The sequence below is a fragment of the Astatotilapia calliptera genome, chromosome 14 (genome assembly GCF_900246225.1).
Source record: "Astatotilapia calliptera chromosome 14, fAstCal1.2, whole genome shotgun sequence".
Taxonomy (NCBI): Eukaryota; Metazoa; Chordata; class Actinopteri; order Cichliformes; family Cichlidae; genus Astatotilapia; species Astatotilapia calliptera.
Genome location: NC_039315.1, coordinates 10,426,052 through 10,570,230, shown reverse-complemented (window position 1 = coordinate 10,570,230; position 144,179 = coordinate 10,426,052). Strand labels below are relative to the sequence as shown.

The 144,179-nt window shown below is 40.3% G+C and overlaps 5 protein-coding genes across 10 annotated transcripts; 3 read left to right on the top strand and 2 right to left on the bottom strand.

Annotated features, from left to right (window-relative positions):
• Positions 1-25,014: 25,014 nt before the first annotated feature.
• On the bottom strand, positions 25,015-26,031 carry LOC113036620 (piggyBac transposable element-derived protein 3-like). The gene is made up of 2 exons (XM_026193033.1): positions 25,970-26,031; positions 25,015-25,730 (listed from the first exon to the last, which is right to left on the bottom strand). The coding sequence occupies exons 1-2, from the start codon at positions 25,993-25,995 to the stop codon at positions 25,448-25,450; spliced, it is 309 nt and encodes a 102-aa protein (XP_026048818.1). The 5' UTR covers positions 25,996-26,031; the 3' UTR covers positions 25,015-25,447.
• A 12,765-nt stretch (positions 26,032-38,796) lies between these two features.
• LOC113036975 (uncharacterized) lies at positions 38,797-52,230 on the top strand. The gene is made up of 14 exons (XM_026193632.1): positions 38,797-38,867; positions 41,160-41,474; positions 41,680-41,988; positions 45,283-45,567; positions 45,654-45,789; positions 46,586-46,749; positions 46,835-47,116; positions 47,248-47,547; positions 47,645-47,929; positions 48,010-48,172; positions 49,077-49,237; positions 49,396-49,471; positions 51,049-51,076; positions 51,183-52,230. The coding sequence occupies exons 1-14, from the start codon at positions 38,801-38,803 to the stop codon at positions 51,327-51,329; spliced, it is 2,718 nt and encodes a 905-aa protein (XP_026049417.1). The 5' UTR covers positions 38,797-38,800; the 3' UTR covers positions 51,330-52,230.
• Positions 52,231-52,570: 340 nt separating this feature from the next.
• Positions 52,571-58,635, bottom strand: rrp8 (ribosomal RNA processing 8). The gene is made up of 8 exons (XM_026192123.1): positions 58,435-58,635; positions 58,199-58,316; positions 57,817-58,072; positions 55,556-56,360; positions 53,824-53,953; positions 53,632-53,738; positions 53,451-53,547; positions 52,571-53,112 (listed from the first exon to the last, which is right to left on the bottom strand). The coding sequence occupies exons 2-8, from the start codon at positions 58,301-58,303 to the stop codon at positions 52,999-53,001; spliced, it is 1,614 nt and encodes a 537-aa protein (XP_026047908.1). The 5' UTR covers positions 58,304-58,316; positions 58,435-58,635; the 3' UTR covers positions 52,571-52,998.
• A 1,781-nt stretch (positions 58,636-60,416) lies between these two features.
• On the top strand, positions 60,417-74,436 carry LOC113036077 (integrin-linked protein kinase). 3 transcript variants are annotated; one of them, XM_026192124.1, is made up of 13 exons: positions 60,417-60,539; positions 61,507-61,763; positions 67,669-67,834; positions 69,558-69,653; positions 69,742-69,838; positions 69,951-70,034; positions 70,261-70,346; positions 70,439-70,548; positions 70,764-70,891; positions 71,097-71,218; positions 71,303-71,402; positions 72,760-72,890; positions 73,010-74,436. In XM_026192124.1, the coding sequence occupies exons 2-13, from the start codon at positions 61,675-61,677 to the stop codon at positions 73,157-73,159; spliced, it is 1,359 nt and encodes a 452-aa protein (XP_026047909.1). In that variant the 5' UTR covers positions 60,417-60,539; positions 61,507-61,674; the 3' UTR covers positions 73,160-74,436. The 3 variants fall into 3 exon arrangements, with proteins under 3 accessions (XP_026047909.1, XP_026047911.1, XP_026047910.1); XM_026192126.1 differs by having other exon boundaries at positions 60,452-60,470; XM_026192125.1 differs by lacking the exon at positions 60,417-60,539 and adding an exon at positions 61,330-61,404.
• Positions 74,437-76,252: 1,816 nt separating this feature from the next.
• apbb1 (amyloid beta (A4) precursor protein-binding, family B, member 1 (Fe65)) lies at positions 76,253-89,873 on the top strand. 4 transcript variants are annotated; one of them, XM_026192327.1, is made up of 16 exons: positions 76,253-76,466; positions 77,052-77,704; positions 78,245-78,450; positions 78,536-78,595; positions 79,489-79,568; positions 79,644-79,710; positions 79,965-80,111; positions 80,407-80,534; positions 81,444-81,449; positions 82,773-82,887; positions 83,030-83,114; positions 83,199-83,279; positions 83,394-83,509; positions 84,247-84,423; positions 84,591-84,724; positions 89,849-89,873. In XM_026192327.1, the coding sequence occupies exons 2-16, from the start codon at positions 77,074-77,076 to the stop codon at positions 89,856-89,858; spliced, it is 2,043 nt and encodes a 680-aa protein (XP_026048112.1). In that variant the 5' UTR covers positions 76,253-76,466; positions 77,052-77,073; the 3' UTR covers positions 89,859-89,873. The 4 variants fall into 4 exon arrangements, with proteins under 4 accessions (XP_026048112.1, XP_026048110.1, XP_026048109.1 ...); XM_026192325.1 differs by lacking the exon at positions 89,849-89,873 and having other exon boundaries at positions 76,254-76,466; positions 77,057-77,704; positions 84,591-87,100; XM_026192324.1 differs by lacking the exon at positions 89,849-89,873 and having other exon boundaries at positions 76,254-76,466; positions 84,591-87,100.
• The last annotated feature ends 54,306 nt before the right edge of the window (positions 89,874-144,179 follow it).

Below are 144,179 nucleotides of genomic sequence, written 5' to 3'. Positions count from 1 at the left end.
TCTCTTCAGCTCGCTCTCACTCTCATCGCCAAAACACACACACCCGCCCGCCACGCATCTGCCACTGCAGCCCACATTCAAGGAGCAGTCCTTGCCTCAGACTTCAGGCTTTTTAATTAACTTTTATTTTTTTCCCCCCGTCATCACACTCGGCGACAGAAGTGCCCGGGCTCTCTGATATATAGCACGTCCATGTCTGCATGTGCGTTTTGTTTCTTTTTTTTTTTCTATGGCCGATGATTCATAGCTGTCTGCTTCAGTTTCTTATTCAGTCTCAGCTACATCTCAGAAAGACAAAAATGAGCTGGAGTGATGAATGTTTTTTTTGTTTGTTTTTGTAGTTGTTTGCATGTAAATGAAACTATTTGCTTTTTATTTCTCATCACAAATGTTTCTATACGTGTACATATTGGGATTAGGTTTCGTTTAGGATTAGCTGTTCTCTCGGTTCGGTTTAAATGTTGGTGTACAGTTTGTTCTGGATTCCCCTACTGAATAGTTGGTGCCTTAAATGGGCTGAGCAATGCACAAGCTTAGGAACTTAAAACTATTAATATCATTAAAGAGGAGGACCGACTGGTTCTTTAATATGTATTTCATCTCCATATTTAAGATTTGCTGTTATCAAAGCATTAGAGTTGACAAAAGGTTGATTGTCATGCCTTATACGTTTTAAAAGAAGGACACATGTAACAAGTTGGTTACTGAGAGAATTGCAATAAGCAAAGTTTCACTGGGAATTTAGTCAAGCCAGATTCATAGAAAATATTATTGTCCTGTAAATATGCTGGCTTTTTTTATCATTATTATTATTATTATTGAAGAATCTTATTTTTTGTATGAGGTCTGTAATTTTCTGAGTATTAGTTTATCTTTCGAGCATTGAGGAGCTTGTCTCATGATAACATAGGCGGCGATCCTGTTTTCACTGCATTTTGTATTTGTTCTTGAGAGTTTGTGACCAATTATTTTGTACATTGTCATTTGAATGATTGATGTCTCACATGAATCGGAGATGGAAGTTTGATAGATTGTATTATGTTCCTTTGTTTGCAATAAAAACCACCATTATTGCACTCAGTTGTGTCCTGGGATTCTGTTTTTGCAAAGGATTTTAAATTCTTTTACTTTAATTATCTTGCATAGAGGTTTCCCTTATCAAATTAAAGCCTGTCAGTAAGACACAAGACTAGTACAATAGCCTTGCAAACCTTACAGTTAAGTCCGATTGAGATGTGATGGGCATGCAGACTTTCAGCTTTAATTCAGTAGTTTCACAAAAATGTTGCAGTATGTTGGCTACACCAAAAGTTTAAAGGTTTCTTTAGCTTTTTTTAGTCTAATTATGGCTTATTTCACTTGCATCAAGTTTGGAGCTCATATTGAAAATTCTTGTTAAAAGATAACAAATGCAAGTTCAACAGTTCTTAATGTCTTGATGCATGCTCAATCATCCAGGTACGTAAATCCCAAAAGGTTGATTCTGTCCATCTGGACGTAGTGTTCTCAATGGGAGAAACGCTTCGTCACTCATCCAAGTGACTTCTTCAGTCTCAGCTGACTGCAGGTTTCCCCAACAAGAAGGCCCTGAGTAAATGTGGTTGTCCCAGCTGGACATTGTCAAAGCTGGGAAGGCACCTAAAGAAACCTCCAGCCGATCCAGGAGAGAAGAACAACTGCTGCCTAAGCAAAAATCCATAGTGATCACCTATGTGTCAGGAATATCGGAACAGCTGAGACGCATTTTTTCTAAACACAGTCTCTGTGGCTTTTAAACCCCAAAACAGGCTGGGCCCAAAAAGTCGTCCACCCCAAGGATCGGGTCCCCAGACACAATCAGAGTAACATAGTGTACGCCGTTAAGTGCCAGGAGGATTGCCAGGATTTATACATCAGGGAAACCAAACAATCTCTCGTGAAGCGGATGGCACAACACAGAAGAGCTACCTCATCAGACCAGGACTCTGCAGTCTATTTACACCTACAGGCCAGTGGACCCTCTTTCAATGATGAGGATGTACACAGAGGACAGAGAGGATCGCTAGTTTGAGCGCGGAGTTAAGGAGGCCATTTACGTGAAAAGGGAAAGACCATCTCTGAAAAGCATAGTAATGATCAAGGAACTGACCTCACAGGCCATTGCTCATTCAGTGGGCTGGTTTCAATTATTGTGCAAATGTACTGTTTACAAGGTTGGGGAAACCTGCAGTCAGCTGAGACTGAAGAAGTCACTTGGATGAGTGACGAAACGTTTCTCCCATTGAAAACGCTACGTCCAGATGAACAGAATCAACCTTTTCGTTCTTCTTAATCTGTCATAAAATAAAGTGCTAACAGTGTTCACCTGATTATGTAACTACATGTCAATAAACTGTCCAATTAATTCTGATCTGAAAGTACGGGTCCAGTGAGCTTGTGATCTCATTCATTGCCTTTGAAATAGCTCCTTTAAGAATAGGGACGAGGTCTGCGACCACTTGCAGTCAGTTGAGGTTAAGCGGTCAATTGCATGCAATCTGTTTGCAATGAATCAGAAATTTGTAAATCCACTGCTGGCTACAGACACAGAATTCACACTCACTTCTTAGATTCGGACTGACTGATTGATTGAAATATGCCTGTGCTTATAAATTAAACAGCAACCTTTGCAATCGGTCTGTCTGTGTGATTGCAGTCAGTGTGAGTCAGACTGGAGCTGTTTGGAAACAGGTCCTAACAGACAACCGGCGCAACTGCCTTGCAATTGCAAGTGGTTGCTGAGAGACTGAGGCTGTTGGATGTTGATTGCCGCAACTACTTACATTCTGTTGCTGACAGCAAAAATACTACATGCAATTATCAGGCAACCAGCAGTTTATTTCTAGTACCAAGGACATTGCTGTCCTCCTATAGTGTAAGTTGTAATACAATGTGATTGTTCGTTATTATTATTATTTGATTTAAAATCCATCGTGGTGGTGTACAGAGGCAAAATTGCAAAAACATTTATTGTCATTCATCTCCACACACAGTTGTTAAATGTAAAGTCAGGGGTCAGTTTTGGTGAAGAAAGTGTTTCAGTCAGTGTTGACAAGTCTTCATGTTTCTTTGTGTAATGTTTCACTTGTGGTGGAAAGTTAATTCTTAATCTTGGAAACAAGATTTGACAAACAATAGTTGTGTTCAGGTTTAAAGGTCCACCATCCTAACACTAGCCCCAAAGAACAGCTAGTTTCATTTTCAGCTTCGCTCTATTAGAGAGAGAATATTTTTTTGTATGTGATTGAACTTGTTTAATTCTCTAGTCCCAGTGCAGATATGATTTTAAATATAGCCAAATTGTGGCGGTGAATGTCATTGATTCCAGTCGGATTAGGATCAATGGGGGTTAGTCAATTTCCATCTTGGGGTCTTTGTGGTTTTCCTTGAGCCCATTACTAACCACATGTGCAGTGCGGTGCAGCACATTGTCCTGCTGGGGAAAACCATTGGCATTGGGGACCTTTGTTAGGTGTGTGTGCTTGTCTTCAGCAATGTTTAGGTATGTGGTACATGCCAAAGTTTAATCTGAAGGGGTTGCCAAGACCCAAAATTTTCTGGTCAGTGTTATGCAGATCATCTGTCAGCGGATGTTGCTGATTGGGGGACATTACAGACTTGTGTCCATTGGATGTCTGATCATGGATGGATGGATGGATGGAATTCTTCCACACATGAAGTGAAGAGGTCATTGAAGCCAGAAACCATTAATCTCTGTCACCTTCCTCCTCTTCCACTATCCACACCTGTGTAGTTACTAACTGACCCATCTCACAAGGCTCTCCATCCTGTCCAACTCACCACCCTCTTCATCACTGGTTCACAGAGAGAAGAGAGCGATGCCGCTGCGTTTTTGTCACACCCGCACCAAATTCAGGGCTACTGACCACCCACAACTCCCCCCGTCACCCATCAGTCCTCAAAGAATAAGTTGTTTCTCTTTAAATACTGTGAACTTCTCACACTGAAATTATGCCCTGAAAACATTTACAAAGGAATTTACAATGGCATCCCTAATCCAGGCCCTCCTACTCTAAGTGCCTGCGTTTAATCCCCAGTGTTAACCTGGCTTTGGGAGTGCCGCTCACTATCAATATGTGTTGTTTAGCAAAGTGACAATCGCTCCCTCTGGTCCAGATTAAGCGGAGAAGGAGAAACCAGATACTTAATCCTTTGTGGCATGGAAAGAAAACTCCCTTCTTGGACTTCACTTTCATCACCTCAGGGTCCACGTCTGCCAGAACCAAAAGCACTCACTCTATTATCACAGTGTTGCCTGACTGGGATAACCCCAGCCTAATCCATCACTGCTACCATCTGCATGTTTGTGCAGGCAGGGTGGGTAAATAACGCCGTGTTGGTGGGCTTGGGTTACTTCTTGTTTTTCCTTTCTTAAGTTTTTGGCAGATGGCTGCAAGGGGCATTTTTTCACACATAATGAATCAGTCAGCAAATGTGTTTAGTTTTGTTACCTCGTAAACCACAGCGGGTTCCTTCAGCATTCCTTACAGACCCCACCCAAAGAAGTTCACACCAAAATGGGGATTCTCCATCAGACTTCAACAAGTCAAGTTTTCAAGTTTTCTCCCTCCTTGTTAGTATCAGCATTAACTTTATGTTGTACATTTCGTTGAAGTGAGAGGTAGCCACGTGTATTTAGTTCTGTGACCCTATTCTTCTTCTTCGAAAACAGAGGTTTTAGCTAATGAACACGACCGCAGCCCCGGGGAGCTCACATCAAAGGCCACAGCTGACTGAGCTGAACAGACAAATTGTTTGAACGCATGGATTTGGAAATAATGAACTACTGCAGAGGGTGGGAGAGTGTGGAGCAGTTACAACAAAAATGTTGTCACATGGCCCGCGGTCTCACCGGCCTTGTCTCGGTGTGAAGCGTGTGAGGCTTCGGGGCAGGGGCCAACTGTAACGGCAAATACTGGGAACAGAAAAAAAAAACGTGTTTGACATAAACAGCTACACTTGTTTTTCTTTAGAGTGTTCACATTTTACTTAATGTTTTGATATTGAACCTTGATTTCGCTGTAGTTGTTTCCCAGTACATAAGATGACATGGAAATGCAGATGTTCAGATTTCAACAGTGGATCATTGGCAGCTTGTGTGTAAAAGGTGTCGCATGCAGCAATGAATCCGCCTCCGCAGCCCCTCTCAGGTTTATTGACCTTAACACTGTGGTTCAGCTCTTTGTTTTGGTTTTCCACCAAAAATCTTTACTGTTTTGGCTCATTTTAAAGCTCTCATAGGATTGTTTGTGCCTGCTCTGTTGGCTGGCAATTTTTTCTCTCCATGTCTAGTCATGGTTCAGTAGTGACCGAACCAATGTTTGTTCTTCAGTGTCCTTCTTACACTTCCTAGCAAGAGAAAGTTTGTGTTAAATGATTGTTTTCAGCTATTTCTTAATCAGCTATGATAAAATAAAATAAATTACATGTGCGCCATCTTACTTGGACCTCCCCAGAAAGGCAAGGAGAGCCTTTAGAAAAGTCCCAGCATTTTATTTGTTTCCATCTGCTGGCTTTGCAAATAGAACATAGGACATAACCATAAGGTAATTAGCAGACAATGCACAATAAATGTCAGCAGTGATATTATGCAGGTTACATTGCTGGTTCTACAAAGATTCACAGCAGAAGTCTAAAGCAGTGAAGTGTTACAGATTAAGTTCATAATGCAAACAAATGAGAGAGAAGTCTAGAGGTGCATAAATGTAAACGGTTTCAAAGTGTTGGCTCAAGTAATCAAAGTCTGTTTACGTGGCGAAGACACTGAGGCCGTCTGTTTGCAACCATGTGCTAACCATATTAACTGTTTAAACAAAAACAAACACAGACGCGTTTTTGTTTTTTTTATTCATTTCAGTAATTTGATTAGAGCAATACTTCTCACTTTGTAAGAGACTAGACCTTTGTTCTGCATGGAAACAACATCAACATCTGTCTGTTTGTAGTTGAGTTTTGACCAGGAACATGATGCCAGGCATTGCTGAGATGAAACATATGGTATCTCAAGGCAAGCATCCATCCACTGGTCATTTAGAGGGTGCAGTTAAATATTTGACTCATAGGCGTCACCCATTGGTTTTGGTCATTGCAATCTTGTTTTTTCAGGCTAGACAGCTGAACTGAGCTATGACCACCTAGAACTAGTGTTAACCAGCTAGCTCCGGTAGCAAACCGCAAAATTCATTGTGATTCAGGTTTAAAAAACGAAACACAGAAACCAAAACAACAATCCTTTCAGCAACTTTTAGTGTAAACAGATGCTGTAAAGTTGGGCATTTTAACACAGCATGGGTGATTTTGGAGTCAAACTCAAGTAGCCGTTTATGGAAGGGCAGCTTTAAACAGGATTCACTCTTGAGCCAAAAAACATTTTGACTCTCAAAGTGACAACAAATGAGTCATTTTGATTTACATAAGCTGAATGTGTAAATGTAAAACGTGACAATCTATTTTCTGCTGTCCCAAAATGCTCAAAAGTTATCAACTTTGGTCCTTAAAGACCTCAGAAAACATTTAAAGTTCACCTGGGGAAATACAACTACTGAAAGGACCCTGCCCAGAGATTTTGTTTTTGTTTCGATTATGACACAAATTTCAGGCCACATTTTGTTTTTTTATTCTTGCTATTTATTTTTAAAGGATCCCACAACAAATTAAGGAGTAAGGAAGTTAGTGAAGTAACTCTTTACACAACTAGTCGTTAACTTGAGAAAGTCTATTGTCCATAAACAAATGACAAAAAACTCCATTCTGTCCTTAAGTTTTCCTTCACCCTATGGATGGAAAAGTGGTGCTGTCTGCTAAGAGGGCTGCTGTTCCACTCTGCCTTTTGGTGATTTACATGCCATAAGTGTAGGTTTTCATTGTTACAATGGAGAATTTAAATGATGCCGTATATCACCGACATGACTGCCGCAATGGAAACCGTCTTCATTATCCACTTTCTACTGCAGTGTAGAAAGAAAAGAGCATACAAATTTTGCCTATACAAAAGCTTCCAGGAGACAAGGGGTTCTTATCTGAAGCAGGGCATGTTTAGAAACCCTGCTGCATCACCTTTAAGCAGTAGATTTGACTGGTTTGCTGTACTTCCGACAAAGGAGAGAGGCTGGGCACTGTGACAAAACCCCCTTTGTGCAGTGAGTCCTCAGAGACTGAGAGCAAAGACAATGAAGGTTTTCATCGATGAGCCGCATTGTTACTCTGGATTGCACTGAGGGCCATTCACAGATCAGATCCCGTGTGCGGTTCCCAGCCCGCTCTGCTGCCATGGAAAAGCTTGCTGCTGTGAGGCTGCGTTTCTCTCTGCTGACTCAGAAAGTTTTCCAGAGACACTTTAAGGAAAAGTACTTGGAGCAGCATATCGTGTTGTACAATATAAAGTTAAATGGGGAAGACAGAGTGGTTTTCTCAGGAGTCCATTAAATATAGTATAAACATGCAGGTTGGGGGAGTGTAGCAGTGAGAAAATATCCATCAGATCATTTGTCGAGGAGAACAGCTATCACTGCAGCCACCTTTAAAGACAAAAAAGCACTCATGTCAGGGTGAAAGGAGCAGACAGTTAACTGTGTGGTTTTTATATAAACCAGCTTCTAATTGGGCTCCGGGCATGCTACAACCTCTGATCAGAATGGGTGGGCAGCCATGTTACTGGGCGGCGACAGAAAGACCCCCATATCCCCCTCCATTGTTCTGCAGTGCTGAAGCAGATATAATCTTCAGTGAATTTTAATCCCTCCAAAACAATGCAGTGGTCCCTGGGAAGTCACCGTAGGGTATATAAAAGGTAACAACAACACACATTTGGAGCAGACTGAAATGCCGTTAGGAGTCAGCTGCACCTGCATATTTATTTGTGAAAGATATATGAGGTGCCTGGAGAAACTGCTTGTTTTATCATTTTAGGGCATCTGTCCAGTAACTGTCAGGATAGTTCAATAAAACGCAAAAATGTCAAACTGCTGGTGACGCTGGAGGACAAGTCAGAGGATCCCAAAAGTCATTAGAATACGTCATCCGGGAACTACGAATAGCCATTTTGGAGATGCTAAGATATTTCACCGTGAGAACTTTGAAACTCCAGAGATGGGTCAATTTAAGTACACAGTGATTTGAGCTGCTCTCAGAAAGCTGCACATTCTGATGTGTGCCACCCGGAATATTTTCAAAGCCAAACAAGTCCAAGCTGCAGTTTAAGTAACATGAAACAAAAAAAGGAAGGGTGACCCTCTTAATTCAGATGAGAATTTGCTCTCTTCCTCTGGTCGAACATTGTATTTTCTGCCTTTTTTCTTCAGTACAGTAAGCACACAATCACCCAAGGTCGCTGTGATTGTTAACTAGTGTGGTCATGGAAACACTCTGCATATCTTTAACTAGTCTATATGGCCTCCTCTAAGACTGAGATTGAGGACCTCCAACAGTGCATTTAAAGGGCACTTTTTTGTTTGTTCACTGGGGTTGCATGTTTACACCAGCTGGGCCAGACATTGTCATTTCCATTTGCATATTTGAGTTGAGCATGTTTGAGGCCTTGCTGCTGCTTGGTGAACCACAAGAACTGCGGGCATTTCCAGGATTTTTTAAATGGGGTTGCACAGGAAGCCTAAAAACTGGCCCGTGAGGGTGGGACAGCCCATGGAAAATAACCACATTCTATCAGAAATGAATATAGAACAAAACCACTTTAAAACTGCATGACAGTTCAACCAGATACCAGACCTCCTTCCTCCATATACATGTATTAGGAGAGGTGCCTTCCCTTGGCACTGAGACACAACATTCAACCACAAGATAATGGAGTTAACAAAATGCAGTGTGATTATAACCATTAATCTATTTTATCAAAAAGTAGTAAAAGAACGCTGTCTCACACGTCTTTTGTTTCAGGTTCACCTTTGCAAAGTAAAGAAATTAGGGAATTGTGGGTAGTAGATTAAACCACTGTGGAGCAGAATACACCATATTTCATCTATGATTATCACAGAAGCTTTAAGTGTATATTATTACATTATTTAACATTGTATAGTTAAAGTGTAAAAAGTATTTGCCGCTTCCCGATTTCTTGTTTTTCAGATCATCAATTAAATTTTAATATTATACAAAACTAAAGTGACCCTGGCAAGCACAAAAAGTGACCTTGTACTTCCCAAGCAGTTGTAACCATTACACTATGGGCCTATGTAGAATTTTTTTTAAACTAAACCTAATAGCTGCTTGTTAGACTTTTGGCAGCAAGAACTATAAAGAAGTGTTTGTGATTATTGTTTGTAAGAATTTTGGTCCACTCATCTTTGCATAATTGTTTTCATTCAGCCACTCTGAAGGATTTTTGACTATGATTAGCCTGTTAAGGTTATACCAAATCATCTCAATTGCATTTAAGTGTGAATTTTAAATAGGCCACTCCAAAACCTTCATTTTGTTTCAGAGGTGGATCCTGCTGCATAGCCAAAGTGTGCTTGAGCAGAATTCATGGTTCCATCAATTGTCCAGGCCCTGAAGTAGCAAAGCAGCCCAAGACCACCACACTAGCACCACAATCTGTGACTGTTGACTATTCTTTTCATGAAATGGAGTGTTACTTTTATGCCAGATGTGATGGGATGCAAACATTCCAAAATCGGAACTTTTGTTCCATCAGTCCACTGAATATTTTCCCAAAAGTTTTGGGGATCATCAAGAAGTTTTGGGGGGTTTTTTTGGCAAATATGAGACAAGCCTTCGTGTTCTTTTGGTCAGAATTGAGTTTCACCTTTGAACTCTTCCAGTCTCTTTCTTATTGTTCAATCCTGAACTCTGACCTTAACTGAGGTAAGTGAGGCCTGCGGCTCTTTAGATGTTGTCCTGGGTTCTTTTGTGACCTCCTGAATGAGCTGTTGATGGGCTCTTGGAGTAATTTTGGTAGGCAAGCCATTCCTGGCAAGAATTGCCACTGTTCTTTCCAGTTATTTTCCATTTCTGGATAATGTGGTTCACTGGAGTTCCAAAGCTGGAACCCTTTGCAGACTGACAGATGTCAATGACTTGTTTCTCAGCTGTTTCTGTAGTTTGTAACATGATATGCTTTTTGACATTTTTACTCTGTTTCACGTCTAAATGGGATAGTGAAACTGAACTCAGCTTTCCAAAAAAATATAGTTAAACATAGTTCATTCATAATTTATTAAATAAAAAATGATCTTGGAGTATTTTTCATTATTGTTAATTAATGAGGGAAAATGGGATTTGTGGGGCTTTAACTTCTTTGTCTGAGAACAATTGTGGGAGAGAAATAGTCACAGGATCACTAAAGTCAATGGAATACATCCTCCAGCCACAATGAATATCTGTCCATTGTTTTAGTCTTGACCAAAGATCACCTGATCACCCGATAAACATTGTCATCCTCAGGGCCACGCTGCTGGCCTGCCTAAAAAAAGACCTCTCCACTACCATCGATCATTATCTGTCTGCATTTCCATCTGTCTTTCTGTTGTTCTCTGGATCCTCTGTTGTTATTTTTAGTGTTCAATCTCTGTCTCCTTCACCTGCCTGCGTCTGTCAGTCTGCTACTTCTACAAGGCCCAATAAGCAGTATCTAATGTGACTGAGCGGACACCCACCGCTCCTGCTGCACGCTTCCTGTGAACAGCTGGACCTGCAGTCTGACAGCCGGACCGGCAGTCCACACTCCGCTCTGATCCCACCGACTCTGTGCATTTGTGCATGTGACAGCGCTCGTCATGTGACTTCTGCCCGGTTCACTGCTTCGGTGTCAGAGCTTATCAGCCAGCAGACCACCAGCAGAGGCTGTAGATGTTTGTTCCTAGTTCTCAGAGCAGATCAGTGGTCATAAAACTTCACCTCAGAGCCCCTGCCAACTCACCTTATTCTGAATCGGTCTGCTAGTTTGGCTTTTATCTTTTATTATCTGTTTAACTCTGATTTGTGTTGGCCGTCTTCATTTTCCAGCCTTCGCCTTGAGTCTTTTGTCAAGCTGTTTCCCTGTTTCCTGACGTGATTCCTGGCTGGGACAGATGAGCTTGTCACACTCAGCTGTTCCTCTGGATGATGTATCACCAGCACTTGGGCTTGCAGTCAGGACATGTGCTTTTTTGTTAGAACAACATCGGCGAGACTTTAACATATCTGAATTATAGCTGTGATTTAGTGCAGGGTCAGACAGAGCAGTCACAATTCAAAGCAGCCAGCATCATTATAACTTGAGTCATGTTGTCATTTCATGACTCATGTCGTTGTGTCATTTTGGTTTGGATATTTTAACTACATCTGTCGTTGCTGCGTGCTCATATCTATATACAGTTCTCCCATTCTCCGCTTATGTTATTTTAAGCACGTCCATATTTTCCTCTTTTTCTTAAAATTATCATTCAGTTTCACTTTTGTTGAGAGGCTTTGGTAATTTACCGCGGTAATATTATATTTTGAAGCCTATCTCCTTCTTTCATCATTCTTAACTGTGTGAAGCAAAAATAACTGCAATAATAACAAATCTCCACAAATTCCTTTCCACTTGCATATCCTAGGATAGGATAGAGGATAGACTTTAAAGTCCTGATGCTGGTCTATAAAGCTCTGAATGGTTTAGGACCAAAATACATCAATGACCTCCTGACCCAGTATGAACCTTCCAGGTCCCTCAGGTCATCTGGATCCGGTTTTTTATCAGTTCCCAGAGTCAGAACCAGACACGGAGAAGCTGCATTCAGCTTTTATGCTCCTTATATCTGGAACAAACTCCCAGAAAGCCTCAGATCAGCTGAAACACTCAGTTTATTTAAATCCAGGTTGAAGCCTCACCCATTCTCAGCTGCATTTGAATAAAGCACCAAATCCACACTTTTAAGCTTAAATTTCAAAACTTACATTTAACTACTGATTTTATCTACTGTTCTGATTTTATCTGTTTTGATTTTATATACTGTTTTGTTTGTTTGTTTGTTTGTTTGTTAATTAGTTAGCTTGTTTTAATCAATTTTAAATCATGCTTTTTATTTGTTTTCAAGGTTCAAGGTTCAAGGTTCTTTATTTGTCACATGCATAGTTATACAAGTATAACACACAGTGAAATGTAGCCTGTAGTTTTTGTTTCTAATGTCTCTGTAAAGCACTTTGAATCACCTTGTTGTTGAATTGTGCTATACAAATAAACTTGCCTTGCCTATGGTGAAAAAGAATGCTTTCATTGGACTCTAAATACATTCTTACTGCGTCCCCAAGAATTAAGAGAGTAAATAGCAGTCAGATGCTGCTAATCAAATGCTTGATTAATTAATCATCAGTGAGCGTGACCACATCTATAAGAAAGACTTATGGAACAATGTCCTTTGCACAGATAAGACCAAAGTGAAGATTTTCGGCCAGAATGCACAGAACCAGCACGTCAGCACAAACATCTCAAGCCAGCTGTCAAGCATGGTGGGAGAGGGTTGATGATTTGGCCTTGTTTTGCAACTTCTGTAACAACTGTTTTGGAACTTTGCAGTAATTGAGTTGACCATGAATTCCTCTGTATAACAAAGCATTCTAAAATCAAATGGAAAGCAACCTGAGAGCTAAAGTTTGGCATAAACTGTGTCACTAAACAAGACAATGATCCCAAGCACACCATCAAATCTACAAAACAGTGGCTGAAAAAGAAAAGAATCCAGGTGTTGCTGTCACCCAGTTAAGGTCCAGATCTCAACCTGATTGAAATACTTCAGTGAGACTTTAAGAGAAGTACATAAACTACAAATCTTAGTGAATTGAAGCAATGTTGTAAAGAAGAGTGGACCAAAAATTCTTAAAAAAACAACAATATGAAAAACTCATAAAGTTATAGAGAAGATGATTGCTTCATGTTAGTGCTGCTATAGCGTGTAATTAGTTTTTCAGAGGACTTTTTAGTGTCCTGTACAAAGAGCACAGAGTGTTTTTTCATGACTGTACATAGTGCCAGTGGTAATCCAGAGCAAATTGTGCTGCTGTCCAGTTAACCTGAGGGCCTCAAGTTAGCTGAGTTATAAAATCAAGAGGCTGGTTGTATAATAGATCAAAACTCACCAGTCATACAACCAAAATCTGTACAAGATGAATGAGATACAGAATCAGAATCTCCTCAGAATCATTTCCCGATTGACCACATGACTTACTTCCCCTCTACTTTAAATTAGGGCACTTTTGACTTAATTAAACACAACCATGATCATATACAGAACCAGGGATGACAAAGCAGCAGAGACAAAAGGAGGAGAAGAACTCTTTTGTGCTAACCACAACACAAGCGTGTGTAGCAGGAGACCTGAGAATGAAGCAAAGCACAACTCATGTCAAAATGGATAAATTACTTGAAACAGAGAGGTTCGGGGGGTGCAGCAGGAGGCCCATTTAGGAGCTTTTAAAGTTGAACAGCATGAAGTCTTAATTACTGAGACTTAACACTGGCCAGTGCTCCGCTCACGCTGCGATGGTCAGGAGTTGGAGGCTGCTGCCCCCATGGTTTCAGAGGAAGGAGAGAAGACTAAAAAATGAAGCCTGAGCAGAACATATTCACTGTTTTTATCAGCAGGTGGGGGATATAATAAAGGCTGGTTAAACTTAATTCCATTCTTGGATTTTTAGATAAAAGGCCTGATCCTGTTTGCCACTCGGTGTCAGGATGAGATGTGTTTCTAACAAATTACACTTTCTCTCCACCTTTTATCCTCCTGTCAGAATGAACCTTCATGCACACTGGAGTTTATTGGCGGTAATGATCGCAGGTTACTCCCTGCTGATTAATCGTGTTAATACTGTTTGTTCAGATTGAGGTGGGTGGGGTCACTTATTTGGAAATATACTGTGTCCGAAGCTCTGCAAGCACTGGTAAGAGTGCAAATGAGAACAGGGATACACATGTGTTCATTCCGCCTGGGATGACAGGGTTCACATGTGTCTTTATCTCTTTAATGCTCTTCACAACGGATAGAATCCATATTTAATATTATAAAATAAATCACACAGGCAGAGCAAACAGACTTTAGGTTTACAACAAGGTCCTATAATAGCAACTGTTTTCTGTTTTTATAAAGAGCAGTGGAAGATTCAGCAAAGAAGACTTTCTACATACTGAGATGTTAATTTGTGGGTGGTCACTGATTTGCCTAAATGCTTTAAAAATTAGCCAAATCTAGAAAAAAAAAACATTGTTCTACATAGAGGTGAATATGGTTGGATGATGAACAATAACCAATATTATCGCTGTTCCTGTTTTAAGAAGAACAATTTGTATTCACTATCTGCCTGTTGGTCTCACAGAAGCCAACACAACTGAATCACAAACTTCTGGGATGGTCTGTACCACACAGCAAAACATAATATTAGTCAGATAATTAATTCAAAATTCTCCAAAAGGCTCCAACAGCACAAACCCAGAGTGAAGAAGCTCAGTTTAGTGACTAGAGTCAGCTTCAGCTGCCTGTATTGGACATCTTTCCATCAATGTAGCTACATCCCAAACTCCAGTATCGGAGTAGTACGGATGCCTTATTTTTTTAAAAAAGATTAGGCTTCAGCATGTTCTCAACAGAATTTTATTCATGAAACTATGGAAACTGCAGCTATAGTTAAGTGTAATAGGCATCCATGATTTAGAACATGGAAAAATACTGGAGCAATTAGGAGTCTGCAAAAAAATATTGAAGGTGCTGAGCGTAAGCTTCTTACTGTGAAACGTTTCCCCCTCATCACTTCAGAGGATTCCTCTCCAGTTCCCCTTGGTTCACTTCTAGTAAAACTCCATTGTTGCATTTTGCATGCAGGGACTGTTAATTTACCCAATTACTAGATGTGGAGATGACTAGTGAAGTGTAACTGCATCTATTAGAGCTTGCGGTACCACTTCACTACATTTTTCTTAAAGTTAAAACGTGATATGAGCTGTTACATTATTATTGTCATGTGATGCATGAAAATTCCCATAATCACCAGATTAAAAATACCTCTAAACTGAGTAATTTGAATGGTACTTACACATGAATGCATTCGAATCTATCACATCAAAGTGTGCAAAGCTCAAAGACTTTCACTGTTCTGCTACTTTTTTCTGATTTCTGTATATTGAGCATTTCCTTCCACATCGCAGGAGTTTAAATGATGCATTCAAATGCTGTCTCCCAGTGTTGACCTTTAAGCTTCTCTTAGTCATGGTTCCCAGGTCCTGTTTTATGCTTACTTGTGAATACTACAAGCTAATTTTGTGTGCTAACTGCCTAATGGCCATGTTGCTCTTGTTAAATACATAATGTTTCTCAAGAGAATTAGTGTATAATTTGGTATTTTCAGTATTTGTATTTCTCAAATTATTAGCAGCAATTTTATTTGTTTCATTAAGTAGGAATGTAAATAAAATCTCACCTGACTTGAACTCCCCATCACAGCACAGTCGGGACTCTTTCCTTCCCTAATTAGCTGAACGTCCGGGTGTCTCCTGTGGTGGTATCAGAACAAATGTCACAGGGCATTCTTCTTTTGGCTGATGTACGTGTATGTTCTTGTGTAAAAATCTCCCCGGGCTTTGTTACCTTTGGAGGTCATGAATTGGCCCGTCAGCAGCCGTGATGATACACTTTCATTTCAGCCAGTAATCCCACAGCGCAATAAAACTGTCTGGCCTCTGCGTCTGGCTCCAGTCAGACCAGCTTTACTCAAAAAAATGTCCCAGCCCTCCCCCCTCGATATTATTAAGTGGAATGTAAATCCCAAAATACATGTTTAGATCTCCTTTTTCCTCTAAAGGTTACATGTCATTACAAAAAAGCTATTTGCCAGGAGATGGAGAGACAGTAATCATATATAGGTCGTGTGTTATAATGAGGGAGTGCATGTCAAACCAAACCAAGACACCAGCAAGGACAGAGGTCACTGCAGTGTGGTCAAGCTGTGTTTGGGTTGGCAGAGAAGCTGCAGCTTTGTGCAAAAAGTGGGTCTCTGTGTTGAGGCATTATCTCACAGCTGGGTTTGCTAGAATTTTCAAAACAAACAAGTTATTGGATTTTCTGCCCCTGCCCTGCATGTCATCTTTGTAGAAAAGTGAAACAGCTTGAGAAAAAAAAGAAAAGAAAATTAATAATTAATTAAATTATGTGAAATTCTTTCCAGTTCTTCAACTTTAGAGATGCCATAATGTGAATAAAATGTATGACCCTTTCAAAGCATACGACTTGTGCTATGATCAATAAATTATTGAGCGACAACAAAACACTCACAGTGACTACAAACTCACTCAACTGCTAAATCCTCAGTGTTTTTAAGTTTGCTGTTGGTTGTTGGTTTTGTGTTCAATGTTGAAAACCACCCCAAAGAGACTTCAGCGCTATGGTGACATTGATTCTTCTGTAGCAACAGTACCGTGCAGGTAGAACTAGATCCTACAGTGCTAACAGCTTGAGTCCCCATCACTGCCTTTTACTTGTTGAAGATCAGGCTCTGGCTGTTGGGCTGCAACTTGTTTTTGCCACCACTCTGGCTTCTCTGGTTCTTGTTCTGCGTTAGCACGTTTGTGCAGATGTTTCCAAAGAGCTGAAGTTGTGTTAGCATATAATATACCTGTTTATGTCCTTGTTGCACTTTACCATGATGTTCTTGTCCTTTTGTTCAATAAAAATACAAGTAATTTCCATATTTCCACTCCTCAAAAGATATAAATCCCCCCGCCATTCTCCTCCTCCATAGACGAAAACCAAAATCAGATGATTAAAAGGCACGGCTGATGTTTTTTGTCTTTATATCTGGCTGTCATCCAGATAACTGAAGAATCTTCAGGAAATCTTAGGAAACTATAACAGCAATTTGATTATTAAATTTAATGCAGAAACTCCTTAAAAGGTTAACCGAGGAATGAATTACACCCAACACTACCAACTACTCATTTGCCTTCAAAGTAAGATATACACTTTTTGAAATGTGTTGGTTTTCATGCTACCCTTCTAGTGATGCCCGAGCAAAGTTTGAGGAGAAAGGGCGACGCCTGAATCATGAATCATCCTCTGGGAGTCATGAATTTACCATAGTTTGTGCTAATCAGTTTGGTATTTGTTAATATATTTCTTTTGGGAACAAAATGTTTGACAGACCAAAAATTACAGCAAAAACAAACAAAGAAACCAAGAGCAAAATTCCCCGGTCATCCAATATTCACTACCAAGGACCATAAACTCAATCATAATAAGTTGACGTATATTGAAAGATGATAATCGATGGGTGGTAAGCACTAATCTCTTCCTGAGAATGCAGCTTGGGGCCTCACTGGAGATCAGCAGCATTTCACAGGGCCTGATGCCACTGAGGAAGTGTTACAAACTGAGAGAAACAGGCATAGAAATGAGTACAAGAACAAACTGGGGCAATAAGGCTTTTATTGATGTATGACTGGAAACGGAGTATATGAGGCTGAACTCAGTACATGAGCAGAAACACATTCATCACACACAAAAAACTCTTGCACTGCAGTGACAGACCGTCTCTAAACTGAGTGCTGCCACTCAATACAGAAAATATGAAACTTACTGATGACCTCAGTTTCCCTCAAACAGATCCATTTCATGCAGTGCACCCTCGTGACACTGAAATACAAACTTTATGTATCAAATAGCACATGCATCACTTATCCGATCTGTAAAAAATGACTTCCTCGCTCTACATGTGAACCAGACATATTAAAAAGAATGTGAACTTTTAGGACAGTGATTCTCGAAATGGGCCCATACAGTGGTGTAGTGGGTAGCACTATTGCCTCACAGTAAGAAGGTCTGGGGTTTGAATCCACTGCCAGACTGGAGTTTGGAGTTTTCATGTTCTCCCAATGTCTGCATGGGTTCTCTCTAGGATTCCTCTCACCGGCCAAAGCAACCACTCACATGTTTCACAGGTTAATTAGTGACTCTAAGTATTGGCTAGAGGCTTGAATGAGAGTGTGAATAATTTGTCACTGTGTTAGTCCTGTAACTGGATGGATGGGTGTCACTGATCAGTCTGTAGGCCTGTGCGACTGAGACCTAGACAGCCTAACAAAAAAAGTAATCAGGTGACGCTAACCTGTTAAAAAGTAATGCATTACACTCAACACGGTGACAGTGTTTAACTCATGAACACAATTTAGCAGAGGAGTTTTAGTGGCTGCCATTATACTGCTAATAATTTATGACATGGTGCCATAGCTTATGAGGCAGTAATAATCAGAATATGGGACTTTTATTACTCCTTTTATTTCTTGTTTGGCATATATATTAACGATAATGACTTATGTCTTAAACCGAGACTTCACCATTTGACATACACTTAATGTTTCACAGTACACATATATAATGAGACTGAATTAAAAGAAACAATTTGAAGCTTACTGTGGATACCAGATAGCTGGAATTTATGGCCTCAGACTTCTGAGGCTTGCGTGGTTAGGAAAATGCTGGACTGATTCTTGACAAATGTCTCTTATCCCCACAGGGCATCATCAGCAGGATAATCACTTAACATTAAGCAGGAAATGCTGAGTCAGTGTAGGTAAGATGAAGGTCAGCTGCAGCCAGATTCATAGAGAGCGATCACTTGGGTACAATGAAGATCCTTCCTGAAAAGTCTTGTTTGAAATGGTTTCCGCTGATAAGGTTTGGGATATGTAATTCCAGCCATCAGAGGTCAAAGGTTTGGATTCTCTTTTAGATTTTGTCATTGCTTTGTTAAATTGCGTGTGAACGCTGGTGACCCTGCAGTACAGTGTGCTGCAAGAATGCACTGCCTGAGGACTCATTGCGTGGAAAAGAGGCGCCAAAGAGATTTTTGAGGGTCTGCATCGTCTATGTGTGTGCTTAATGGTTTTTCACACTTGCTGATGGACTGCAAACCACCTCAGCAGAGGATTATTTATCATGACCAAGTGCTTTTAAGTCTACATACAAAACTGTTTGTTGATTTAGGGTCAATTTTACTGACAACAGAAATGATGCGAACTCTAGAGAGGCAGGAATCATGTTGTCTATACTTTAGGGTATAATTGTGTGTTACAGCTGTGCGCTCTCTGTCAGGTAGTGGCTAATGATGAAAGAAATACTCTTAACTACAACTACCATTACAACCAGATATAAATACTTATTAACAGTGGTAATATAACCAAAATGATAGAGATAGAAGCAGAGATATGTAGGAATACCCTAGTTGTAAATAAGTATAGTCGAACTATGATTACTGGTACAATATTATGTCATTTGTTGCTGCTGGAAGGCATGTTTACAGTCCCCAGGCAAATTACTAGGTCCACTTTGTTAGGACCAGGTAGGACCTGGTCAGAACTGGATCAGAGCTGCCCTAATGTTTCATGGCCTAGACTCAACAAGGTGCTCGAAACATTCCTCAAAGTTTGTTCATATACACTTAATAGCATCAAACATTTTTTGCAGGTTTTTAATCTGGACATCCGTGTAGCCAGCCAATCTGTAAATCTCCCATTAAACCATACCCACAAGATCTCTATTCAAATATGGTGACTGGGGCAGACATTTGAGTGCAATCAATGTTATGTTCAAGACTCTAGCTTGAGATAGCTGATAGTTGAAAACATTGATACAAGGCAGGATCCGTGTTTTCATGTCGTTTAAACCAAATTCTGACCATACTGGCCAAATGTTCCAGCAGATATTGAGTTACTGGACCAGGAAATTATATTTCTGTTTTTCATTGTCCAACTTTGGTGAGCCTTTGGTGACAGGAGTGGCTGATCTGGTTCAAGGTTCGATATATTGTGCATTCTGAGATGCTCTTCATACCTTGGTTGTAATGAGTGAAGTGACTGCTGTTCCAGTTTAGTGCTATAAATATATGATAAAACTGAATTTGAGTTATTTTTGCCTTCCTATCACACTGCAGAACTCTGGTCATTCTACTCCGACCTCTGGCATCAACAAGATATTTTTATCCCACTCACTGGATATTTCCTTGTTTTCAGACCATTCTTTGTAAACCCCAGAGAATTTGTTCTGATGTGAAAATCCCACTAAATCATCATTTCTGAAATACCAGTCTGTCTGGCACTAACAGCCATTCCACGTTTAAAGTCACTTAAATCATGGAAATCTTGACCATGACGTGCCTAAACTCACTGAGCTGATGACATATAATAATAATAATAATAATAATAATAATAATAATAATAATAATAATAATAATAATAATACACTTTATATCCAATTTGTCTTGAGAAGGATCAGAACATAATTCCAGAGACTCATCTGTGGAAAAGGAAATTAGCTTTACTCAGTGTTCAGATTTCTGCACATCATGTTAAGTCAAATATATAATTGTAATTAATTGTCATGGCATCTACAGGTGTGTAGTATATTACCTTAAATAAATATTGTACAGTATAGAAAAACAGTAAATGATGAAAAATGTCATCCATGTACATCTTAAAGCCATTCTCACATATGCTAGAAATGCTCTTTACAAATGATCTTGGGACTGGGTTTAGACTTATTTTTCATTTCTGATGTTTTGCAACATTTTAGATATTGTATGCAAGCTTCCTTCTACTATGTTGAGTACTTTTTACCAGAAATCACAAGTTATCAATTCTACCTACAGGTGGCAGCCATTAGTTTTGTTCAGCCAAAATTTTAAACAGACTTCTCACATAAACTTTCCACCAATGACTTTTTGTCTGTAACGTGAAACTATGCAGAGAAACGTGAAGTGGCATCGTATCAAGCATAAAAACAGGTGTAATAGTAAGAACAGAGACATCACATCAACTAACAGAGAGTAAAAAACATAATATCCATCACAGCTGTCTGAAAATGTGTCATTTCACTCCTCTACTGAACAGGCTAAGACAGAAAGATGAATGAAAGTAACAGAGCTAAGGAGGAACACTTAGATGGGATTCAGGTCTATAAAACTCTATTGATTTGATGCTCGCCTTCCTGCACAGTCCCTGCCTGGCTGGTGCCAGAGTAATTTGTCCCCTAGGTCTAAGGTTGCATGTGAATTTTCTGTTGTGTCAGCTGAGTTTAGTGCAGAGCATGCCTGAATGGAGGTGAACTCTCATTATCCCATACTGCTTTAATTAAGAGCTTGCTGTCAACGAAAGCAACAGCTTTAACTCATTTATTACCTCCTGCAGAAGGCATCCTCACACTGCAAAAGGCAATATTTCATCTTCAATAAAAGAGCATGCTTTACTTTGTCACAAACACATAAATTCAACAGGAAATTTGCGTTTGATTTAACACAAACCAGTATATGGAAACTGTTAAAGGGCAGTAAGCACATTTTTAAAAAGAAATAATCGTATATTTGTATAAAACCTTATATTTACTGCCGCTATATATAAATAAAGTTATGATTTGCAGTGGGACAAAGACAGCTAGCCAGCAGAAGGCGACTCCACTTGTCTCTTAAAGAAGTCTTACAGATGTCAGTGGGTGAAGTCACTGTTGTCATGGCCAAAGGCCAAACCAGGTAAACAGACTCAACTGCAGATACAGATGGAGGCACTGGTAACGTGAAAACAAGGCTTTATTTGCAAACTGAGAAAGATAACTGTGAAGCAACCATGTGAACTATGAAGTTTACGTGAACTATGACATGCACGTGAAATTCTATGAAGTAATGTAGCAAACGTGAATTGTGCAATACACATGAAACACTAGGAAACAATATTAACATGAACTCTGGGGCGCCCCAGAGTCCCTGTAACACAAGGAGGAAGTTCAGAAGGTGTTCTGGTGCAGTTCAGGTAAGAGCAAAACGTGGACATGAATTGTCTTACTTGTTGCAGATGGAGGGCTGGCGTGGAAGGGGTAAGTGGTCTGAGTGAGACAGAGATAAAGCCAGATGATGATCCAAGATATCCAGGAGCTGAGGCAGGGAGGCAGCCAGGGGAGAGAAGTGAGCATGAGCTGAAAGAGCTGCTGAGAAGACCATCGTCCAAATGAAGGCTAGTATTGTCAGCATTTGAGCGTGGAGACCGGGTGGATCACTGCAAGCAGACAAAGCACAGGGTGAGCAGAGAAAGCACTGTGAACAAAATCACAAGAGCTGTGGTGGCCTACACTAACAGAGGTTAGCTGGAGATTGACAACAGGTGTGGACTGCACCCAGAGGTGGAACCATGGGAAAAACCCTGCACTCACCCGGATCATGACAACTGTGGGTACGTCCATCTTTACAGGGAGTGCAGAATTATTAGGCAAGTTGTATTTTTGAGGAAAAATTTTATTATTGAACAACAACCATGTTCTCAATGAACCCAAAAAAACTCATTAATATCAAAGCTGAATGTTTCTGGAAGTAGTTTGTAGTTTGTTTTTAGTTTGAGCTATTTTAGGGGGATATCTGTGTGTGCAGGTGACTATTACTGTGCACAATTATTAGGCAACTTAACAAAAAACAAATATACCCATTTCAATTATTTATTTCTACCAGTGAAACCAATATAACATCTCCACATTCACAAATATACATTTCTGGCATTCAAAAACAAAACAAAAACAAATCAGCGACCAATATAGCCACCTTTCTTTGCAAGGACACTCAAAAGCCTGCCATCCATGGATTCTGTCAGTGTTTTGATCTGTTCACCATCAACATTGCGTGCAGCAGCAACCACAGCCTCCCAGACACTGTTCAGAGAGGTGTACTGTTTTCCCTCCTTGTAAATCTCACATTTGATGATGGACCACAGGTTCTCAATGGGGTTCAGATCAGGTGAACAAGGAGGCCATGTCATTAGTTTTTCTTCTTTTATACCCTTTCTTGCCAGCCACGCTGTGGAGTACTTGGACGTGTGTGATGGAGCATTGTCCTGCATGAAAATCATGTTTTTCTTGAAGGATGCAGACTTCTTCCTGTACCACTGCTGGAAGAAGGTGTCTTCCAGAAACTGGCAGTAGGACTGGGAGTTGAGCTTGACTCCATCCTCAACCCGAAAAGGCCCCACAAGCTCATCTTTGATGATACCAGCCCAAACCAGTACTCCACCTCCACCTTGCTGGCGTCTGAGTCGGACTGGAGCTCTCTGCCCTTTACCAATCCAGCCACGGGCCCATCCATCTGGCCCATCAAGACTCACTCTCATTTCATCAGTCCATAAAACCTTAGAAAAACCAGTCTTGAGATATTTCTTGGCCCAGTCTTGACGTTTCAGCTTGTGTGTCTCGTTCAGTGGTGGTCGTCTTTCAGCCTTTCTTACCTTGGCCATGTCTCTGAGTATTGCACACCTTGTGCTTTTGGGCACTCCAGTGATGTTGCAGCTCTGAAATATGGCCAAACTGGTGGCAAGTGGCATCTTGGCAGCTGCACGCTTGACTTTTCTCAGTTGATGGGCAGTTATTTGGCGCCTTGGTTTTTCCACACGCTTCTTGCGACCCTGTTGACTATTTTGAATGAAACGCTTGATTGTTCGATGATCACACTTCAGAAGCTTTGCAATTTTGAGACTGCTGCATCCCTCTGCAAGATATCTCACTATTTTTGACTTTTCTGAGCCTGTCAAGTCCTTCTTTTGACCCATTTTGCCAAAGGAAAGGACGTTGCCTAATAATTATGCACACCTGATATAGGGTGTTGATGTCATTAGACCACACCCCTTCTCATTACAGAGATGCACATCACCTAATATGCTTAATTGGTAGTAGGCTTTCGAGCCTATACAGCTTGGAGTAAGACAACATGCATGAAGAGGATGATGTGGACAAAATACTCATTTGCCTAATAATTCTGCACTCCCTGTATATACAGTCTATGAGGGCCAACAAATCTGAAGTTTTATAGTTCATGTGTCATTTATTGTAAACAACAACAACAAACTTTATTTATATAGAACGTTTAAAAACCAGTGGTGCACCAAAGTTCTTGACATACAAGAGGGTAAGATGAGGTAACAGGGAGGATGAAGGCTATGGCAAAGTACAAACATGCTAGCATGTTAAATAGCATTAAAAACACAGAAGCAAAAGAAATGCATATAAAAGCATGAAAGAACAATATGTGTAAGGGATAAAACAGTCAAAAATTTTTAAAAATGATTAAAAGTAGTTAAGAGTAGACCGAAGATAGAAATAAGCATTAAACTAACTAACAAACAATCATTAAGTGGTAGAAAAGGCGAGGCTGAATAAGTGGGTTTTAACCCCGATTTTAAGGATTGAATAGAATCAGACTTGCAGATAGTGATGGGGAGGTTACTCCATAGATCGGGTGCAGCCAATGCAAACGCTCAGTCACCTCTAGTCTTCTGCCGGGATCTCGGCTGCACCAGAAGTGACTGAGAAGATTATCTTAGTGCTCTAGTAGGGGTGTATAATCTAAGTAACTCAATGAGGTAGCTTGGAGCTATATTGCTAATAATTCGGAAGGTGAGCAGCAGGATTTTGAATTGAATGCGATACTTAATGGGAAACCAATGCAGGTGGGCAAGGACAGGGGTGATAGAGACACACCGCCCACTACCAGTAAGGAGACGAGCGGGAGCATTCTGAGTTTGCAATCTATGGAGAAGAGTAGAGTTAAGACCAAAGTAAAGGGAGTTGCAATAATCCAACCTAGATGTCACGAAGCCAGACATAATGACAGAGCAAGCTACCAACCCATCAGTTCATTCATTTTCTTAGCTGCTTATACATTCAGGGTCAGGGTGGGGGAGCTGTCATCAAGTGGGCACACTCTGGATAAGTTTCACAGTTTATGTCTTTCTGCTGGAGATTTGTTCCTGTTAAAATGGAGTTTTTCCTTCCCACTGACGCCAAACTGCTTCCTCAAATGGGGTCATATGATTGTTGGGGTTTTCTGTTTTGTTTGTATTACTATAGTGTCTTTATTTTACAATGTAAAGCACCTTGAGGCAACTGTCGTTATGATTTGGTGCTATATAAATAAAACTGAATTGAATTAAAATACAACTGTGGAGGTTTTGGAGTATGGTGGTCACATGATGAGGGGCCTGACCCGTTTGTGCCCAGATTTTTTTCAGAGTTGTAAGGCATATCATTTTATCAGTTGAGTCCCTCTGAATCATGTTATGTATTTATTTTTTCCATTTTGTACTTTTTTTTGAAGAAAATAGCATTTTTATGACTGGCAACAATTGTTGCCAGTAGTCACACAGCTTGTCACTAGGTCAAATGTCACCTAATAATAATAATAGAGAAGTAATAATAATAATATAATAAGAACAAAATAATAATATAGTCATAATAAATAATAACAAAAAGGTGGAGCCTCAGGTTCCCCCTGTATAAAATTCAAAACATCAAACAATTTGAACTGATTTCTTTATTCTCAATTTTTTTATACTCAAAAACTCAACAAACATTTTTTTCTTAGAACCTCTAAAAACATATATACATATATAACATATTTCTTCCCATACATTCCATCATCTTTCATGCATGTTCTACTCAGTGTGGTACTTCTTGAAGCACTCCACATGTAGTGGCACATCACACTTTCCACACGCAAATGATGTGCGTCCGCCGCAGTTCTTGCATCGCTTGTACCTGCTACCAGTGTTGCAGGGCCAGTGGTTCAAATTATCAAACCTGGTGGCATCAGTTATCGCCACCGCCATTGAAGATCTTCTGCCCTGCCTACTTGGCTTTGTTCCATGGCGCAGGAGGAGGGTCTGGGCTACCAGCCTCTGGAAGGAGAGGAGATCCTTCTCCCCGCTTTTCCAGGACCTAAATGAATGACAAAACAAGCATGATAGATGCATGAATGTGCATCGTTTCATCCTTTCTACAACGTCATGCCCCATATGTAGAATGTTCTGTAAAAGCAATATCACACTTGAGTTTGTGATGTTGGTCTGGATATCATCACTGTTGCTCTTGTCGTCCGAAGAGCACTAGCGATGACCTCGAGTCAAACATCACCAACTCGATTGTGATATCACTAAATAACATACAGCCTTGTGTACCTGTAATAGCACCAGCTGTTCACCATGGCACTGTTCAGGATGAGCACCCAGGATCATCATCGGGGGGATTTGGCAGCTGCATGTCCGAATTAGGTAGAAAGCCTTCACCTTTGAGTATTCTTGATGGGAGGCGGTTATGGTCACCAGTGGCCTCATCATCAGATTGGTCACTGTCACAGTCTGTGTCATGTGCGTGCATTTCTGACTCAGGCACAACTGTGATGTCCGCCACAGTTTCAGAGTCCTGCAGCATGGCCAGGATCTCTGCTACGGTGTACCTAAGGAAAGGACAACATACATGTTAGCTAGCAAGCGAATTTTAGCTAGCAAGAAAATGATGTATGGTAATGTATAAAAATCCTATACACAGAGGCCTTGAATACCTGTGAATTTATTTAGCTAGGAATTATTCTAAAAGGACTAAAATGAGCCATTGTACATCATTCTACAATTTTAAATAAGTAAATTAGGAGCAATCCTGCAGACAGTGTTTTCCTTTAGTTAGCGACATGCTATGTGCCCACTGGCAACTTTTGTTGCCACTCACAGAAATAAGCCCATGAACAAAAAAATATTTATCCTAGGTACAATTTTTTTGGGGAGGGTTACTCTAGAGACTTGAATGATTAAATAATTATAAATATGTTTGGGGGGAAAGTCATAAGAAATTTATGAAAATTACCTCTTTCCAGGATGATTTGCATCCGCCATGTCTTCAGCCAGAAAGAGCGGGAAGCAGATGATGTCATGCGATAGGAAGCACTTGGAAACGATTTTTTAAAAATCAAAACCTTTGTCTAAGTTGTCTACTAGCATATAAGTGGAAAAAGTTGCATTAGTACCTTTGAGATTTTTTATTGTGAGTCGAAAATGACAGTGATAAACTTTGGCAACAATTGTTGCCAGTGGGGCTAAACGGGTTAAGAATGTGACCAGCAGATGTCACCAGGAACTGGAGTTCATAGCGCTCACTCATGACATTAGTTGTGATTCCACCAGGTAAGCCACCCAGAAGCAACTCACTGCTGAAGAATGTGCCTGTTTTTAATGAAAGTGCATCAGTCAGGCAGGCTTCACAGCAGATGATCGGGGCAGGAAGTCAGACAGGAACGGCACAGAGCATCTGGCTAATTTTCAAGTGTAAAAAAGAAAGAAAGAAAAGGAAAGAACCCTGTGCAGCCCAAATGGCATGAATGAATCCATGTGGAGGACGGGAAAAAAATGCAATTGCTCCATAGTGATTGAGCGCTTCAGAAAGCTTCATTTTCACCATCACTAATGACATGAATCTGCAGATTTACATCCATCTGTAGACATGTGTCCCATCTTTACTCTCCTTCCAGCTCTGTTTTCATCGTCTAAACTCCCAAAGGAGCTATTGGACTTTAAATGCTACAGTATGTTCACCACCTATTTGTTAATCGTGTCTGTCTGTTGCTTGATGCTGAGCAGAGAGTTGAAAACATCTGCATGCAGCTGCTAAAAAAAACAATGCCGAAAAACTGAGAGACAAGGAAAACTGTGACACTTTGTATCACAAAAAAACAAGTTAATGGGCAGAAAAACACCTAAATCTTCCACAGTGACAACTGGAACAGCTTAGTCTGTGAAAAATCTCTTTGTAGTTGTTAATATGAATGAGCAGTTTCACATTGCACATAACAATTTCACCTGCTGTTGATATTTGACTGTATTTAGGAAACATTATTCAAAAGTATACAGCAGAGAAGCAGAAAGAAGAGAGAGGGGATCAAATGTTACAAAGGTTTCCTGTGAGATTTGAACCAACACTGTTGTGGTTGGGTGGTATGTTTCTGGGACCAGAATGTGACGCTGACGCTCAGGTTTTGAAATAAAATAGAGAACTGACTTCAGTTTCATAAGCATGCCTTGGCGCTCTGTAGTGATTCAACTTTTCACATCACATTCTGTCAAAACCTATTATCAGTGTTACAATCAGTACATGCATCATGGTTCCTTGTGTTTGTGATTATTTGCATATAGCTAATGATGTCAATTTATAGCTGCTGAGTCATATGAATGTCAGCTCAAACGTCTTGAATTTGGCTTTAAATATGTACAAACCCTGCAAGGTGACCAGTGACTGACCTTTTCACAGGGCGGCTAAGGGAAGTGGTTACTGAGGCGTGTCCTTTGGGTTCTGTAACAATAATTTCTTAGCTGCAACAAAAACAACAACAGCAGCAGCAGCAGCTACAGTTTAGTGATTTGTAACAAGATAAAAATACAGCCACTCAGATTGATTTTTTATTATTATTTATTTGGGACTTTGTGATTGCTTTATTTAGGCCCAAAATTCATTGTCTCTCTAGATGCACCTTGTAACTCACCTCCTCCTCTAATGGGAGTATTGTAGGTTGCATTAGCACAGACTCAGCCTGCTGGTGCTGTGGCGGGGAAAGCCAGGACCGGTGCCAGGTCTGAAGGGGTGCACCGGCCCAGTCATGCTCAGCACATCCCAAACAACCGGTGCATGAACCAGAACCATCTGCTGTCCATTTCGCTTACATTCTCACTTGATGCTCAGCCAGCAGCTCGCTTTTTCACCCCTGGAACGAGAACAATCCTCCCATCTACACACGAGCCACCAAAAGCTTTGGGTTCAGCTGGCAGAAAACAAAAAGCTATACTTCCCTGAAACATGTTTCAAAGCACATCATTTATTACTAACCCTCTTTCCTCACTTCCACTTCCACTACTTACTGTAATGACCAGATATGCCTCCTCACTCTACTTGAGTGTGTTTGAGTAATTTCCATCAACTAAATAACCATAAAGCACTCAACTGTCCAGCCTCAACTCTTGAAGTTCATAAATGGTTCATGACCTGAACATTAAGATGCATCATCTTTAGAACAGCCCGCATCACTGTTTGAGTAATTTCCACGAACTAAATAACCATTAAGCACTCAGCAACCACCTCCCCTCAACAATTAAAACACTCTTGGGCATCAAAGAAGAAGAGATTGATCAGAGACGTTATGAGTCAAAGAGGAAAAGGAACAAAGAAATGGCAGAGAATGTTTCAAACATTTGAAAGTTTTCAACTCTATAAGTATGCACCTGCACAAAACTTTCTACTCTGTGATAAGTACCGTCTGTTTATATTTAATGACCTTTCAGATTTAGAAATGATTCTACCAAAATCAGTGTCTCAGAATGAGTCATCTTACGCTGCAGGCGCACAACAAAGTGCCTGAAGCCAGCGTGTCCGTGTGTAGTCAGTGTATAATGTCATGCTGCTGAGTGATGGATTTACAAAGCATTAAAGTGACTTTAGAAGGTTGTCAGACAACAAGTCATAAACATCCCTGAGATGCCTATGATTCATTGTCGATGTGTACTGTTTTATAGGAGCTGATAAAACGCGTCAGCGACCATTATGTGCTCCTCACAACAAGGTCAGGAAGTTATGTGAATGAATTGAAGTCATGAGTGCCCTGATATATGCTTTAAGAAGAATTTTATGTTTAATGTTTAGCAGACCTTTGAAGGTGCCGTTACAATGTTGGCTTCTGTTCTGCTTTAAATGTGTTTATCTTTTCGTGGTTACAAGTGCACAGTTGCTTTTGTGGTCAGCACCTCCTCAACAGCGGAGTGCACCATGTACCCCCATCAAACTCCCGCGAGCCGCCCTTTAGATTTAGAGATGACTGAAACCCATGAATTAGGATGCATGAAAATGCATGACAACAAAAATTGCGACTTGAGAAAATATGACGCATCGCTGCAACAGAATGCACGGGAAACAACCCCCTAATCCTACGAGGGTTTATGAGGAACTTACACTCTTGTAATAAATCCTCACATCGTGAAAGTCATAATACAAAATGTGTATTGAACTTCTTTTAGAGAAGACTTACATATTTAGACAGGTGTTATATTGTGATTTAAGGTGGACTATGTAGCACAAACATCTGTAGTATAATTCAGTAGAGAAAATGAACATCAGGGAACTAGTTTAATTTTATAGAAGGGGATATTATGCATTATAACTGTTTTTATGTTGGGTACATTTAGATGATAAAACCATGCTCTATGGATTGTCTACATTGCATGCTTTTTTTCACCGTTGCTACTCTTAGCAACACAGTTTCCACTGTACACCTGCCTGGCAGCATTCGAACAACTTGTGATACTGACAGTAGTATCTCTTTCTTTCTCTCTCACTCTCTCGTGAATGCGAGTATGCATGACGTTCTTCCTGGGGGCGTGGTGTGCAGAGGTTTCCCGCGCTTCCTCGGCCAGTGCACCTGTTTCCATTTCCACTTACCTGCAGTTTAAAGCTTTGACCCCAACCTTCACTCGTCGCAGTCATCATACCCGGTGTGCTGTAGTCTGTCAGACTCATTCTAGCTGTTCGTTTCCTGTCTAGCATTTGTTGTCCTTCTTCCTTACAGGTAGTCTACCAGCTATGGCCCCCAGTCCTGATTCCTGCCCACTCCTACTCTTATTCTTGATTGACATTGCTAAAACACCCTTTTCCCCTGATTCCTCTTAACCTGAGGGCCCGAAGTACCAGACCTGCCCTGACCCATACATTATCTTGCTATATCTTGTTGAAAATATTTTTGACAATAACTAAATATAATAAATTAAATAATATTTGCAGTTATTCACTGATCCACAAAATTAAAACCACTTACAAGTGAAATGAAAAACAACACTCCTCAGTGCCAATGGCCTTCTCCAGCACCCTGTCACAAAAGAAAAGCAGCTCAGGACCAACTTGAGGAACTATTAGTCAAGCTTTAAATTGGCCTTCAAAACCCCTCATTCAAAACTGGCCCTGAGACCCACAGGACCCCAAAGATCCATGCCAATGTCTTGGTGTGTATGTCCATGCTCTAATGCAGGGCTGCCCAATCCCAGTCCTCGAGAGCTACTATCCTGCAGCTTTTAGATGCATCCCTACTCCAACACAGCTGAATCAAATGGTCTGATTACCTCTTCAGCATGCCATCGTGTTTGGCAAAGGCCTGATAACAAGCCATTCATTTGATTCGGGTGTGTGGGAACAAGGGTGCATCTAAAAGCTGCAGGACGGTAGCTCTCGGGGACCGGGATTGGGCACCCCTGCTCTAATGGCTCAGTGCTGTTTTGCTGACGCAAACAGTATTTGGCAGGTGGTTTTAATGCTGATGCTGTTAGGATGCCTGGGTCGTTGACCCAGGGTTTTTGAGTTTATTATATTATTTATAATTTCTAGTCTTTGGTTAATTTGTTAGAGTTCTGTCTTATGGTTTATGTCTCTGTGTAATCCTTAGTTGCTGTCTCCCCTGACGGCTATATCTCTGTGTCAGTGTCTGCCCTGGCCCCACGTCTCTGTTCCCTCTGTAGTGCCTCCCTGTGAGTCTGTAAGTTCAGTCTGTGTTATGTTTCCTGTTTTACTTTGAAAGTCCGTGTCTCATGTAAATGCGTCTGGTTGTGCTTCCTTTGTCTCGTTAGGCCTGATTTGCCCCAGCTGTGTTTCCCTCCTGTTACTCATTCCCTGATTGCTCCCTCTATGTATTTAAGCCCTGTTTTTCCTCTGTGTCGCGATCTACACTTATCTAGCTGTGTGTTCTGTCTGTGTAATTTTATTTTGTATTCCTAGTTTTGTTGCCCCCTGAACTGCCTGGTTCTGGACTCTTGGGCTATCAGCCTCTGGGCTGGCCCCCCTAAACTTTTTCGGAACTGTTTTCTTGGCCGGCCTCCGGACCCCCCTTCGCCTGGGTCGCCGCCGTTGCCGTGCGCACAGTCGGCCCCCTGAACTGTTTCCACCTCGTTGCCGTCCACACGGTCGGCCCCCTGAACTGCACTGTGTTTGGGATACTTTCTTGGGCTCTGGTGTTTCCTGTGTCCTGCTTTTGTTTTCTGTTCTGTCCCTTTTGAGTTCAGCATTAAAGCTGTTTTGAGTTCACGTTCCGCCTCCGAGTGTCTGCACATTGGGTCCTCCTACTACCACTCCTGCCTGCACACAGCCTACACTTAACAGATGCTGATTAGGGTGTGTCACTATTTTGTGTTCAGCAGACAAGGCAGCCAAAAATGTGATGGAAATAGAGAAGTATGCATGTCTCATCTAGCCAAGAGTGAGACATTGCATTAATAAGGTGTTACATGCAATCTGGCTAATCTTGTTCTAGTTACCGGCAAGCAATTCTCTTTCTGTATGGACTAAAAGTCAGGATGCATAAGACACAATTAGTGAGGTTTAGTGCTGGTAGGCTGCCTTTGTTACCACTGGTTCCAGTCTGTGTCAAGCTAACCTTACTATTAGAAATTGGTTGTAATCTCCTTTATCTCTTTGGAAAAAGAAATGAGTAAGCATAAAACCCAAAATGTTAGCCTATTTTTTTAATAACAGGCCATGTTTATTTACATTTAAAGCTGATATTCATTGAAGCAAAACGCAGTTTTTCTTTTTTTATTTGACTGACTTGAGTTCTTTTTTCCCCTCTCACTTTCTATTTGTATATGCCCCACATGTTTGCAAAACTTCTTGATACTAGATCATACTTTAAGATGCATAGTCTAGAGAATGATGCATGCTTATCGTATATATAGGGTGACTTTAATTTTCTCCTTTACGTGAATGCCAATGCTGGTATGCAACTCGGATTGATAGCGGCATATCAATCAAGTTGCATGTCAGGCTAGAATCTGTTAAAGTGCCTTTGTGTGTGTGGGAGGGCTGGAGGGCCTGGTCATAGTTCATCTGTAAATGAAGAACAGCAGGAGGAGACGTTGCAGATGATCAGTTACTTTCCTCCTCTCCAGAAATTGATGATAAGGTTCCACTGAGTTAAGTGGGTTACCACGCAGCCCTTCACAGGCAGGCTTCCTGATGCTTTACTGCACACACGTTATTACTGGCTGATCACCAACTACCTTTTATCCAGCTGAATTTCCACATATGTGTCCATAAAGAAAGCGATAAAGAGAAAGACAGCCACTGGAAAAGGATGCCAGCTGTACAGCTGTGAAATCAATAAATACCCCGTCTGTGAAATGTTGACAATTCATTGTCAGTAAAATGCATAGGCTCGCAGACAGCAAAGGGCACACCCGCAAAAGACTGAAGGTTTCCAGGCTCCTTCTCCAAATTTCCCTCCGCCTCCTTCCATCTTTCTGGAAAAACTGCTTCAGGTAATTTAATTAGCATCCATGAGCATGTGATTCCAGCAGGTATTAAGAGAAAAACTCAACTTCGTGTCAAGTGTTTGCCCTCAAAACCAAATGTTGCATGTAATTTAGGTAATAGACTGAACTGAGTTTTACCTTCCGGAGATATGATCGTCCACAGTCAGAATCAAGTCAGAGAGCAAAACTGGAAGTAATGAGAGCCGTAATCTTCTTTAGATCCCACTGACAAAATGTCTCTCATCTGTCTGTGTGGTTCATAATCTGGTTTGCCTGATTACAGATAGTAAATCTTACACATCACAATGCAGTTTCCCTTCATCTGTGTTCAAAATAATTAAAAAGAAATTCAAAAACAAATGATACAGTGCTTGAAATTTGCCAGTTAGCATGAAATGTGAATGAGATTGTTACACTTGAAGGATTAAACACGTGAATTTGATCTTGAACTGGAACCAAAGTACACACAATGTCAATATTTAATAAAATAGCATTTGAATGGATGTTTTCCACCTCAAAAGTTCACTTTATGCCTCTACAGTGGTTCAGTATATTCCCCACATATTTGCAAAGATTCTTGATTCTAGATCATACTTTAAGATGCATAGTCCAGAGAGTGATGCATACTTATCATATCCAGAGCCTAATGAATGCTCTGCGTCTACAAGTTGTATTTACATAATCACACCATACTCACACCATACTCACACCGGGGTGCAGTGTCCAAAAAAACAGGAAAACTGTTGTAGCATTTATTTTTTTATTTTTGCTGCTGGTATCTTTTCTCTGCTTATAATGAAATTGTGTAATAATAACAAGTGTATACAGTGGCTTGCAAAAGTATTCGCCCCCCTTGAACTTTTCCACATTTTGTCACATTACAGCCACAAACATGAATCAATTTTATTGGAATTCCACGTGAAAGACCAACACAAAGTGGTGTACATGTGAGAAGTGGAATGGAAATCATACATGATTCCAAACATTTTTTACAAATAAATAACTGAAAAGTGGGGTGTGCGTAATTATTCAGCCCCCTGACTCAATACTTTGTAGAACCACCTTTTGCTGCAATTACAGCTGCCAGTCTTTTAGGGTATGTCTCTACCAGCTTTGCACATCTAGAGACTGAAATCCTTGCCCATTCTTCTTTGCAAAACAGCTCCAGCTCAGTCAGATTAGATGGACAGCGTTTGTGAACAGCAGTTTTCAGATCTTGCCACAGATTCTTGACTGGATTTAGATCTGGACTTTGACTGGGCCATTCTAACATATGGAGATGTTTTGTTTTAAACCATTCCATTGTTGCCCTGGCTTTATGTTTAGGGTCGTTGTCCTGCTGGAAGGTGAACCTCTGCCCCAGTCTAAATGTCTTTTGCAGAATCCAAGAGGTTTTCTTCCAAGATTGTCCTGTATTTGGCTCCATCCATCTTCCCATCAACTCTGACCAGCTTCCCTGTCCCTGCTGAAGAGAAGCACCCCCAGAGCACGATGCTGCCACCACCATATTTGACACCTGTCAAATATGGTGGTGAACAGAGTGATGTGCAGTGTTAGTTTTCCGCCACACATAGCGTTTTGCATTTTGGCCAAAAAGTTCCATTTTGGTCTCATCTGACCAGAGCAGCTTCTTCCACATGTTTGCTGTGTCCCCCACATGGCTTGTGGCAAACTGCAAATGGGACTTCTTATGGTTTTCTGTTAACAATGGCTTTCTTCTTGCCACTCTTCCATAAAGGCCAACTTTGTGCAGTACACGACTAATAGTTGTCCTATGGACAGATTCCCCCACCTGAGCTGTAGATCTCTGCAGCTCGTCCAGAGTCACCATGGGCCTCTTGGCTGCATTTCTGATCAGCGCTCTCCTTGTTCGACCTGTGAGTTTAGGTGGACGGCCTTGTCTTGGTAGGTTTACAGTTGTGCCATACTCCTTCCATTTCTGAATGATCGCTTAAACAGTGCTCCGTGGGATGTTCAAGGCTTGGGAAATCTTTTTGTAGCCTAAGCCTGCTTTAAATTTCTCAATAACTTTGTCCCTGACCTGTCTGGTGTGTTCTTTGGACTTCATGGTGTTGTTGCTCCCAATATTCTCTTAGACAACCTCTGAGGCCGTCACAGAGCAGTTGTGGAACTGTTTTGCAAAGAAGAATGGGCAAGGATTTCAGTTTCTAGATGTGCAAAGCTGGTAGAGACATACCCTAAAAGACTGGCAGCTGTAATTGCAGCAAAAGGTGGTTCTACAAAGTATTGAGTCAGGGGGCTGAATAATTACGCACACCCCACTTTTCAGTTATTTATTTGTAAAAATGTTTGGAATCATGTATGATTTCCATTCCACTTCTCACATGTACACCACTTTGTGTTGGTCTTTCACGTGGAATTCCAATAAAACTGATTCATGTTTGTGGCTGTAATGTGACAAAAGGGGGCCGAATACTTTTGCAAGCCACTGTACTGCAGCATTTGTTCAAGTCATTTTTTCAACCAATCACCATTCACCTCTACTTTAGCATATGACTTTTTATCCAAGTTCACAGTTCTGCTTTTATGTCTATTTATGATTATCCGATTTCAATTCTATCACTAATCAGAGTATCGGAATTTAATCGCATGTACAGTTAAGTCCATAAATATCTGGACAGAGACAACTTTTTTCTAATTTCACTGCAAAAACTCAAAATCTTACTAAGTATATTTGTCATATTTCTAGTTAATATTATCTCATTACACTTAAAATAAGACACAATCAGCTACAGAGCGACATGTCAATGAGATGTATGAACTTGTTTCAAGACTGTGAATCTTGAAACTAGAAAACTTTCACTTGTTCCATTGGCAGATTTTTCACTTATTTCAAGCTAAAATATCTTGTATTAAGTGAAAAAAGTCTGCATCTGAATTTTAAATAAAACAATTCAAATGCAGTTGAAGTGCAGATGTTCAGCTTTAATTCGGTGGGTTGAACAAAAAGAAAGTGTGAGGAACTAAAGAATTTTTTAACACAACCCCTTCATTTCAGGGGATCAGAACTAATTGGACAAAATAAATAACTGAAAAAAAATGTTCATTTCTCATACCTTGTTGAAAACCCATGAGCCTTGAACTCAAGAACGTCACCAGGTACACACCGGCTCACTCCTTGGCGGCCGCTTATCGGGGCCTGGAGCCTGGGGCTCGCTCGGGCCACTTCGGAGGTGGGGTGCCCCCGGCCTCTCGGCCTGGGGCTCGGTCACTCAGGCACGGCTGGCTGCCGGCGGAGCTCACGGGTGCGTCACTGCAACCCCCCCTGGCTTCTGCTCCGCGGCTGCTGAGTGAGCCCTCATCTGGGACTCTCCTCAGCTCTTTCTGGGACAGTGGCGCGGTTGCCCCTCTGTTGGTCTTCCTTGGTCTCTTGTGTTCTGGGGGCCTCTGGATGTCTGGAGTTTTGATCTCCTCCATACCTGCTTCATGCCCTGGAGGACGGGGCAGTGGCCCCCCCACACCCTCTAGCAGATCATTACATGAAGGAACCTTTTTAAAAAAACAAGCACGTCCATGCTCACAGGTGTACACACGGGTGATCACACCCACAAACTACACCCTTTTTGGCTCCTACCTCAAAGCACACTGTGTTCTGTTGATCTTATGTGCTGCACAATAATGTTTAACATTTAGTATTTACTGTCATATTCCCATATATCATTGTGATGTTGTTTATTCTATTACTCTTGTTCTCTTCTGCTTGTTTTCTTTTTTCTTTCTCAACAGGTGATCCAGGTGATTGATATATGCATTTAATTTTTCTTTGCTCATTCTGTTGGTTTTTGTCTTTTTCCCTTCTCCCCCGTCCCTCTTCTCAGCTGTTTTTCTTTCCCTCTTTCTTTCTCCCCTTCTTTCCCCCAGTCAAGTCTGTCCCGTATTCAGTAAGTGAAAATAAAATAAACAATAAAAGGTGAATCAAATGGACCATTATGGCAAGGCTGGGATGGTCAATTTGGTAAAGTAAATCCATTGGGCATCTTTCTTCGCCTTTAGACAACAATTCTGATGGCAAAAGAGCCAAACGGGACAGGCAAAAAAAAAAAAAAGAACGTCACCAGATGCTGGGCTTCCTCATTTTTAATGTTCTGCCAGGCAATAAACAGTAGTGTCACAGTAGTGACACTACCTCTTTATTCCTGAGGCTTATGTGTGGCTTGCACCTTGCAGTAAACCCCCTGTATTTACTTTAATGCAGTCTTCTTTAGTGTAGACACTGATATTGATATGCCTACATCCTGGAAAGTGTTGTTCACTTGGTTGGCAGTTGTGAAGGGGTTTCTCGTTGTCACGGCCAAAGGTTGAATCAGGAAAATGGACTCAAATGCAAACAGAGACGTGAGTCAAAACTAAATACTAAGAGACAGTATGAGCTAGAATAATACTAAGAGCTAAGACGTATCGTGAAGGGATCTTTATAGAACTGCAAGGACGTTCTTCTCCATAACTTTGCTGTTGGTTAATTTCCAATATTTTTTCTCTCTGAGTAGTCTTAGCGCTACATAAAAAGACACAAAGTCAGGACCATAAAACCAGCTTAACTCATTTGCCATAAATCTGTTTACACTGTTATAGTTCAGGGAGCTGCCTCCCTTTTGGGGTTAAAAGCTCCTCTACATAATGTAAATATGTCCATTTTAGGGTGGGGACTTGATTTAAGGTCAGAGTAAGCGTCAGGTTAGACAAGTAGTAGCTATGGTGGAGTCTTCAGGAAATGTAAAGTCCTGTGAAGTAATGGAAACACTACTCTGTATGGGTGTGTGAGTATGTGAGGTTGAGAGCGAAAAGGGATGAGATATCTACCATTTTCTTTGTTGTAAAGCCAGTTTCATAGCCTACAAAAGCTCTCACTATGGGTGGCAGTTTCATACCGGATAATTCAAAAACAGCCGTTACAAACCACACGATCAAAAAAAAAAAATGTGTTGACAGAAATTTTTCGGTTAGGTCATTTCATTCACTGTCTTCCTCTTGTGGTCCACATGAGTCAGTGCCAAAGTGAATCAACTTTAGAGAAAGATGGCAACCTCTGACAAACTGTGCACTGCTGAGCCTCTGCAAGATTCGCTGTTCTCTACCACAATTGTTTGGTTTTTATTTTTCCTCGTAGGGTGGTAAATTATGCTGAGAAAGAGAAGAAAGAAGAAACATAAAACACACAGAGTCAAAGTGAATTAGAGGAGCATTATGCCACGAAACAATGACCAGAAGTGAGTGATTTCACAAACTGCAGGGCATGAATGATAGCGAGCTGTTTCGCAGACAGGCAGTCTCTGCAGGCCCCAGGCGGGATGGGATGCATAGCTTTACCACTTCCCAAGATACTGTGCTATATGAGGTGGCTGAGTAACTGAACAGACGCATCCTGTATAGCGATGCTGACAAAAACAGAACTGTAAGACATGTGCAAAACACACAAGAGAACACCTACTGTTGCAAACTGAAGAAGTTGCTTTTAAGTGTGTGTGTGTGTGTGTGTGTGTGTGTGTGTGTGTGTGTGTGTGTGTGTGTGTGTGTGTGTGTGTGTGTGTGTGGCTCACACAACTGAATATCAGCTGTAGAGGGTGTGTGCCATAAACCATAAACCACATAATACACACACCCTTTAAATACCATGTGCCCTGCATGCAGCTGGTCTATAGTTCTGCTTCAGTCAATGACACCACCATGGGATGCTCATGGCTGTTGATTTTGGGTCTTCTCTTACATGTTGCTCATTCTTTGGAAATTCTGGGTAAGTCTGCAGAGTTACAATCCATCTGTTGCAATCAGCTGTTTATGTGTTCATTTTACTGGACCTTAAGCTCTTGTTTAACCTGAGGCATTTATACCCAGCAGTGCTACTGGCTTTCCTTACTGATTAGTCCAACTATAATTACAAATGAGCAATAAAACTACACACTGGATGCATCACAAAGTTCTAAATAATACATTTTTCAGCAGCACATTCCTGATTGTATGTTTGTAATGTCAACCTGGCAGGCAACTCTTTATTAGGAATCATATGCGCTTCCTCGGTGTGACCACTGCATTTTTTTTACAGGCTTTTAAAACTAATATATGAGGTCTTTAACATTTGGGGAAAACCCTCTCCTGGCTGTACTTATTTAAAGATTCTTCCCTTTGATTTGGTGCAGTCCTTCATTCTGCAGAGTCACCGAGACTTCCAGCTGGAGATGAAAGTTTAAACGTGTGAAAGAGCTTCATTTTCTAAAGTCGAAAGTCTTTATTTGTTTACCACATCCCTAGTCTGCAGAGGAAGGTGTGCTTTGTGCCACTGGTGCATTGTTGCTGTCTGGTGAGAAAAAGAAGCCCCTGGGACTCAGGAAATATGATGCAGTAGAAGAATGTGTGATTTTTCTTTCACAGTTATTACTTAGTTTGTATCCTTAAGGTGTGCCTTCTCCATTCTTGGCTGACATTTATTTTGGCACTAACCTGCAAGGGCAAATGAATTACAAGCCCACCAGGCATAATTGAACTGATATAGCATATTTATTTCTCTTTCTTGCTTTCTCTTCCTCTTAAAAGGCTCTGGAGCCTCTCCACATTGTTTCCATTTGCTGTGATGTATAGTAAGACCAACAGCATTAACAGTGCTTGATGCAAACAGTTTAGACTGCAGCAGCCGGCTGCATATTAAGAGGTTTTCAATGAAGTAGTGCAGCAGTAAGCTGTCGTCATTTTACTCATCATGTACCTTAAGCTGAATAGAGGTTCTTGGCTCCAGCTGACTGGTAGAGCAAGCTGTGTCCTTAAGTGCACTTTGATGAAGTCTGGGGAGGAAGCAGAGAGAGAAGGGGACTTGGTATGCATTAAAGTCTGCACACTGTCCTCTCTGAGAGTGCTAAAACCTGCCAGCCTATATTAAATGCCCTCTCCTGTGAAATGCCCTAACTGTGGCTGATTTCTATAAGATCTGGGTGTGGATCTTATTTTGGATGGTTTTCATTTCATTAACATAATGGAGTCCTCCATCAGATACACAGGCAGGAGACAAGGCTGCATTTATTTATTACTGTCACTGTGTGCAAGTTAACCTCTTGTCTTTTGCTTTTTCTCTGTAAAAACAAATAATTTACCAGAATTTTACAAAGTGAAGACAATTAATTCGCTTAATCTTTTATTGATCTTTTATTTTAAAAAATATTATGATCCTAGGGTTTGGGGTTTCAGTTTAGGGCCTGTTAAATTCTGGGAATACTGTTTTAATTTCTTTATTATTCTAGACTGTGAGCTTTGCTTCTGGTGATATTATTATGAATGAGTCTTTAATTTCTGTGTTTATTTTATGGGTGACTTATAGTTTCCTCTGTCATCTTTCTGTGCCTGAGAGTCTTCTCCTCCCTGTTATTCTTTCTCTTTTGGCTACTTCCTTTGAGGTCTGGTTATCTTTCATGTGATGTATTAGTTTCACTTCCCGTCTCTGACTGTCTTCACCTGTGTTAATTACTTTTACCTGTGTCTCATTCTCATCCTGTTTTTCATTCTGCCGTCAGCCCTCGGTGTATAAGTAGTCCCGTCTTCATCATCGTCACATTCCCTGTGTATGCTTCCCTGTGTGTTGCCCTCTGAAACTCTTCATGTTCTCCTGTTTCCTCACTCCTTGTATTTTTGGATTTTCCTGTTGGATTGTGTTACTTTGTGGATTAAAAAAAGGAAGCTTGCTCGTTGTCGACGCAGTCTGCCTTCTCTGTTTCAAACTGAGCCTTAAACTTTTCATTTTCATCCAGTTTTCTTTTCAGTTACTTTTACTTGTAACAAATTAAATATAGTCTGTTTGTCTGTTTTAGCCTTATTTTTATACGATTTTATGTCTTTTTTTAATTGAGAAATGACTGAGGAGTTTATCACTACTGACCTAGTTAGTCTACCTCTTTGATCACAGTTTTACTTAACTAGCGACAGACAATAGGCTGAGTCAACACAACAAGTAGCATCTATCACCCTGTGCCCAGTCCTCTCATCAAACCCATTCCCCCTCAAGGCATTTCTGCTTTCTCAATGTTTTCTGATCTCTCATTAGGTTCGAGTGAAGAGCCTTTTGAGAGCATCACAGCAGTCCTGGGAAAGGACATGTATCTGAGCTGTATCTATCTGGGTGACGATCCTGTTGACAGCAGCGAGTGGAAACAACAGATCAGTTCAAAAAAAAAAAAGCGACTGGCAGGATTTATCAATGGGAGACCATTTCAAAGAGATAACTTTTCACTCCCAGTTTCTCTCACCAACCTCACAATTCAGATTAGGGTGACCGGTGTGGAAGTAGAAGGACAATACACCTGTGAGTTTGAATCACTTGAAGATACTTACACTGGCACTGTAATCGTCACTGTAGTAGGTAAGCTACGCCAATAACATGTGATTTCTTTTCTATAATCGACTCACCTCTGTGAGAACAAATAAGCCCGATGAAGTTGCCACAAACAGTTCTAAAATTAAAAGGTGTTAACTGATGCACCACCAGATTTTAATTAAACAGATGCATTATTATCCTGAGACATGCCTATGTCACTCAACGTGTTTATTTTTCAATTTGTTCACAGTTCAACCAGAAATCAACATCACTCTGAATGCAGAGACCATAAATGGGACTCACTATCAGTCTGTGTTATGCTCTGCCATCAATGGCAGGCCTGAGCCCCAGATCAGCTGGTTGGTGAATGGGTATCCTCCTTCAGATTTCCCCTTCATCGAGGTTGTGAATAACACCCTTCCTTCAAATGACACCTTCACCGTCAGCAGCGTCCTCCGCTTTCCCACCCACTTGCAGGAGGAGGACAACGTGACCTGTGTGGTTGAACACCGGACCCTCCCACAGCCCGCGGTCACCACAGTTAGGGTGGAAACCTACAGTAAGAGCATCAGAGTTGTTGTGTTTTTATGTCCCTGTTGCTAGGTGGTGACATATTGTGTTGCATTACCACTCATACTTTTGCAATCATGCATCATGACTCAGCATCTTGCAACACAATAACTTTCTCCTGCTGAGTTTTTACGCAGCCTGTTCCTTCTCACTCTGCTCCACATGCACAGTGACAGACCATAAATCACGTTGCACAGTGCTATGCATTCATGTGGGAATGCGCTCTTCCATTGAAGCTGAGTATATGGAAGCAAAAACGAAGCAACGACCCAGTAACTAATTAATAACAGTACTGTAATATGGTGCAGTGTACAGTTTAATGGCTCAAGTCTAGCAGGTCAAAAGATGCGCACCTGCATCTGTTGACCTGATGAAAATCCGACTGCATAACATTAAAGCTAAAAATCCAGCATCCCAGTTAATCACGATATTTTGTTTCATAGATTTCATCAAATCGTTAAAGCTGCTATAACCAATATCTTGATATAAAAAGCGCAGGACGGGGGGTCAAAGTAACGAGTCCGTACTTTACCTGACTCTGCAGTTCTTCCCAGGTCCACTGAGCATTTTAGCATTTGGGTCATGATATGGGGTTTTTTTTGTTGTTGTTTTTTTTAGGGCAGCACCTTTCTGTTTTATCCACAGCACTGCAGAGCTGCAGGAACATGTTGCATTTAGAGGGTGCAGTGCGGATGACCAATACGAGCAGAGCAGCACTCTGAGTTATTACAGAGCTGATAAAATGATAAGTTAGTTTTTCATGATTGTAAGTTAAAAACTTTAAAAAATATATTAAAAAATATATATATAAAATATAATCTTGGTCTATGAAAGCATAATAATAATAAAAAACATTTCTGATGAAAATATAGGCTAAACACACATACAGAAACCCCGAGCTCACAGGAAAGACAGATTAATACAGCAAACATCAATATAAAACCATCCACACTGTAATTTAGTGCACCTGCAAAGACTCACTCTTTAGCACAACCCTCATTGACACTGTTATAGAGTCAGTAATGATAATGAGCAACCACAAAGCAAACAAACATTATACCTCAGCAACTTTGCACTGACTGTCATGAAAGCGTGGTTACCATGACGAGACCCCTCACACTGTCAGTATTCACAGGCAAAGGCAGGACGTCGGATCATTAACTACACCTAGATGCTTTAGCTCTACTGGTATTGGACCAAAGCAGGAAAGATTTCTCATACTATAAAAGTTTTCTTTCACTCAGGATGAAAAATTTCACCATGTCATGTACATGTCATTGCTAACTTAATAAATCTTAGCTCCTTGCGCTCTTCCCAGCAAATAAATACCCTTAGTACATGGACTGTCGTCATATGTAGTGTAGGAACAGCTGCTGAATCCGATGATCTGCCATCCATCTGTTTACAATGATGGTGGTGATCACACTGATCAGAGACATGACAAGCTCGAAGCAACCTAAACCTGCTTTTTCCACTTCAAATCCTAACATAGAAAGATAAAAGCTAAATGCATTTAATTTTTATTCAGTAAGACTTAAAATTACAGATTTTCATGTGGTCATAGAGCAGGGGAGCTGTGGGCCATTTTTGCCTGACTTTTACACCCAAATCAGATCTACGTCATAACTTCATAACTACGTCATAACTACGTCCTACTTCATAACTTATCCCATAACCAGAACTCCGTCACAACAACTTGAATTACACAGCAGGTTGTGGTGTAGAGATAAAATGAGTTTCTGATTACTACATATGAACACAGAAGTCTAAATGAAGCTGTATGTCGATCAGCATATTTTTGCATCTATATTAGTGGCCCTTGCTGGCTATTTAAAACACCATGTAGTCCATGAATTTCACTCACCGAAGATGCAAATTCAAAAATGAATCACACAAATTTAAAGTGAAAACACAAGAAAACAGTCAGTATAATATGGTGGTGGTAGTGTGATGATCTGGGGCTGTTTTGCTGCGTCAGAATCTGGAACTTGCTGTGGTAAATGACCACATTCATTCACCACAGAATGTCGGGCCATCTGCTTGTGACCTCAAGCTGAAGTGCACTTGGGTTCTGCAGTAGGACAATGATTCAAAACAAACGAGGTCCACCTTTGAAGATCTTAAGAAAAACAAAATGAAGACTTTGGAGTGGCCTAGTCAAAGTCCTGACCTGAATCCGATTGAGATGCCTTGGCATGATCTTAAAAAGGCAGTTCATGCTTGAAAACCCTCCAACGTGGCTGAATTAGAACAATTTTGCAATGATGGGAGGGTCAAATTTCCTGCACATGGCTGTAAAAGACTCATTGCCAGTTATGACAAATGCTTGATCTTAGTTGTTGCTGTTAAGTGTGGCCCAATCAGTTAGGTTTAGGTTTAGGGGGTAATTAGTTTTTCACACATGGACGTGTAGTTCTGGATTGTTTTTCCCCTTAATAATAAAAACTTCATTTAGAAACTGCATTTTGTGTTTACTTGTATTATTTTTGTTTGATGATCTGATTGAAGTGTGAAAAACATACAAAAAGTAGGCGATCGGGAATCAGGGGCCAAGCACTTTTTTACACCACTGTATATGTTTGGTAATAAAGCTTTAAATGCTCTCTTCATACAATCATACTAATATGTACAGCATTACAGCCTCTTACTGCTCTTTCAGTGGCAGACCTAGTAACAGTCCTATTAACGTAAGCCACACCACCCAGTTCATTTGTCCATAATACATTTCCACTTCACTGAAGCACAGCAGCTTAGGTAATTTTCAAACTGCAGTGGTTAAATGCAGACATAACTTTATGTGTAAACAGATTGAACTTTTTTTAAAGCCAAAGAGCATTAACTCACTCCAAATGTGTGCACACCCCTGTCCAGCACCCAATTTATTATGAGGTGTTAACCCACTTGCTCATTAGAGGCATTTGACTGTTGCGTAACACCAAAACTTTTACGTATTTGATAATAGACTCTGATCTATGCTGATTCCTCGTATTAAAGCCTGCGGTTCTCTCAGCTTTGGTTGGGTAGCAGCTGGGCCAGACATCTGCTCTCAGCTGCAGCTCAGCCAACAGATGGGACAGGTGATAAGCCTAAGTCAGCACTCTCCAAACCCAAGCAGAAGCTCCTCATGGCGTGTGTTTAGCTAACATTCAGCTCATCCGGCCCCAGCTTCCTATTTAACCAAAACACCCTGAGCCTCTACTTGCTATCTGACTTTTTAATTTGCTGGAAAAAACATTAGAGCTTGTGAAAAATAACTCTTCTCGCCCTTCTTCCTGCTCTGCAGCAAGGCCAAATGTGACTATTAAAGCAGAGATGGTACACCAAGAAGACGGAAATGATTTCTGGGTGGTCTCTTGCATTTCATCTGGAGGGAGACCTGACACTGACATCTCTTTGGCTTTGAACACGGCTGAAGAGCTGGCGAGAGAGAACGACACAGACTCAGACATACAGAGAGTCTCAGTCCGCCTCCCCGTAACAGAATACGGGGGTCACAACATCACTTGTGTGTTTGACCATCCTAAATTTACACAAAAGGAGTCACAAGCCCTAACACTGCCAGTTTTCTGTGAGTACAATCAGTGTTGAATAAACTGCTAATGCTCAAGAGGTAACAGAGGAACAGAGTTTGTTTTTGTTTTTTTAAATCTACAGATTTGGCTCCAGGTCAGTTGTACTCAGACTTGGAAGGGAACAGCAATGACGTGGAGCTGCAGGAAGAGGAGACTGAAGCTGTTATCAGACTCGAGGTCGAAGGGAACGTGCCACGCTACAATGTTACCTGCAAAAAGTAGGAAATATTTGGTGTCAAAGGACTACTACATCAATTTCATATATTATAGAAGCGTTCGAACTCTAAAAATGATAATTATAACAGACAGACTGCGTTATGAGCTGGCATGATGATGAAATTCATCATGTTAGGGAAGGTTAAGGTTGAGAATCTGATACAAAGTAGGTCCACTCCATTATTGTGCACAAATAATGGAAAATAATGTGCAAGACAGATAAAAATGACTTATTAAAAAAGTATGGGGAAATTGCCCATTAATGACAAAATAAGAAGTATATTCATCAGTAAGTGCTCGTACTGTGTTTGATTTCCCTATTTTACCGTATTAGGTGCAGTTGTTCAACTGTGAATCAGTGCAAATATCTAATCAGCAACTGAGTGAATTTAGGTCATGGTCGAGTAACCTGCAAAGAAACATTTGTTGGTGCTGGATGGGCTGGTTCAGATATTTGGGAAACTAACCACATAACCAAAAGAAAAGGAGCAAAAATGAACAGTACCTGCAAAAATAATATGCTTTTACAAAAATAAAAACAAGATTCAGTCACACTTTTTTCATGTATATATACAGAGAAAGAATATACACATCCTCCACAGGATATGTAGGTAGTTTCAGTGGTGGCATATTTGGTGGCATAAAAACCACAAGTGACTGTAAGCAGGAACCATATTTAGATACATTTTCTGATTCAAATGTTTATTTATTCAAGCTTTGTTTTCCTTTTCTATTCTTATATTAAGACAAATGAAAACATTTCTGAATTCCTGCATATTTTGCATATTTGCCCTCCAGAGATGATGGCCCCTTGCCTGAGAGTGTGAAGCTGGTGGACAAGAGCCTGAGACTCCAGGGCCCTGTGGATCTTCAACACGCTGGTCTTTACAAATGCACCTTCTCTTATCAGCACCTTACAGCAGTGCTGCGGTTCAATGTCACTGTTAAACCTATACAACAAGGTAGGTGAAACTCTGCTTTGACCTTCTCTATCATCTGACTATGAAATATTGATGTGAACTCTTCTCTCTATACGTTTCCCATCAGTTCCTCCTACAATACGAGTTGATTTGCGGACTGAAGATGGACGCAGAGTGATTGAGTGCTCAGCAGATGATGCTGTTCCTGCAGCCAACATGTCCTGGCTTCTACCAGAGGGTGTGTCTGAAGACTTTTGGTTCAACTCCACTTCTCATAATGGAAGCCACTCTGTCAGGGGGTTTGTACTCCTCCCTCCCTGCTTGCCTTGGGAGCTCACTGCAGAGTGTGTGATAAATCACCCAGCATTTGAAAAACCAGAGAACAGAAGCATAACACTCCCTCTTTGTGGTATGTTCAGCAAATCAACCAACCAACCCTAATTTCTTATCAGTAGCGGATATATGTGGCCATAGATTAAATTTTTTTCATCAAGTGGAAGCCCTCCACTTCCTGTTGTTTAACTTCTCTTTCCTGCACAGCTCACCCTAACATCACCGTCAACACCAGCACTGAGTGGAGACAAGGTCTGAAGTACACAAAGGTGCAATGCTCTGTGGACAGCGCCCCTCCGGCAGCAGTTATAACCTGGCACGTAAGGAACACCAACAACAGCATCGATAGCCTGGTGGAGACCAAACAGCAGGCTGATGGTCTGGTATTTGCTCGCAGCTCTGTGCACTTCCTGTCCTCTCTCTATGCCGGTCAGAATTTGACTTGCATAGTAAAGCATCCGAGCCTGGAGGCAGAAGAGGAAAGAATAATAAACATCCCCATGCACAGTACGCTAGTCATTTCTTAGAAATATTACCTTCTATGACACAGACAACCTCACGCGGTTGCTCATCCCCTTCCTGACACCCCCCTTTTCTTTTTCAGAAGCCCCCCTGCTGAGCGCATCTGTGGTGAGACAACAAGACTCTCATCTCTGGCTGGCAGTGTGCGAGTGCACAGGGGAGTGTTTCGAGACAAACCTTGCATGGGACCTTCCCGAAAAAAATGAAAGGCAAACCTCTGTGCACTCAGAATATGAAAGAAACTCAATGAATCTCAGGGCGACTTATGAATTTCCGCTGAACCGTCATGAGGGGCAAAACCTGACTTGTGTGTACCATTTTGAACCAGGGGTCACACAGAGAAGGACTGTTCATATGCCCAGATACTGTAAGAGCAACAGAAACAATACTCGATTGAACACTGACGCACAAAGTTCATCTTAAATATTTCTACTGTTTTTTTGCCAGATATCTCTTCTCTGAGAGTCCTGAACTTCACGACTCCTCTGCAAAGCCGCTACAGCGATCAACCTGTTGTATACAGACTGTCCCTCGACAAGAATCGTCACAACCAGAAAATACTGCTCGAAATTGAAGGCAACGTGCCAGAGTACGAGCTCAGCTGTAAGAGGTGCTGTATCCGGTGTTTCAAACCACCTGTTCACAATGAGGAAGCTGAACATAGTGCACTGCACAAAAATCTGTGCTCCCACAATTAAGAAGTAGCTCTCTGAAAATATCAGTTGAGTTATTTACATAAAGAGCTTAGTGCAATAGCCAACAACAGCAAGGAGACAGTTTAACTTTGCTTTATCTGGGAGCAGGCAAACAACTAAAAACAGCACCTTTAGTACCAGGTGCATTAACTTTCCTACTGTTGTCAAAAAAACAGTAGCCTGTCCAATTATAGTCTCAGCTGGCAGGAGGTATATCTGTTATCTACCACCTAATCATGATCAGGAAGTTCCTGTGAACACACAAAATTGAGTGTTCCCACAGTAGTAGAGGAAGTAGAAGAAGCAACACATTGTCATAGAGCACGATTTATTAGGGGGTATTTTACCGTTTAAATAAAGGCAAATAATTACCCTGGTTCTGTCCATTTGTACATTTTTTGTTGATTTTTTGTAACCACGTGTGAACAACTTTTGTAATGCAGAGTAATGTGCAGAGATTTCTTAACCAACTTTCCACCTGTTTTCAGTCTTTCAGATGATTTTACCAGCTAAGAAATGATCTGGCATGTAATGTCTATAATGGAAACTTCTACACTTTTGGTTTTGTTTTGGGGTTTTTGGCACAATGTGAAGCGTTAAAGTGAGCTTTAGGGATAGTGGTGCAGAGCCAGCTTAGCTCTTTCCCTGCTTCCACTCTGTAAGCAAAGTTAAGCCAGTTACCTACAGCCTCCTATTTACTGTACAGACATTAGAGTGATTAGAGTTTTATTTTTAACCCTCAGAAATACAGCACATGGCTATATTTCCCCAAAAATGTCACTTAAAGAGAAACTCAGTTGTAAATCCCTGGTATTTCAGGAGTGATGGCTCATTTGTGCAAACGGAGGGATCTGCGATGATCTTCCAGTCAGAGCTTGCAGAGCTGAACAAAGGCCTGTACACCTGCTGGGCATCCTTCTGTCACCACACTGCTACAGTCAGCTTTCAGGTGGAAGTCACAACTAGGCTTGAACAGCTCGGTACGTGTCTGCCATGATGGGCTTTTGCACTCAGAGGAACATGACACAACAGAGAGCTCCTGATAATATCGGCATGCTTACGTGCGTAACCAGTTTCACTGTGAGGTTTTCTGAGATGTTTAGCTGATATCAGTTTCTTTGTGTGCTTTGTGTTGCAGCTCTCACATCCATGATTTGCATCTCTTCAGCATTAGCCCTCGTTCTTATCTCTGTCATCATCCTCTGTGTGTGCTGGTGAGTTAAGCGCTTCCACAGGTGACAAACAGCAACTCGGCAGGTGATGCGCTGACGGGCAAATGAGGGCAATGTTGCCGATGGCACAGAGTGTACAGAGAGTACTAGACAAACAGGATGTGTGGATCGTTAACCCAACTAACCAAAACCCCAGTACCAAGCTGTTATTCACAAACAGGAAGTAATGTGGCTGAAGCAGACAGGTGCCTCTGCCACCACAGCCCTGCTTGCAGACAGGTAGAGGCTGTTAGGCAGTCAGAAAAACAGATTTATTTTCCAGTTTCCTGTTCTGGCTTTTAGCGGTGTTACTTCTGGCAATTTGTGCAGCAGACTGCTGTTCGCTGGCCAATTATCATCACCGACACTTTGCAAAAGGGAAGGTGAAATGTGCAGAAGGTCCACATGTTCGGAAGTTATTAGTATAATAAAATTCAAGTTGCCATTCACCAGTGGAAAAAAATCCACAAATTCATCTCTTAATCCTGTTGCTGTTGGAGAAAGAGTCACATCTTTTAGTACTGATGTGGGATATCTTTCACAGTCCTAGAACTGTTAATGGTTTCTGCCTCCAGAAGCTTCCACATTTCCACATTCACTGCCAAATCTAACTTCTCACAAGAATGTCTGTCAGGATCAGATCAAGCCCCGCTGTGAATAGAGCTGCACAAGAGTGGTTTACAGGTTATTTCAATACGCCTGTCACTCTGACCGGAACATTTGGTGAAGGTGCCATTGGCTGACGGAGTCTAGGCACGTTATCGCATGCTCCAGTGGGAGGGTCCTGTCAAGTTAATTTGGGAAGGTCAGGCACCCAGTGAACAACAAGAAAACATGACTCCCCACAGAGGAAAGTTATTTTGGGACTAATGTCAACCCCCCACTCCTCTTTCCCTCATCTCCAGTGCTGCATGAGGACATTTTTTTTGTCAGCAGCAGGACATCACTGGGTTTGTGTCACTGAGGTCGCAGTGTACAAAGTGAGCGTCTGCTTTTGACACCAGAGATCAATGATGAAGGCTTGGGTCACCACTCGTATTCATTGATATTCCCGTCACATATAATGCATTCACCTCTGCAGCTTGCTTATTTGAATTGACTCGGTGTGGCCAGTTATGTCACAGTGCCATCTAGTGGTGAAATCTCTCAAAAAATTTTTAAAACGGGTTTATTTAAATTGAACTGAATAATTGTCTTTGGTTCACCAAGTCACAAATCAATTTATATAAAAAAATACTGATAGTCATCAAGAGTCATTCATTCATATACATACATAAAACATTAGCAAAACTACAGAAATCACATCACAGCATCTTGTTATTCACTATACTAATTGGATTTGGCACAAAATGCATCCTATAATGTTGTCCTGGGGCCATTTGATCAAATCTGATTAAAGAGGGCGTTCTTAGTCAGCAATAGACTGAGCTCTCTGTAAGGCAGTAGTGTGATACAGTTTATCTAATGAGATTTTTCCAGCTGTTCTGACAATCTTGTCCAGTTTGTTCCTGTTTGCCACAGTCAGGTTGCCATACCAGACTGAGATAATTCACCATCAACCTCTGTTTTTTGTTTTATAGTCAAAGAAACAGCAGGAAAGAGCACAAGGTACATTTAAATATGATAATTTTCTCCAGCTTTGCTAAGTGTCTCAAATCCAAAACTAAATTGAACTCTTTTCCTCCGTATCTCCATCTGTCTCCGTATAATTCAGGAGGAGTATCTCTCAGCCTTGACATCCCTCATGCAGGACCCCGGCTCCCCTGAGGTGAAAAAGCCAGCAGTAACAGAAAAAGACAGCAAAGAGGGCACTCCTATGGTCAATTACTCCATAGTCATTGACGTCAAGAGTACAGTGTGAAGACAACAATGCTTTGTGGGGCTTTTTAAACCACATCCAGTTGTGCACAAACTAGGTGTGGCATCTTAGTGGAACTGTAGCACTCTTTTTTTCCAAGTGTTTTGTTTTTCTGTAGCATTGAAGTAAAAAACTGTGTATGTATATATCCTGAATAATGTGAGATTTTGAGCAGATTAGCATTGATGACTTTACTGTTTAAACTAAAGACTGTATAAAGGATGTACGTAGTCACCCCTTGATACTAGACTCCACATTCTGAAGCCTCTGTGCTTTTTGAGCCATGACCTCACATATTTGTACTAGAGGGTGGAGTGTTAACAAACTATTCATATTCATAAATTGTAATATATCTGGTAATTAGCAGTAAGTCACAGACTAATAAAATACTCATTAGGCCATAATACTAGACTCCTGCAGGAGACACAAACCCCTATGGGAAAATTAAAGCACCTGCCCTAGAGAACAAGGGGGCAGCTAATAGTATCTTTTTATCAGGCCATAATACTAGACAGCACAAAAAGTCCAGTTCTGTGACAGAACAGGTTACAACTATGTCTGCAGACCCACACAACGTAATAAGATGGATGACTTATTTAAAATGATTAAATACCAAATTAAATACAAAATGCATCCACCCTTGAGTTGTTATGAAAGGGAAAAGCATCCATAGAAATCAAAACTGTTTTTCTTTTTCACCATCCTGTAAATATTTCAACATGAGTCACTCACTTTTGAAGCACTTAGGAACTGCAGTTTGGGGCACCTGCCGGCTTTTTTATTCAAATGCATAAAATTTGCACTTTTAGAAAAAAACTAAATCTTACTTGAATTTTTCATTATTACAGTTTCTTTTCAGATGTATATTTTTTTTGATCTGTCAATAAAGTGATTCCAAAGTAAATATCTTTCATCTTTAACTTCTTAGTTTTAACAAACTCATTACAAGCACAGCAAACAGTCCCACATACTGATGACTGTCACACTGCTCCAACATGAAAAAAGTCCTTCTAGTGTCTTTGCAATGCTTAATTAGTCAGGACCATCTGCTACGACAAAAGGAGTGAAGCTATAAATACATTTCTGTACTATGTGTGATTCAGATGTAAATAGACTGAACTGCAGCTTCTCTGCAGCACTGTTGTGGAAAATAATTATGGAGTCAGTTGTTTGTTCATATAGAGTAATTGTAATAGGGTTAGGGAACGACATGTTGGGTCTGAAGCATCACAGACATCACACAGTTATTTTTAAAAGTTTATATTTTTAAAGACTTTTAAAGGTTTTCCCACAGCAATTGTAGCACTTACAGAGTTGTCTTTCTGTCACCAAGCAGCCTCGAGTTTCATTTTTGATTTTGTACCCAACGCAGTGACTTACTCCAGGACTGTAAAAACATTTCTTATTTACAGTATTTGAGTAAACAATACAATCAATGATCTGTGCATTGTGTGATGAGAAAATGTGCGTCCATGTTGATACTGATGATAAAGACTAACAGACCTCTGTTACATGAAAAAAAAATCACGTATCTATAACAAAATGCAAAAGGAATAATCAAAAATATACCAAAAAATATGATACATTTAAGTGTATATTAACTGTGACCCCGTGAAGCATTGTCCAGTTATGTACTGATGCACAGAGAAGTTTATGAATTCCTATTACATCTTCATCTCTTCTTGTAAAGACAAGGCTTCAACTGTAGTCCAACTTTCTTCAGATTTTCTGGAGCCTTTCCCGTCTTCGCAAATTCAAAGGAGTAGAAATGACTATTTTCTGTGTCCTGAAAGGAAGAAAAAGACAAAATAACAGTAATTCTAGCAGACAAACATGAATGTTTAAGCTATTACTCATCACGTGGTCCAAGTGTTCTTCAGACTCAGTTGTTTAGACGACATTGATCTACTTGTGACAAATTTATTAAGCATTTTTCAGCAACAGGCTCTTAAAAAGGACGACGACAAAAGAAAGAAAATACACCTGAACACAGTAAATATTATATATTTACATGTTTAATTCAGACTTTCATCTTATAACTGTGACATGCTTTAATTTTTTAAAGAAGGAAGAAGTACTTGTTTTCCTGTAAACATGGTCGCAAGCATCACCCCTTTTTCTCACCTTCGACACCATCTTGAATCCAAGACTTGACAGTGCAGTGATGAAGTTTCGCACGTTGTCGAATCTGCTTGCCACTTCTGCTATTTTAAGGACTCCTCTGCAACAAAGGTGCCAAAAAATAATGAGAAACACAGTGTGTGCACGACATTAAACACATGCATATGCAGAATCCTTGTCACACCTCTTTTTTAGCACTCGATTGGCCTCTGCTAAAAAGTCCGCCAGATTGGTCCCCATGAGGGACAGGCAAAACACAGCGAGGTCCACAGAGGCGTCATTAAGAGGCACCTGCAGACACGGGGCGTTTCATTTTAGTTCCATTTTACGACAATCGCAGTGCAATTGTGTCTGTATTTTGCAGAAAGACACTCACGTGGGCCATGTCACAGACCGTAACCAGCTCACAGGTGGCTGCCAGGTCAAAGCTATGAACTTTGTTCTTCACGCTGCGCGCTATTTTACAGTCACCACAACCAAAGTCGGCAACCACGAGAGAGGAAGGTCTGCAAAAAGAAAACAGTACAGTAGATGTGTTTCTTTTAGTTAGAACTGTTGTCTTCTGACAAACCGCTGATGTTAACGAGGCAAACTTCTCACAGCAGCAAAACCAGGCATCGATTAAACACCCACAGTGCAAAATTATCAGCTGCGTGAGTCCTCGCTGTCGAGAGTGTGCAGCAGAGTAATGTCTTCTGTTTACCGTTTACAGCAGATAAATGATGTCAGCATCCAGAGTTCTACATGAAGAATTCCTTCTTACTCTTGAGATGAGCAGAGACGGTCTGGAAATGTTTTGGGAAAAGTCTGAAAGTAACAGTGTACACAGCACACCGTGCTTTCTGCTCAAAATATGATGAATCGTTCAGATGTTGAGCTGAGGTGATTAAGAATCTCCTGTCTTAAGCAGTTTTACACATGCACTGCAAACATTGAACTTTTTCCAGACATTACCAAACACAAGTGCGTGTGAGAACACAAACGTTTGAAGCAAATGAAGCAGATGTGATCTCTGTTGCAGGTGAATTTATGGTGAGCCAGTGGGTGTCCCAACCCCACTGCATGCTCTATGCAGACAGGAACCCAACTGAGGATTTCCATTAGTGTGAATATGATGCCTAATAATGACAGAAACCCCTCCCTATTCTCTTTTTTATATATGCACAATGTCACATTGTTTAATGGCACACAGCTCTGTGAAAATCGTAGCCTTGCTGTCCAGTCCTTGTGCTTAAGATGGTTTGCAATTCAGAAGAAAGATGTTTTAAAGGGAAAGGAGATAAAATAGTTTGTTTAGACAGGTGACGAACAGAGGGGCTTAAATCAAAAGTATTATTTTGAAGGGTGAATCAGGCAAAGCAACTCTAGTAAAGTCCAAGAAAAAGTATGGAGGTGGAAATGAGCATCAAAGACCCACTTTAAAGATCATCCTGTGATGAAAAGATCTTAAAGCACAATTCCATCAGTGCACAGTTTGACAAACCAACCTATTCGGTCAGACAACACACTGCAGTGCAGACATTTAAGATTTAATTTTAAACCTTTTGTGCTCAGAGGTCCTGTTCAGCTTTCTGGAGCTTTTCCCTGCCTCCAAGGGACTTTTTCATCACATGAACTTGTCTTAAAGAGGTGGGCTTTGTTATCATCAGGTTAATTGTTTCTGTTTGAAACGCTGCCCAAGGATTGTTATAGCAAAGCCATTATCAGGCGGTCTCACACTTTCTTGACCAGAGAGCACTTTAAGTGGTCTGTGCTCCAACCCCCTATTCAATTAATGCTAAAGCAGTTTAAATAAATGGATATTCCCAGCTGTGCTCTTTGGAACTATTTGTATTCTAAAACATTTCAGTGTTTATACTTCATGGATATATTACCTGATTGTTTCACAGTCATATCACAGCTTCTACTGGCCCAAAGGTTAAAAGGGTGGGAGTAAAGAACACAATGTGCTTGTTTGTGTTGCTGGTGTAAATGTGTATGCCAGCTATAGGCATACACATTTGAAAAATTTGGCACAATTTTATAAATTTGTAATCATGAAGATTCCTTGGTTGTGGGCAAAATTCTATTTCATGCATTAACATCACAGAAAATTGAAGGCTTCTCACTTTTTCTGAATATAAGAGATGATGGCGTCCACTGGATTGGCGGGCCACCTCTGAACCTGAGCCGTGTAACCTTTGTGGTAGATCCAGAAAGCCTGTGGGTCCTGCTTGAACATACGCTTCGCCTCGCCGCTGGACGTGCTGTACAAAACTTCGTTAATGTAGCGGAAACGAGCGGCCTCCAACCGCTGCTCCATCCGGGACCTGAGGGAGGCAGAGCGGTCTTGTTTCACCTCTTCCTCTGACTCTGCTGGCTTATCTTCCTGCTCTGCAGGAGTCTCGTGGTGCTCTGTCTCCTCGCTGTGCAGCATCCTCTGCAGCTTCTGTCTTTTCAGACTCTGAGCTTTGCTCTGCTCAGGTTTCAGTCTTTTCATGGGGAACTGCTGCTGATTAACTTTAATCTCCACTGCAGGTTCACGTGTTTTCTGTTCTGATCCATCAGCAGAAGATTCAGGCACACATTTCTGAACTGGGACACACTTTGTTTCCTTCTCATTACTCGCCTCCTCAGGGTGTTTCTCATTTTTCTTTTTTTGATTGTTTTTGCCAGTGTTGCTGTTGCTATGTGAATCAGGTTTAACTACTTCCTTTAGTTCATGTTTACCCACAGACTTTACTTTATTTACTTCCTCCTCAGGCTGTTTCTGGCGGTATTTATTTTTACATTTCCTCTTGTTCTTCATTTTGTTTTTCCACTGTTTTCTGCCAATCTTTTCTGTGTTCTGTGGATCGTTTACATTCATCAGCAATTCAGTCATTTCTTTATTCTTCTCCTCCCCTGAAGATGTGCCATTTGCCTTTGAAGATCCTTTTGGAAGAAAACAAAAAAACAGTTTAGTCAATATTTTACACTCAGGAAAGATTGAGGCTGGTACTACGTACTATGCAAAAGTCTTCAGTGACCCCTAATTTCTTTAAGTTTTTCTTCCAAGGAGCCAGACTTTTGCAATGATGTAGTGATCTTGAGCAATAGTTCTCCAGGCTTTCTGAAAGACTTAAGTCTTAAGTTTTTCTTTGGACATTGGCTGCTTCTTCACTCATTTCTATCCTTCCACCTGACCTTTTTCAGGGCAAAGAAAGACATCTAACACAACTAATTTTGAATTGTTACTTGCAGCCTGTTGCAAGAGCATAATTTATCCCCATTTATTGAATTGAATCTACAAAGAAATGCCAAAGATAACACAGATTGACAGATATAAAATAGTATTTTTGCACCACAATGGAGAAGCATTGAGAAGGTCAGAAGGTGTTGCACTGTGTCTATTTGGCTCTAGAGAAAGCATATAGTATGGACAGATGGACAGAAGTATATGAAGATGTCCAGGACATGAATGAGGACACAGAGACTGTGGTGGGGTGTGCGGTAAGAGGCACAGATAGGTTTAATGTGGTGACTGGATTACATCTGACTCCCTTTTTGTTTCCAGTGGTGAAAGATGAGTTTAGGCAGGATTCTCATGGACAATGGTGTTTTCAGATAACACTGTGATCTGTAGTGAGAGTGTGTGGAAGAGAGCCCGGAGAGGTGGAGGACAGAATACATGTGTGTGAATGAGAGGGGGACATGTGTAACAGTGAAGATGCAAGAAATAGAGGTCATGAAGGTGGACAAGTTAAAAGACCAGGGCAAGATCATCAAAAACAACAGATAATTAGCAGAGAGTGCAGGCTGGGTAGAGACGAGTGACAGAAGGACAGCCTGAAACGTGAAAGGGAAATTTTTTAAGATGGTAGTGAGACCTGCTGTGATGTAGAGTTTTAAGACAAAAACATAAGAGGCATACCTGGATGTGGCAGAGTTGAAGATGCTAAGATTTTCACTGGGAGTGACAAAGTTAGACAGGATTAGATATGAGCATGCTGAGCAGTTTAGAGATAGAGTTAGAGAGGCAAGGCAAGGCTGAGATGGTTTGGACATGTGCAGAGGAGGGATGCTGGACATATTGGACAAATGATGCTGAAGATGGAACTCCCAGGCAGGAGAAAAAGAGGAAGAACTCAGAGGACATGCAGAGGGTTGGTTGACAGTGGAAGATGCTAGGGACAGGGTGAGATGGAAACAAATGGCCTGCAGTGGCGACCTCTAAATAGATGAACTAATTTCTCATTTTCTTAAAAAAATACAAAGAAATGAGATGTGATTCAAGACTTTGCACAATACTGTACATCCAAACACTCCAATTACAGATGCTGGATTAAAAACTCTAATGTGGCAAACCACTGTGTCAGATTTCTAAGCTTATAACCAGCTAATTACTCACCAGCTTTATTGTTTTTCTTCCTCTTTTTTGGTGCAGGTTTCTCCTCCTTTAAGATCTGGTCTGTGTTCTCTTGCTGCTCCTCTGTTTTTTCTGCAAGTTTTCTCTTTTTTCTTCTCTTCTTCTTTGTCCTAATGTTTGATGGAGCTTCTTCGGAGTCTTCATCACTGTCCTGTTTATGGTTGTCGCTCTTCCACTCTGGTACTGACCCCAGAGTCTTCAGTGTCCGCATCAGGCTGCTTTTACCCACAACCCTGGGCTGATCAGAGGATCACAGCAGGTTGAATAATATATTTTTAAAACGAGTAGCGACTACCATAAGTAGAAACATAGTAATGCTTTGCGAGAATAAAAAGTTTTCCGTAAGCGCAAAAGAAACACGTACCTTCACATTGATGCCACTGCTTGTCTTCTTGGTGTTACTGAGGGCAGGTTTACTCAAGATCTGACCCTCTTCTTCATCATTCCAGTCTTCATCCTCGTTAAACATGTTTCTGTGTGTCCTTTTAGAAAAACGCACACCTTTGTAAACCGCTACTGGAGATGAAAAACTCTTTCGAGCGCACTTCTTTGCTATCAGAGAGCAAACCTATAGTCCTATATGATGTCTGAACTACTCACGAGTTTGTTTCTCAGGCAGCAAAACGAGTTGATTTACGTGTCAGAGGAACTCTTCCCGCTGTTTGCATGAAACCTTTTTATCTAATGAACGTGTAACTACACGTAATACCTAAAAGAAATAAAGTTATTCTCAAGCAAAAGCCACGTTGGTTCAGTGTCATGCGCGTCAGGGGAGCAAAACAGAGTTACGGGCGCACATAACTGACGTAAGCACACCGGAGATATCTGGGAAATGGCGTTTTCCGTGATGACGTGGATAAACATTCAGCTTCTCTTAATTTTAAGGATTTTAAGTTGTATTAATAAAAACAACTTAAAAATAGTTAAAATAAAAATGCAACTCTTCAGTGGCTCCAACGATTTTCAAGAAAATATAGTTTTACAAAGATTTCTCTCACCAAACATGTCTCTGAATAATCAAAATTAACAGTGTTTTTGTTAGGATCTTATAGATATTTGTAAGATCCAATCTAAACAACAATAAACAGACGGACTGACTTAAGTAAACCTACATATCAAATACACAATATATTTGTTGCATAATTGTTATATTCTGTAATTAGGGACACGCAAAAGGACACACTGGGTTTAATAAATAAAATTAAAAAAAACATTTTTCCTTTTTACTTGAAATTTGAAACTTACTTTACTTGAAATTATTTGTTTACTTAAAACTAGTAAATTAGACGGAGGGAATGATTTCCAGACCACTGAGGCCATATGTATGTTCTTAATCACCTGTAATAAAAAAAACTTTCTTAAACATCATATTACATACCATGCAATATGACAAGAAATGTTGTGTTTAAGGATGGATTTTCCCCTTTACAGACCCCAAAATGTGTCTGTAACATGTCTTTGTGCTTATGATTAGAGACAGAAGAATGGAGAATTTAAACTTAATCTGCAGACACTACAAACAACAGACAGTTTTATTTACATGTTTACCGCTTAAGTGGACCCACTAGGAAAGCTCCTTCCTTGTTCATTTGTTTGCTTTTAAATGAAATAAGTAGAAAGCCCTATGTCACTTCAGAAGGAAGATATGACAATTTAAACTGACCCTCTGTAAAACTCAGATCCTTTACAAGGTTCAAAACGGTGCGTGTGTGTGTGTGTCCTTCATGAAGGCCTACCTGGAGGAGATTAGGAACCTGGAGACCTGGTGCCAGGAGAACAACCTCCTCCTAAATGTCAGCAAGACTAAGGAGCTGATCGTGGACTTCACTAAAAAGCAGGTGAGGAATTATGAGCCCGTGATCATCAATGGCATGCCAGCGGAGAGAGTGGACAGTTTCCGGTACCTGGATGTCCACATCACTCAGGACCTGTCATGGTCCTGCCACATTAGAACCCTGGTTAAGAAAACCCGACAGTGTCTCTTCTTCCTCAGAAGGCTTAGAGATTTCCATCTGCCACTGAGGGTGCTCAAGAACTTTTATTCCTGCACCATCGAGAGCGTCCTGAAGGGAAACTGCACCTGGTTTGGTAACAGCACCAAGCAGGACAGACAAGATCTGCAAAGAGTGGTGCGCTCGGCCGAACGCATCATTCGATCAGAGCTTCCTGACCTGCTGTTCATCTAAACCAAGCGGTGCAAGACTAAAGCTAGGAAGATTATGATGGACCTTTCCCATCCCAACAATGGACTCTTCCCACTGTTGAGGTCTGGGAAGCGCTTCCGCTCCCTTAAGTGTGTGACAAATAAAATTTGAATTTGATTTTAATTCAATATATGCTCTAGTTGGAGGTCTGACATCAGCTGTCTGAGTCTGTAGTGTGTAACATTAGGTCTCAGAGCAACATGTTATAGACTACATGTAGTGACATGGTGGCATTTATTGTAATCCTGAGCTGAGCTTCGTATTTTAGATTTTTGTACACATAAAATGTAATTATTTCAAGAAAAAAAATCATGACCTCAGGGGGTGAATTTGAAATCGTTGCAATTCTCCTTGCAACCTATAGGCGGCTCTCTCTCTCTTCTTCCTCCACGTACGTACGGGTGTGGACGCACAGCTCTCTGAATGCTGAAGGTAACACAGCAAGGCTTGTAACTTTTCCTCTGTACAGCTACAATACACCGCAACAAGCTAATATATCCGGTAAGTTTAAAGGCATGGAGGTAAATAATTTTTTTTTAATTTGACCTGTTTAAACTATTAAATGATGGTTCGAGTGAAATCCTCAGTCGGTCACCGTTAAATGAGAGAAACACGGACAGCCCCCGCGGCAGGATAGATAGTTAGCTTGTTAGCACAGACCCAAATGGATTTTATTTCACGACGTAGAAGATGCAAGTTTATCGTGAGGAGCTAACCAAGATATATATCTTCCATATGGTGGAGTAAAAGCAGTCGGTGGTGCTGCCACGAGTAGAAGAACTAGGCGGCTGACTTAAGTGAGCTTTCCCCTCACTGTGTTAGCCGGATAGCAAAGCAGCTAGTCAGGCAGTGACAACATTGTTGGGAGTGTAAATGGTATAAACTGCGTGGATCAATGGCGCGTGAAACTTAGGTTGTGACCATACTGAAAAAAAAATAAAAAAAATATTGTATTATCATATTATACCGTCCCACTTATTGGCTAATACCAGTCTCACAATCAATTAGAGCTGCAAAACCAATACGAAGATAATAAAAAATCAACCACTTTCTTTCTACAAAGAAGAGCAGCAAATCCAGACTGTAAACTTGATAGGGCCATGAAGTGATTGATTTATTATCAATATATTAGTATAATCAGTATAATATATTAGTCTGTTGCCGGTGTATTAAAGGAATACAGACTTCAGTTTGACTCTGGATGATTATATTTATCTATTCTGGTGTCCATGGTGTCCAGGGCTATTTTTTCATACAGCTACATTTTGTGAGTCACTGTGTTGTAAACGGCATACCCACCCTGTATTACTCAGTTGGAGATTACTCAACACTAGGTTGTCTTGTCTGTAGGCTTTCTCCTTTTTAGGTTTGTACAGCAGTTTGTTTGTTTGTTTTTGTTTTTTTGTTTTTGTTTTTTAAGAAATTATTTTAACTGAGTGACCATTTTTCTTTAAATCAATTTCTTTAGGGTCGTGTTGGTGCTGCTCTGATTGTGGTTCATACTGTCCCAAATGAGGGACTGATGCTGGCCAGGACGTGCCTGAACCCATCGGGTTGCAACTCTTGTCTGTCCCAGTTTAGTTCTGCATCTGCTCCCACGGGTGCGTCCTAGAAGAAAAACAATACACCAGCCAAAATGGATGATATATTCACTCAGTGCCGGGAAGGCAATGCAGTGGCAGTTCGTTTATGGCTGGACAACACAGAGAATGATCTCAATCAAGGGTGAGCTGCAGTTTTTTTCATAGCCAGAATTTATCAGTCACTTCTGTCCATATTATTTCAAATGAAAGTTGGATACTGGAATCCTAATTAAGAATTTCATTTATATCCCCAAGCAGCTGTGCCTGCTTGCTTGTGACTTGCTAAAACATGAATTTGTGATTCCAAATAGCGTGGCTCAAAATTTCAAATGTGATCTTGTGTTTTATTTAAAATGTTTTATTCTTAAAGTTCTTCTCTGGTGCAGTCTGAAAGCCCGCCTTTTCAATCCTCTGTGAGATTGTGGACTGCCGTTGAACCCATTTCCTTGTGTGCGCATGTTTATGTTTAGAATGCCAGCACAGTAAATCAAAAGCATGATGTTGGACAGGAAGCATGCTGTGATGGTATAGTTAGTCACAGCAGTCAAAATCAGGCTCTGCATGCTCTGGATACAACTTGGTTTTGGATGGATTTGGATGCAGAAAATATTGTACTTTACTTCTGACATGACACATTTAGTACACAGCATTTTCTGTCTAATAGTTCCAGATTAAGAGTCCTGGGCTGCTGTTTTTATCCTAAGCTGGCTACATTGGGAAAAACTTGGCAGTCCAGTCTGGATGGCCACCCACGAATCTTGTCTTTTTAGAGAGCTCTGTTTAAGATTTAGACTACCGGTGTTTGTGTTCAAAGCAAACAAAGAAATAATAAATGAGTCAATTTAATTATGTTCCTTGTGTAAGTGGTAGCTGTTCTCTTTCCTTCTCCATTTCTCTCTGTTTTAGTGGACTTGTGGTAGGGTTTTTTTTTACTGACAGTTATTCATTTGCAAATGACATAGTTGTCAAGCTTTCATTATGTTGCTAGTACTATGAAAACGAAAGAGCTTTTTTTGGATTAGTGGTCGTCCTCTTTTTTTTTTGACATGGTTGTAACCAAGAAAACATTTGTTAACTGACAGAAAAGATAACTGGTAACGTCAGAGGCACAGGGATGTTTCAAGAAATATTTTAATGTTGTTAAAATTGCTATTTGGTCAGCATCTTTTTTTTTTCTTATTTGGGACGTGTTTGCTCTAAATATAAAAGAGGAACTTGAGAATATACATCATAACTTGAAAATATAGCTGTATTCTAAAAATAGATGCAAACAAGATATGTCTGTCTATACATACACTTTATTCAGAAAGTTATATTTTTTTCCTTTTCTTTGGCTTCCTGTTTCCTTTGTTTTTTCCACTTCTTGTGAGTCTATCTGATTGCATTGAGCCAGTGTGGATTCATGCATGCGACTCGCCCATTAGTTGATTACACGTCTAGTTCCCTTTTCCGGCTGATGTGTGTCCTCCAGTGTATAAGACACTACAGAGCCTCAAGCCTTCCTTTTCTGTGTTTTAGTAAACTTACTGTGCTCTTGCCTGACAGAACCCTCCCTGAGATATTTTCTATGCTCTACAATGACGATGTGTTTACACTGATGTAACTCCCACATGAACAGTAGTAGTGGAATGCAGAATCTCCTTACAAGGAGCAACACATGGGCCTCAAGGGAAGCTTTTACCACCTACCAGAACTGAGGGCTAAGGGGAGGAGTTTATTATTGTGGGCAGGGCTGAAAAGACAGACAGAAAATCTTTGTGTATGTGGGGCTGTATAGTGAATTTTTCAAAAGAGGAATGCATAGTTAAGCCATAGCAGCCCACATCACCTTCCCCCTTCTCTACTGATATGTTTCCTGTATGTCTCCCTGTGGTATTAGATAGCTCCACTCATTTCCCCTTACTGCTGCCGCCAAGTTTAGAAGACTCTAATTGCAAAGTTTAAAACATATTCTCCTAAATATTTGTAATGTGGTCATTATGTTCTGATGTTGTCTCTCAGTATTTTTTACAGTACCATTTTACTGGTTGGTGGATCATTATTATTAACACAAAATGCAGGTGTTTATTATTAAAGACCTACATGGCCTTGTGTGAAAAAGTAAATTCCCTGTAAACCTAATAACTGGTTGGGCCAGCCTGAGCATCAACAACTGCGATAACTTTGCGATAACTGGTAATGAGTCTTTCACAGTACTGTGGAGGAAATCTGACCTCCTCGTCTTTTCAGAACCGCCTTTTTTAAGCTTAGCTCTCCAAAAAAAGGGGGTTAATCACAGCTAATTCAAGATTTAACAAGAGGGGCAATTACTTTTTCACACAGAACCAGGTAGGTTTAAATAACTTTGCTCCCTTAATCAATGAAATCATCATTTGAAAACTGCATTTTGTATTTAATTGGGTTATCTGTGTCTAATATTAAAATTTGTTTGATAATCTGAAACATGTAAGTGTGACAAATATGAAAAACACTAAGAAAACAGGAAGGAGGCAAAGACTTTTTCACATGTGTGTTTTCTCCCTATTCCCTATTCTCCCTAAATCCATAGTGTCTTCAACTTCTGGGAAAGCTTGAAGTCAGACCGTTGACAGATTAAGTGATAGTACTATAATAATATTTAGTTTTGCTCTTTGGTTTGACTCCTAGTAAGGTATCTGTACCATGTCCAAGCATTTTTTACCTCTAACATAGAGCTCCATTGACCAGTATGACTGCTGTGGTTGATTGATGGTGGGTAATTGGAAACACAGTGGTCTAAATTCTTGTTCAAATGGGTAGTAATGGATTCAGAACAAGCAGTGCTAAGCATTGACAGAGATCATAAGGTTTGATTCAGGTCTTATGTTATTGGGTTATTATTATAATAATAATTACTATTATTATTATTTCCATCTAAAAAAAGAGGGGCTGCCATCTGCTGCAACTGGTTGTTAGGTTAACAGGAAGACGAAAAGAAAAAAGGAGCATAGAAATCCAAGAACAAAACAGACTGTGGGAGTGAGTGGAAAGAAGTTAATGACAGTAAACAGCTGTATGTCAGTTCAACAGGAGGGAAAATAGGATTGTGGAGAAGAAACGCTCTGTGCATCATGGAACGTCCTCCAGCAGCCCAAGCATATAGCAGTATAATTAAGGGAGTGTTCAGAGGCACCTGATCTAGCCTTAACTGTAAGCTTCATCAAAACAGATTTTTTTTTTAGTTTAATTTTAAAAGTAGAGATGATGTCTGGCTCCTGAACCCAAACTGGAGGCTGGTTCTGCAGAAGAGCAGCCTCATAGCTGAAGGCTCAAAACCTGCAGTCTGAGAGCAAAGTGCTCTGTTGGGTCAATGTGAGACTGAGGTCTTTAAGATGTGATGGAGCTTGCTTATTCAGGACTGTGGACGAGAATGAGGATTTAAAGATCAATTCTGCAGTGAAGAGAAGCTTTAACTCAAGTAATGTGATCTTTACTTTCACTGTGTCTCCTGTGCTCTGCTCCATGTGTCTGAACTGAAGTAAAACAAACACAAATTAATTGAGTAAAGAAACAATAAATTATACTTTCTTTTAAATTCCCCTCTCTAACTTTTAATGGTAGAGAATACATTGTATGATATGTTAAACAATCAATTTGAAAATGCTCTGCACATTTGAATAAAAATATGTCGCTGTAGTCCCGGATTAGCTGTTTTTAGTGTAGCTAGTATCAGGTTGTTATTCTTGTATGCAGCTACTGCAAAAGGGATTTAACATGATCAGGTTAATTGTAACACTAAGAGATAAAATTTCCCATCTATCAGAATATAAAGTATTAGGTAGAAATGCACTGTGATTTGGCTGTGGTAGTTCTACTGTAGTTTATGTACCTTTTATTTTAGAATGATCCTTCTTGTCATTGGATATTTGAATGAATAAAATGAATACTAGAAAAATGAGTTTTTCAAGAGTAAAAACACTAATTTACTATTCCCGTAGCTGCTTTTTAGATATTTCAGTGGATTTGTTTTTCTTTAGCCGAGGCTTGTTATATGAGCCAGTGGAGATGTCAGTGCAGACATACAAGGTGCAGACAGGGACGCTTCCTCTGGCTCTTCAGTCTGCCCGGATGAGTTCTGCTGGCAGGTGAAAGTGCCTGAAATAAATTACTGCAGTCAGTGAGGAGGGAGTGAGCAAGAGGAAACCCTGGCACTCAAGTCCTCATGGGTTTGTGGGATGATGGTAGCTTAAAGGGAAAATCCATCCTGTAACAAAAATACACACAGAGACCAGTGTTGAGGCTTACTTGATGTAACCACAGTACATTTTCAGCATTTATATGTGGACCTGAGCTATTATTGTGTACTTTTTTTTAGAATAAAATTGCTTTATATAAATATTTGAATAAAAATGAGTTAACTGAACTTAGATTTTTCAAGATATATCTTGAAAAATAAAGGGAAATAACTTCATCTAAAATCTTTATTTTGTTAAAATGTTTTGCACAAGTCATATTTGAACAAGTTGTGCATCAACTCAGGAAACTCTAAAAGAAAATCACACTGTCAAAAGCTATAGGGAATTATTATTATTTTTCTTATTTAAAGCCACAACTCAAAGTTGTTCAGTGACATAAAACTGAAAAAAGCAGCACATTGTATCATTGGAGAAGCTTTTGATTTGTAAGAGAATTCAAATGTAAAACTCTCAGGACAGATGAGGACAGATATGTTTTAAAGCTAATCCATCCATGGCAGCTGTTGTTAAACAGAACATTTAAGCCCATACAGAGCACAATTTTGCTTATTTTGTAATTTCTTGATTTTACAGAAGATGTACATGAACCTTGATGCTCCACTTCCTCCCCCAAACAGACTTGCTTGGCACTGAAAGCTAATCAGATTAGAAAAGTGTGTGGGTAGTTTTTCTCTCCTAAACTGAAGCTAATTAGTTTTCAGGATTTGGCCTTTTGGTCTGAGAGGAAATTGCTCTCTGAGTTGATCCACAGCAGGTCACACAGTTAGATGTGTGTTGTGGGACTGAGGGTCTCTGTGGGACTCTTGATGCTGTTTTGTGTGAATACAAGCCAGTGAATTGAGTGCTGGGGCAGACGGTTCAAATTCCTGCAGAATCATAATACTCCCTCAGTTCTCAGATCTTATTATTATGCTGTCTGTCTACTTATAATTTTGGAAGAAGTGAAAAAGATATTAAAAAGAGCACTGTGCTCATGGAAAGTAAAATCCATCATAGTAGTCCAGATGATCTGGTAGAAGTGAGTGGAGTGATGAGACAGAGTCATACTCGCGGCTCACTGAGCCTTTTAAGGACTTCAGCGCTGCTGTTTTTTTGTCCAGTCTTTTTCGTGATCGACTCTGTCACTGCGCTCTTCCTGTGTCTTAATCTCTGTGTTACTGTGTTTCACAGTGAAGACACTCCATCAGTGTGTCTGTCATATAATCGAGGCCACTGTGCGACATGTGGCATTGCTGCTGTCACCGAGACAGGAATGATGAGTGCCAGAGGCTTATTAGCTTTTGTCACTGAGTCGCATGAGCTTCCTTTTTTACAGAAGCAGAAAATGACTGTAAAAATGAATAAACTTATCATGCATACATAACTCAGCTTCACATCACTGGCATAACAGATTATTGGGAACAAATATAATAAGTATTTTTGCAGTAAATTCAGGCTTTGTGAAGGATTAATCATTCAATTTTTTTCATAGAACTCACTCATAGCATTGCTTTGGAGCTGTGTTATCTACATTAAAGCAACAGTTGTGTAAATGTATTTTATTAGATTTTTTAGCTCAGTTTTCTCATTGCACTGGTAATTAAGCATGAACGGAGGCACTGGTAATCTCACTTAACATGTATATCTTTACATTGAGGATCTGGGTTTTTCTTTTTTTTTATGAAGTTTTCTTGTCAAACCAAAAACCCATTTCCCAAAACAGCTGTAGTTTTTACCATTTATACCACAGAGGTGTTTGTGTGGAAAATTGCTGATGTTTTGTCCCTCAGGTTATGCTAAGCAGGTTTTTGTATAAAAAAACATGCTCAGCTTGTATTGCTTCTGCCCCTGTAGAGATGACCATGGCTTCAGCCCTCTCCACTGGGCTTGCAGAGAGGGTCGCTCCAATGTGGTGGACATGCTCATCATGCGAGGAGCGCGCATTAATGTCATGAACCGGGGAGACGACACACCCCTGCACCTGGCTGCCAGCCATGGACATCGCGACATTGTGGGAAAGGTAGAGTTCTTGTAAACACTGGAGCACAGTAACTCTGTCTAGAGTCTCTTGGATGAATTCCACTGTGGCTATAACATAAAATGTATCATAAACGTGTCATGGATTGTGTATAAAAGACAGACATCACCCATTAGTTTATGGACTCACCCTTGGCTTTCTGGCTACTGCCGCTTTCTTTATGTATGGAGTGATAGTAGTGCTTGGTGAGCAAGCTGCATTCATAGATTGAATGGACGTAACAATAGGTGGTATAAAAGATGGATGCAACTGTTGTGCCCTCATCACCCACTGGTTTCTGGCTTCCTGTTTTGAAGCCATGAGCTGACTGTTTCTGTTGTTGCTGTCTTGGTTGCAAAAAAACCCCAGAGGCTGGGCAGACCTGACTCTACTGAAACTACATGCTAATTGGTTAATGAATCATGATTGACAAGTCATTTGCCGTTGAGCGTGCAGTTTTATACCACAGATAATCCTCTATGTTGAAACATAATATGACTGAGATTTCCAAATTAGACTCATTTTTTTTTTAAATTCAGTATGGCCCAAACTGAGTGACTGAGACCATAAACTTAGCAGGAAAATGTTTGCAGAGGTGAAGACAGAAAGCCATTTTCCCACAGACTTCTATAGGATCATAAGCCATCTGGCAGCTTTCACATAGATTACAGGTTTAAGGCATTGGCTTTCTTTTTCTGACTCAAAAGCAATATCTGTGTTTAATACTGTCTATAGGTCTGTTTAAGAGTGGTAATTAACAGATTATTAAATACTAGAACTGTAGCCAGCATAAACTTCAGGCTCATTATGTATCAGCAATACAAACATGGTCAAGAGGACCAGACTAGAGTTTGCAGAAGTGAAGCCTAGCAGATAACTTCTGGATACAGTTGTCTGTGTCTGCACATCTGTGTAGCAAAGCAGTCACGCACCTAACTTTAAGCCTTATTCTCTATATGAGCTGATTATATATAAAAGAACAAAACAAAAATATCATCCCTGCAGTTGTTAGTTTGAAATGAGCAGTGGGGATCAAAATGGTTTTCTATACAAATTGGTTGTGTTATCGGTTGGAGACGGAGCAGTGAGAGCGAGCAAATGCAAGATCTTAATATACAAGTTTCAAAATGATGCTCTCCCTGCAAGTTTGGTTCATTAGCACAGGATATTGTGAAAGCTAAAATGATATCATCTGAACAGCTGAAACATGTCTTGTCTGTTCTTGTACTTGCACCTTTTGTAACAGACAAAACTGAAGCATGAATATAAAATGTGCTTACTGCTACATATAAATGCACAGACAAAATTGGAGCTGCAAAGCAAACGGCAGGGACTTCAATGCAGCATATTAAACCTGCAGTGTTTTTCTTTATAGGAAACACAGCTGGGTTTTCAAAGTGCAGCAAACACATTGTGGCAGTAAGTGTATTTGCTGTAAGTTGTTGATGTTTGTCCATAAAAGAAAGAAAGGTATTTTGTATTATCCTGTACACAGTCCTGTTGATATAATGGCGGGCTTCTGCTCCACGATGTCGATTTTAAAATGGCTGTAAAGCAGCTACTGAGTTTAATATTAGACACGTCTCAATACCTCTGGTATGTGTCTACAGGCAAAACAACTGTGCATGATTTTTCTTGGCAGCATTGGGATCATCTCTGTGTACAGCCTAAACAAGATCTGACCAGCCTTTCTCTGCATGTAATCCGTTGTTTTTCCTTCTTTTAGCTGATCCAGTGCAAAGCAGACACCAATGCCGTCAATGAACACGGGAACACACCACTGCATTATGCTTGCTTCTGGGGACAAGACCAAGTAGCTGAGGTTAGTGTGCCTCCTGGTGGCGATGAAGCTAAAAACCTGTGTGTTTTAAAGTATTTTTAAAGTGTTGATAACGTTTGTTTTTTCTCAGGACCTTGTGACTAATGGAGCTCTAGTGAGCATCTGTAACAAGTATGGGGAAACTCCATTGGACAAAGGGAAACCTCACCTCCGTGAACTCCTCAGAGGTATGCCTGTGGTTTGACTGTTTGGTTTTTAAAAAAAAAAATGTCAGCGTCAGTCATACATCTTTCAGATTTGTTGCTCTGTACTGACTTTCTCATTTTACTATCAATACAGAAAAGGCTGAGAAAATGGGACAGAACTTGACTAAAATTCCCTTCAAGGACAGTTTCTGGAAAGGCACCACCAGAACCCGTCCCCGTGAGTCCCAGCAACCCAAAAACCAATTTATTAGCTGACCACTTTCCACCCACAGTTTTGCACAGAGTGCTGCATGAAATGGAAAAATGTTCTGTGCTAGTCTCCAGATTAATCTTAATGTGGCTTTTGAAATTTCCACAGATTTTTCAGATTTCATATAAATAATGAGCTTTTTGTCTGAGCTTTAACTCGCGTCCTGAGTTATGTCTCTGTCTTGTGTTTTTAGGCAATGGAACATTGAATAAACAGGCAGGCATTGACTACAGACAGCTTTCTCTAGCCCATAAAGTAAACGAGAACCAGTCTGGAGAGGTAATTTCTTCTTGTTTTTCATTGTGCTCAATGTTAATGCAGAGCTGCTAATGATGAATTAAAGATTCACTTTTTTTGTTTCTCTTCTATAGCTCTGGCAAGGGCGCTGGCAGGGAAATGAAATTGCCATTAAACTGCTAAAAGTTCGTGACTGGACCACTAGGAAAGGCAGAGACTTCAATGAGGAGTATCCCAAACTCAGGTTCTTATATAATCCTGACTTTTCTCTGCAGACTTTTTCGTTTTTTGCCTTCACAGTCACTCATTTGTCTGTTTGCACTGTCTTGAGCCAAATTCTGTGTATAATTTTATTTCGTGGGGAGGTGCATCTCATACTTTTTATGTCAAATCCTTTGTGGATTTGCCTGTTTTTGTCTGTCTGTCTCCCCTGTCCTTCCCTCTTGGGCTGAATCCCAGGATATTTTCCCATCCGAATGTCCTACCCATGTTGGGAGCATGTCAGTCTCCTCCCGCCCCTCACCCCATCATCATCGCACACTGGATGCCTTATGGCTCCCTCTACAACGTGCTGCATGAAGGCACCAGTGAGTACCTCTACTCTGGTCACAGGCCATACTTGTGACCAGTTTGGGTGATTTGTAGGGATTTGTGATTTATTGGAGTTAAGTATTTGTTTTGGTCATTAAGTTGTCATCACTTTTTCTACAGTAGTGATTTCACTGTCATCCAGTAATGTAGTGAAAGACATGGCTTAAACCTGTTATTACTTGTTCTTCATCATGCTGTCAGATTTTGTGGTGGATCAGACACAGGCGGTCAAGTTTGCCCTTGACATTGCTAATGGAATGGCGTTCCTACACACACTTGAACCCATGATCCCTCGCCATTACCTCAACAGCAAGAGTGTAATGGTAAGAAGAAGAAAACTATGAATAAGAGATGTATGGTACAGTTTTTTGAGGCGTCTAAGTCAACTCTGTTTTCCGTTTTCACAGATAGATGAGGACATGACGGCAAGGATCAGCATGGCAGACGTCAAGTTTTCCTTCCAGTGTCCTGGCAGGATGTACTCGCCAGCATGGGTAGCCCCTGAGGGTAGGCATCAGTCATACAGCACAGATCCAAAGTGACAGCTGAAGCCACACAAGCTTGCACTTGAATGATGGATGCAGGAAACTCTAGACTGTCTCTGAGCCAAATGTAATTTGCAGCTGATTTCCCCAGGAGATAGATTGAAATCAAAGTTAGCTCGAAACGTAAACTGATTACAAAATGTGAAAATAACCAGGGAACATTTGCAACAGAGAAGCAAACAGAAACAGCGTGTGGGGGATGGGATGAAGGGGATTTATCACCACCAGTTACATAGAAACAACATGTATGTATGCTGTGATATGCAAGGGAGTGTTTCTTGTGTTTAAAACAAATTCACATAGTTGGCATGGTAACAGATTTTAATAATATGCCTTATATTCAAGAATTGTTTGTAATATGTAATAATAGAAATGCACTACTGCTTCGAATTTTCCTTATATTAGCAAGTTTGCTTATTGTATCATTTTGTAGAAGAACTGCAACAATATGTTTCTACTGCTTTTGCAACATGATGATATTTACATTTCAGTCATTTCTAAAGGATTATGGAATTTGGTTTAATGGCTGGTTGGCAATTGGTTTTAAACAGGCTGTTTAATCTTCAAAGAAACATGGCCACTTACAGAGGCATTAGTTTAGTTAGATTTTACTTTAGCCTGGAATCCAAGCTGATGTACATGTACTAACCTTACAGTGAGACTAAACAGATGGCACAACACACTGTTGTTGAAGTAAATGTATTTAATCTGACATTAGGTTTGTGCTGCGCTTTGTATCTGTAACCTGCTACCTTCCTTTGTGAAATCGGCTGCTCAAATGTCTTCAGTTTCTCTTCATCTACAAGATTTGGTTTCCATAGCAACATATACTATACGATGCTAGATCACAGGCAAAAAGCCCACAGAGCTCCATGTTGTTCAAGCTTTTTTTTTTAAGATAAATACTGAACTGTCGTGCAAAATGCATTCCTTGGGATTCCCCACTTTATACTGTATATATTTCTGCTTGTCTGCTGCTGTTTGCAGGCAGACACTAGTTTGCAAGAATGGAAACAGAAATTGCCTCAATTTTGTTTTATAATGCAGGGGTTTTTTTGGATGTTATTTGCTGCAGATTAGTAGACCATTGACTACTATATTTTGTACCTGAGTTCTGCAGACTCATTGACAATACACCGCAAGTGACACAAGGTGGTGATTTTGATCAGCTATTCATGATGTTATCAAATTAGGCACATCCTAAGGAAGGAACAGCCTCACTCGTTGCAATAACTTTTCATTTCTCCACAGTAGTCTGAGGATGTGGCATGTCGTTACGTTACTCTATAACCTTCTTTATTTTTCTTGGCATTGCTCAGCCCTTCAGAAGAAGCCAGAAGAGATAAACCGCCGGTCAGCAGACATGTGGAGCTTTGCTATCCTGTTGTGGGAGTTGGTAACCAGGGAAGTGCCATTTGCTGACCTGTCCAACATGGAGATAGGCATGAAGGTTAGCAGCACTGTTGCTTATTAGATTAACAAATGGATATCAGCAGCTTGCAGACAGACCTCACAGTTATTACCTGTTAGTTTAATGGATTTAAGGTGTCTGTATGTTCTGGTTTATAGGTTTCTTTGGAGGGGTTGAGGCCCACTATCCCCCCTGGCATCTCTCCCCACATTTGCAAGCTCATGAAGATATGCATGAACGAAGATCCAGCAAAGAGGCCTAAATTTGACATGATTGTGCCAATTCTGGAAAAAATGCAGGACAAGTGAAAAACGTCTTCTGACCTTCTTTACCTAACTGATGAACAACAGGATATCTTAACCCAGATTTGACTCTGAGATGTTGGTGTGGTGCTTACCAATATTGCCTTAAAGTCTCATTCTCACACTCTACCGCTGTTTTCAACACCACTGTACCTTCTGCTTGTGAGATGAATTCAGCAGAAATCACTCCTTTTTATATTCTGTTTTTTTTTCCTCTTCTGTTAAAGTGATATCAAAGTTTTGTTACTGATCTGCTGACACTGTCTGCAGAAGCATAGTATTTACTGTTCACTGTATAAACTGCAATCATATTGAACTGAGTAAAATCTCAAGTGACAAAATAACCCGTGGAGGTCAGCATGACATTCTGTTGAATTCCTTCAGTGGTGGGCCTGCCATGCTGATCCTCGCTGTATTAAAAAGTCTCCCTCTAAGGTGACTGCTCCTTTTGCAATGATGGTCCATAACAAATGGATAACATATTAACCAAAAGCTTGTGGGAATATGTTGTATTAATATCATCAAATGTTTGAAGCTGAACATTTAAACGTATTAGATAATAAAACAATATGAATGAGCAGTGCCCTTGAGCGCATGTACAAAAAGCAGCGTTGTGCCTTTTAGCTGGGCTGCATAGTGGTAATGATGAGCTTGGCCTTTTCGTGGACCGACTATATCTTGTGCAACCTCACAATGATTTAAAACTGGCCATAAAAGCTTGGAGTTTTTGGGAAAAATTCACCCAGAATGGAATGGAATTCTTGGTAATTGTGTTAATGTAATCGGCATTACTTATTTGCTTAATCTTTCAGTAATTATTTTTCCCCCTGATACATTATTTGAATCCTGTTTGCTCTACTGTTGAACAAAAACGTCAGTCAGCCTGTGTCATCATGTATGAAAGAAATGATGAAATATGAAAAATGTTCACAAAGAAATGATGTCAGCTCAATGCTGGCATCATTTCTTTGTGAACCAACATGAAAGCTGCACCCTATTATGTAATTTATTAAAGCATAAGATGGATGCAGTCAAAATTAGGTGTTGTCAGGGACACTTCACCCAGTTCTTTGGTTTTCATCAAGGGTTTGACTTAACATGTGTTTGTGTTCTCTCATTTATTATTTGATCCACTGGATTACTTCTTGCTTTATATCCCACTCAAGGTTTTTTTGTCTTTTCTGTGCCTCCACCAGCTTGCTTGTTTGTGCTGAAGCCAAAATCAAGAATGACATATGCAAATGTATGTATTTATATATGAGTATATTAAAAAATAAAACATATGGACAACTTGAATGTGTGCGTTTTCTGGAGGGAACTGGACATGACAGGATTGTTGTGGGAAATGCATAAAGATTGCAGATCTCTTCAAGAGAGGCGACATAAGTGTCATTGTATTGACATTTAAACGTAACATTTATCTTATGAGGAACAGGGCTTTCTGAGCTTTCTGTAGTATTGAGTCTCATTATCTCAGTCAGTGTTGACATACAAATTTGATCAGAAATGTAAAACATGATTGAGTAGTATGAGACAATAATAGAGTTATGGGTTTATCACTATTTTAGAAAGCATACTTTCCCAATATCGGACATACTCTCCAGGTTAACTGCTTGCTAATGCATATATCTGCTATCATCCAGTGCATTTAGGCATATGAACATGTTGCTTAGATAAACCTGAGCATCAGAATGCAGGAGAAAAATGATTTAAGTCGCTTTGAATTTGGTGTAGTTGTGCATGGTCTGGAAAAAAAAGAGCAGCAGTTCTCTGGGCAAGAATGCCTTGTTGATGAGGTCAGACGACAATGGCTTGGAGCTGATAGGGAGGCAGTAGTAACTGAAATAACCATTCACTGCAAGATGTGCAGAAGAGGGTTTGTGATTGTGCAGAAGAGGGTTTGTGATTGCACAGCAAACCTTGAAGTAGATGGGCTAAAGCAGCAGAAGATCGTATCTGGTGCCACTATTGTCAGCTAAGAACAAGCAACGGGGGGTTTGGGCTAACCAAAATTAGACAATAACAGTTCTGATGAGTCTTGATTTCTGTTGCAATATTCAAGCCAATTACTACCTGCCTGAGTCTTGTTACTGACCATGTTCATCCCTTTATCACCGCAGTGCATCTAGCAGGATAGAATGTCATGTCACAAACGCTCAAACTGGTTTCTTGAATGCAACAATGAGTTCTCAAAATGTCCTCCACAGTCACCAGATGTCAGTGGAAAAGAGCACCTTTTGAATGTGGTGGAAGGAGATTTGCATCATGGATGTGCAACTGACAAACCTGCAACAAGTGTGTGATGTCAGTGTGATGTCAGTATGGACCAAAATCACTGAGAAATGTTTTCAGTACTTTCTTCATTTAAGGGCAGTTTTTCTTCCAAACGTGTCCAGTGACATGTAGCAGTACATTATTAGTTTCAATGATATAAGTGGAGTTGAGGCACCGAAATACAATTGACTTTTTTTTTTTAAATATATGTTTCAAGCTTTTACTACTGCTACTACTCAGCAAAGTATTTTATAGTGTTGCATTAGCACTTTTTTGGCCAAAGACGTTAGTATAGATAAAAGCTGGGCTTATTAAAAAGTGGTCTGCTAATATGAATATGAACATTTAACGCATTTGGGATCAACCCATATAATGCAGAGACAACAAAAATGTAAAAGGCCCCAAGAATCAACACACACAGATGCAACCCCCCCCCCCCAAAAAAAACCTCTTCTTTTTTTTGTATTTTTCCACCTTTTTGGAACCCTTCCGTCTCCTTGTGGTGCGATTTTGCAGCTCTTTATTGATTCTTTTATTGCGTCTAACATTGGTCATTTTTATTAATTTCAGGTGTTTTGTGGTCACTTTTGCATCTCTCTGTGGTTGTTAAATTCAATTTGAGCCTGTTTTTGGCCAACTTTTGCTTCTTTTTGATGTCATCTTCATCTCCCTGTGATTATTTTGCATGCCTTCTTTTGTTATTTTACTCGTTATGGTTTCTTTCTTGGTTAGACCGGGAGCTGCTTACCCTGCGACCTGTATGCCCCCTCCCGCTCAGCGTCTAATCAATATTTGTGTGTGAAGTGTGAAGGACCGGTTTTCCTTCATTGGGTCTGCCTCCTGCTCTGTGCCTGAGTGGCAGCAGTGGGCTCTGGCCGTGACGTTAATCCGTGACGCAGGTTCGCCCTCCATCACTAGCCGAGCCCACAGACAGAAAACACCACCTAGAAACCGAGCGAGAGCCCTCACGATCTTTGGAAATATGTAGTTACGCTTCACATTTTAGCGCATTTCGACGACAAAGGAGTTTGGTGAGCTGGTGAGTCAAAATTTTCAATAAAAACAGTGCTGCTGCAGTCACTTTGCTTCTGCAGTTTGGAAATGTTAGCTAGCCAACCGAGAAGCTAACATTAGCCTAGCAAAGATGTCGGTGATGGCGGACGGTGCCCGTTATTTCCAACTGCGGCGATGTTATCTAACAAGTAAAACCACGGTATTTACCTAGGTTTTATTAAACAATCATGTGAGTGAACCTAAATAATGACCCAGGTTTATACAGGCTCTTTACAGCGCCCGTTTATCTAAAAATGAAAAAGGTCGTGTTTGCAAATGGAAGGTGAAGCTGCTGAAGTGCGTTTTGTATTCGCCTGAAACCAAACAGTGAAAGTTGCCAGTAAAATGACCAACCCGGAATACACGAACAAGAAACGGACTTCATCCTTCATATTTTTAAACATTATTACTTCGCTGATTCAACATTTAACGGCCACTGTGAAATATTTGAATGTATTTGTATCAAGTGGTCGTTCTATATTTGAGAAACCTTGATGAGAATCTTTGCTAAAATCACTGCTAACTAGTATGCTAAAGGCAATGCTAATGTATTTTTTCCTCTCTCTGTCAGAGCAGCTACATGGACAGTTACCATGGGTGGTCATGATGATGAAGATATGACATATGTTGTGAATAAACAGAAGCAAGACGAAGAGCTAAAGAACAAACTGAATGACGGCAGCCACTGGTGCGACCAGGAGTCCACCGGCAACAATGCCAAGTGGGTCAAGGAAGGCCAAAACCAGCTGCGGAAAGTAGCGGAGAACCAGCAGGACCAAGACCACAACTGCAATATCAATCAGAATGGGAACAGGGAAGACTTCCCTCACCAGAACACCACTCAGGAAGATCAACAGGGTAACGAGGAGCAGACCAAGTCTCCCAAAATCGCAATGACCCCTGGTCTCAGTCAGGAGGAGTCAAAGAACATCCTTAATGAGCCGCTTCTCATTGACACCCTGGAATCCACAGAAGAGAAAGATAAAGAGAGAGAAGAGGATGATAAAGAGAAGGAAAGTAAATTGGAAGACGATGAAGAAACATCAGGTGACACCAGAGGAGAGAAACTGGCAGAAGAAGAGAGTAATGTGGAGTCTCAGAGAGTGGGGAGGAACGCTTGCCTGCTTTTTTCCAACATGAACGGGACACCAAGTGATGAAGAGTCCAGCTGGCCTGCTCTGTCTCAGGACAACACAGCTGACAGCTCTCCAAATGGCAACAGAGGTAAAAACTAAACAAAACATACAAGGTGTTTAGACAACTTTATGTTGTAGCTTGTGCAGATATTAAAAAATCTGAAGAATACACTCTGTTTATTAGCATCATACTGCAGCTAACAAGAAAAGCCAAAACGGTCAAAATAGAAGCAACACAGGATGATTTGGCTGCTAAACATATCAGTAAAAAAGAGACTCCTGGAAATAGTGAATTATCATCTCTTTATTTTTTAAATTACAGATGCTATACTTTATTACTTAAATAACTCATTATTTTTAGTTATTATTAGTTTAAACCTTTCCTTTTTTTCCCCCCTTTTAAATACTGCAATATTAGGGGGGTGTTTTTTCTCAGGGGCAAAATTTAGAAAGCAGAACAGCTATTACATCTTCACCAACGCTTCCAAAGGCTGGTTGTGTTGACCAAATCAAAAAAAGTAAAATGTTTTTTTACTTTGTTAATTAGATAATTAATATGCATTTCCATGCATTTAGTTGAGATGAAGTTACCTATAGTAACCTTGGTCTCCTACTTCCCGCCCTTCAGAGTCTTTCTGGGATTCCAGCGCTTTTGAGACGGACACAGACCTGCCCTCGGGATGGATGAGGGTGCGAGATACATCGGGCACGTACTACTGGCACATTCCCACAGGCACCACTCAGTGGGAGCCTCCTTCACCCCTGGGTAAAGTTGGGGACTCCATGATGTCCTCCACGATGTCCCTGGAGACTACGCCCTGCGAGGAACCTGAGGTGAGGTCTAACCAGCATCCTAATTTGACAGAGGCACTGACAAGTAAAACTGTTGTTAACGGTAAGTCTTGTCACATTTTTCCAGGAATCTTGGGCCCAACTGTCCAGCACTGATGAAGGTGCTGGTGAAGGGGAACTGTGGAAGGTAAATCATGGCTAGAGTTTTATTCAACTCACCTCTTTGAAATGTCTTTTGAGTATATTTAGTAGGGTTGTGCGTAACGAGTCCTAGAAGATTAAATGTTGCTGTCATTGCTTAGTTAGAAAAATTTTTCAGTTTATCAATCTATAAGGTGGAAGGTAAGACAGATGTTCTACAGTACTTTGATCTAGAACAAGGATAGTTGTATGTAATACTCAAATAAATCAATGCTTAACTGCATTCGCTAGGTGGGATGCTTACATCCCTGAAGAATGAAAGCTGTTGGTTAGCACATTTAATGTTATTCAGAATCTGCTAACAAACCTAGGTAGTTCCTAGATTCAAGATAGTTTATTGTAATTTTGGATGGTATTTGCAGAAATACACAGGCTGAAATGTTGTTTCTCACCAGCCTCTACAGTGCAATAATCAATAAAAAAAATAACAACACAGTATCTAACAATCAAGCAGCAGGTTGCCAAGACACTTGGTAAACTCAGGTGTAAACAATCACATTAGGTAGCAGCAGGCCTCTCACAGAGAGGGTGTGCAGTGTTATGCCACACATTTCAGACATTTAAAATAAGATCTGACTATTAAAGAATATGATTCATGGATTAAAAACACCCTAAATACAAACAGACAGTTTTTTTTGATGGAGACTATTTACCCTAATTCATTAGAATGAATTAGAACTTGATTTTTTTTCCTGAACTTTAAGACTAGCTCACTAGTTAAAGTTTTTGCATTCTCCCATTTAAGACTAGTAAGTTAGTCACCAGGAACAACCCTAAGCCTTATAGTATTTTGGACAATATGACAGAATTTACATACCTTTCATGCATATGTGCTCTGTGATCAAATGGCTCCATCTGCACATAAATGTTTGTCTTTAGGAGGAGGGAGAAGTTGCATCTGATCAAAGTCTGAAGGAGTTTGAAGGAGCAACTTTACGCTATGCATCTATCAACCTGAAGTATGTGGTGTTAAAACTTTCTAATTAGTCAGTGTTAATTTTGGAGATGTTTAACTTTATTTTCTGTCATTGTAGTTATAATTGCTCCCAATCTGAGGATGAAGAGAAGCTTGCTCCACTCTGCACAGACTTAGAAACTAAGGTAAATCATCTGCTTAATTTTAGATTTTTTCAATATGTTCAGAGTAGTTGGGTCTCAGTTTTCATTTTAGAAATGCTGTCACAGAAAACTGGCATAGGAATGGGTCTCAGAGATGTAGGACATATGAAATGTGTAGGGGCGTTGATTATTTATCTATTTATTTACCTATCTACCAAAGATTAATAGTTTTCTGCACATGAAAGAGTTTTTTGTGTCCTAGTTTATACTAATATGCAGCACTTTTGTACTGTCAGTGTTTCGCAGTGCGCTCTCTGGGCTGGGTTGAGATGTCTGAGGACGACATGGCACCTGGCAAGAGTAGTGTCGCTGTCAACAACTGCATCAGGCAGCTCTCTTATCACAAACACAACCTTCATGACACCGCTGGGATCTGGGGAGAGGTAAGATGATTGTAATGACACACGCACACAGATATGTTCATGACATTTTATGTAATGTTCTTTTTAATAAGAATTTCTTTGAATGTGCAGGGCAGAAACATGTTTCATTTAGTGGTTGGTTCCAACCACAATTCGTCTTTGACGATTTGATTGAAAATGATTGATAATGCTCCATTTCCATTTCTAAAATAGTGTTTTGAATTCAAGAGAAATACTTAAAGTACCGTGGGTAACAACATTTTGTAGAAATGTGTGCTTAGTCTGACTTCTCAAACTGAAACGTGTGTTGTGACAGGGTAAAGACATGCTAATGGTCCTGGAGAATGACACCATGAAGTTGATCGACCCACTGGGCCAGACTTTGCTTCATGCTCAGCCGATTGGCAGCATCCGGGTCTGGGGTGTCGGCAGAGACAACGGCAGGTCAGTATCCACAGCACAAGAGCAAATTGAAAATGGCAGAACTATAAAATGTATTTAACTGCCTTCTTCAGTCAGTTTTGAAAACAAATGTAATGTCATTGGCTCTGCTGTTTTTTATGATACTTAAAAAATATAATTTTTAACTTTAAGCTCATATAATTTTTTTTTTTTTTAATTGGACATGCATTTTTTTCTTCTTTCTATTAAAATGTAGCTCGCATTTGTAATTTGTTTGAGGTGCTCAGTGACAGCATGTTTCTAATGAGGCTATTTAAATCTCAAATTAAATATATCTCCAGGCTTTTTCCTAGGTTAAAATCTACCTTTGGAGGGCATGTAAACCTGATTGGATTTTTTTTTAAAAAAAAAATTTTAAAATTTTTTTTGCATTTCCCAATTTTTGAGTTACTTTGAATAGTGACAAGCACAATGTATTTTAAGCTTAAGTAAATTTAACTCCACTTTATAAATGGAGGGGGGCAGATCATATCTTGCATATCACAATCTTGATAACTATCCTGATGGATGCCAAAATGTTTAAATGGAGCGGAAATCCTACTCGGTTTAAGGTTAACTGAAGTTTGCTGTGATGAATTTTTGCATTGAGTGAAATTTAGTTTAGTTGAGTTCCTGAATATTCTTCATAACTTCTGACTGAATAAGCTGCTTTATTTTCCATATTTGAATGGGGTTTTTTTTTTTTGCTGTTTTTGTATTGGGTCCTTACTCAGTGACTTAAAATGATGTGCTGCAGTTCTGAGATCTGGCATGGTGGCTGTGTTAGTCTTTATTTTGCAGCATGCTGCTGCCCTCTGCTGGATTTTTAATAACATTGCCTCCTGTTGCTGATTTCTTAATAATTGTGTATTTCTTTCTTTTCTTTCATGCTGCATTTTCAATCATGAGCAGGGAAAGGTATCCATTAATGATTACTATTCTAAAAACTGTATATAATTCTTGTTGTGTGCCATTTTGTTGTTATTTTCGTGTGTGTCTGTCTAGAGCAGGGCGATGTGACCCAAAATATTTATCACGCTATACATTTGAAAATTTGCAATAACGATATAGGGGCGATCGTGGCTCAAGAGTTGGGAGTTCGCCTTGTAATCGGAAGGTTGCCCGTTCGAGCCCCGGCTTGGACAGTCTCGGTCGTTGTGTCCTTGGGCAAGACACTTCACCCGTTGCCTACTGGTGGTGGTCAGAGGGCCCGGTGGCGCCAGTGTCCGGCAGCCTCGCCTCTGTCAGTGCGCCCCAGGGTGGCTGTGGCTACAATGTAGCTTGCCATCACCAGTATGTGAATGGGTGGATGACTGGATGTGTAAAGCGCTTTGGGGTCCTTAGGGACTAGTAAAACACTATACAAATACAGGCCATTTACCATATAACTGGTGATATAATTGACACTAGACAAAATACAATCAATGTATTTTCACTTAAACAGCAGCTGTTTTTTATGTGCATTAAAGTTATATAAAAATGTAACAGTGCTAATGCAAATTCCTTCCAGCAAGGAATTTGCATTTGGCTGAAATATCCTCAGCATAACCATGTATAATATCCACAAAACCTAAAAAGAGGTTATAAACACACAATACGGTAATATTATGTTGAAGCACAGTACGTATCACTCCGTGAGGCTCCTACCTACAATAGCCGTAATGCTTTGACAATCCATCAAGCGGTGCGGGTTCATAGCTTAGCAAAGTCGTACTAAAACATTTGACAGATTTGTGCCGTGTGCCGCATAAAATCGTTTCGAGCTCAGTAAACACAACCAGAATTCATACATAAGGCACACGGGATTATAAGGGGCACTGTAGATTTTCAGAAAAATCAAAGGATTGATTTTAAGTGTGCCGTATTTTCCAAAAAACACGGTAGCATGCTCTACCAAAAATAGTGCTTTGTGCTTTACAAACCAATTCTGGTTTATCTGTTTCATTCAGCGTTCCCTCTTTCGCCCTTCTCATTCTCTGCCGCCGGCATGCTTTTTCTGCCATGTGTGTATGAAAACAAAGGCACTGCGCATGCACGTTTTACCCATATTCTATCACGATATTTCATTTTCTTATCCTTGCCCAACATTATACCGGTATTACCGTGGCCGGCATGATATGGCCCAGCCCTATGTCTGTCTGTGTTTTATGTTCTCGTAAGCTTGTATTTTTAAAACCGTATTTTTAAAAACTGCAGATTTAATAAGCCACTCTGTATGTGTATATAATCTTTCTCCTGTAGGGATTTTGCTTATGTCGCACGAGACAACCTGACCCAAGTTCTGAAGTGTCACGTTTTCCGCTGCGACTCGCCCGCCAAGAACATTGCCACCAGCTTACATGAGATGTGTTCAAAGGTTAGCCCTTATTAGATTTGTCATTATGAATTCAAAGAGTCTCCGCTGATTTTGAGGTGTGTTTTTTTTTTTTTTTTTTTTTTTTTTTTTTTTTTTTTTAAATTTAATTAAAATTCACAGTTTTTCCCTTATTTAACTTCAGATAATGATGGAGAGAAAGGCCTCCAAGCCAGGGGTGAGCAGGCTCAACTCTGACCCAGGCAAACCTGTGGTCATCCCTGTTGAAGGTAAAGCAAAGTTAGACACTTTGAATGTCCTAATTTCTGAAAGCATAGGAACAAGTTGCATAATGTTTCCTCACTTCTTAACAGAGTTTCCAGCTCCAAAAAATGAACTCTTCCAGCGCTTCCGTGTTTATTACCTGGGCAATCAGCCTGTGGCTAAACCCGTTGGTAAGAAAACGCCTTAAAGTGTGTAACTGCTGTGCTAAATACTTCTATTGTACTTTGTCATGCTGACCGTGTTTGTGATGTGCTGATCATATATTCTGTGTGTGTTCTTTTCAGGTATGGACATAGTCAATGAAACACTAGAGACAGCAATGAATGGCAGAGATAAAAATGACTGGACTCCTGTCTTTGTGAATGTTGCACCAGCCACCCTCACAATACTTTCACGACAGGTATTGGAAAACAGTCTGAACATGACAGAACAGTATGGGGAATTAAAGTCAGTGACTGATTGTCATCTTCACTGGTCCTTTTCTGAGTTGTCATCAGTATGTTTAAAATGTGCGATGAAGTCATCATCAGTGATAACCCTAAACCTAACTCTATTCTGTGGGAATAAGTCATTTTATTTACGTTTTACTTTAATTAAAAGTAATTTAATTAATTTGGGGGCATTAAGCTACACACACAAGAGATATTTGTAAGAACAGTCCTTTTTGCTTTTGTCCGCTTTTCTTTTCTTTTTAAAGTTTTGTGAGAAATAGCAGTGATTCTCATAGTCTGGACTCTGATATTTATCACTTGCAGTAACCATCCTAGAGGATAAACTTAAATGTTTTTCTTTTGGAATTGCTTTGAAAATCAAATGATTTTTCTATGACTAGGATTTTGCGATTTACTCTAAAATTACCATGAAATATTTAGATTGTAAGGAGAAACTGAACAGATGAAGCAAAGCCACATACCAAGTGTTACCAAGTGGTACTTTGTTTTCTGACCTATTTGTTTTCCTGAACTCATCTTGTATATTGCTGGTAGTTGAAAAGAACTTATAAGGTACTTGGTTTTCCTCGTGTGATGATCTAGAGTTGTGTCTGAGGGTTAGGGTGGACTGCAGAAGATTTCCACATTTTAACAAATTTTTTTGACTGGACAACCTTTGTATTTTTTATTTTTTTTAAAACTCTAGGATGAGGAGGTGCTGTCAGAGTGCAGGGTGCGTTTCCTGTCTTTCATGGGTGTGGGGAAGGACGTCCACACCTTTGCGTTCATCATGGCGGAAGGTCCCCACGATTTCACCTGTCACATGTTTTGGTGTGAACCCAATGCGGCCAGTCTGAGTGAGGCCGTGCAGGCTGCCTGCATGGTGAGTCACATGAAACACTCACCATGAGTCAGCATGAGACTAAACTAAATAAGAGTTCCTGTTTGTCCTTAAGTGGGAAGATAATTTGCCACAGTTGTGGAATCCAGTGTTGAGTCTTGTCTTTGTCACCTTAGACATCCATGTTTGTGGTTTTGTTCTCTTTCAAGCTTCGCTACCAGAAATGTTTGGATGCACGTCCGCCCAGCCTCGCCTCCTGCCTGCCCACGCCTCCCGCCGACTCTGTGGCTCGCCGCGTCAAGAAAGGCATGCAGAGTCTGCTCGGCAGCTTCAAGAGCTACAGGTCAGGATCTCAGTCCCCGTGAGCTCGAGTGCAGATGATACACTGTCCTTTAAACACAGGACCCATCACAACAGCCCCCGTTTCACTCTCACTTGTCCTTCTCTTCATCCTTCTGCCTTACGACTTGTCTCGTCACTTAGTCTACAGTGTGCAGAGTAGTTTGTGGGGAAAATGTGTGTCTGAAAAGATTGCATTTATTTATATATTTTTTTCGGCTTTTACTTTATACAAGAATTTTAAACTCTCATCTCCAAACAGATGAGCCCCTGGCATCAAATGTTGTCTTTGCCGGGACTCCTCCTGTGAGTCTTTAATATTTTTGTGTTTTAACAGAAACAATGCCATGAATGTTGAATATGGATGTATTATATTTTAAATGCAATGCTAGATTTTGCTTGAAAAAGAGGTTGATAAATTCCCTCACACATATGCTCTCGTCCCCTCGTACCCCTCAGTGCAATTATCATCTCCGGCACGCCTCCTTTTCTACTGTTTTAAAGACCGTACTGTAAACCACTTGTGGTCGGTTGGTGTCAGATCCCCAAACTGATTTTCTAAAACATCACAGCATCTCTCTCTCTCTCTCTCTCACCTTAGGTTGTAACAAAAGAGTTTTAGATGTCTCGGTGATGTGCCACGTAGTCATGTACCCCGCTCCCCGACTCAAACAATGTATTTTCAGTCTTCCAAAGAACTCTACGGTCATCTGTCACATAGTGAGCAAACACTGATTTGAGTGGAGTGTGTTTCTCATTCATTCTGCATGAACATTTGCAAGTTCAGTGCTAGTGTGCAATAATCAGATGTTCCAGTGCGGTTGCCATGCGATTATTTGTTCACTTTATTTGAGAGAGTCTGAAAAGATTTTGAGTGAGGCTAATGGAACAACAGAGCCATGTTTAAAATCATTATATTATGATAGATATAATAGTAATAAAAACAATCTACAAACTCTGGGTTTTCTCAAAGACATTTACCACCAACAACTTCTGAATAGTACTGTAGAAACTCACCACAGGCTGCATGTTTTGATAGCTTAGAGTTTTTGCTGCTTGCAGCATTGTAGTGCTTAAGAGCCATCAGTGTATCCTGTAAATTCTTTCTGTGTTTCTGTATGGTAAAAGAGGAGGCTGGAGCTGATGTGTTGTTTCGTGTTACATAGGCATGTCACTCTAGGTAGTGTCAGTGTTTATCATAAGCTAGCAGTAGAAAGTTAGACTTCCTGTCAGGTTCTTCAACACTGAAAAGTTGAGAGCAAATTGATGTCTGTATTTAGTTTGTCACAGGGAAACCTAGAGATGATCTCTAAGTGGTTTACATTTTTATTCTTTTCCTATGCCAGACTTTAATGTGTGTGGGTACCTGGCCGCTCCAGTTAATGTATTTTTTTATCGTTTTCACACACTACAGTGTACACATTTAAGACGATTTTCACATTAGCTCGTTTAGATTTAGTTTTTATAAAGAACACACTACTAAGCCGAGTTGTATTTTATCTTTGTGTCTGTCAGTGAACAATACTGTATGTAGCACAATAGTAAGTCATCTAATGTTAAAGATGCAGTTTGTGAGATGTTTTGGACACTAGGGGGCGTCTGTTTGACCATGTTGTATAAAAAATAGTTTCAGATCAAATGCATCGCCACAAGTAAATGACAACACATAATAATGTAAAAGGAATCCAGAGTTAAAATTGTGTCCTGAAATATCTTTAATTCATTAATATATAAAAGATACATATATTTTATGGAACATTAAACCCCCTTAAATGCATTGGTGCAAAATAATGCACATCTTTTCTCTAAGATAAAGCCATTTTTAAAAAATGATTTAAGCTAACGACTGACGTTATTAGTTTTCTGACTTAGTCTCTTAAATAACACTTTGATATAGTTAAAAGCTAAAATCAGAGGACCAGCACTATGGAAAGTGTTTAATCTATATTTAAAAGATAAAACCAAATGTTGGTGCTTCAGACAAGTGTGACAGTGTCGTTTTAAACAAGTTTTTTAACATCTGTTCATTTGTCTCCATCCAGTTGTGGAAGCAAAGCTCCACGCTGGCCTCTCCATTCGTTCAAACTCACAACACTAAAACTCTTACCAACTGCTTCTTTTATGTGCGTAAAAAATATAACACTACTGAAACTTAGACTACATTGACTCATATTACTGCCTTGTCACTCATGTGTCACTTGGAATTATTGTGCTTTTTCTCCTTCAACGATTGCTGTGTCCAGTCAATGGCAACACTAAAGCCAGATGAGTTAAAGAACATTAGCAGATTAATTTATTTCTGTTCATGTAAATTAGGTGTATAAAATGTATGTATATAAAAGTCACTGCACAATAAATGTGAACATATCATAACTGATTATCCTGTGGTCTTTTAATGTCATTTTTCTGGTTGTGTGAATCCAAGTGTCTCTGGGGAAATTGGTTTCCAAAGGGCAGGATTAGATCCTATAGCCTGAAAATGTCTCCTTGTGGTTGTAGAAGCGTTGGATGGTTTTCTTTCTCTATCAATGCCTTTATCTGCTATTGTTAGCTGGTCCATTAAAATGGAAAGAACCAAGTGCAAGCTGGGTGGCCCTTTTTTGAATATATTGCAAAGCTGCTGACACTAGTGTTACCATATGTATTGACAAAGCAGTCACACAGTGTATTAGCAGATAAGATACAAAACACTAGACACCACCTCCCTCCACCAGTCACCTGTTCAGTTGATATCAGCACTGCTGCCCCCACCTGGTGAGTTCAAAAGGATGGGTTGGGCTGGGTATTGTTTCTCTAAAAGATATCTTTGGAGATCAAAGGTGCGCATAAAGTGGAACCTCAGCAGCAACCGCAGCCTGGTAATAATAGGCTCTGCTATCTCCACACAAATATCTGGACTGCTCCGCCAGCGGGATCCTGCAGCAGTTTGGACGGATCAAGGCCCAGGCTGTAATCATTTCCTTTTGAAGAGCTAGACGGGGACTCTGTGCTATGTGACTGATTGACTGCTGTTTGTGGAGATTAAGCATATCAAAGTTTACAGGCATCCTCTGTCCTATTGCATCAGGTGTTAAACGTGTCTGTAAAAACACAAACGATGGCTGCTTTTATGGTCAGTGTGCATGCGGACTAGAACCATCTTTCTAAACTCGTCTGGCTTTATAAAGGTAATAGTTTTATACTGAATTTGTTAAATAAAATTTAACCACAGGTAGCCTGGACAGTAGAACCATCTGCCTAGTGCTTGGGAACACTTTGTAATGGTGCGACCTCTGGGGGTAATGTTGTCTAGCACCAGAATGTTGGTAACAGATCTTTTGGTTTGGGTTTTGATGAAGTCTTAAATTTTGATTGGCTCCAGTTTACAAAGGTCAACTTGAAACAAAATGTGCAAATGTATGGTCGCATCCCAAGGGGGGAAACAAAGACAGTTACCAGACAGCAGCAGTGGAATTACAGTTTATATTACATTGTGCTAGAAATAGAAATACTCAAGTCTACATAGACTTTTGCTTCAGACCATAAAAAATAAATAAATTTAAGCTTCTGTTTAAGCTGGTCAGGAAATGGTGCTTAAGTAATGTATTTAATTGAATTAGTTAAGTTTAATTAGTCAATTAAGGTTCTTTGTGTGATCAATGCTAAATCTTTGAACAGTGTAGTTTTGCATATGTGTATTATTATTATTATTATTATTTTTTTTGTAAAATGCACTGAGTTTACTAGTTGACAAACTTACTCTTAGCCTCTCATTTAGTTTCTTGCGACGTGGTCACCCTCGGTGGACACTGGATCTGACTGGGTTTGGTAAACTTGAAGGCCAGACTTTGGGGTTCATACTTTGAGTTTCTGAGCATTTTTTGGGGCATCTTGTCCTGCTGGGAGAGACTACTGCCATAGGATAGTGCTGTTCCCAAACAAATCCATGTCTTTTATTTTAGTGACAGACTTCTCCTTTAATTTTTTTGATTTCTTGTGTTATAAACAAAGTCCTTCCTATGATGTCTCACTATGGAACTGAGACACAGTTCAAGTCTGTTTTGAATCTCGCCATTTTAATTAAGTCGTCCCTTTGTTATTAAATGACAGGACACGGTTATGCCTTACATACTGTATGCCATAATTAGCTCATAATTTAATCTTACGTTGTTTTTCTAATAGACCCAAAATAACTTATTCGGCATCATATGTCAAATTTACTTGCACTAAACTAATAATTTTTCCTGTTTTATCTAAAAAAAAAAAAGAAGGACAAAAACAAAAATACAGACACACACACACACGCAGGCATACAATCTGAATATTATGCCACTGCTATATGGGACTGTACATTGTGGTGCTGTTGTTTTGTATCATTTCAAATGGAGTGTTTATTTCAATAGAGGCCTACAGCTAAATAAAATGTAAAGATTATCACCCTCATAATGGCTGGATTTGTTGCTGGACTGCTGTGGTACGATGCCTTTGCAGCCGAGTGCATGTAATCCTTTCTTTGAGGATTTATTTCTTATACAAAACACATGCTGGTTGTGTAGCCTTGTAAAGCTTGGATTGTGAATGTGCAGCGGAGGCATGTTTACAGCCACCCATGCCCTCAATCCCTTTGTCTCCTCAGTATTCTGCTGCCATATGTGTCTGTGTATCTCCAATGCCAGATTTATGCATTCCCTATTTGCAGAGTGTCAATCACAATTTACATAGGTCGGCCCATGGAGAAACTAATCACAATTATAATTATTCCTATAGCCTAATTATGCTTGTGGCATTTGTTTAATGGAGATTTATTTTGAGTAATGAATGTGTAGTCTTGTGGAACATTGCTTTTCCTCTTGGTGTGGAGGAGAGGACTTGCGTCTCCTCTGCCGGGCTCCTCAATCTAATCACCAATCTCAGGCTAGATAAAAGGAGCTGGTGCAAGCTTCGTCTTCAACCTGGTATCAAGTTCTGAGAGAGATGATAGAAATCCCTGCAGGGCACAGCCTTTCCAACTCATTCATATTGCTAGAGTACACCTCTTTGTACAAAGATTCTCATATCCTTTGCAGCCCTTTTTTTTAAAAAAAAACCGTGATTACCCATTGCAATCTCTGATGCTTTTTTTTTTTTTTTTTTTTTTTGCCCTCTGCAGGGCTCTGTAGAGATCTGTGCTTCTTGGTAATCTGGGGTGACAATGCTGAGTACCGAGCCTTGGTCAAGGCTACAGCAAATCAAACATGGCCACAGGAGATGAGTAAAAGCATAGAGTTGGATCAACTACAAAGAACAAAGCCAAGGAGACGACAATCCTTTGATGCCACCACTGTAGGGACTGTTATAACAAACAGTTCCTGCTTGTACCTATAAAATCCATATAATATAAGATTAAAAAAACACAGAATGGGAGGTTGGGGAGAATAAATGACAGACAAAAAAGGTGCAACACACAAACAGTAGTGCAGCACATTAATACTCTGAGCCATTCATTTGGGGATTAAGCATCAAATCTCAAAATGTTCAGTAATTCATTCTCTACCAAATAACACAGTGATTGCTTTGCCAGTGGGAGCAGCCAGGCGCCCATTGGTGTCTGGATAATCGTTTTTCCAGTGGTCCTCCAGCGATTCCAGCAGCTCAGCGGTCGCTCAGTAACAGTTCACTACACAGCAATCTAACAGGAACCACTGCCTTTACTGGCTGTGCAGCACATGTTGCATGACAATGTTAACCTGGACTAAGCCAACGAGTAGGGCTCAAAATGTACCTAGTTTCTGAGATTGACAAATGTCACCATCAAAGCCTACATGAGTAAAAGTAGACGTTTTTGCTCCTGTACACGAGACAGAGTCAGAATAAACAGTTTAAGCAATAAGGTCAAAATTATGGACGATCATAAACAAAAAGTCTGACAGCTAACAAATGACTGATATTGATGTATTAATCTGAGTCTGGTTAAGTGGTTGTCACTTAACAGACAACTAGGTATTTAAATAAAAAAATTACTTCATTATATATTTCAGTAAGATTCTGCTGCAGTTTATAAGTTGTACACAGACACTAAAATATCTAACGTAATGCTGGTTGCTAGTTAAAAACCCAGCAGGAAACATGTCTGTGTAAAAGCCCCGACTATCAGATTAATGTGATTTTTAAATGGGAAATGTAACTCTTGATTTGAGACTTAAGATGAACTTTTTGATGCTGGAAATACTGGAATGTGAGTTTATTACACTCTTGAGATCTAAACAGTTGAAGTTATATAGTTTAGCAACCCCATTTCTTTTTGACATACAGATCTTTATTTAGTTTTATATCTGTCATGCGATTTTTCATAAGCAAATATTTGGCTGATCTTTCCATCGGTTTCTTCATTTGCATAGGACTACATACATGAAACTGCCTTTAAATCTTTCACCAAGATCTCACTGACAAATCATTTCATTCCAAGACAAATATACTTTTCTGGCACACCTTGGTCCACCGATCTGTCATATCTATTAAAATATGTCAAACTTCATAAAAGAGTAATTGCCATGAAGAATGGTGAGTGTCACACTGGAAATGAACGGTCTTTATATTTGGTGCACTAACATGTCGGTGGAATCTGTAATGATCTGTAACAGCAACCAATTCATATTCATATTGTCTATGATTGGGGTTCCTCAGGCTGTGACGTCCATTGATCGAAGATAGTGGAAAATGACATGTCTCATTATACATAAGGATGAAACATCCCTGATGTGTTAGAGGACACAATGGTTTGAATGCTTCCTCATTTCCCGATTATTTGCTTCCTTAATAAGAATTAAATGAGAAAATCAATATTGATCTTATATCAGATTTCTCATAAATACTGTTTGAAGCTACAGTGAGAAGCTGATTGGTTGAGCTTAGGATAAGGACCCGAAATGAGCGGGAGGAACTAGTGTGGTCCTTTTTTTAATTTTTGAAAAATGCCTATGATCACACAGCCATTGTGGAAGTGTGTTAAACCTGCATTTTCTCTACTGACCAGCAGGGGGCAACTTCTCTGGAATAAAAGAGGTCCAGAGTCCAGATGTCTATGAAAAAATTACTCTGCTGTTCACTTGATTTATGCCCTCAATAACTAATTTCCTTATGTGTTTGTGGTCTCAATAGCTAGTCCCGAGTCTTAGTTAACAGCATGATATTAATTTGCTAAATGATGGCTTCATTTAGAGTTAAATAGATGATAAAGCATGACATACTAGCCTTTGCTCTTGACATCTGGTTTCCAAGAACTGAGAGGGCTAAAAGAGGCCAAAACGACTCACAAACCAAAGCTTCCACCCCATAAATCTCACCAAATAATACGTGCTTTGATACATAAAACACTAAATTACAAAAGCAAACATTATGTTGAAATGTCATCTCTTTAGTTTTTGAACCGATCTCATGCGTACTATAAAGATCCAATTGGATGGCCTCCCTTATCGCTTTACCGAATACAAAACTTGCAGCTGGCACATTTCCGTTCTTCCATTCACTGCAGGGGTTGCACTCTGCAGAAAGTTTGCAGTGCAAATGGCTTTTCAAGTTTTGTATTAAAGAGAAGATAAGAAACATTTTTCAGCCTTCACACAAGTATTACATTTGTGAGGAGGTGCACAGAAGCTGAACACATAACTGCCACAGTCAAGTTTTAACACACAAGTATAAATGAAACATTAAAGGTGCAGGCAGGTGAGTTTTGCTCCCCTTTGATACAGCCAAGCTTGCTGCTGCTGCTGCTGACTCCGCTCAGCTTTGTGTTCACTGTACAAAAGAAGAGAGTTAAAGCATCGTATTCATCCGGTCTTCCTGTCTTAATAAAGCAAACGTGGATATTTCTCAAAAAACTTCCTTTAGCACCAGAAAAACCCACACAGACCACACAAACACAGATATCAAACAGCTCGGTGCCTTATGGGTGTAATCATGAACAGTGAGATAAATTTAGTTGCCGACAATTTTCTCTGAGAAGGCAACAACTTTCCAGCGTGGTCTCCCGCGACTCTCTCCACTGATGCCACAAATCTGATGCCTAAAACCCTCCAAAGACATCAAATTGCATTGTTAGTTTGCAAATTTGTTCAAGCAATCAACTCAGTCTCACTTGGGGTACCAATCTGACAACAGGAATGATTGGAATCCTGGGCGGCTTCACTGCTCGTCACTTGGGACCGAGATGAGAGAGGAATTACAAATAGGCCTGAAATTGCGTGTTATTGTTGCCTCCCCGTGTTCCTGTCCTCTCCTCTGCCTCCACCCTTTTTCTCATGCCCACGTCTGTCCCTTTCATTGCATCTTTCTCTAACTGTGTGTGACTATTAGAGACAAAGCCAAGGGGCAATTGTTTTGGATGGGAAGCTAGAAATAGCCCAGATGCGTGTTTTATTACAAAGCAGAGTGGGTATCGTCTAAGTGCAAAACCCTCTGATTTGGGAGATGAAATATGCAAAGTTTGAGGGAAAATGCAACATTAGGCCAGACATGATGGCAGTGGTAGACAGGGATAAATACTTCATCATAGCTAATACTTTACAAGGAATTTTAGGTAAGCGAGGCGGTTTTGTCAGGTTCCCTGCAGAAGTGGACAAAATACATTAAAATGACCTGAAGAATTGTGGCGAAAAGGCAGAGGGCAGATGCAGGCGGCTCCCAGCTTGCTTTATATTTATCAGTTTCTCTTCACACGTTGCTTTCAAGAAGAGGGTTGTGGGGGTGAAATGACCTGATGGGAGCTGAGGGGAGGAGAAGTAGGCTGTTGATTCTCATTTCACCGTTCCCATCTCCCAGCAGGATTGTCTGAGACATAGATAAATACTGCCAGCACTGCGATTTATAAGCTGTGCAGCAGACACAATTTCACCCATTACCTGACTGACTCAAAAGTCCAGCACGCTTCAGTCCCCTGCATACAAAGTACCATGATTTCAGCTGCTTTAACCATTCTTTCTCCTCCCTTTGCTTCCCGCCCCAACTTCTTTTAGTGAGCACCACTGGGGGGCATAGTAACTCTCTACTTTTAAATACTTGTCTATAAAACAGAGATGTGCTTTGTGTGATAATTATTCCCCCAGCCAAGTCTTCTGTTTACTGTGGCTGTGCGTTTACTCTTAAATCAGAGAATTTCACCACACTGGTTTTAATTACAGCGTTAGCGTGACAGCTATTATCCATTCAATGCCAAATGGTCTGAAAGTCAGACTACACAAATGACATGTTGCTAATGTTACATTAGTTTCCAGTCTGCAGATGGTCGTGCTCACATTTCAATGTTTTTTTTGTTTTGTTTTTTTTTGTAATCTGGAAGCAACCTGACCACGCTTTATAAATATGCAATGTAATGAAAAAGGAAAAGGTCATGCAGGCCCAAATTTAGCAGATTGAAAATGAATGTTTTCTTTCCACGTGTGGCAAGATGAGGATATAAAAGGGATAAAGCAGGAGATGTGCTTTAGTTTTTATGTACAGCATTATTTGTGCAGAAAGATTTTTTCTTCTTCTAAGAGCAACTCTATTTTCTCCTCCTAGTAGAGTTGAAAGGTCGGGTCCACTCAGACCATAAAAATCATCTTTTCTTGCTCGCTCCTAGTGGTATCTCGTCTCACAGACAGTTTGAGTTTTATTTGGCCGGGTTGTAAGATGGCAACCTCTTAGTTATCTGTTGCCACCCCAATAAAGTAAGGGTGACACTTCTGCAATTGCTAAAGTCTCTCACCTAGACGAGGTAGTATTACGGTCTCTAGCCTCCATGTATTAACCTTCTCTCTTAATCTATGCATCTAAAAGTACTGATTGGATGTTCCTTCTTTAAATATATTTACTGATTTTCTGATTGCTTGACTTTTTAAAGGTAGATGCGCATGTAATTCTTACACATACTGTAGCAAGCTATATAAATCTTAGTTGATTCTTTGAAAGGGCCAACAATAATTTAATAACACTCAATTTTTATTTCATCATAGAACAAAATACTCTCAATTAAAAGCATCCATCTTTTTCTAAAGGCTATAGTGTCCAGCTACTTACATTTTTTAGTATATAGAGGAGATCAACTAATACATCTAGTATAGAGAAGGTCTGTACTCACTGCAGCCTGTACATACTTATAGTTATAGAATATTCACAACATACTTCATACCGTGTACATTATAACATACCATAATAGACCCATTTCTGTAATATACTTACATATCTATATTATTGTTAATATATATTGTAATATATCTATATCACTAAAGCACTTCTGGATAGATGCAAACTGGATTTCGTTGCCCTGTACCTGTGTATGTGCAATGGCAATAAAGTTGAATTCTATTCTATTCTATTCTATCTATCCATCTTCATCCGCTTTGTCCGGGGCCGGGTCGCGGGGGCAGCAGCCTAAGCAAAGAGGCCCAGACCTCCCTCTCCCCAGCCACCTCCTCCAGCTTATCCGGGGGAATACCAAGGCGTTCCCAGGCCAGCCGAGAGATATAATCTCTCCAGCGTGTCCTGGGTCTGCCTCCTCCCGGTGGGACATGCCTGGAACACCTCACCCAGGAGGCGCCCAGGGGGCATCCTTGTCAGATGCCCGAACCACCTCAGCTGGCTCCTTTCGATGTGGAGCAGCAGCTGCTCTACTCTGAGCCCCTCCCGGATGGCCGAACTTCTCACCCTATCTCTAAGGGAGAGGCCAGCCACCCTTCGGAGGAAGCTCATTTCTGCCGCTTGTATCCGCGATCTCGTTCTTTCGGTCACTACCCACAGCTCGTGGCCATAGGTGAGGGTAGGGACGTAGATCGACCGGTAAATTGAGAGCTTCGCTTTTACACTCAGCTCCCTCTTCATCACGACGGACCGGTGCAGCGTCCGCATTACTGCAGCTGCAGCCCCAATCCGTCTGTCAATCTCCGGCTCCCTTCTCCCATCACTCGCGAACAAGACCCCGAGATACTTGAACTCCTCCACTTGGGGCAGGAACTCATCCCCGACCCGGAGTGGGCACTCCACCCTTTTCCGGCTGAGAACCATGGCCTCAGATTTGGAGGTGCTGATCCTCATTCCCGCTGCTTCACACTCGGCTGCGAACCGTTCCAGTGCGAGCTGGAGGCCCTCACCCGATGAAGCCAACAGAACCACATCATCTGCAAAAATCAGAGATGAGATTCTGAGGCCACCAAAGCGAAAGCCCTCCGCCACTTGGCTGCGCCTAGAAATCCTGTCCATAAAAATTATGAACAGAACCGGAGACAAAGGGCAGCCCTGGCGGAGCCCATCACCCACCAGGAACGAGTCCGACTTATTGCCAGCAATGCGAACCAAGCTCTTGCAACGGTTGTATAGGGATCGAATGGCCCGTAGCAATGGGCCAGACACCCCATATTCCCGCAACACCTCCCACAGGACACCCCGAGGGACACGGTCGAATGCCTTCTCCAAGTCCACAAAACACATGTAGACTGGTTGGGCAAACTCCCATGCACCCTCAAGTATCCTGGAGAGGATAAAGAGCTGGTCCAGTGTTCCGCGACCAGGACGAAAACCGCATTGTTCCTCCTGTATCCGAGGTTCGACTAACGGACGAACTCTCCTTTCCAGCACCCTGGCATAGACTTTCCCAGGGAGGCTGAGGAGTGTGATCCCCCTGTAGTTGGAACACACCCTCCGGTCCCCTTTCTTAAAGATGGGGACCACCACCCCGGTCTGCCAGTCCACAGGTACTGCCCCTGATCTCCACGCAACATTGCAGAGGCGTGTCAACCAGGACAGCCCTACAACGTCCAGAGCCTTCAGGAACTCGGGGCGGACCTCATCAACACCAGGGGCTCTGCCACCAAGGAGTTGTTTAACTGCCTCAGTGACCTCGCCCCCGGAAATTGGCGGGCCATTCCCCTCATCCCCAGACTCTGCTTCCTCCTCGGAAGACGTGTCAGTGGGATTAAGGAGGTCCTCGAAGTATTCCTTCCACCGCCTGACAATTTTCTCAGTCGACGTCAGCAGCGCTCTGCCAGCACTATACACAGTGCAGGTAGAGCACCGCTTTCCCCTCCTGAGACGTCTGACGGTTTGCCAGAATCTCTTCGAGACAGTCCGAAAGTCTTTTTCCATGGCCTCTCCGAACTCCTCCCACACCCGAGTTTTTGCTTCAGCCACTGCCCGAGCCGCATTCCGCTTGGCTGCCTCCGGAGTCCCACAGGCTAACCAAGCCCGATAGGACTCCTTCTTCAGCCTGGTGGCTCCCTTCACCTCTGGTGTCCACCATTTGACTCTATTCTATTCTATTCTATTCTATTCTATTCTATTCTATTCTATTCTAGTCATTGAGAGCTCTGTTAGCTGGTGAGCTTCTAGTGCTGAATAATATTTAATTGCAGCTTTAATACAACACAGTCTTAGTGGCTTCAGCAGCTAAGGATGTGAACTCTCAGGAGTGAGGAGTGAAAATGAAGCTTGAACAATGTATTGCGGCGTCACGTCATCTTTTCTGTGGGCTATTTTGTTTGCAGTTGTGTTAAAAACCACAGGCCATCCTCACCATTCTCATTCAAAGTCAAATTACTCCTTCAAGGCCTGCCGGTAATATGGGTTAATTGTTCTGGATGGCTGGATCACTTCCAAGCAGTTCATCCAATTTCCATTTAAATTGAGCTATCGGAGCGTGACACGGCCAACGTTTGGCTCTGCACTGTCGCAGGCAGGCGACAACATCGCAAAGCTGGCTGCAGAGAAACCTGCTCGCAGGTCAGACTGGAGACTCTCAAGCGACTCGCAACAAATGAAATGCATGCAAACACCTTGCTGGTTCTCTCAATAAGGCATTAAGAGATAGCAGAGGAATAACACTCATACTGTCAGACCGGTCAAGATACCCCGCTGCATAGCCAGTCTCCTTTTGGCCTGGGCTCCTGTTGTCACTTGAACAATAGACGACAACATGGCGCTCCTGATTTCTTTCTTTGTCTGCTGGCTGGTGATTCCCCGAGACCTGTGCTCCTCTAAAATCAAACTTTTGTTGCCAAGATGTCGCTGCCCTGCAGGGTACATGCCACAAAACTTCTCAAGCAATTGGGCAGGTTCACCGTCAACAGAACGCCCCACTGTTTTTAATTTCATCTTTTGATTTAAGCCTTCAGTTTCCTCCTCTCTTAAAACATCGCAGGCTCTAATGAGCCTTGATTATTTCCTCCTTCTGCTATTGTGTTGCACATCTTTGTTTTTTGTTTTTTTTAATATAGTATAAAATCACAGCAGTGCATTTGATTTCTAAGATGTGAATTCATCGTCTTTCATTATATGAGGCATACCGATGATTTAATACATTAAAACAAACTTTGTTCAATATAAGAGGCTGAATTCATCAAACCACAGGACTCCTTTTTCTTTTCCCTTTTCTAACTTTCAGGTCAACCACTCTCTTTGTGATTTAAAAGCTTGCATAAGTAAAAGAAGGGTCTCTACAATTATGAATTTATTCCAGTGATGGTTTAGACTTTTGTGATCCCTACAAAATCAGATTTTTGACCTTCATTGGGTTCCCTAGCAACCGGTGAATAGACTTTAAAAAGAAGAAGAAGGTTTTAAAGCAGCATTTACTGGGGAGCCTTCGAATTGAAATTGATTCCACCTAAGAAAAGGCTGAGAATTAGGACTAATGCAATCTTTCGTCAGCTGTTGCAACTGATAAGCAGCTTTGAAACACAGAATAAAACTCCCCAGAAGACACTGCTGCACAAAAACACACAACCCCATTTAAAGAGATTAACTCGCCTTCAGTTTTACTTCACATTCAAGTCACAGAGGATCTGATGGTTTAATGTCAAAGCTATATAGTTATTCTGTTGTATCAAAAAATAATAATAATAATGTGAACCTTTTCTAATTTGCACCTTTATTCCTAAAATCTAATCTTTTGTCATATTTATTTCATTCATTCAGCTCATTCTTGGGCCAAAGTGAACATTTGTGCCAAGTTATGTCCTGAACACACAATACCTCTAGTCATGCCTGTCATCAGCTGGAAGCATAAAAAACAGCAAGAAATCAGCAGCAGCAGAAGTATTCATACATACATAATTTCCTCAGGGATTATTAAAGTATTCTGATTTGGATGATTCCGACTGCTGGGAAATCCCTGTGTTACAGCAGTCATAAACATGAACAAGTAATTCAATAAATCAATGAGGAATCTAAAATTAATGCAGCAATTATGATATGAAGTGGAAAAGACTCTCTATGTCTGTGCTTATGGAAGCAGAACTAAACAATTTGTTAAAGAACTTTTCAGCTGCTTATCCAAAAAGTGGTGCAGGATGATCAAGATCCATTAATTATCCATGGCCATTCACCACACCTACAGTCATTGGCTATGAATGGTATATCGTATTTGAGCTTGTGCAACGTAAACCAAAACTGTATACATGTGTTGATATAAAGTGCTGTTTCCCCTCCTGATTTCTTTTATTCTTCTGTGTATCTCAAATTATGTTAGCAAACGCAAAATATGATGTTTGATTTTTGGCATTGCTGTCTGGTTATGTTTTCGTGTTAACTGGACACTCCTATTCTAAATGACCCTATGCATTTTTTTAAACACTCAGTGGATTATATTTAATTTTTCCAGGAAATCTTTCCATTTTTTAGTGTGGTTAAAGAAGAAAAAACAAACAAAAAACGGGAATTCCAGGTTGTGAATTCCTATACTTCAGTCTAATGGTAATCCATGAGAGACAGATTGTGGCTGTATCGAACGCAGCCTTCTGCTTCACTTTTCTTCCAGGTGTCACATGCGTGCTGTGAATCGTTTTGGATGACTTGCATCTGTCACACCCCCACAGCCTGGCCAACCCAGGTTGTCATAAAGTCCACGCCATTCTGTGTCATCGATTCGTTTCCCATCTAGAAATGAACCCCATGTCACACGTATTGTTTCTAGATTGAACAGGAGTTGGCCAACATCTGCTGTAAATCATGCACTCCCATTAACCAGAGGGATCTAGTCTGCCTCCTCCTTTCTCCCCCTCTCTTTGTTCTGGGTAAAGCCACTGTCTCGGCTTCATTTTTAGGATTTTTTTCCCTAACCCTAGGTCCTCCATCACTGTCTTCCCCGTGAGAGGGATGACTCTAGTTTGTAAACACAAAGATGTCAGGTACAACATTAAAACGTTTAACCAAGTGGAGGGGCACCCTGACCTCACTCGCTTGCAAGCTTAGCGAGGTCAGGATGAGAAAATGGAGGTCACATAAAACACAAACACATACTGTTTTAAGACACTAAATGATGCCATGGAGGAGGGAGCGTCAGACCCAACTAGGCTTATATTTAACCTCTTTATGTTTTCTCTTTAATTGGTTTAAAGGGTCACTTCACCCATTCCAAATAAAATCTTATCTTTTCACTTACAGCTAGAAATAATGTTTCACTTCTGATTTATTCACAATGAAATATATTTGTTGACATATTTTTATTATTATTAGTGGTGTTTATCTGGGTCGCTATTAGGAAGGAAAATAAAATGGACTCATATGAATGCAGAAATCACATAATAAAAAACACCCACTGAGTTAAATGTTCCAGATAAATAAATGAATCAGTGAAGTGACAATGCTGCTAAACTCTTTTAGTAGCTGTTAAACAGCATAAGCAGTCTGACGCTGGTAAACAGGAATAAAATCTGCCTTCCAGCACTGCAAGGCATCATTCAGTGTATTTTTTTTAAAACCACAAAAGAAAAGTGTTAAAAATGTCTGAGAAAATACAAGATTATGTAAGGACTCAACACTATAGCTTCATAAATATCTCACAATGCAATGCAGTACATCAAGTTAGATGTAATGTATATAAATCTTTAATTTATATCTTTGAGTGGATGTCCTTAATTTAATTGACATTTTTAAAAAAAATTGGACATTAATTAGTTTATCTGAAATTAGATCGGGTTTCCATGGCAATCTACAACTTTTCCGATGCCTTTCCTTTTTCTTAGGTTTTCAGTGAGTGAGTCCTGGCTTTTGCCTTTATGAATGTACAATTTTTTTATAGATCATCCGCCTGGATAATTGAGTGAGGGTAACTGACAGGTGTCCGTACATAAGGAGCTGGAGTCTGATAGACCTCATCCACAGTGTTGGGAAGGTCACTTTTAAAATGTATTCCACTACAGATTACAGAATACATGCCCCAAAATGTATTCTGTAACGTATTCCGTTACGTTACTCAATGAGAGCAACGTATTCTGAATACTTTGGATTACTTAATATATGATCATGCTTTTTTACAACTACATGAATGTACTATTGCTGTGTGATTTATTACTATTACTGAAGGCTACTCGCCATACCAATAGCAACTAGATTTTTAAATCTTAATATAAAATGAGTAACAGTAGGGTGGACATTATAAGGCTGCACTTTTTGCAGTCATCTCATATAGAAAACTATTCCACATATATAAAACAGGTCTGCGGCTCCGAACCATAGTAAAGGGACCTCTGGCTAATACGGGCTCGTAGCCGAAAACTAGTTTTACTTTGTTGTCTGGGTGAACTTTGCTAGCGAGAGACAGAGAGAGGCATTTAAAGGCTGCTCCAGCGGAATTTATTGTTTCGGAGGAAAACACGAACACAGCGTACAGTCGAGTCTTAATAGCTTACTTACAACTGGGCTCGTCAGGCACTCTTCTTGGCTGCAGTGGTTATTATTATATTTACATGCTTCCAGCTCCTGTTTCTGCTCGATGACAAGTCGTACTTTTCCACTCTCCTTTTTCTCCCTCCCTTGCTCACAGACACATAACGGGTATGGCAGTGCATTCTCCCTGCAGCACGGACTACGCTGCCCGTGAGGCTACATTTTTTAGAGCAATGCCTGTAACACTCTTCTATTGCCTTTATATTAAATCATTTAAAAAAATATTTCTTCACATCATTATGAGACACGAGATTGAGACGCGGGCATTTGAGCCTCTTAATGCGTGTTTTGTTTGGGTTTCCACCGGCGTGGAATTACCAAAAATAGAGAGGGCATAGCCTAACATATGAAACTAGAAAAGACCGCCGTGTAATCGCTTTATTTTAGCAAAGTAACTGTATTCTGAATACCACCCTTTTAAACGGTAACTGTAACGGAAAACAGTTACTCATATTTTGTGTTTTAAATACGTAACGGCGGTACATGTATTCCGTTACTCCCCAACACTGATCATCCACTGCTTAATGGGGTGCATGACTAATATTATAGCCTGCTGTGTGGTATAGGAGTTTGTGCTGAAACAAATCATATTGCTTCATTAAAATGTGATTTGGCATTAATTAGCCAATATACGGGTCTGCATGTTGTATCCATAGCACTCTACCTTTTTATCCATATAAGGTAACTTCTGGCTTAAAATGCTAACATTCATCCAGCCATTGATTTTTTTGCACTTATCCAATTCAGGGTCCTAGCTGTCATAGGGAAAGAGGCAGTGTATACCCTGGACAGGTGGCCAGTGTATTGCAGGGCCAACACAGAGAGACAGACAACATTTCACACTCACATTTACACCTATGGCCAATTTAGAATAACCAGTTAACTTAGCAAACCAGAGCACCCAGAGAGGAGCTGCGTACGCATGGGGAGAACATGCAAACTCCTCACAGAAAGGCCCTACCAGCTGTCCGATGGATTCAAAGTCAGGATCTCGATGCTGATGCTTGTGCTGACGCGTCAAAATGCAGAGTAAAAAAAAACTGGGTGAGGTTACAGTGACTTTGTCCAACAACGATGAGAGCAACATCCTCCTCTCTGAAGCCTTAATGCTCTCTGGTCGCTATGGTAAGACATAAATATTTCTTTCAAAATAAGACACACAACTACAACACGGGAAAAGACCCAGGGAAACCGAGTTAACGATAAAAAACCTGAAAACTATAGATTTCACATCCCAGCCTCAACTCTCACGGCCTGGTACCAAACAACTCACGGACCAGTACCGGTCCGTGGCCCGGGGCTTGGGGGCCGCTGGTTTAGTGGGTGGGAGTCGGGGGACTTTTACATACTGAAGATTAAACTAAAGATTGTTGCAAATGCTACAAGTTGTGTTATCTTTTTAAAGAAATTCTGGAAATGTTTCTGTTTTCTGAACCTTTGATAAACCCAAATATATTTTGTATTTGATTACAAAAACAAGAAGCCAACCCCCCCCCCCCCCCAAACCCCCCCCCCCCCCCAAAACAAATAATAAAATGTTAAACAGAAAAAAAAGAGTCTAAATCCAAAGCAGGTAATTTTTCTGTCTTTCTGTCTTTGGCTTTTCTCCTGTGCAGGAAAAAATAAAACCTCTTTGTCAGTGTTAGAAATGCTTTTGTAGTTTTCTGAAAAATACTTACAAATCTGACAAAACTACTGTCCATAAATGTTTTGTATCTATTACACGTGTTTTGTTGGCATGTTTGGATCAGCCTGTGTAAAGGCTAATTTTAAAGAGGATTCCGGTCTTCCACATTATCAGCTCCCCTTGAGCCGACCTTGACATGAACACACTGAGCCTGAGGCGCTGGGCTGGGCTCCCCTCAGGCTCCCCTCCCCCATGGACTCTCTGCAGGTTGACTGCCTGTCTGAAAAAAACGAAAAAAACATGTCCAGATACTTCCATTGTTCTGTGCTCTGATCTTCACACAGGTTGCTAAAACAAAGCCTACTTATTAATATTTATAGCCTCTCTGATGGGATGGGATCAATGGTGAGAGGTGAAAGAGAAGAGAGTGTGTCTGAATAATCATCATCCATCTACTTCCAGCTCTCTCTCACTCTTCTGCCTCTCTGAAGTGGAAGTGATGTTTAAGGGAGGAGTACGGCATGTGAGCAAGAGATGGAAATTTGATGCAATAGGGGAGAAGAATGGCTGCATGCATGTTCACACATACATGTCTATGTTTTGCTTTTTTTTGCCACTTTGACAGGAATCCTACTGAGTAATTTTAACAACATATTTTCTTTTATTAACAGGAAAATAAAGTGAAACAGCGCTCACCTTTTGGCAATTTTCCTTCATAAATGTTACTGTGTCCTTATGCACAGACATCTGGTTTGAAAACCCAGGCCTGTATTGCCTGGCTCTGTTGACTTTTATTTGCCCTAATTTCTTCTCTTTCCCAGCTGAAGATGTGTGGGAGTGTTCAGAGTGGATTTGCAACAGACTCCTGGTGTCTTCATTGGCAGGCCCAGCATGGTGGATCTTCCAGATAAAAGTCTGACAGCCTGGGACAGCCTGCTCTGCGTCTTCAGTAGGCGGGCATGCTGCCCAGTGCTCAGTAAGCGAATTAGGTGGGCAGTATGCCCAACACTGCCCCTCTTGACTGACAGCGGCCCTGCCGAGCAGTCTTTATCTGCACAAGGAGAAAGTTATTAATCAGACATGTCTGCTTCTTCCAGCTTTTCCTGCAGAGGAGAAGGAGGAGGAGGAGGTGGAGGACGAGGGAGACCTGGCTTGGTGATGAATGCCCTCACTATTACGCATTTCAAAAGTCGAGTTTATCCATGAGGAATGGAGAAGCTTGTACACAGGCTGGGGGGAAATTGCCTTTTTCTCTGACCTGCAGCCAAGGGTGAGGAAGTGAATGGAAAGCGATATGAGAGTGTCTGCCCTCTGAGGTGATGAATATGGTGCAAATTAGAGGAAGAGGCCTTTTGATCTTGAGCACTTTGGCTTTTTCTATTCTTACCGCTCCAAATTGTTTTCTGTCTTTTGCTCCACAGCCCATTCCCTGCCTCTGTCTCTTTTTTCGGAATCTTTCTCTGCTTTTCTTCCATTTTTTTTTTTTATCTTCTCCATCTCAGCTCCCTCCACGGTGCACGGGTTATGAGGGTGTGTGGGTTGACAGGTTGAGCTCTGGGAGGTCAGGAGAGCAAGGGCAGCATTTGCAGATTGTGGGACAGAAAGCTGAGACAGCACGGCCTTCAGTGAGAACACAGCGTGCAGCAAGAATCGCGAGGCCGTGCAGAGTCACAGAGAACCGTGACCTTGAGCCGTGAGCAGAGAAGAAATTGACTCAAATCCATCGAGTCTGACACAGAAACGCAGGCCTTCCTGCCCTCCAAATGTGTGCACACATAGGCATATGGTATTTTGCTCAAAATGGATTAGACAGAACCCCTCATGAATTATTATGAAAGGCCTTTTTATTGCAGTGCACCACTGAGAGATAAACAAATTAGTGTTTTTATCATGTCTGCCTTTTATTGACATTCATGAGTGCCACATTTTGCTCGCAACAAAAGGTTTGGCTTGAATATTGATTATTAATTTCTGCAAAGCCATCCAGTGAACTCCTGCTTTTATTCATGATTAATTCGAGCACATTGGGATCCATAATATTTAGTTTTATCCTGCAGCAGAATGAACTGCAGTTGAATGGTACGTGTGTATCTCATATAAATGCTCTGAATAACATAGCAAATGATAAAATTACAGGAAATATCCAACACAAAGCCTGTGGGACATGAATCTTCGCATTGTACATCAGAGGAAACTAGTTTAAATATATGTGATTCTAAATATTGAACTGACACCAATGCCAACCTGGGAAAAAACTTGGCTCTGTTGTAACCCCCCTGTTTTAACTGACATAGAACTGGGTGTTTATAGAGGAAACTCTTGAACTGTGTTTACAGAGTGGGTGCGCATATTAAATGGCCCTGCACTCTTCTTCTCGTTCTTCTTCTTTTTTTTAAAGAAGAAATAGCTCCTTTAAAGCTCATCCAAAAAAATGAATATTTTCTATCCCCCACAAAGCTCTTGGCATGTTAAACTTTACACTGGGTGATGATCAACACCCACATAACTCTATTTAAAATTCTAGTCAAATGCCAAGGTTCACACCTGTCGATAACAGGTTGAAATGTGAAGCTAGTGCATTCTGTTATTTTATGGATGACAAATAACTATGTCATTTGGTGCAGTCTGTCCTGGAACACGTATGCACCCCATGGTGAACATGTAAAAACTGTGGAAGACGTTGCCATAATGTGTTATCACACTCCAGCTGAATCTTGTTTGAATTATTGCAAATCTGTCACCAGAAGAGCCTTTTATAACACAGCCAAACCTAATGGGAAATGATGTTTCACCTTCTGAACTTCCACTTCACTTTACTGTTCCAATTTTAAATTCATGTTAGAAAATAATGACAAAAATGCAGCAAAGTAATTCACTTGAACATAAATAATACAATAATAATACAAGTGAAAAGACATATAACAAAAACGTGCCATAAAAACAACACCTAATAGGAGGTTTTCATGTCTACAGTCAGTTTCTGTCCTTTGGGAGCTTAATAGTGACCAACTCCCAGGGGATGCTGTCATGGAAGAGTGGTTTGGTGTTGATTGGAATTTTTTTCTCTTCACCCCCCCTAGTGTCTATTGTACCTGTTTACAACCCTCACACCTGGTTGCTTCCCCTGAGTTTCATTTTCCCATCTGGGGATTTGCATCAGAAATTGGTGTTATTTGCAGTGAAGTGAATTTAAGATATTTTCACAACAAACATTGCCTCAGTTGCCTCACAGGTCTTTATATTGTTCTGTAAAGAACCTACAATAATACAGAGAAGCCCCAAAAATCAGTAACATCAGAATAAAATACATTTATTTCAATGTTTAATTAAAGGTAATGGTATATGTCAGCTAACACTGTTAACTATAAAAAAAGATTTTATGTTTTTTTTATCTTCAATGAAATATTCACTGAAGGGTGGTCACCTGCTACTCTCCTCACATGTTTTAAATCTCAATTAGAAATCAGGGAAACCGACTAACCCTTATAAAGCACCATATTGTGCAACTACCTGGGATCGATCTATCTATCTATCTATCTATCTATCCATCTATCCATCCATCCATCCATCCATCCATCCGCCTGCCTGCCTGCCTGCCTGGAACCAATTGATTGTATTATTCTTTCAGCTGAGGTTTCACCTATATGGTTGAAGTCTGCCTTTTAGAATTGTGTTAATTACACCATGAGTTAAAATTTTTAGCAAACATTTAGGTTAGAAGGTTAAGCATAAAATAATATTACTGCCTCTAGACAAAATATTTATTCTTCTACAAGAAGTTCTCTAAAGTGCAAAAGGAACAATTGGGAAAAACCACCTTCAAAATTAATCACCACCTTTTACAGTTAAAGCATTTTCCTGATTTGATTATTATTGATCACTGTTTGCTGTTGTAGTAATGGAAATGGAAGGCTGGTGTGTGGGTGCACTGATTTGCAGTCTCGTATATTTTGCCACCAATAATACTTTAGCTGACATCAACAGCACTGTTTCTATCTAAATATGTGTCTACAGTGCGAGTTGGCTCATGCTGTGGCACATAGAGCAAATTCCCTACAGTAGCATATGTTTTAACTCAGAAGAGCCAAGCCGTGCAGGCAGTCGCTGCTCACTTGTGGATAGGCCGCAGTGAGATTATACATCAGTCTTCTTGAGGCTGAACCAGTGGTAATGATGGATATATTGTCTTAAAGAGCAGCTTCCAGTCATCGCAGATTGAGTGCGTGTTTTTTTCCTTCCTCTGTTATTCTCTAACTACACTCGTAGCAGTGAGAAATGACGTTCAGTCAGGCTCTCTGCAGGGTGACCACTTTCCTGGGAAATGCTGCTCATTTGCTGAATTGCTTATGAATATATGTGCAGAGACAATTGGAGGTTGATGATGATTTATGGTCAGCTGGGAAGCTGCAGCTGTGAAACTACACATGCAAGAAAGTATATGAAGATGCAACAGATTCCCACATTGACTTTGCACTTATGTGCATAATGACTCTAAACTCTCTTCCTGTGATTTTTATCTCTGTAATGCTATCTTTGTAGTTATCAAAGTGGTGGCATGCAGTATAATTAATTTCAAACTGCTATGAAGTCCTCAGAGTAAAAGTTTTTAGTAAGACATGCACATATGAGACCTGAATGAAAATAGATTCACACTCACATCTGTCTGCTGAGTACAAAGCTGCAGCCAGCAAATGGTAAGCTTAGCAGACAGACTGGAAATGGAAAAATATCAAGCTAAGGTTTGTTCAAACAGCCTTATTGAGGCTTCAGGGAGTTGCTGCTCTTGGCCAAGAAATGGTGTAGAACATAACTCCATGTAAAGAGTTTTGTTTTTCTTCAAATTAAACAATTTTAATTGGGATTCAGACGTACCAGTAGGAATATTTTTTAAATGCGGACAAAGTCCAGCTTTTTATAGGCTAAACTTCACCTGCACTTCACAGCAGCTGAAAAAATGTGTTTTTCTTTCTTTTTGCTTTAATTTCAAAAGATGTGAAACCCCTCCTTTCAGTATATCACTGTTGTAATGCAGCTGAGCATTACCGATGATCACCTGATCTCTGCTCTCACCTTGTCTGTAGAGAACAAAGAAATGAACGAACCCGTGCTGCTTTCAGTTTTGCTGACTTATGTTCAAATAATATCGCTCCAAAAAGCACTTCATACATCACCAAAATGAATTTTGTCTCATCAGCAGCAGAAATTTCCAACCATTCATCTGTGTGAGTTATGGCCTCTAGATGCGGATCTCTGCCACCTAAACCTTAACCTCACTTGTGTGTCTTAAACCTACCATGCACTTTTGGTTTTGCGCGCCTGAGCGTGTGGTGTACTGACACATCCATTGGGACAACAGACATGAGGTTAAAGCAATTCAGCATCGATGAAAACTGGAGCCTGCTTTGGCAATGCTGAAGAATGGGCAGTGACAAGCATGGAGACCAGATGGTAGTGAATCTGTAATTATAATTCACTGGTGGAATGAAAGCTCACAGCAGCTACAAATATCCTACTTGCAAAAATCTTTCTTTGGAAATGGCTGAGCGGTCGTCCTTTAAGATACAGGTTTCTTGTCATTAATGACTGCTGTAGAGTTAAAACGTTGATGAAAGGTCCTTTAATACCATCCGACTGTAGCAATGTTGATGCTGGTGACAGTGTCTTCGTGGAATGGTAATTACCTGCCTAATCAAAAACAGAATGAATACTGACGAAGACAGTTGGACTGAATTTAAATAGGATGCGCCTATAATGGCTCCCAAAAGGGGAGCAGGGTCTGTGCTTGCCCCAGAGGGACTAACCTGTGATTTAGCCTCCTTACTTTTGTATGTGACAGGGTGGCATTGTGGCATCGCCTACCCCTCCCCTGTGACCCTGAATGCTCCCTCTTCCGTAGGAGGGTGCATAATTGTCTAATTAAATGGTGAGACAACAGCCCCAGCATACCTCATTAAAGACATTGCTCCATCAGCTCCTGCCTCTCCATTTCTTTTAAAAGGCACTCCTCATCCTGGCAGGAAAGGTCAGACCGATAAGTTGGACACAGTTGTCTATTCTATCCTGGCATTCTTCCTGGCATTCAGACTAAATTAGATGAGTTATTTTATCACTTTATAGACCTAAAGCTGGGGTAGGAAACACACAAAATATATAATGACCTTTTAGCATATTATAATTTAAGTGGTCTGAGAGTGAACTAGACTCCTGCACCTTCTTTTAGGTGGATAAAATCTAATCAGTAATGGGAGACTTTGGCCGATCACAGGTCTTTTCAGGCACGATCAGGTGAGTATTATAGATTATGCATAAACCCAAGCAGTTCTAAGAAGTTGAAAGCTTTCTACCTTTGCTATGCTTCTTACATATAACAGTTTTTTGTTTTTTTTTACAATGATGGCTGGGGAACCAGTGCACTTGTCAGCTGTTCTAAAAATAGTGTCAAATTTCAACTTTGAAAAAAAAATAAATTCAAACCTAAATTCAAAATACTTTCTTCACAAGGAACTCTGACATCATACCTTTTACACAGAAGTAAAGCACTGAGATGTTTGTTAGAAGTGCATTAAGAATATTAAAAGAGAGGACTTTGTTACCATCAACAGCAGCACAAAAGGTTTAGTCTGACAGTGGTCAATCAAGCAGTGGCTGCTCTTCTGTCCAATTTCACATCCCTCGGGAAAAACCTCCTTATGCATATTTTATAATTTTGTTTATATGTAACTAACTCATGTAAAGTGTATTTTTCTACAGTTCAGTTCCACACAACTCCAACCCTCAGGTATATACATTACATATGCATACACACAGCCTGTAAATAATAAAATAGCGATGTCAATAAACAGTCTTGAAAGTTGAATCTAATATTTGGCTGCGTAGCGTAAAAGTTAAGATTCCCTTGCTTGTCATTGTGTAACACAAGGTGGTATAGCAGTCCCTTTTAATCTGTTTATAGATAGATATAAATTTGCTAATATTATGGGGTGACATGGAAGTAAGCTGAATCAATACTGTTTAGCCAGCTAACTGCTTGGGCAGCAGTAGTCATGCTAAGTGTCAAGCTAAGAGTGGCTAAGATACCGTGTTGTCCCCTTCTTGATTTCCTATTTTTTTGTATTTGTGTCACACTTAAATGTTTGAGATAATCAAACAAAAGTATAACACAAGTAAACACAGAATGCAGTTTTTTAAATACAGGTGTTTATTATTAAGGGGGAAAAAATCCAAACTTACATGGCCAGTACTTCCACGCTTTAAACGCTGCATGGTCATACTCTCTCACGCACTCGTTATATTATCCATTTTTGATTTTCATTTTTGATCTGCACACAGCTGTTACCACGAACGTTGCACTCACTTATGTCATTGTCATGAGACACTCTTGCAAAAAAAATCACGGTTTTAGTAACGCAGTAATGTAGCGTGCTTACGGGAAAGCAACAGTAATCTAATTACCTTTTTCGCAATAGTAATCCCTTACTTTACTCACGTTATTGCCCATCTCTGGTTGTATCACACCTTTGGAAAGCTGAGTTTAATTTCTCTAGCCACACCCAGGCCTGATTAATGGCAAACCTGGTCTCAATCAAGAAATGACGTAAACAGGACCTAACTGACAAAGTGGAGTAGACCAAAAGATTCTCAAAAGCCAGACATGCTGCGTTCTAAGGAAATTCAGGAACAAATGACAAACAAAGTAAGTGTCTCAGTCTAGAAAAGGTTATAGAACCATTTCTAAAGCTGTGGAACTCCAGTGAACCACATTGAGAGGTATTATTCACAAATGTTGAAAACATTGAACAGTGGTGAACTTCACCAGGCGAGGCTGGCGGACCAAAATTACCTCAAGAGCTTAGTGACGACTCATCCAAGAGATCACAAAAGACCCCAGAACAACAGCCAAAGAATTTAAAAAAGGCCCCACTTGCTTCAGGGAAGGTCAGTGTTCATGACTCTACCATAAGAAAGAGACTAGGCAAAAATGGCCTGCAAGGCAGACTTCCAAGACATAAACCACTGCTGAACAAAGGGAACTCAAATGTTCGTCTCAGTTTTGCCAGAAAACATCTTGACAATCCCGAAGACTTACTGGGAAAATACTCTGGACTAACAAGACAAAAGTTGAACCTTTTGAATGGTCTGTGTCCCATTACAGCTGGTATAAAACTACCACAGCATTTCAGAAAAGGAAAATCATACCAACTGTAATACATGGTGGTGGTACTGTGATGGTCTGGGGCTGTTTTTGCTGCCTCAGGACCTTGAAGACTTGTTGTGGTAAATGGAACCAGGAATTCTGCTGTCTACCAAAACATCCTCAAGGAATCTGTTCATGACCTCAAACTGAAGCGCACGTGGGTTCTGCTGCAGGCCAATAATCCACAACATCAGCAAGTCCATCTCCAAATGGTTTAAGAAAAACAAAATGAAGACTTTGGAGTGTCCCAGTCAAAGTACTCCCATCAATCCAATTGAGATGCTGTGGCATGACCTAAAAAACCCTCCAGTGTGGCCAAATTACAGCAATTCTGCAAAGATGAGTGGGCTGTAAAAATACTGCTATAAATACTAATTGCCAGTTATCACAAATACTTGACTGCAGTTGTTGCTTCTAAGGGTGGCCCAACCAGTTAGGTTTAGGGGGCAATCACTTTTTCATGCAGACCCATGTAGGTTTGAAGTTGTTTTCTCCATAATCATAAAGATGTTCATTTAGAAGCTCTATTTTATGTTTACGTGTGCCATCTTTGTCAAAAATTTAAATAATATTTAAATGCCCAATTTGTTTGGAGTAAAGAGGTTCATTCAGGAAGTAAGAGATCTGGTGCGATTTGTAAGTAACCTGGGCGAGCAGTTTGAAATCTTGCGTGAAACCAGATCTCAGTATGAACTATTTTTAGGTGTGTGCATGGATTGGAAAGAAGAGAGCTGCAGGAGGAACACTGCACATTTTTGTTTTACCCCTGTCATTGATTTCTGTCTAGTTCAGCTATAAGGCTGCACATAATTTCCTTTTTTGTTTTTGGTGAGCATTTTGTTCTTATTGATCATACAACCTGTAAACAAGTAAAACAATGTAGCTGCATATAGACCAAATGGCGGCAACTAGCCCAGACATTGCTACCATTGGTAATAAAATGAACTGCTTGGCAGGATAATACACAGAACAGTAGTGCTGGAAAGATTGTTGAGCGGTGTGCTGCTTTTTTTTCCTCCTTTTTTGTATTAATGAGGCATGCACCATTGAATAATTTCAGCAGATAAATGAGCCAGGTTTGAGCTGCTTATAAATGAGGCTAGTTGAGCAAAAGGTTCCCAAGGAGCTTTGGTCAGTGCTCAGAGTATAGTAAAATAATTAACTCACAGCTAACACTATCTCTGATGCATAATAAGATAACTCAGGCGTATGGGTTTTAATATGACATTTTTAGAAGTTGTTTTTGGCATTTTATACATATTAAATATTTGACATATACAATGATAAACTGACTTTTTGTTTTTTAAAATAAGATGTCTTCATTACCACATGGAAAAAAAATGTTGCATTTTCTAATTTTAAAAAAGTTCACACCTTGAAAATGTTGGCTTACAATGATCAGTACACTGCTCTAGTAAATCCTTTGCAAATATGTGAGTTACTGCGAGAAAGCATGAACGCTTGTGCACCAGTATGGATATTATTATTTTCTTATTTGGTTACAAATGTGTCATATCCATTTTCAGAGTTTGCAATCTGCATGTCTTTCTCTGTCTAGCTCCTCATGCTAAATGTAACCTTTCAGACAGCAATTTATTTCTTGCCTCCTTTCTCATAATTTCCTCCCACATACACATTTTTTTTTATAAATATTGCAGAGGACGGATGTCGAGGGGTAACACATGTCCTATCTGAAATGTTAGTGACACCTTCAGTGCAGCGAGTCTGCTATTGACAGAGCAGTCAGATAGTCGGCTCTGCATATGTAGGCACAAAGGATCAGTTCACTCATGCAGGCATTGCTTGTACTTGAGCGATAGAGAGAAAAAAGATATTTCAGTCCTGGATAGAGAATGACCACATAACCAGTCATAAATATCAAATACTCAGCTTGATGTCCAGTCTACTCATAATCTGGACTCCATAGATTTTGTATCAATTTGCAAAGGAGCCGCTTGAATTTTTCCTTTGGGTCTTTGGGGAACACAAATAATCTTATGTGAAGTGACAGCTTGAGAGAGTGGAGACTGGTAACCACACTTTTGCTTCACTTTTTGCTTCATGGGGATGTATCTGGGGTCAAAGACAGAGAATGAGAAAAATAATCATGTGTCTCTCTCATGGTGTCCATAGGCTGGACATGCAGCACAAGAATAGTGTTATTATTAGGTGAACCTCTCCTTCGCTTTCCTACTTAGAAAGTTAGAATCTGCTGATGCAGCAATTACACAATCTTTCTGCCTTGACAGATTTTATAAGTGACATCCAATAAGAGCCCCATTCAATGCTGCCACTTTGTTACGATTCCTGCACTTGTCCAGAAAATAAATTAAGTTACTCGAGCCCCAGGTAAATTGGCTAAATCCATATCAGTTGCTCCACAACCTCTTCGAAGCTGGAATAATAAATATCCTGTGGCTACACACTAAATGCCCAAACTAAGACTTAAAGCTGACTTTATGTGAGTGATTTTGTTTATGTATTTTCCCCTGATGTAGATGGATGATTGGGGCTTTGCTGCTTTAGTCTATGAATAATTCATTACAATGAGAGTTGATTTCAGAAGTTGGCTCCTTTGCAACAATAATGGCTTGGGACATTGTGGGGAATATAGTGTTATCTAATTAGACTCAGACGCTGTGGTCAGTGCAGGTGGTTGTTCAAGCAATAATAATCAGCCAAATGCAGTGCATGTGTTTTCAGGCCAGTGCAAAGAGCTGCTCCAGTCAACCAAACATTGATTTATAAGACTGACAAGGTCACACCTTGCATGGCTTTGAGGTATATAAATCATATAAGCAGTTTAACTGACGCTTGTAATGTGACAGCTTTTTAGCCTGATTTTCATTTGTCCAGCACAATTTCTGAACAACTGTATTTAATTAACTGTGTCTACTAATTTTTTTCTGTGTTTGTTTCAGTATGACTGTATAATTAATGCATTTGGGTCTTTTATTGTTTATATAGAGCTCTAGGAAACCATGACTACCACTTTTTTTTAAACTCACTTTAAATTTCAGGGATTAAATTTTAAATTAAGTAATAGAGTAGTAATGTGTAGGTTAGGCCACATCTTCGTGAGATACAGATATGAAAACAACTTCCCAGTGTTTTCTTACAGGGAGCTCAAACATGTATCGCCTCTGAACCTGCTGCTGGACAGAATGCAGATGGATGCATAAAAAGGACGCATAAAGGCCAATAGAGGGAGCCCAATAGCTATTTGTCCTCCTGCTGAGACAAAACAAGTGGGCACCACTGCACTTTGTTTACGTGCAAAATGTTTAATTAATTAATAGAAGCGTAATTAATAAAAAATAAGATGAGGGTAGGAGCTCATAGATGGTCAAGTCTAGCTTTTCAGAAGTGATTTATACAATTAAGGCTCAAATAAACGAACTGTTTGGTGGACTTTGCATTGAGGAACCAAATCCGAGTGGAGAGCTTTGAAAAACCTGTTCCAGCAGATGGGTGATGAGAGGCGTGGAGTCTGACACAGCTGTGATCTGTCATTTTTTTTTTTCAAGGTGTTTCAGGTTTCAGAGTTTCAAGAGGTTTTCAGTCAGCTATAAGAACCTGTCAGCTGGTTTGCTTCAGCGCCAGAAAAAGAGACCGAGTGTCTCAGGGGGCCAACACGCTTTTCTATTACTTCACAGCCTTTGCAGCAGTGGTTATCCCACAATGCCGTCATGCTCTGCTGATGTCCTCGACTCCAGTACACAGAAGTCAGAAGGTGACTCTTTAAACATGCTCTAAAGATTACTGACACTGTATGCTGTTGTCACAGGCGATTTGGAGATGATGACACTCTATTTTATCCGTTATGGGAAGCAGGTTTTATAGGCAATATCTACAGTATCTATATTTAAATAATATTGGAAAGATCTTTATAACAAATGTTAAAAGGTACTTTGTCTAAGTGTTACTTTTGTAGTGATTTGACGGATGGATTTAATTAAGGTGAGGATTTATATTTTTCATGTAACGAGTTGCTGTTTTTAGCCTAGCTCTGAGGCCACAAAGGTCTGCTGTTAAACTCCAAACAGCACTGTTGTTTCAGTTTGAACGGCTCAGGAATATTACTACAATAAATATTTGATGAAAGAGGAAGTTCTATCGATTCATTACACTGTGAGTAATATGTGTATGTGTTCATTAGGCTGCCTCTGAGTATCCGTGTTTAATATTCTTTGTTTACAGAGCTGGGTCACATATGGGGAAACACATGAATATGGAGCAGGTAGCCTGCACTCGTCTCTGAGCTGTGCACAGATGCTCATCGTGAATTCTGCACACATACACATGTGCGCTCACACACATACTGTACATACAGAGACTGAGCTCAGGGACATGTACACGCACGCACGTGCACGCTCCTTTTCTTCTAATCAAAACTATCAAAGCAGGTTGGGTACATGCATACATTTTCATGAGTGACAGAGAGATTTGGCTGTTATCTGTTATTGGTTCCCAGTAAAATAAAACCTTATTGGGTCTCTGGTGCAGGAGTCCGGTTATAATCTTGGACATCACCTCCTGACTCATACAAAGGCAGCTTCTGGGTGGGGGGAAGCAACATGAAGAAGGCAATGAACACAGGGGAGGTGAGTGTCTTTCTGTGTGTGCTTTTCTGCATCCCTGAGTGTCTGTATGCATGTGTGTACAGCTGTGGCTTGAAAGAGAAAAAGGAGGGTAAGTCTGTACCAAGAGAGCGATGTGGGCTCTGCCCTGCAGCATTTGGCACAAAGGGCCTACTCCTATTATGCATGCTGGTGGTATCTGTGAGAGATAAGGTTTGGTCCTGGGAGATAAGGTCACATTCTGCTAATGAAACACATGCTAAAGGTTTGTATGGAAACCTCCCCTTTCAACTTCTCATTTTTTATTTTGAAGCATTTCATTCCCTCCCTGATATTACTTCAATATCATCCGCACCTCCTGTCTTTGCATTTATATGAATAGCTTGACTGGCAGCATTTAATCATATCAGATCATTCACCTGCAACCATAACCTTCAACATTTGCTTGAATGACATTTAAAATCATCCAAGGACGTATAAAAGTGATGCTAAGTTAATTAGAACCAGTACTCTGAAATACTGCAGCAGTGCCAGAGAGCTACTCTGCTGTAGCATAGCTGGTTCTTTGTTTATATCCCTGTGCTTTGAGTGTAGCTGGGAGGCATGGCAAGTTGAATTCACTCAGGTGATGGGTTTAGTGTGAGCGGATATGGAGTGGGAGCTCTCTCCTCCCTGCTGACTCTCCCAGCCGGCTCTGGCATTAAGGCAGCTCAGACGACGGCATGACAGCTGTTTCCTATGACTAGGGGAAAAACACAGTGATTCACTTCCTCAGTTGGCCTCATTTGGGAAGAGATGGAGTGTGGCCAAAATTCTCTCTTCTCTGGCGCTGAGACGTGGACAGTAGAAAAAGGTCATCGACAGAGAGGAGAATGGAAGAGAAGGCCAGTTTTAAATGACACAACCAATATTTCAGCTGCAAATGCATTTTAACCTTTTTCTATGAACTATCATGCCCCCCCACACCCCCACCACCACACACACCCACCCACACTCAGAAAAGGCAAACTATTTGTTTAATATGTGGTAATAGAATGAGACTTTTTGACTAGCCCATATTTGTATGCTTATAAAGAAAAGAAATAGAGCCAACTACAAATTGTTCCCATTTTCTTTGATAGTTGATGCTTTATATATATTACTCGCGAGTTATTCTATTTATCTAATAAAACATAAATGACAGTATTAGACAAGTGAGTCTTATAAGACACAATAAAAGTTGAAAATGTATTTTCTCTATTTATTCTACACATGAGCTAATCTATAAAAAATATAAATAGCAAGTTATGTGAGAAATGGTAAAAACTGGCAGACGCTGCTCTCTCTTTTTAGAAATCACATAATTCACATAAATGTTTTGGTGGAACTGCATTGCCAACTGGAAGCTTAATTTTAACATAATGTAAAACTGATTAATTCACTATAAGATATTTGGCAGTATCCATTTGCAAAGCAATATACGAGTATAACACATTTTCACATTTTTTTTATTGTTATGATTACTAAACAAAGTGATTATGACCATTTAGCTGACACTTCATTTGTTATCTAAACCTGTAACCATTCTGATATAAAATATATGCTCACTGGACACGTGTAAACCTGCTCAACTGCTCATATCTAGTCACTCACATGGCAGCAACTCAATCCACGTAGACACGGTTAGGATCACCTGCTGAAGTTTAACCTAAGCATCAGAATGGGGAAGAAAGGCAGTCTAAGTGACTTTGAACAGAACAATGTTGTTGGTGCCAGATTAGCATTAGCAGAGCATTTCAGAATCTGCTTGGAACCACCTCTCATTGTAATGATCTGATTTGATTTCCCTGTACATCCCTCTCTAGTAGGGCTGGGCGATATATCGAGTTTTTAAATATATCGATATATTTTTATACGAGATATGAGATGTGATAATATTGTTTATATCGATTGTATCGTTATTGTTATAATTATCGTTATAATTATACTTGTGGAGCCGCAAGTTTGCCTCTCTTTCGTCCACTTTTGTCTCTACGCTGCGTTACTCTGCCTCGCCTCTCTCCTTCACTGAACACAACTCCCCCTCCCCCATCGCTTCACCTGCAGGCAACGACAGGACGCTATCAAAGAGGAGCTGGTTGGTAAAAAGAAAACATTTGGAGATTACTATTTTAGTGCTGTCACCGTGACTTTAATGCCATAACTGCATTAACGGTGCAAATCTCTGTTAACAATTTACCGCGGTTCGCCTGTGCGTGGGGCTGGACGGCATCAACGCGTTAACGAGCTAACCGGGCTAATGCGTTGACGCCTGAAATTCTTTCATTTTCTCAAAAATCGACAGTGTGCCTTTATGTATGAATTCTGGTTATGCTTACTGAACGCGAACTGATTTTATGTGGTACACAGCGCTCAGAAACCTTTCAAAAAGGGTTTTGGTAAGCTACGAAGCTGCACTGCTTGATGGATTGTTAGAGCATTGGGTATTGTTTTTCAAGTATGAATAGCTTGCTGTACAGCATACGCTGCAGTAAGATGAGTCATTTCAGTGTCCTTCTTTAGATGCAACAAAAAACCTTTTATTATGATAAAAGGAAGTTTAACCAGAGCTTCACACACACCCTCATAACTACTGAGCATTTTAGACAGTAATACCGTGTCCTTGCATCCAGACATTAGCATTTATCCTGCTGTCTGGGGTATTGATTCATCAAGTGAAATCTCATGCTGATAGTCACCTTCGTTTTGCAAGTGCTGTGAAGACTCTTGAAATGCCTGAGCACTGTGCTTAGCACCAGCTCACTATCTAAATTAAATCTTGTAGTTAATGCAGGTTGTACAATAAAGATGCAATAGATGGTCTACGGGATATATTTTATATTCATTCAAGAGAAATTTTGTTTTCACAATATGTGTGAGCTGTAAAAGCAAGTGAGACAGCAAATGGGCCAAAGTCAATTGCGCATGAACTTCTCAATACTTGAAAAAAGACATCTATCTAAAAATCATAATTTAAAATCTTTTAACAAATGAATCATAAGAAATCCTTTGTAACTTGTCATGCACTTTAAATCACTGGTATAAGTGATCTCTGTTGTACGATCAATATTTCTCCCATGCTTCTTCAAACATCGATCCACTCCTCTGAGATTTAATTAGTTCCTGAATATGCTCCGTGCAACATGAATATCGTGGTATAGCTATCGAGCAGTCCAGTGATCTATACTGCAGTTGTCCAGGGATCAATTACGAATGTTGTAATTTGCTATTGATGTAATTGATGCATTTGTCCAATTATACTGGAGACAGTCGTCAGCCCTTTTTACTTTGCAGCTCAATAAGCAGCCCATCAGTGGTGCATCCTCAGGAGGAACAATAAGCCGACTGTCCGCCCACCTCTGATTTACATCACTGATGGGATGGATTACTAATCTGACCTGGGGATTTGTCTGTGTAGAAAGAAAATACTATCTGCCCAAAAAAACAAACAGTAGATTAAAAAAAAACAAAAAACAAAAAAATACATTTCCAACAGGAACAGACTCTTAAAAAATTATAACATATTTTTTGTTTTGTTATTTTCCAGGTTTTCCAAGTATCAGTAAATTTCAACATCACAAATTGTTTACCATTGATATACTGATTATCAGTAGTACTGTACAAAAGATTTGAGCCACGCCTATTTAGTTCTTTAGGCTTTGGCTTCCTGTTGTTACATTCTCTGTTATGATGATCCCACACTTCTTCAGTAATATTACGGTCCAGGCTCTGGGGGAGGCCAATCCATGACTGACGCTTTGGCGGGGAGTTTGGGATCAGTGTCCTGCTTAAAAATGAAGCTGTGCCAATCAGATTCTTTCCAAATGGTGGTTGGTGGATCAAAATCTGACTATACTTTTCTGTGTTCATAAGTCCATCAATTTTGACAAGATCCCTTAAATCAGTGGCCAAAGTACAGTCCCAAATCAAGACAGTTGTGTTTTGCAGATGGCTCCAAAATGTTTAAAAATTATGATTTTTAAATTATTAAATTATTTAAATTATAAAGGTCAGGAGCAAGGACTGGACCAATAACGAGTAAGAAAAGGAAGTCCAAAGAAAAACTATGAAGGACCTTCGGAAAGCCTTGAGAACTATTGCTCAACACCACTTGAGCATTAAGAGAAAGTCTGGCTCTTCAAAAGCAAAACATAAATTACAGATGGCTGAAGACTTTTGCGGAGCACTGTATATGGGCTTATTCAGAAAATGGCTGATAACTTCTAATCTAAGATTAACACTTTGATTGTAAGCAAAGGTTCATAAAGCAAAAGTGAAAGAGACATTTATGATCACTGATAGCTGAAAATCCATCCTTTCATTCAATTCACAGTGGCCTTTAAAGAACACCTTATCCCATGAGCCCTTGATGTTAGGTGCTGAATATAAATGACCTGACAAAAGTGGTCACAAGAGAAATTTTAGGAGTCCACAGCTAGTCAAAAAATGTGTGGAGTAGGACAGAGGCTGACAGACATTGTGAATGTAGAATAACAATGGCTGGGTTCTTGCCACACACGATAGTTCCTCCTTTTTTGAAATAATGCTTGCTTTTTGTACATAATCCATAATAAAAAATAAATAAATAAAATAAGGCGAATAGACAAAGATGTAAAAGCATCCTATTTTACTGTGGTTTATTCTGTTCAACTCACAGGATGAGCTCATAATAAAGTCTGTCCCTTACGCCTCTTTCTCCACTATGCTGCCACAAAATCACAATTACCAAACTAATTTTGTGAGGTACAATTGTCTCTGTTAATTTCATAGCTATGCAAAGCAAGAAAACAATTGTGTAAGCTATTGTATGCTACTAAGCATACCATCCAATCAGAAGACAGAAGCATTACTGGTATTTTTCTATAGGCAGAAAAAAGTCTAACCTTTATTGTGTGCATCCCCATAGCTGCCCCAGGCTCCTCATCCCAACAGCTTCAGGCACAAAGCACTACACTTACTTGGATCCACAGAGTGCTGAAATTATTATTATGTGGAATTCTAATATTGTGGGGAATTGTATATTTAAAGCACTAATTTCTAGTCTGCAGATTAGATCAGATTTATTTCTTAATTTATTTTAAAAAAAGAGGATTGTTTCAACTCTTGTCAGACTTCTAAGTAAAAAAAAAGGCCTTCTGTGCCTTTGTCCGATCAATGTCTTGCAGTTTTAAGACCCCAGTATTGATTGTACTTATATACAATATGCCTGAATAGGATCTCTATCTTCACCACTTAAGGACATGGTTTGTCATTTGCACTATGTACATACAATATGAATCTGTCTTTATAATTAGCTGAATCAATCTGATTAAAAGCGAAAGTGTGTTTTCCTTTCTTGTAGGCAGTAATTGCATGTGTAACACTAATTAACAATGCTTCCAGGGTCAACAAGACAAAAAAATTGCTAATATATTAACACAATTTAAATTTGAATTTCGTTGAACAGCCACAAGAGGAATGTAAAATTCAATGCATATTTACTACTTTAATTACATCTAGTCAAACTTCTCCCCCAACACTGCTAGTATACCAGCCATGCCCTGAATAAACTAGCCTATTGTTATCCTACAGCTAATTAAATCACAGCGGTGGGAAAACAATGAAAAATTACAAACAAATTGAACAAAACCATGTGAGTAATTTAAAAAAGAACAAGTGAGATAAACTTCAGGTACCTCATTATCTGCTCAGTGGTCACGATAATGCCGTGAATAGATGCAGTTGTTGGAAAATGCACAAGAAAACTGCTCAATTCTCATCTATTTGTATGGATTTAATTTTAGGATAACAAATTTGCAGACGTGAATGTTAAAACTTAAAAAATAGGAACATCTCTGCTGAAACATCTTTCCAGTCTGTTCTGATTCACCATGTTTCTTTTGATAAACTACATCTGTCTCTCATATGGGCAGCTGCTCACTGCACAATAAAAAGGCTCAAGCTGCTACAGGTGCATCTGTTTCTCTGGAATAAACTGCACTGGGAAACAGAGCCAGTCATTTTTTAACGCATGTCCTGTTTTATAGTTTTAAAGAGCCGACATTACAGACTGACATTTTTCTTGCCCTCTGGGTTACCTGCTGCTCCTGATGGGTTATTTCATGGTTTATACTGATGCATGTATACCCTCATGTTTTCATCAAAGTTCTCAAGGTTTTTGTGCTTTTTTTCTGGTCTTAATCAGACTTGATGAGATTGGCACCTGAAAAAGTTGCACAGTTTTTCTCCAGCTTTGTTTTTTAAATATTGTTATTAAAAGGTTCCCTCTGTGGAGGGAATTAGAGGGGAAAGTAAACAAGGTATTGGTTATTCACCTCGTCAGGCTGAGGCTTGTTTCATAGTTTTAAAGAGCACACGAACATTTTTCTTGCCCTGGACATTTACCTGCTTGTTGTATCACTGCTGTTCCTGGCAGGTTATTTCATGGTTTGTACTGATGTGAATTTTTATTCTAATCGGTTTATATTTTTATTCTTCCATCAAAGTTCTCAAGGTTTATTTTTTTGTTTGTTTTTTTCTAACAGCTGTCTTAATCAGACTTGAGGAGATTCACAAGTAAAGCTGCGCGGTCTTTCTTCAGCTTAAAAAATATGCTGTTATTATTATATTGTTATTCCCACTGTGGAGGGGATTTCAGGGAAAAGCAAAGAAGGTAAAGAGAAAGTTTTATTCATTCACCTCTTCATGATTAGTCCAAAGTTTAACATGTGAGACAAAAAAGAAGTATATTATAAAAGCATAATAATCTACAATTAATTGGAAGGGCTTGAAGCGCTTACACCTGGCAACAGCCTGACTACATCTGCCTGCAGCTTCATACATTTCCAACAGCGATGTGAAACTGAAGGTTTTCATAGGACTCTGTGCTGTCCTGTGAAAATCTAAGCGTGCACCATGATTAAGTAGCTTATAGAAGCATTTTTAGCAGCAATAACTGCTAGAAGTAATCTTTGTCTATATGATTTTATCAGTCTCTTATGTTATGGTGGAGGAACATTGGCCCACTCATCTTTACAACATTGCTTCAGTTCATTGATGTTTGTGGTTATGGCCGATCGTGGCTCAAGAGTTTGGTGTTCGTATTGTAATCGGAAGGTTGCCGGTTCGAGCCCCGGCGCGGACAGTCTCGGTCGTTGTGTCCTTGGGCAAGACACTTCACCTACTGGTGATGGCCAGAGGGGCCGATGGCGCGATATGGCAGCCTCGCCTCTGTCAGTCTGCCCCAGGGCAGCTGTGGCTACAACTGTAGCTTGCCTTCACCAGTATATGAATGTGAGAGTGAATGAATAGTGGTATTGTAAAGCGCTTTGAGGGGTCCCGAAAAGCGCTATATAAATGCAATGCATTATTATTCTTCATTTATGCACAGCTCTCTTAAGGCCCTGTTCAGCATTTCAGTCGGGTTGTCTGACCAGCGAGCTGTCAAAAACTTCTGTTTATACAAATACATCCAATTATCAGCTGCTTACCCTCTTAATCCCTCTGGAAGCAGTAAGGGTGTACTTAGTTTTTCACAGGACTGCATTTGGAAACTTTCTTTTCTTCCTCATCTCCCCATTTCATATCCTGTATCTTTTTAATATATGCCTGCTTTTATATAGTTTTATAGTTTTAGCTGTTTTCCTGCCCTCCTATGTGAATACTAAAATATGCTTGCTCATGTGATAGCAGGTCCCACTTTCATTAAAAATTTCCTCAGGCACTTTTTAATCAAAACAATACACAACTAATTAAACCCTTTTGTGAGAGCTGTTTGGTGTCCAAGGCGATCGGTGCTTATATCTGTTCATTTTTTTGAATTGGCACCCATCTACTCAACACAAGCTATTTTGAACCGGTCTTTTGAGACTTATCTGAAACCCTTAGCTCTGGCATGTTGTTGCTCTCTCCAGCACTGAGTAGTAATTGAAAAGATGCTCCTTATCATGTGGTACCTTGCTCTTTGTTTGACTCAGCCACTGGAAAACCTAAAAGCTTTGCTATCTCGTACCGGTTGATAGTCTCTTTCAGTCCCATTACCCAACACAGCTGTAGCCCAGTAAGTTGACTAACATTGCCCAGCAGTAAAAGTTTTTGTCTTGTCCAGTGTTTTGCCACTCAAATATGTGAATGCTGATAAAGTCCTTATGGAGGGCTTTAAACACAGTGACGTGGCTCCAAGGGTCCAGACTCCTTTCTGGAGAAAAAAAGTTTTGTTCCATTAATGTCTTATTCTAAATATATCAAATAATTTAGTAATAAGTACTGAAACATATTGTGAAAATAGTTCTAACCTGACCATACTGCCATATTAAGGAACATCGCTTAATATATGTTTAATTAATATTACGTTAACTTGCTAAATTTTCACCCAGTTTTCAAGTGGTTTGTTTTGGTATTTATTTACATAGAGGGTTCTCTTTGCTCAAGTGCACAAAAAGTACCGATGAAGTAGATGAGAGACTCATTATACTGGATGAGCCTTTCCTCTGAATGTTACTTATTTTGCCATAAACAATAAAAGCTGATAAAAGCTGGAGCTTATTTACAGTGTGAGAAAATGTCTATGTGTGCATTCTTATCTAACAGTCCATTTTTAGTTTATACAGGGCTTCAGCAAACTGTAAACCCATCATACACCCTTGATGTTTTTTTTATGTTCCCACAAATGTTTCCTCTGACAGTGATTGCACTGAAATTTCACTCCTATTATCTGTGGATTGATCACATCAGGCCTACTTTTGCTTTGGAGATTGCACAATTGTTGTAATTTCAGACAGCAAAAAATCATCGTTCTTAAGCCTCTCGTTGAGTTGAGTTGCACTTTATGCTAGATTGGCACTTAAAGTGGTGAATGCTTCATAGGCTGGAGTCCACACAAAGCCCCCAACAGAGTCTTTGATGTTTGCCTCACCGGATCAAAGATGTTTGAGCGCGGACCGACCAGGTGTACTGTTCTTTCATCTCGCTTACTTATCTGTCTGCTGCTTCCTATTCTCTGTTAAGGCACAGAACAATGTCTTCCATTCAGACACAGAACAGGATTCATACCAATAAAAGTCACTTAATTTCAAACTGTGCATTCAGGATGCTCTGACTAATTAAAACTAGTTTTCACGCAATTTTCACATTTTTTGTGTGTGCATGTTATGTGTTTACTTGCTTATCATTTTAAAAACACAAAATGTTTGGGCTCTGTCTCAAGCTTTTGACCTCAAAAACAGACCAGAAGTTTCTTCACTCCAAAATGAAATTTACATTGTCTTCCTTTAGCACGTCGTGTTATCTATCAGTCTAGGTTGTTTTTGTTTCCAAGATTTGGGGATATCGTCTGAACAAGTGTCTACCATGTCTTGAATGTAATAGAACTAAATATACCCAACTTGTAGTGCTCAAAGCATGGAAAAAAAATACTCCACCCAAACTCCACTTGCCGACCGTATCACTGTAGAAAAGCAAGTGTGCATCTAACTGTGACAACAGGCTTGTGCTTGTGACAGTGTAACAGGATCTAAACCTTAATGCATGCTTCCTTTGGATGGTGGAAGCAGTTTGGCTGAAAGAAAATAGTTCCTGCTGGATTTTTATTTATTTATTTTTCCAGTAACAGGGCCACAATTTGTAGAAAAAACAGAAATAGCTGCCGAGTTTTTTCAGTTCGCCAATTAACACCAGATCAGTCTACTTGGATATATATATATATAGCTCCACAGTGGAGAGGAAAAACATACTTGACACTTTAAACTCAAATCATTTAATGTCTATTTCTGCCTTTGACCGGTTACTCTTTTTTTTGCGATTCTAAGTGTAAATGTTTGACTTGTGTAACTTTCACTAATAGTCTGAATCCAGTCTGATGGTGCAGTAAATATATCTCAAGTTCACTTGCATTTTCAGCTGTCCAGCCTCTGATGCTGCTATTAGCTCCGAGTCGTTCAGATAAAACCTGACTACTCCCTCTTTTTTTTCCCTGTTTGCTTTTCAAACACAAAAACTCCCGAAGGACACCTCTAAGTACTTCCACAGAGAATTTTCACATTATTGATTACAAATGAGATAATAAAAGCCAACATCATTTCAAAGACTCTTGGGTGAAGATAACACGTCTCCATTTACATGTCGTTCTGTAATGTATCCTTTTATATATGTGTCTGCTCACCATCTACCTCTCCTCTCCACATTTACGTTATGGATCACGTATAGATGCATCTCCATTTGCTTCTGCTAAGGTCACTGGTGCTTTGATCTCAGTGTAAGCATATGACGTCCTTATGCATAATCAGAGTATCGACCTCTCTCGTCCCCCCCCTTCTTTGCAAATTGATTGGGAAACTAATTGTGCCCTTTTCTCTTTCAGCAGCATCTCTGGTCCAGTCATTTCTCCTTCCAATCTTACCAATCTTGTTAAAGAGAATATAAGCAATCGAGCAATTTAGCAGGTAAAGGGAGCCTTTTAAATGGCAATTAACATCACACTTTCCAGTTTAAGTGTGATTGCTTGGAGTTGTGGCTATTGTAATTGGGTAAGTAAACATTAGTGGATTTTACATTTTCACCAAGAGAAATGAAATGCAAGAGAAACGGCCGCGCGCAGGTAAATACACTATCAGTATTTTTGAAGTCGCTTTGTTTTGTTGCAGCCTCTTCCACAAATTGGAGTCTCTATAGGTAATTCTGTTCGAGTGAGAAATAACTGTCTTTCTGGGGAAATGTTGATAATCCATTATCTGGACCACAGCAGGAGCTGTTTTTTTCTTTCTTTTCCCCTTTTTTTCAGGCTGACTGCTCAACCATGCACACAATATGCCAAACAAACAGAATAATGTAAGTGGTTCAGACCAGGGAAAAATCTTTACTGAGTTGGTGTAGAGATGTTTGAGAGCTCACAGTAGGAGGATGACATGCTGAGACTGAAGGCTTTTCGGCATTTATTTGGAGAGCATCAATAACTTATGTAAGCGTACATCTTTGCAATAAGAAGATGAAAACATGATGGCATTGGACAAATGATAAGCTCTTCTAAATGAAGGAGAGTGCCCATTTAGTTCGGCGACATTTACCAGAAGTCCAGCAAGTCCTACAAAAGTTTGCTGAACCGATACCTCTAATGGTAGGATGTCATAATTTGTCTTCAGAAATGATTACAAATTGTTGCTATGATTCAGGTTAAGGATTGTTAGGTATGAGCACCAAAACAGTTTGATAATGGAAACATAAAGTTGAAATTATTTTAAGGATGGACCTGAAAATACTTGCAGTAAATAAAAATTGAGCTACAGCCTTAATAATTTAGTAACTAATTAGAAAATATATGCTTAATTACACACAGTTGATATGGAGGTTCATTAATATTCATTTGAAGTACTGCTGGTGTCCACATCATGAAGGTAAATCCAGTTTTTAGTTGCCTTTTTTTTTTCTCAACTCCTGAGGGTTTTACGTGACTTTAACGTCATGAACACCACTGCACTACATGTTTATAGGGAGTTGCTTCAGGCATGTTTTGTGCTGGGGTCGGGGTCAAGGCTATGCTGCCCTTACATGGTATAAAATAGGGCAGCTGTGGCTCAGGAAGCAGAGCAGGTCACCTACTAATCAGTAGGTCAGTGGTTCCATGTCAATTCCTGAAGTCAAAGTGTTAGTGGGAAAAACAGACTGAACTGCCACAAAAAAAAAGTGTCTGAAAATTGTTATGTTAGTCACACACGATGCCAGTTTGTTGCTGAAAACAATGCAGAAATGCAGAAAAGAAAAATGAAAATGCATTAAAACATCAAAGCTTTGGGTTGGAAAGGTAAAACTGTGAGCTGGAAGCTGCTAAAAAGCTCCATAAAGCTGAGGGAAGTCACGTTATGGCTGCATTGTTTCGTCACTATGAGTGATGCTCATTTATTCCATTGCAAAATTAGAAACATTGATTCTAACTCCGTAAAATTTATGGAAAAATAGTGGTCAATACTATAAAAACCAAAAGGTGATGACAGTAAAAAATGTGAACACAGCAGTGTTTTGTCCAACAGCTCTACTTTCATGACATCAGCACTATATCAGTTGATTGTAAACATGCTGTTGTTGGGATCTCTTGAAGAAAACTGGCATGGCTTTCCCTTCGAGGACACTCTTCACTTATCATTAAAATACTGAGAGTCATTGGACTGACAACTACTTTGGACTGTGATACTGACAGGTCTAAAGAAAATGTGTGCAGCATCGACAATGACTGATAGCTGCCTTCTGTGTAAGAAATCTCAATAACACTAAAAAAGACAAGAAAATGAGGTGTGTTGTGAGCCATTTGTTCCTGGGGACAGGCTGACTGTTGTGTCCCATCAGAGCCCATGAGGCCCCTTCGCCTTGAACAAACAGATCCAGAGCTCATTTCATTGGAGCAGCGAGTGATGGAGAGGGGCCTGTCTGGATTTTGTCAGTCCTTTGATGGAGTCATTGACTGTGAGAGGTATCAGGGACAAGGAGCACGGATTCAGACAGAGATGTGCAGAACAAAGAAGGATCAGCCTCAGAGGTACAAAATAATTCACCACACTGATCACAAATAGGTTTAAGAATCAAGAAAAAGTGTGAAAGATAATCATGTAAACAAAATTGTATTATTATATTACACCAGACTGAATCTGCGTTCCAGTATAAACAGCAAAGACAACCTACATCATGGCATACTACATGTTGCACAACACTAAATGTTTACAGCAGGAAGAGGTTCTAATACATGTGCTCCGGTATCCACGCTAACAAACATACAGGGATCTTTTTGTAAGCTGGGGTCATGCAGCAGGATTGCTCACTACTGTCTTGAAAAGGGCAAATTGAATTAATCCTTTTTCCAGGACCAGACTCCTGTATTCATGTTCAGGTGGTTTAACACTGACACAAGATGTGAACTCTGAGAAAAGGTGCTACATTTTATTGGCTTTTTCTTAGCAGTGTAACATAGATCAAAAAATAGTGAACCTTTAACTCAGACTGTGGGTCCAGTTCTCTTCTTTGTCCATTTTTAATTAACTCATCATCTTTCAGGGATGATGGTTGTGTCTGGTTTCCAACATGGCTCCCAGCTGGACCCTTCTGTGTGGAGTTTGCATGTACTTACCTTCATTGGTTTTCTTTGAGTGCATCCGTGCCTTCCCACAGTCCGCATGCATATACAGCTAATTGGTTATTCTAAATTGAATCTAGGTATCTGATTATCTTTCTCTGTGTTAACCCTGCTGAGAAACAAACTCATATTAAATGTGAATTATGCAAACATGCAAAGCTACTTTAGCAGACTCTAAGAATAGAAATATGGAGCTGGAAATGAGTGTAATAGCTTCAACTTCCCTTCTTCGCTGCTGTAGACCCATTATAAGATAGAAATAGCACTCAGAAAATCTAGAATTGAAATCTATACGACAATTCTTCAACATTAAAGATTGTGGTAGAAGTACAACCTCCAGGGGGAAAAGCTTTTAAAAACTTTTTCCTTATTTTCGAGCAAAGTCTGCAGACTTTTAAAGTCATTTTTATTTGACTGGTGATTCTATACATGTAGTTTAAATGCCACAGAGAGCATTAAAATTAAGGTTTAATATTAACAATACTTCAAAATAAGTGCTTGGAGGCTTTTAAAAATGGTTGCTCAGTTGTGACACTTGTTCCTGAAAGGATGTGTGGTTATACTGTGTTTAGCTAACAGTCAGAAAGGTTAGTGTCCAGTCAGCTTCAGCTCGTGCTGTCAGTCAAGTAGTAAAATGTAGAGCCCGGACAGTCTCACTTGAAGATGATGGGGGAGGTAATCTTGCCTTAACTTGTTGGTTTAAAAGGTAATGGCTCGCCGTCTCCTTCATCAGTTAAAATCTCTGAGTGTTTCCAGGGAATCTCTAAAACTTTGCACAACAGTCACTTGAAGGTATCAATACTAGCTATCTCTTAAATTAAATTCTTGTGATCTTTCTTACTTTTAAAATGCAGTCAGACTTTTTTCCCCCTCTGCATTAAATGCATTAAATGCTTCTACTGATCCAGTGGAGTTAAACCCAGAATTGTTTTTTTTTTTTTTAATTCCTGTTTATTCTATATGATTTATTTAGTTTTGCTCCTAGAGTTTCATTGATTAGAATCCTTAGTTTATAGTCCTGATTTTCTTTATCTCCATCTGTTAGCTCTTGGCATACCTGGACCTCATAAACCTCATAAATAATTTGTTTTCTGTTCAAGAACTTGACTTCAGAAGTCTGCCTATGGGTCTGCAATCTGCATGTTATATAGCCCTATATCTCATAAACTGGTTGTTTATGAGATACAGGGCTATAGATCCTTAACCCAGATTTATCTGTACCAAATACAGTAACTATAGAAAAGAAGCAGTTTTACCTTTGGGGTATGATGTTGTGGTACTAATATATATATATATATATATATATATATATATATATATATATATATATACACTAGGGGTGCAACGATACACAAAATTCACGGTTCGGTTCGGTTCGATACTTTGGTGTCACGGTTCGATATTTTTTCGATACAAAAAATGTTCATGCATTTTTAATTTGTCATTTATTAAAATTATAAATATATATTTTAACTCAAAAGTACAGTTTTTAAATTTAACCCTAACCCTTGTGCGTGTTTTTTATTTTGACAGCGAATGCGCACCTGCGGACCACTTATGTGCAGCCCTGGTTATTTAGCTCATCATATTGCAGCCACAGAAATTCTTTTGTCCATGAAACCATAAAGCTGCACTTTCTTTTTGCCTCATAGTCTGATTTGTCATAACTTCTCCGTTTTGTGGTAAGCTTTTCTTTGGCTGTCACTTCTTCACCCTGACCTGTCTTATTTGGCTCAGCAGAACTGAAATGCTTTTACACATGCACTCACATAAGCTCAGCGATTCTCTGCGCGATCAACCTCTCACATGTTTAAGCTTGCTGCGTCATGTTTGCATAGTAAGCTAACGATTAATAAGACGATGTCAGAGGAATTGGTGCACAAATTATCATCACTCACAGATCAGTGCTGTCGCTCTCTATACACAGTTCGCACGATTGCAAAGTGAAAGCAAAAAAACAAGCGCAAATTCAAACGCGACTTCAATATGTCACATATTGACAGTGGCTCACCGATGCCAATGACATAATTACCCAGCTACATTTCTGAAAGAATGCAAAAACATTGACATATATTTTTCCTACAATAGCCCGACGGGCAGGGAAGAGATAGATTTTGGTAGCCCGACTGAAAAAATCGCTAGCTCCGGGACGTCGGGCTAGTGATATTGCAAGCCCTGTATCTGATTGAGGAATAACTCATCTTTGGAAAAGAGAGTTTATTACAGAGAAATGGCTCTTTCCAAAATAAAAGCTATACTATCCGCTTCTTCTGGGCTATATTCTCAGCAGCATAAGGAGAATCATGTGCTAACAGCTGTCTAAATGACTCGGCTAAAGTTAGTAGCATGCTTGCTTTTTTTTGTCTGCTTCCACTTGTCTTTGCACTAGGATGATGTCGGCGTAAATGTGCAGTCATATTCGTTGTGTTCCCACTAGTGCTTTCAGGTTAATCTCGTTGAAATGACCTTAACGCCACAACACGGCAAATCTCCGTTAACGAGCTACCGCCGATAGCTCCGTGCATGGGGCTAGACGGCCAACACGTTAACGAGCTAACTGCGCTAACACACTAGCTCCCACCCATGTAATTGAGCATTGTGTGGCACATCCAACATACTGTTTTACTTTAGTCCATGACTCGCTTACCTTCAGGGTCATACGTCACATGAAAACCAAAATAATTCCAAACGCCAGATCTGAATGAGGGTGGGGGAGGTGCCCTGCCCGCTTCCTTCTGACGATGCTGTCTGTGTTGAGCGCTCAGTGGATCTGCGCTGGACAGTGCAGCCTAGGCGGAGTAGTCGAACGCAGATTCACTGAGCGCTCAACACAGACAGCATCGTCAGAAGGAAAATTGATAAAATAAATTACAAATGTTGTATTGTTCGATACATATGCGTACCGAACCGAAAGCACTGTATCGAACGGTTCAATATCGATACGAATATCGTTGCACCCCTAATATATTATATATATATATATACACACACACATATATATATAAACACCCAGCACGCCCCTGTGGGCGGTTTATCCTTCAAGCTCGGGTCCTCTACCAGAGGCCTGGGAGCTTGAGGGTCCTGCGCAGTATCTTAGCTGTTCCCAGGACTGCGCTCTTCTGGACAGAGATCTCCGATGTTATTCCCGGGATCTGCTGGAGCCACTCGCCTAGCTTGGGAGTCACCGCACCTAGTGCTCCGATTACCACGGGGACCACCGTTACCTTCACCCTCCACATCCTCTCGAGCTCTTCTCTGAGCCCTTGGTATTTCTCCAGCTTCTCGTGTTCCTTCTTCCTGATATTGCTGTCATTCGGAACCGCTACATCGATCACTACGGCCGTCTTCTTCTGTTTGTCTACCACCACTATGTCCGGTTGGTTAGCCACCACCATTTTGTCCGTCTGTATCTGGAAGTCCCACAGGATCTTAGCTCGGTCATTCTCCACCACCCTTGGGGGCATCTCCCATTTTGACCTCGGGACTTCCAGGTTATACTCGGCACAGATGTTCCTGTACACTATGCCGGCCACTTGGTTATGGCGTTCCATGTATGCCTTGCCTGCTAGCATCTTGCACCCTGCTGTTATGTGCTGGATTGTCTCTGGGGCATCTTTACACAGCCTGCACCTGGGGTCTTGCCTGGTGTGATAGACCCCAGCCTCTATGGATCTTGTGCTCAGAGCTTGTTCTTGTGCTGCCATGATTAGTGCCTCTGTGCTGTCTTTCAGTCCAGCTTTGTCCAGCCACTGGTAGGATTTCTGGATATCAGCCACCTCCTCTATCTGCCGGTGGTACATACCGTGCAGGGGCCTGTTCTTCCATGATGGTTCCTCGTCTCCCTCCTCTTTCTTGGGTTTCTGCTGCCTGAGGTATTCACTGAGCACTCGGTCAGTTGGGGCCATCTTCCCAATGTATTCTTGGATGTTCGTTGTCTCATCCTGGACTGTGGTGCTGACACTCACCAGTCCCCGGCCCCCTTCCTTCCGCTTAGCGTACAGCCTCCGGGTGCTGGACTTGGGGTGAAACCCTCCATGCATGGTAAGGTATATATATATATATATATATATATATATATATATATATATATATATATATATATATATATATATATATATATATATATATATATATATGGAGTGCAGTCAGCTTCTTCAGCCAGTAGGCGTGAAGAAGCTGACTGCACTCCACGAGCGTCTGGCAGCACAAATGAACCAGCTGCTAGTTAACGAGAGACACCCGGAATGGCTAACTGAAGGCCGGACGGTCCTGATCCCCAAGGACCCCAAGAAGGGACCGGTCCCCTCCAACTACCGACCAATAACCTGCCTCAGTACTACATGGAAGCTCCTGTCAGGCATCATATCGGCTAAGATGAACAGGCACATGGGTCAATACATGAGCGGGACACAGAAAGGAATTGGCAAGAATACCAGAGGTGCAAAACACCAGCTACTGGTAGACAGAACAATCAGCCGAGACTGCAAGACCAGACTGACCAACCTGTGCACTGCCTGGATTGATTACAAGAAGGCCTATGACTCAATGCCCCACAGCTGGATACTGGAATGCCTAGAATTGTACAAGATCAATGGGACCCTAAGAGCCTTCATCAGGAACTCAATGGGGATGTGGCGTACAACACTAGAGGCCAACTCCAAGCCCATAGCACAAGTCACCATCAAGTGCGGGATCTACCAAGGAGATGCTCTGTCCCCACTGCTGTTCTGCATAGGCCTGAACCCCCTCAGTGAGATCATTAACAAGACTGGCTACGGATACCGACTACGGAACGGAGCAGTTGTCAGCCACCTCCTGTACATGGATGACATCAAGCTGTATGCCAAGAGTGAATGAGACATCGATTCACTGATCCACACTACCAGGCTATACAGCAATGACATTGGAATGTCGTTCGGACTGGAGAAGTGTAGTCGGATGGTAACAAAGAGAGGGAAGGTAGTCAGAACTGAGGGGATTGAACTACCAGAAGGCAACATTGCAGACATAGAGGACAGTTACAAGTACTTGGGGATCCCGCAGGCGAATGGGAACCATGAAGAGGCCGCTAGAAAAGCTGCAACCACCAAGTACCTGCAGAGGGTCAGGCAAGTCCTGAGGAGTCAGCTGAATGGTAAGAACAAGATCCGGGCCATCAACACCCGTGATCAGGTACCCTGCTGGGGTAATAGGCTGGCCAAAGGAGGAGATAGAAGCCACTGACATCAAGACAAGCAAGCTCCTTACCATGCATGGAGGGTTTCACCCCAAGTCCAGCACCCTGAGGCTGTACGCTAAGCGGAAGGAAGGGGGCCGGGGACTGGTGAGTGTCAGCACCACAGTCCAGGATGAGACAACGAACATCCAAGAATACATTGGGAAGATGGCCCCAACTGACCGAGTGCTCAGTGAATACCTCAGGCAGCAGAAACCCAAGAAAGAGGAGGGAGACGAGGAACCATCATGGAAGGACAGAGCCCTGCACGGTATGTACCACCGGCAGATAGAGGAGGTGGCTGATATCCAGAAATCCTACCAGTGGCTGGACAAAGCTGGACTGAAAGACAGCACAGAGGCACTAATCATGGCAGCACAAGAACAAGCTCTGAGCACAAGATCCATAGAGGCTGGGGTCTATCACACCAGGCAAGACCCCAGGTGCAGGCTGTGTAAAGATGCCCCAGAGACAATCCAGCACATAACAGCAGGGTGCAAGATGCTAGCAGGCAAGGCATACATGGAACGCCATAACCAAGTGGCCGGCATAGTGTACAGGAACATCTGTGCGGAGTATAACCTGGAAGTCCCGAGGTCAAATTGGGAGATGCCCCCAAGGGTAGTGGAGAATGACCGAGCTAAGATCCTGTGGGACTTCCAGATACAGACGGACAAAATGGTGGTGGCTAACCAACCGGACATAGTGGTGGTAGACAAACAGAGGAAGACGGCCGTAGTGATCGATGTAGCGGTTCTGAATGACAGCAATATCAGGAAGAAGGAACACGAGAAGCTGGAGAAATACCAAGGGCTCAGAGAAGAGCTCGAGAGGATGTGGAGGGTGAAGGTAACGGTGGTCCCCGTGGTAATCGGAGCACTAGGTGCGGTGACTCCCAAGATAGGCGAGTGGCTCCAGCAGATCCCGGGAACAACATCGGAGATCTCTGTCCAGAAGAGCGCAGTCCTGGGAACAGCTAAGATACTGCGCAGGACCCTCAAGCTCCCAGGCCTCTGGTAGAGGACCCGAGCTTGAAGGATAAACCGCCCGCAGGGGCGTGCTGGGTGTTTTTTTATACACATGAAGCCTTCAGTATTTGTAATTGTGAGAAGTTCCTAGCATCATTTGCCTCAATTTGTTCATTTCTATCTCTCACTCCACCAGGCAGTTAGATGCATTTACTCCATTACACTGTGTCCCATTTAAATATTATAAATTTATGGAAACTAGCATTCTATTCATGTAACGTCATAGATCATCAGAAGTTTAAAGGAGTCTGTTTTATCTGACCACGCCAAAGACTATTTTAGACGTTTGAGGTTCTGTTTTATTTGAACCAATCACATTCAGACAAAACAAAACTTCATAACTATCTCAAAACTAAAAAACTAATTGTTGAAGAAGTGGTCAGTAGGCAGCCTTTAGAGGTGAACCAACAACCTTTGATACATTTCGGTCTTTCTGTAGAAGAAACATAGTAAAGAACTTCTTTAGTTATGGCTATTGGCTGCATATGTATGGCTACATTTTAATGAGAGCCTATTTTGATTATTTTACTGCCATACCATTCTCCTCAAAAGACTTAGAAATGAAGCTGGCCTTAGCAGACAGGCACTCAGATGGTTCTCGTCCTACTTATTAGAGTATAGTCACTGTGCACAATTGTAGCATCTTCTGTTTCTTGTGCTTTTGTATTATTCTGTATTATTGTTTAGGTTCTGATTCCTTAGTTGTGCTGTTCTGATTATTATTATCATTACTATTATTATTATTATTATTTTTATTGTTATCTTCGTGTTAGTGTAGGTTTAGTTTAGTGTCAGGTCTGTGCCTGCTGTGTTTCCCGTGTGAAAGTCTGTGTCTCATGTCAGTGTGTCTAGTTTTGCTTCCCTTGTCTCGTTAAGTCTGAGTTCTCCCAGCTGTGTTTCCCTCCTGTCCACCGGTCCCTGATTACTCCAGTGTGTATTTAAGCTCTGTGTTTTCAATGTCCTGTGTCGTGTTGTACCCTTACTCGGCTGTGTTTTTTCCCCTGTGTGCCCGTGTAAGTATAATTTGTTAGTTTCTTAGTCTTTAATCTCTTAGGTTTCCATTTCCAAGTTAGTTTCCTAGTTCCCAGTTTATATGTTCTGTTTCCCTGCATTTTGCCATCTGAGTTTGTACAGTACAATAAAGCTGCCTCTTTCAGTTCATCCCTCCATGTTTCAAGTCCTGCTTTTGGGTCCTTTATCCTGCCTGCCACACAGCGAATCATTACAAAAGCCATCCTTGTAGAAAACAGGACATTAGCTTTCAACATCAGTTTCCACCAGCATGTCAAAAGTCTAGTCCAGTATTGCTTTGTGCAGATGAGAAATATTGCAAAGGTCAGACCAGTACTCCCAAATAATATAAGTGAATCCCTTATTTCCTCTGTTACATCCCATATGGAAAAGAAATAGTAAAAACTTATATATGATTTACTCATGAAAGTGGCCACTTTCTCATTACTTTCATACATTGTTTTAGTAAGTATCCAAAACATACAAGTTTCATTATATAATTTTTCAAGGGATCTTATATCTGTTTTCACTCTTATATGCTTTTCATACAAGTTTCACACAAGACAGATACAAACTTTATAAGATTTATATATATCTTTTCCATATGGGATTATTGCAACTTATGATGCAGCAGTGTCTTGTCTTAAACACACTTTTATATTATTGTTATCATTAATATAATACAATCTATCCGAAAGTGTCAACTATCTGTGAACACTAGCTGTTTGAATGGGGTGATAGTATCCAGTGGGGTTTGGTGTTTTGCTGTAATATTTTCAGTTCTTAATACTAATGCAGATAGATTCTTATCAATAATAATTAATTATTGTTGTCCTAATTCCCCCTTGTGCTACTGCAGTGATTTATCCCCAGATTGTACTAAGGACCTTCATAATGTATGTGTCACAATCTCTCATCATGAATCTGACCTTTGGAGACAATGTTATCTTGGCATTCAATATTTGCTCGGAGACTTAAGGAGATAAAATGTATTTTTACTGTCCTAGCTTTTAGTGCACTGACTGCAAAGTTGGCACAACTGCATAAACTGGCTTTCAAAGTAATGTGGAGATAGATTCATGGGGAGCAGTCATTGCTATAACAATAAATTTCTAGTTTTAGGAGCAAACTCAACAATCCCCTAGAGCTCTGCTTTATCTCGACAGGTTCAGTTAGGATTAATAGCCCCTTGTCCTCAATACATCAGCAATATGCAGGATCCCTGGATTTTCACTGCTAACGGAGCCACAAACATGCCAAATGATAAGAACTTATGGAAAAGCAACTCATTTAGCTTGAATAAACGGCTTATTTTTATGCTTCATAAAACAACCATTTGACCCAAGATTAAAAACTTTGGGAAAAAGGAAAAGTTTAAACTAACTTATTCCAACAAGCATGAAAATGTCTTGATCGATTTCAGAATTTCAGAAAGAGTGTTTTATCCTTTAGGCCCAATTTGTGATGCTATTTATGAAATCGTACATACAGCTCACTGAAAATGTGTATGTGAATCTAATTTACAGCTGCTCAATTCATTCATCCATCAATTACAACCATCAAAGAGATGATTATGCAAACAATCAGCTGAAGGCATGAAGGGAAATAACTGACAGTTTAACAAACAAAAGACAACCAACCATCACAGATCCAATACAGCAATAATTGTAAACAGATGGAGCATACCACAAACATCAGAATATAAACTGGCATACCAAAGGTTGAAAACTTTGCATATAAATGTGCAGTACATATGAAGATGGCAGGTTAAAGCTGGCAAGCATCTGTAGAGGAAGAAGAATAAGTAAGCTAAGTATTTCATCAGTGTATTTGGCAGATGTATTAAACATTGATTTTAAATTATGTTTTGAATACCATCACTAAGCCTGCATAATTGTGTGTGGCTGATTTTTGCATCCAAGTGTGATGAGCAATCTTCAGGCTGCATGTTAGGAATGAAAATTATATTTTGGGCCTTATGCTGAAGCTTCACATTGATGGCCAATGACCATATGTGTTATGAGAAGATCAAAAGCTGATTTGATAGTCATGTGAAACGTGTTTTATGCACATAATCAGACTGTACTTTTTTTTTAGCAGAGAATTGGTGTTTGAACAAAAAAACAGAGCTGTTTGCAGCAGCTGAAAATTTACTTCTGATTCTGATTATTCTAAAAGTATACCAATACCAGCTAAGCATACTTTAAATCTACAGCCTGCTTGAGTATTGTTGCTTATATATGCATCCCTTTATGACAGTGTCCCCATTTTCTGGGACACCATGCCACAAAGCTCAAATTATCAAAGTGTCCATTGAGTGTCAGAAAACTTTTGATATATGCGCCTTATCAACTAATACTTGATGACATCACCAAATGAAGCTGGGCTGTAAAGTTAAAACTATGTAAACTGTATGTGTTACTAAAATTTACATGTATTGGCAATGTAAAAGTGGCAATGTAAAACTTTCTGAAATGAATTTATCATCATCACAGTCATCCTGCTCTGAGTGGTCACCTGTGGAGACCAGTCAGAGCATGACGACAACACAAAGCAGCTGAAAAATGGTCCAAGGAGACTTGCACGTAAACATCACAGTCATTCTACTTTAGGATGAAGCACAGGTAGAAATGGAAGATACAAAGCTACAGGCCCATCACTATATCGGTTGAAGAACAGTCTCTGGCTCATCATGCAGCATTACATTCAGCACTTTGCTAGCTTTGTGTTAGCATGCCGTCTGTGAAGTTTGCAAAGAGCTGCTGTTGTGTTAACAGTATAATGCAGCTGTTTCTGTCCTGAATGTAGTTTGTAGTTTACCATCATGTCCATATTGCCAGTCTTCAAAACTTCCAGAGTGCTCCACTATTTTCCTCTTCTGCACACACAACCCGAAATTAACTGACTGTAGAGCAGATGATTAGCGAACCTTTGTAGTCCGAGTAACATCATAGATTACTATAATGTGATTTCTGAATTTACTGCAGTAATGTGTTACATAACTGCATTACTAACACATGTAACGTGAATACACAAACAAGTGTTACAACAACACTCCTTTTTAATCTTACGGAAATGTCAGACGTGAACACAGTGAATAATTTAATAAATGCATCAGAAGTTTCAGACCTCTAATGTACAGCTGCACACAGTGTACTGAGCGATAAAATAGGCTATAACTAAAGATAATATTTTTTTTCTGCATGGCCATTTTTCTGATAATGCTTCTGACTGGAGTAGACAATGAACTGATCCATTTTGCTCAGCAGAAGAGTCAAATAATGTGCCAAATGTCCTCTTTTATATGAAAGCGTATTCCAGGTAATATTTGGGGAGAGGCGTGGCACACCTATCAGAGCACAATCAGACAACCATTTACGCTTGCAAGAGTTAGAATCACCAGTTGACCTAAAATGTATGTTTTATACTGTGGAAGGAAACCCAAGCAGACAGAGGAGGCCAAAACAAAATCCAGAAAGTCCCCAGGCGGCCAGAAGGTTCGAACCCCCACCACCACCACTGCCACCACAGTGTGGAACCACGAAATGTCATCTTGAAAATACTAACTGCACATAGTGAGAGCCCTTTTGGTTGTAGTTGCATGAGTCATCAGCTTAAATTTTGTCTGTTAAGAAGTACTCATGGTTCTAGTGAAACTTACATAATCTACAGCACGCCAAAGTTAAATAGCATGGCTGTCTACCATCATTACCTACTTCAAGTTACGTTAGTGGGAGGCGTTCAGTGTCCAGATGACTCGTGTAAAGGATAAGTAACGGTCATGCAGGTGACATACAGTGGGGCAAAAAAGTATTTAGTCAGCCACCGATTGTGGAAGTTCCCCCACCTAAAATGATGACAGAGGTCAGTAATTTGCACCAGAGGTACACTTCAACTGTGAGAGACAGAATGTGAAAAAAAAAAAATCCATGAATCCACATGGTAGGATTTGTAAAGAATTTATTCGTAAATCAGGGTGGAAAATAAGTATTTGGTCAATAACAAAAATACAACTCAATACTTTGTAACATAACCGTTGTTGGCAATAACAGAGGTCAAACGTTTACTATAGGTCTTTACCAGGTTTGCACACACAGTAGCTGGTATTTTGGCCCATTCCTCCATGCAGATCTTCTCGAGAGCAGTGATGTTTTGGGGCTGTCGCCGAGCAACACGGACTTTCAACTCCCGCCACAGATTTTCTATGGGGTTGAGGTCTGGAGACTGGCTAGGCCACTCCAGGACTTTCAAATGCTTCTTACGGAGCCACTCCTTTGTTGCCCGGGCAGTGTGTTTTGGATCATTGTCATGTTGGAAGACCCAGCCTCGTTTCATCTTCAAAGTTCTCACTGATGGAAGGAGGTTTTGGCTCAAAATCTCACGATACATGGCCCCATTCATTCTGTCCTTAACACGGATCAGTCGTCCTATCCCCTTGGCAGAAAAACAGCCCCATAGCATGATGTTTCCACCCCCATGCTTCACAGTAGGTATGGTGTTCTTGGGATGCAACTCAGTATTCTTCTTCCTCCAAACACGACGAGTTGAGTTTATACCAAAAAGTTCTACTTTGGTTTCATCTGACCACATGACATTCTCCCAATCCTCTGCTGTATCATCCATGTGCTCTCTGGCAAACTTCAGACGGGCCTGGACATGCACTGGCTTCAGCAGCGGAACACGTCTGGCACTGCGGGATTTGATTCCCTGCCGTTGTAGTGTGTTACTGATGGTGACCTTTGTTACTTTGGTCCCAGCTCTCTGCAGGTCATTCACCAGGTCCCCCCGTGTGGTTCTGGGATCTTTGCTCACCGTTCTCATGATCATTTTGACCCCACGGGATGAGATCTTGCGTGGAGCCCCAGATCGAGGGAGATTATCAGTGGTCTTGTATGTCTTCCATTTTCTGATGATTGCTCCCACAGTTGATTTTTTCACACCAAGCTGCTTGCCTATTGTAGATTCACTCTTCCCAGTCTGGTGCAGGTCTACAATACTTTTCCTGGTGTCCTTCGAAAGCTCTTTGGTCTTGGCCATGGCGGAGTTTGGAGTCTGACTGTTTGAGGCTGTGGACAGGTGTCTTTTATACAGATGATGAGTTCAAACAGGTGCCATTCATACAGGTAACGAGTGGGGGACAGAAAAGCTTCTTACAGAAGACGTTACAGGTCTGTGAGAGCCAGAGATTTTCCTTGTTTGAGGTGACCAAATACTTATTTTCCACCCTAATTTACGAATAAATTCTTTACAAATCCTACCATGTGGATTCATGGATTTTTTTTCACATTCTGTCTCTCACAGTTGAAGTGTACCTCTGGTGCAAATTACTGACCTCTGTCATCATTTTAAGTGGGGGAACTTGCACAATCGGTGGCTGACTAAATACTTTTTTGCCCCACTGTACAGGCACAAAAAGAACAGAGACAGAGGAAGGAGATGTGTACGTGCATTAGTTTTGCTTTTTTCCTGGACAAATTTGTATACATTAAAGTCCTGACAGTGGGCTAAGTGTGCCTGTTTATGAATTTCACTATAATGCCTGCACAAGCATCATAATGGGGGAGCAATATATGTATACGGTCACTCAGCTCCAACTCAGCAATAAAAAGTTGTACTCAATATGCTTTGGTCCTTTTTCATTGCACTCGCACATCTTTCTGTGAAATATTTCTGCAGTAGATAAGTGGAGGGTTAATGATTTTTCTGCTCTAATCGAAGATCTCTGCTTAACACTAGGATACAGCTGAGGTTTGTGCTCTTTGTCAGTCATTCTATTTGAAAAATAGATAGTGATGCTGTGTGCTGTCCGCATCAGTACACTTTCTTCAGTTAAGTGGGTCTTTTGGATCTCCAAAAGGGCAATGCTCAAACTGATGTGGAGCCAGTTTGCATCTTTTACTGACAATTAGGAGAATTCCTAATTCTTATCCTTGCAAATGGAGTTTACAATCATCCATATCAGTTATTGGACATGGGCATTTGCATTGGCAAGGTGGTTCGTCTGCTCTGACTAATGGAGCCACCATCTGGACCCGGTCCCTTCTCCACATTCTGAATACAATTCAAGACCACACGTCTGCGGAGGAGTCAGGTGAAGATGGCAGAAGGCAGAAGATTTAGTGGGATGTTATGCCTGCGAAATGTTAATGTGTTTATGTGCTTCTAAATAATTATGATTAATCAACATAAAGGTATAAGTAATAAGCAAAGTCGAATCTGGAGGCTGTTCTATACTGTTTGAATCACTATTGTGGAACACGCATTAGCGTCACAATTTAAGTCTAAAAAATGTAATAATAGAAGTGTGATAACACTGAATACATTTCCCAGTCCTTTGCTTTCAGGCTTGAGTTCCTCTGTGTCTGCTCTCCTTTCCCAGTTAACCTTTCACACTCCATAAGGTGCTATAACATTTGGCTCTCATTCTGATGCGTCCGGTCTGCCTGCTAGCACGGCCATTTTAATGATTTTGTGCTTAATCCGTGGGAATGACTGGTAAACCGTTCCCTGACTAGAAAAGGTCACATGAATCCAGTTCTGTTGGAAAGGGTTCAGGGCTTTAAAAAATATCACTTCCCTTAGCTGGTGTTTTATTATTTTTTTTCTGCACCCCAAAAATTACATTGTTTTTCTCCCCAGACTGAAGCTGACTCTGAAACTAAAGTTTTGTGGCCACATTAATCAAGCTATCGGGGTGCTTTTTTGTTCTGTTTCTGCTTTCCTTTTCACTACATCTTACTTGATGCATTAGGTCCTCATATTGAGAAGAAGCAGCAATATTTCTTTTTTTATACTTACAAATCATCTGACAGAATCTAAAAATACAAAATATTACCCAAACGTTTTTTGTTTTTTTTTTCCTCCGTCAACTTAATCTTAGATACAAGTGTGGAATTGATGGCTGATTATACAGAAGGCAACACAAAGCTATTTTCCCCAAGTTTGTTTAGCCAGAATGCTGGGTAGTTGTTCAGTCGGATGTACTAAAAAGTAGCCACTCAGTTCTTCTCTCCAGATCTTTGCTGATTCACTGAAACGGGAGTTTTGTGAACACATAAATCAAGCTGTTGGGGTGCTTTTGTTGTTTGTTTTTTGCTTTAGAGATCATAAAAAATGCAGAGTCATTATTCACATCTGACTTGATGCATTATATTATTTTGAGATGACGCAACTGCATATTTTTTTACGTTTCAAAATGATCTGATAGAATGTGAAGGAGGAATAAAAAACACTAGCAAACTGTCAGAACTGTAGTTACTTTGTAGACAAAGACACACCTTTAAAGTCCGAAGAGGTTAAAGCTCGACTCGAAAGCATTTTATGTTTGCTCTTCTGAATAAAATAAATATACAAACAATCGAAAAAGTAAATTTTGACAAAAATGTGCCCTGAAGATTAATTAGGACAACTGTGTCTCCAAGGTATGGGGCTACTTCTCAACATACCTTACATCATTAAAGAAACCTCGACTGTAATTTACTGTAATGGCAAACAGATGAAGTTCTGTGGTATCAAACAGAAGAAATTCTGTTTGATAAGTATACCTGCTTAGCCATTTGTACGGCACTCTAATGCAGTCTAACAGGATCATTCCCTAAAAATTAACTAATTCACTGCCATTGACGTCTATAGCCGTCAATGGCAGTGAATGAGTCAATGGGTTTAACTCATTCACTGCCAATGGCTGGCAGTGAATGAGTTAAACAAAGCACATTTACTACCTAAATCGTGGGTCTCAAACCCACATTCTGGAGTTGCATATAGTTCTTTTGTCCATCTCCTTTGGTTTCCTTGTGGCTCTGAGAAAAAATAAATAAATAAATGAAACAAACAAACATAAGCATAAATTTAAATATGGAAAAAGGTAGTGGTTTTAATTTTTTTTTGTATTTTTATTGATTCTGTATTTTTCTATGTAAATTTGTATTAATTGTAAAAAAGTGTAACCTGTACACTGAACTTAAAAAAATATGTAAATGACCAGTCTCAATTCCCCTTGCTATGGATTCCCAGTCCTTCAAAAAACAAATGTTAAGATGGAAA

What these genes read in the sequence shown, in the direction of transcription:
- rrp8 (XM_026192123.1), bottom strand. Translation starts at nt 58,303, where the DNA reads ATGTTTAACGAGGATGAAGACTGGAATGATGAAGAAGAGGGTCAGATC. An exon ending in ATCTCTTATATTCAGAAAAA is followed by an intron (nt 53,954 to 55,555) that starts GTGAGAAGCCTT and finishes TTCTTTTTGCAG; the next exon opens with ACCTTCCTCTCTCGTGGTTG. An exon ending in AATCGAGTGCTAAAAAAGAG is followed by an intron (nt 53,548 to 53,631) that starts GTGTGACAAGGA and finishes CCTTTGTTGCAG; the next exon opens with AGGAGTCCTTAAAATAGCAG.
- LOC113036077 (XM_026192124.1), top strand. Translation starts at nt 61,675, where the DNA reads ATGGATGATATATTCACTCAGTGCCGGGAAGGCAATGCAGTGGCAGTT. An exon ending in AGCATGGGTAGCCCCTGAGG is followed by an intron (nt 71,403 to 72,759) that starts GTAGGCATCAGT and finishes GGCATTGCTCAG; the next exon opens with CCCTTCAGAAGAAGCCAGAA. An exon ending in ACATGGAGATAGGCATGAAG is followed by an intron (nt 72,891 to 73,009) that starts GTTAGCAGCACT and finishes TCTGGTTTATAG; the next exon opens with GTTTCTTTGGAGGGGTTGAG.
- LOC113036620 (XM_026193033.1), bottom strand. Translation starts at nt 25,995, where the DNA reads ATGGTGAACAGCTGGTGCTATTACAG. An exon ending in AACAGCTGGTGCTATTACAG is followed by an intron (nt 25,731 to 25,969) that starts GTACACAAGGCT and finishes TCATTCATTTAG; the next exon opens with GTCCTGGAAAAGCGGGGAGA.
- apbb1 (XM_026192325.1), top strand. Translation starts at nt 77,074, where the DNA reads ATGGGTGGTCATGATGATGAAGATATGACATATGTTGTGAATAAACAG. An exon ending in CTCTCCAAATGGCAACAGAG is followed by an intron (nt 77,705 to 78,244) that starts GTAAAAACTAAA and finishes CCCGCCCTTCAG; the next exon opens with AGTCTTTCTGGGATTCCAGC. An exon ending in TCACAATACTTTCACGACAG is followed by an intron (nt 83,510 to 84,246) that starts GTATTGGAAAAC and finishes TTAAAACTCTAG; the next exon opens with GATGAGGAGGTGCTGTCAGA.
- LOC113036975 (XM_026193632.1), top strand. Translation starts at nt 38,801, where the DNA reads ATGGGATGCTCATGGCTGTTGATTTTGGGTCTTCTCTTACATGTTGCT. An exon ending in TACAATGTTACCTGCAAAAA is followed by an intron (nt 45,790 to 46,585) that starts GTAGGAAATATT and finishes TTTGCCCTCCAG; the next exon opens with AGATGATGGCCCCTTGCCTG. An exon ending in AATAAACATCCCCATGCACA is followed by an intron (nt 47,548 to 47,644) that starts GTACGCTAGTCA and finishes TTTCTTTTTCAG; the next exon opens with AAGCCCCCCTGCTGAGCGCA.